Genomic DNA, 124,934 nt, shown 5'->3' with positions numbered 1-124,934 from the left:
AAACAGCATTTAACTTATTTTTGACAACAAAATTATTGGGTCTGATACAACATTGCTGTAAATTCAGATGTGGTTTAGATTTTCTGGTTTCAAATAAAGAAGAGCTCAATTTGTTCTTGCACCTTCAAAACTGCAGAAGTCCAATGGGATGCAGCTTTTAAAGTAATGAATATAAAGAGCTACTGTCAAACCCATATAAATCATGGCATGGTTCACTATGAATGGCCCAGTTTTGAAGCCTAGTTTAGGAAAGTTGTCAAGACAAAAGAGAGCAGTAGAATTAAAGATAGCATAAAAAACACTGACGAGGAGCACATTACTTAGTTATGAAACCTGAGAGAACCAGGGTTTGCCTTCATTCAAATATTTAAAAGGTGAACAAAAAAATGATAGAGTGGTGTGGTGCGGTGCAGTGCAGTGGTGAGCATTATGAAGGGATTTAATCAAGTTCATGGAGACAATTATTTCCACTGAACGGGCAGTCAGCAAATAGGTGACATATTTAATAATCAAAAGAACAGAGGGAAAGTACCAGAGAACTTTGTTACCTGATCAGCAACAGCAGCAGAATCCACATTAAAGACCGTTTTGGATTAAGTGAAAAGTAAAAAAGGGGAAATGTATAGGAGCCTAGACAACATGAGATGTGGCAAAAAAAGTGGCAGAATTGTGAGAGGTGTCCAATGGACCCATTTTGATTTTGGAAGAAACTCAATGCATCTTTTAGCTAAGTTTCAGAAAAGCAAGATCCACACTGGGCAGCCGGAAGTTGCTTAAAAAGGGGAATTATTGCTTGTTAACAAGGTTATTAATATGTAACTGCTGATCTTACAGCCCATCACAAGGAAACTGAACACCCAACATTTTTGACATCAGTTTACTGCTTGCCATAAAGGATCTCTATTTTCAACACCAGATATCAACATCTCAGGGCACACTCCATTACCACCAGCCACATGCATGTTCACAGACAGTGGCATTACCCTCACAACATGTCTTCAATCCAATTACAGGATGCTTCAGCACTTCAAAACTACAACTCAGCACAACAGCAACCATCAATGCAATGCTCCAGCTGCAAGAACACTTTGTGGTCAGGGGCAAGCAACCATCTCACAAACTGGATCATGCTGCATCTTTACTTAGTGCTCAGGCACTCAAGCTGAATGATTACAGTATTCCTACCTTGCCATTTAATGCCTTGCCCCTCAGCCAAAGATTCAGATTCACCGTAATACTATATTGTCTTGCCTTTTTATTAAAAATACAGGATGTGGATGTCATTGGTCAGGCTAACATTTATTGTGCATTCCTAATGAGCAACAAGACAATTAAGAATCATCACATTGCTATGCGGTCGAGACTTTCATGCAGGCAGGTACTATGGGAGATAAGAGTTGGGTGGCAGAGCTGTTCATTTTGGTGCAGGTGAGGAGATATCGCAAGTGAACGAGGAGTCAAAGAAGGAAGCTTGCAGGGTTGGTGTGGGCAAAAATGAGTAAAGGAAGATGATGCAGTAGTAGCGAGAGCATTTGGTGGAAGGTGGGTACAGTAACAGCTAGAGAGTGAGAGTTACCAGAAAGATGGTAGCACTTGTGCCAGCAGAATGAAGGTGGTCACTGACCTCCTTCCTACATTGTTGTACATTTAATCAGATGAACTGACCCAGGTGGCACTTCGGACCAGACTAGCACGTCTGATGTAGTGCCCTCCATAACCAGTCCTAGAGTTAAGGGACATTCTGCCTTCATATCACCAAGTCCACCAGGATCTCCAAGTATCTGCCCATGAAATGGAGCACGAGTTTTACTTTGCCTGCCCAACCTGGGGCAAATGTCAGGAAATGTACAGGACAGCTCTGCACTGACAGTGTTTGTCTGAGCAAACAAAGATGGAACCGGCACCAGGGATGCCAGTCCATTCTGGAATATCCTAGCAGTAATGAATTGTTCCAGGTACAGCGAGTGGTACAGTGGCGTTGGAATTGGGCAAAATAGGCACTGTGGGGGCCAGGTAAGTAGTTAATGAGGCAAGTTTGGTACCATATGGTGAGAGATTTTGCTAGGCCTTGCCTAACCCTTCATGAAAGTTGACAAAGTTGATAGCCATAAACAAAAGAAAGACTCAGCATGTAACCAAAAAGCATACAAGTTTGAGGATTAGGAGAATTTGGAAATTCAAAGGATGACACTGAAATCTACATTGAAAGTCATAACTAAGATAAAGGATACACAAAGAAAGTTTCTGTGAGCAAGTAAAAATATTATCCAAAGCAAATGAGCATCCATTAGAGGTGGGAAAGGGAGAAATGTCATTCCCTATTTTGTAACTGTCCTCAAAATAATAGTAGCAGTAGTACAGAAATGTAACATGCAGTTAAAGAAAAGAATTATAAAAGTAAATGGTATATAACAATCGCTCTTACAAAGGGACTGAAGTACACGAGTGAGGAAGTGCTATTTCAATTCCATAGGACTTCAGTGAGACCACATCTGGAGTAAAAGGCATAGTTTGGTTTCTTCAGCTAAGGACAAGAATATTTGCATTTGACATAGCACAAAATGATTTTTATGGACTGATTCCTTTGATAAGGGGACTTTTTTGAAAAAAGATTGAGAGTTGTCATGGCTTGTGATTTCTAGAATTTTCTAAAAAGGCATGAAAGGGTGTTTCCTCAGGCTGACAACTCCAAAATAAGTTCTCAATCTCAGAATAAGACATTGGCCATTCAGAATTGAATTGAGCAGACTTTTCTTCACCCAAAAGATTCAAAGTAAAGATTCATAGAGTTTTAGATATGAAGAATATTAAAGGGAAAAGAATATTTCAAAATGGTGGAGTTTAAGATAAACGATCAAAAAATACCATTGAAGTAGAGCAGACTTGAACAACCCATTGGATTACTCCTCCTCTTATTTCTTATATCCTTACAGCTAATCATAATATTGTAAAATGTTGATGTTCTCTTTCGTTTTAACCTTGAAAGAATTGCAAAACATGAGGACAAAACATAAATCTTCAAAAGGATATAGTGGATAATGTGGACATAATTTAACATATGGGGTACAATTCAAACAGGGTGTGTAGACGCAGAGAGACATTGAAGTTAAAGTGCATAGAACACTGAAAATAGCAAGAGAGGTGGAGACTGCAGCTAACAAAGCAAAAGATACCCTGGGATTTATTAATGGGGCAGAGAGTACAGATGCAAGAAAGTGATTCAGAAAACAGACAACTATTAGATCTCAGCAGATTACAAACATGATGGAGACAGAGGGGGAGTACAATTGGAGATTTGATAGCAACAATTTAGCTGAAAAACAACTTGTCACCATTCCACAGACCAATGAAAAAGACCTTCTACCTACCAACAACTATGCAATTGGTCACAGGTAGTTGATGTTTTGCGAGAACCTCCAGAAAAGAAGGTGTTATCCTTTACCATAACAAAAAGGCCTCAATCCTGAAGAAAGCCATTCTGGAAATGTGAAATTAAGATAGAACTACTGGAGGCACTAAGCAGGTCTGAAAAGATTCTGAAGAAGGGTTATAGCCAGCTCAACTTTAAAACGTATGGCTAGAATGTTTATTTGTAATAAATAGCAATTCTTGTTTATTACAAACCTGTCCATTCCTTCTGTCAATCTAGGTCTAAAAGACAGGTAAATGTGAATTTCGCATACTTTTATAAAACCTTTAAATTTTGTGACAACTCCAGGAATATCAAGGCTCACTTTCCAGAAGTGCAATGCCAATGAAGTGCAACAATTGCAAAGGTTAGGATTGTTTTCTTTGGAGAAAAGGGGGCTAAAAAAAATCTAAAAAGAGATCTGATAGAAGTTTTCAAAATCTTGAGGGAGTTGGATAGAGTAGTTAGAGAGAAACTATTTTGGCTCAAGGTTCAAGAACAGGGAGGTGCAGATTTAAAATGATTTGCAAAAGAAGCAAACTCACAAGTGAAAAAAAAATTTCACGAGAGTGATCCAGGTTTTGAATAGACCATCTTGAAGTGTGGTGGAGACAGTGTGAAGTATTCAAGAAACATAGAAGATAGGAGCAGGAGGCGGTCATTTGGCCCTCTGAGCCTGCTCTACCATTCATCACAATCATGGCTGATTATCCAACTCAACAGCCTAATCCTGCTATCTCCCCATAACCATGGACCCCATTCACTCCAAGTGCTATGTCTAGCCGCCTCTTGAATACATTCAATGTTTTGGCATCAACTACTTCCTGTGGCCATGAACTGCACATGGTCACCACTCTTTAGGTGAAGAAATGACTCCTCATCTTCATTTTAAATGGTCTACCCTGAATCATCAGACTGTGACCCTTAATTCTGGAAGCACCCATCATAGAGAACATCCTCTCTGCACCTACCCTGTCTAGTCCTGTTAGAATTTTATAAATCTCTATGAGATCTCCTCCTCAATCGCCTGAACTCCAAGTGAAAACAACCCTAACCTTGTCAAAGTCTCCTCATAAATCAGTCCTGCCATCCCCAGAATCAGCCAGGTAAACCTTCGCTGCACTCCCTTTGGAGTAAGAGCATCCTTGCTCAGAAAAGAAGACCAAAACTAAATACAATATTTTAGGTGTGGCCTCATCAAGGCCCTGTATAACCCCAAGAACACATCCCTGCTCCTGTATGTGAAACCCCGCACAATGAAGGCAAGCATACCATTTGCCTTCTTTACTGCCTGCTGCACCTGCATGCTTACCTTCAGTGACTGGTGCACAAGGACACCTAGGTTCCACTGCACACTGCCCTCTTCCAAGTCACAGTCATTCAGGTAGTGATCTGCTTTCTTGTTTTTTCCTTCCAAAGTGAATAATCTTGCATTTATCCAAATGATACTGCATCTGCCATTGATCTACCCATTCACCCAACCTGTGCAGATCATACTGAATGACTTCTGTATCCTCGTCACAGTTCACCCTCCCATGCAACTTGGTATCATTTGCAAATTTTAATACTGCGCATTAAGAATAGATCATAGAACCCCTACGGTGTGGAAGCAGGGCATCAGGCCCACTAAGTCCACACTGCCCCTCCAAAGAGCATCCCATCCTGACTCCTACCCAATCCCTGTAACCCTACATTTTCCCATGTCTAATCTACCTAGCCTCCACATCCCTGGACACTATCGGCAATTTAGCATGGCCAGTCCATCTAACCTGCACATTTTTGGACTGTGGGAGGAAACCAGAACACCTGGAGGAACTCTACACAGACTCAGGAAGAATGTGCAAACTCCACACCAACAGTTGCCAGAGGTTGGACTGGTACCTGGGGCCCTGATGCTGTAAGGCAGCAGTGCTCATCACTGAGCCACTGGACGCTTACTAAAATAGAATCAATGTGCAAAAGTATGGAGGAAAGAAAATCAAGCGAATGACATTAAGTCATGATGTTCATTTGGAGAACTGGAACAGACTCAATGGACAAATCACCACCTGTGACATGACACTTCTGTGATTCTGAAATTCAATTGCCAAGTTTAAAGTGAAATGTTGCGGAGAGAAAAAAATCAATAGTATTTTGTACATTCAGATCAGTTTGTTGGCTTTGCCTTCTTTACACCAAAGAAAAACAGCAGTTGACTTAAAGGCAATAAGTAGATTCAAATTGCAATCAACATGTCTGCTTATCATTCAATCAACCAGAATAATTACAGATTGCTCTTTGATGGAGCTGCTGAAATGAGACAATGACCCCCTCATTCTACAAAATGTTTACGTTGCTGCAACAGCAAAAATAAGGTGGAACATACAAAATAAAAAGATGGTACTCAAATATCTGATTAGTGGTTTCCCTTCAACATTGATTGGTAATCAGTGGACTCTATGTTTAAGCTCACAAATACAATATATTAGCCAGCTATTCAAAATACAATATCTATATTTTTATTTGCCTGTTTTTTGATGTTGCTATGATCCTTTTCAGATATAACTTAATAACTTTCCTTATAATTATACTTGTTTTATAGACTGAATGATGTCAAGGTTGATTTTTCCCTACATCAAAATCAGCCTAATCATTAAAAAGTCTACTCATTCATCATTTTTCTAGTCCAGCATCTTTTAAAACTGGAGTTGTGCTATAGATGTATCCATGGCACCACGTGATACCTGTTTTTTTTCAAGGTCCAATTTTCTCATCCATTCTGACTGCCTTTTCATTTCTTGAAATGTTACAAATAAAGACATAAATTCCATAGGTGTGGCCTCTGAGATATTAGAGTTTCATGCTTTCTGTAAAAAAAAAGTTTTTATTCTACAGCATCTCTCTTGGGACACTTTATTCCACTTACTATATTAGTCTTTAATACGGTATTTGAAATTTATCCTTTAAAATGAATTTTACTTTGACCTCACTTGCAAAGTTTTATTTTCCTTTAAATTGAGTCAGCTAAAGTTTTTCAATGTATTCTAATTCAATAACATAATTTAACAAGTTAGTTCAGTGGGTCTGGCAGCATCTATGTAGAGAAAAACACAGTTAATGTTGAGTTAGGTTTAACCCTTCTGGAAAGGTTCCGAAGATCTACTGGGTGCCTCCTGTACTTCTGTCTTAATTTCAGATTTCCAGAATCCACGGTCCTTTGGTTTCAATAAGATAGCTCCTTGTCCTGCTACACTTCCTTCCTATAAGTTTCAAGTCTTTGTCTTATCTCGAGTTCTATTTCTTCCATTCACATTTGCTATTTCTGCAACTGACTTCTACATCCTATAGTTAATTTAAAAATAATCCTGGCCTTCATATTTTTAGACTCATTAAATCCAAGATTTCACAATTCACTCTGTTGTTCTGTCTTTCTGAACTGAAATGACAATAGTATGTGGTGCAAGTTGGCTATGTTAGGTTAGGGGATGCTACTTAAAAGGTGTGGTGGTAGAAAGGCAATGACAAACATTCAAAGAGCACATAGGTGAACTGCACTAATTTCACTTTCCTGTTGGCACAAAAGTAAAATGTAAATGGTAGCCCAAACATGGCTTAAAAGGGAAAATAGAGATAGAGGTAGTATTAATCCCAAGAGGCATACAAATTGGCCAGAAAAAAAAGACCTGAGGAGTGGGAATAGTTTAAAATTCAGTAAAGAAGGACAAAGGGATTGATTAAGAAAAGGAACTGGAGTACAAGAGTAAGCTTGCAGGGAGCATAAAAACTGACTGTAAAAATTTCTAATATACAACTAAAAAGACTGAAGATAAATGTAAGTCCAATACAGTCAGAATCAGTGGAATTTACAATAGGGGACAAAGAAACAGCCAACTAAATAAACGCATATTTTGGTTCTGTGTTCACAGTAAAGAATACAAATAACATCAGAAATATGGCTTATGGAGAGGGGGATACCAAAGGAAATCAGCATTAGTAGGGAAATGGAGTTGGGAAAATTAATGAGATTGAAGGTAGGCAGATCCCCAGGCCCTGATCATCTGCATCAGTTGGTATTTAGAAAAGTGACCCTTGAAATATTGGATGTTTTTGTGATCATCTTCCAAAATTCTACAGATTTTGGAACAGTTCCTACAAACGTGAAGGTAGATAACATAAGCCCTCTTTTTAAAAAGAAAGAAAACCAGTGTCATTGTTAGTGGGGAAAATGCTGGAGTCCATTATAAATGGATTCAATAGCCATGCACTTGGACGATAGTGGCAGGACCAGACCAATCAGCATGGCTTTACAAAAGATAAGTCATGCTTGACAAATCTAATGGAATTTTAAGGATGTAACTACTGGAGTTTTGAGGGAACCATTGGATGTGGTTTCTTTGAACTTTCAGAAACTTTCAACGAAGTCTGTGTAAAGCACATGGAATTGGGGTGGTGAAACTGGTTGGCAGATGGGGAAAAAAAAGAGCAGGAATAAATGGGTCTTTTACTATATTAATGAACCGAAGAGAACCAAATGTAATGTGCCCAAATTTGTAGATGGCACCAGTCTAGGTGGGAGGGTGAGCTGCAAGGAGAATGCAGTGAGATTTGGACAATTTGAGTGAGTGGGCAAATACACGGCAGATGCAGTATAATGTGGATAAATGTAAGATTATCTACTTTGGGAGCAAAGATAGAAAGATTATTATCTGAACGACCATAAACTGAGAGACAGGAATGTGTAATGAGACCCAGGTATTCTCCAACACCAGCCACTGAAGGGATGCATGTATGTGCATCAGGCAGTAAATAAGGTAAATGGTACATTGGTCTTCAGAGCAAGGGGATTTGATTACAAACAGCAGTGATGTCTTGTTGTAATTATACAAGGCCTTGATAAAATCAGCTGCAAATGTGTTGCTGGTCAAAGCACAGCAGGCCAGGCAGCATCTCAGGAATAGAGAATTCAACGTTTCGAGCATAAGCCCTTCATCAAGATTTTACTTGATAAAATCAGACCAGGAATACTATGCGCAGTTTTTGTCTCCTTATCTGTGGAAGAATATTCTTGCAAAAGAAGGGGTGCAGCAAAGGTTTACCAGACTGATCCCTGGGGTGGTAGATGTGACATATGAAAAGACATTAAATCAGTCAGGATTGGGGGTTGCAGGGCAATCTCAGGAGTCTACAAAATTCTAGAATCAACAGCATAAATGCAGGAAGGATGTTACCGATGACAGGGGAGTCCAGAACCCTTACAACGTTATGCAATGGACTATTTCGGACTGAAATGTTAAGGAATTTCTTCATCCATGGACTGGGAACCTATGGAATTTCCTACCACAAAAGCAGTGAATGCCAAAACATGTATTATTTCAAGGAATTCAACATAGCACTTGGGGCAAAAAGCATCAAAGGACATGGGGAAAAGTAGGGACACATTAGTGAGTTTGATGATCAGCCGTGATCCTTATGATTGCTGGAGCAGGGCCAAAATACTGAATGGCCTACTCCTATTTTCAATGCCCCCTGCTGGTCCAACTGTAAATGTTAAAGTTATTCTAAGATTCAATAATACAATATTTTTCCAATTTGCATCTATTTCAATTTCTTAAGTCTAGTGCTCAATTACACAGCTTATTTTATAGTATTGATCAGAGTTAAAATCATTGATATTAATTTTATCAATGAGGCTCATGTCTTGATGGCATCCTTGAGCCTGATTTCCAACTCTGCGTTCCTTGAGTTATAATTGGACGTCAACACCTTGCTGGCTATGTCCATTCCTAAATTTTGAAAAATCCAATTGCTATATTTTTTCATTAGAGGGAGATGTACAGCACAGAAACAGACCCTTCTGTCCAACCTGTCCATGCCAACCAGATATCCCAAACTAAATCTAGTCCCATTTGCCAGCACTTGGCCCATATCCCTTTAAACCCTTCCTATTAGTATACCCATCTCGACGCCTTTCAAATATTGCAACTGTACCAGCCTCCACCCTTTCCTCTGGCAGCTCATTCCATACACGCACTACTCTCTGCAAGAAAAAGTTACCCCTTAGGTCTCTTATTTTTTTTCCCTTGTCACCCTAAACCAATACCCTCTAGTTCTGGACTCCCCCACCTCAGGGAAAAGATATTGTCTATTTATCCTATCCATGCCCCTCATGATTTTATAAACCTCTATGAGGTCACCCCTCAGCCTCCGATGCTCCAGAAAAAAAATCAGTCCCGACCTATTCAGCCTCTCACTATAGCTCAAATCCTCCAACTCTGACAACATCCTTGTAAATCTTTTCTGAACCCTTTCAAGTTTCACAACATCCTTCCCATAGGAAGACCAGAATTGCACACATTATTCTAAAAGTGGCCTAACCAGTGTCCTGTACAGCAATAACACGACGTCCCAACTCTTATACTCAGTGCTCTGACCGATAAAGGAAAGCATACCAAACGCCTTCTTCACTATCCTATCTACCTGAGGCTCTACTTTCAAGGAGCTAGGAACCTGCACTCCAAGGTTTCTTTGTTCAGCAACACTCCCTAGGACCTTACCATTAGGTGTATAGGTCCTGCTCTGATTTGCTTTTCCAAAATGCAGCAAACTCACATTTATCTAAATTAAACTCCATCTGCCACTTCTCAGCCCTTTGGTCCATCTGATCAAGATCCCGTTGTAATCAGAAGTAACTTTCTTCGCTGTCCACCACACCTCCAATTTTGGTGTTATCTGCAAACTTACTAACTACATCTCTTATGCTCACATCCAAATAATTTATTTAAATGACGAGACGTAGTGGACCCAGCACTGATCACAGGCCTCCAATCTGAAAAGCAACTGTACATCATCACCCTCTGTCTTCTACCTATGAGCCAGTTCTGTATCCAAATGGCTAGCTCTCCCTGCATTCCATGAAATCTAACCTTGCTAACCAGTCTCCCATGGGGAACCTTGCCGAACATCTTACTGAAGTCCACACAGATCAGATCCACTACTCTGCCTTCATCAATCCTCTTTAGGTAATCACCCTAGAACATGAATAACAATACAGGTCCAAGTCACTTCAGGAAGCAACAAGGCAGATTAGTAACATGGCAAAGCGACACATTTTGGTGAGAAAAGAGGAAGAGGAAATACATGCCAATGGTTAAAGTTTCAATGAGAATATATAAGTTGAGAGTTTCAAATGCACATTTTTAAAGGCAGGGCAAAAACACTTGAGATTGTAAGCTTTAAGGAGCAGCATTCACATTAAAGCAAAGAGATAAACTATAAATGCCCATGTTATGGCCATGTTGAGAATATTGCTTGTAATTTGGGTGCCCTACTTTACGTAAGTTGACAATGTGCACAGATTTGCTCAAAGGTTTATTACTAGGTATGAGACCTTAATAACAGGAAGAAATTAGACAAATTGCGCTCTCTTTCATTAGAAACATAGGGTTTTATTCAAAAGTGATCATGGATTAAAAACAGATAAAAAACACCTTGAGTCAATAACCTGACAGAATGATTCCAACAATAAAAGAAGCAGTGGCCAAATTTTTTTAAAAACAAGATGTAGGCGTTCTTAGGACTTACAATGAACTTCTAAGTTCATTAATAAATAGAACTTGTTACAGGTTTAAAACAAAACTTGATAAATGTTGGAAAATCTTGCGTGTATACAAGGAAAGATCAGAGAAATGGAAAAGTAAATAGCTGTTTGAGAACAGTATAGATGAAACTGAGATAATGATTTTATTCTGAAACTTTGTGAACAATATTTTTAAAGATTAAGAGCAGAAGAACTGTACAAAGAACAGATTTTAGAATTCTAATAGATCCTTCTACCTATTTCAATTTTAAAAGCTGAATCTTGATTCGCACAAAAAATCCACATCATCACCTGCCCATGTTACATGGCAATAAATTGGTCATTTCATTTCACTTCACATGGTATGGAGGCCTAAATTAAAAAGCATTTAGTTTTTCCTTTGTATCAAGAAAAAGATCAGTTAGTAAATAAGCCTTTTTTTTCAACAGTTAAATTGAGAGAAAAGGTTTCTTTCATTGTCTTAATTCAAAATTTGCCTCTGCTCGAGGGAAATTAAATGAAGGTTAAAATTTGGCTCTCTTGTATGAAGGTTATTAAATTTGATTTGCAAACAATGCAAAACCCTGTTTCTGTCACTCTGAATACTGCTAGAATCAGCAAACTACAGAAATCTGATGAAAGCAAGTTTTGTGATTGATAGCAATTTTAAAAATGTGTTTAAGAGTAGTTTTACTCCTAGGAGAACTGAACCCTCCACCTAATGCAACACAATTTTGAAAAAAAATAATTTTCACCTGCAACATAAGCAATCCTCACTCTGTGCTTAAGTTGGAACTCACCCAGTTCCCATGTTTGTATTATTTATTATTCTCCAACTCTATGCTTTTGATAATATTTGACTGATTTACAAACCACATCTTAACATGACTTTACCAAAAATCTTAAACAGAAAATGGATCATTTCAATGACCGACATTTACTCAATTGTTTTGTGACTTCATCCGACAGATGTGAGGAAAGTGTGATTGGGTATGGTTGGAGATGGGGACTGGTGTGAGCATGTTGGGAGGAAGAAAGAAACAGGTGGGGAAAGAGAGTGGGGGTTGGTGGTAAGGAGAGCAGAAGCAGTGGTCGGGGGGTGGGAGAGAGAGAGAGAGAGAGAGAGAGAGAGAGGGGGAGGGGTGGGGGGGGAGGGGGAGGGGTGGGGGGGGTGGGGGGGAGAGAGAGGGAGGGGGAGAGAGAGAGAGGGGGAGAGAGAGAGACTGAGACTGAGTTGGGGAAGAGTTTGACAAAGAGAGATGGGAGTGCAGGGGAAGACTGCAAGAGCTGGGGAAGAGAACGAGAGCTGCGGGGGAGGTGGGATGGGGAAGTGGAGAAGAGAGTGGAAGATAGGTGGAGAGGGTAGGGAAGAGGGCAGGGAAAAGAGCAGGAGTGGGGAAGAGAGAAGGGGCTGGGGGGGTGTGAGTGGGGAAGAGAGAAGGGGCTGGGGGCGTGTGAGTGGGGAAGAGAGAAGGGGCTGGGGGGGTGTGAGTGGGGAAGAGAGAAGGGGCTGGGGGGGTGTGAGTGGGGAAGAGAGAAGGGGCTGGGGGGGTGTGAGTGGGGAAGAGAGAAGGGGCTGGGGGCGTGTGAGTGGGGAAGAGAGAAGGGGCTGGGGGCGTGTGAGTGGGGAAGAGAGAAGGGGCTGGGGGGGCGTGAGTGGGGAAGAGAGAAGGGGCCGGGGGTGAAAGCGGTGAAGAGAGAAGGGGCCGAGGGTGAGAGCGGTGAAGAGAGAAGGGGCCGGGGGTGAGAGCGGTGAAGAGATAAGGGGATGAGAGCGGTAAAGAGAGAAGGGGCTGGGGGTGAGAGCGGTAAAGAGAGAGGGGCTGGGGGTGAGAGCGGTGAAGAGATGGGACTGGGGATGCGAGTGGGGAAGACAGAAGGGGCTCGGGGGGACACAATGGGGAAGACAGAAGGGGCTCGGGGGGACACAATGGGGAAGACAGAAGGGGCTCAGGGGGGGCACAATGGGGAAGACAGAAGGGGCTCAGGGGGGGCACAATGGGGAAGACAGAAGGGGCTCAGGGGGGGCACAATGGGGAAGACAGAAGGGGCTCAGGGGGGGCACAATGGGGAAGACAGAAGGGGCTCAGGGGGGCACAATGGGGAAGACAGAAGGGGCTCAAGGGGCACAATGGGGAAGACAGAAGGGGCTCTGGGGGCACAATGGGGAAAAACAGAAGGGGCTCTGGGGGCACAATGGGGAAGAACAGAAGCTAGGGGATGTGGGGAAGAGAGCAGGAGCTGTGGAATAGAGTAGGGATGATAATGGGACATGTTGGGAGGGGTGGGGTGCATCAGGGAAGAGGGCTGGGGCTGTGTCAGGGAGAGGACTTGGGGAAAGAAATAACCACAGAGAGGATTGGGAGAGGGTAGGAGGGGGAATCACCATGGGACAGGGTTGGGGTTGGGGTTGGGGGTGGGGGGGGGGAAATCGCCATGGGACAAAGTTGGGAGGGGGAGAGGAGGAGAAACCACCATGGGACAAGGTTGCGGGTGGGGGGGATCACCATGGGACAGGGTTTTGAGGGAATCATCATGGGTGGGTGGGTGGAATCACCATGGGAGAGGGTTTTGAGGGAATCATCTTGGTGGGGGGGGGGGGGGGAAATCACCATGGGAGAGAGTTTTGAGGGAATCACCATGGGGGGGGGGGAAATCACCATGGGAGAGGGTTTTGAGGGAATCACTATGGCGGGAGGTGGATGAAATCACCATGGGAGAGGGTTTTGAGAGAATCAATATGGGGGGGGGTTTGAGGGAATCACTATGGCGGGGGGTGGATGAAATCACCATGGGAGAGGGTTTTGAGAGAATCACCATGGGGGGGTGAAATCACCATGGGAGAGGGTTTTGAGGGAATCATCTTGGTGGGGGGGGGGGTGAAATGACCATGGGAGAGGGATGGTGGGGGTGTGGAGGAAAATCACCATGGGAGAGGGTTTTGAGGGAATCACCATGGGGGGGGGGCGAAATCACCATGGGAGAGGGTTTTGAGGGAATCACCATGGGGGAGGGGGATCACCATCAGACAGGGTTTTGAGGGAATCACCATGGGGGAAGGGGGATCACCATGGGACAGGGTTTTTGAGGGAATCACCATGAGGGAGGGGGATCACCATGGGACAGGGTTTTGAGGGAATCACCATGGGGGGAGGGGGATCACCATGGGACAGGGTTTTGAGGGAATCACCATGGGGGGAGGGGGATCACCATGGGAGAGGGTTGGGGTGGGGAAGTAATTGGAAGGTGACAAGTTTGTAGATTGGTTATCGGGGATGGGTGATTCGTCTCCCCCCCCTCTCCCCTCCCCTCCCTGGAATAGCGGAACGTGTGCCAGGCCGGGCCGCTGAATGCACAGCAAATCCAAGTCGAGGCCCTGCGGCAGCTACTGTCCGCTCGGCAATCGCTAATAAAGGCCTTAGTCAAGGCTGCGTTAGGGGCGGCCTGGTAAGTCAGCACCTACCTCAACACAACCGCCGTAAGGGAAGAGCAAAGTTCCAAACTGAGTTAAAAACAAACCAGGGGGAGAAATCCTCCCCTCGGCAACGGGGATCAGGCTGGCCGTTAACTGAGAGGGAAGGACGGTAGGAGAGAAGCCGCCGAGCTGTCACCGAGCGGCTGCCATGGTTGCTCGAGCGCCGCTAAACATTCAGCGACGTCAGCGCGTCCCAACTGCCAGCGCGCGCGCCCACACCCCCATGGGGGCGGGGAAAAGTGATTGACAGCGGGATTAACCACCCGCATCACGGGGATGGGGACTTGGTTACCAATCACTGCCTGACGGAGGCGGGCTGATTGGTGTCAGACTGCTCTGCAGAGTCTCCGTTACCAGAATGTCGGAATTAGCGAAAGCTTGTTTCTCTTATAACTGGGCTTTTGCATGAAAGAGTCCTTTGGTATCCCGCGAAAATAAATAGTGATATGGGAAAAGATATAGGTGCATTAATGTGAAAGATGGATCCAGAGTTGGTTCACGTTATTGGCGCTCCCGTATTGACCTCGACATACGCTGGTGCACCAGATTTCTTACTGCAGGTTTATTTTTGTAAACGTTCTTATTCCGCCCCGCCCCCCACCACGCATACTTCGTGTCTCCTGTTGCTGGTACTTCCACAGTAGCAGCTACACAGTTCTCATCTATTGAATTATCATCGCAGTTAAGTCCTCATTCATCAACTGTTCTTGCTGATGTCTTACAAAATATTTCTTCCCTGCAAGTCGTCCTCTCGGTTTGACAGAAATTCGTCTTGCAGTTAATGACTCCTTTGAATCCTTCTACTCATCAATGAAACAATACCAAACATACTCAAGAACAAGATTGTGGACAGCTTCTATGTTTTGGTCACAAGAGTCCAACCAGTCCATGCCAAACATAATCTCAAACTAAACGAATCCCATCTGCATGCTCCTGGCCCATATCCCTCCAAACCTTTCCTATTCATGTATTTATCTAAATATCTTCCGGACATTGTAATTGGACCCACATCTACCGCTTCCTCAGAAAGTTTATTTCACACTAACTACCATCTGTGTAAAAAATTTGCCCCTCATTGTCTTTTTTAAACCTCTCTTCACTCATCTGAAAAATGTGCTCCTAGTCTTGGAATCCCCCATTCTGCGGAAAAGACAATTACCATTAACTCTATGTATAACGCCCACGATTTTATAAACTTCTATAAGCCCTGAACCACTCTCTGCCCTTGCTATGCTAGGGTTCTTATATCATCACGATACTTGATGAAATTCAGAGTCATTGAGTACTAAAAGCAAGGTTGATTTGCCAATTCTAAATAAGTCATTAGTGAAGCCATAGATAAAATATCTACTCCTCACTGCCGGGAGTGGTGTGTATTATTTCCCCCTCCAACTCTGATTTAATCCCTTCACTGTTTGATCACGCAGCATTGCCCTTTTGAGAAGGGCAGTGCTTGTCACTGACCACTCGCGTGTTTCCTTTCTTCCTGGTGGTGGAACATAAATATTTACACGCTTCTTGTTCTTCACTGTGTCAGACAACTGCACACAGATGACATTGGTGCTGGGGAAAAATAAGCACTACCGCTGCTAGGTGGTAAAGTGAGGGGCAATAAAATAGCTACTCCTGATTTTCACACCTACTAAGGTCTCCAGACCTCAAGAGCCTCAAGGTGAAGCTTGGTGGTCTGGAGTCAGGCCCAGCAGGGGCTGGAGGCTGGGTGCCAGCATGGATTGGGTTGGAAGGACTGTCATACTGAACTTTATATTTCTCTATTTTCTAATTTATTCCTATGATCTCAAATGATGGACTTTTTTTATTTCTTTATTTATCTTTTCTTTCCTCAGAACTTGTACTGAAGAATCTGTAATTACATCTAAGGTAGTGCCAGAAATGGCAACTTGTAAACTTTTTACTGTAACTCATTAGAGTACAAGAAACAATAAAGCCAATTCAATTCAATATCACATAGAGCATGTGGAGGATGCAGAAGAATCTTCTTAATTAGCAAGTTTTGAGAAGATTTGTAGATTAGATTGAGGTTCTGGATGTAGGTTTGCTTGCTGAGCTGGAAGGTTCATTTTCAGATGTTTCATCACCACACTCGATAACATCTTCAGAGAGCCTCTGGACGATGCCCTACTGGTGTTTCTTGTTTTCTATTTATTTGTTTGGGTTTTCTTGGGTTGGTAATGTCATTTCATGTGGTGCCATCATTTCCTGTTCTTTTTCTCAGGAGATAAATAATGGAATCCAGGTCAATGTGTTTGTTGGTAGAGTTCTGGTTGGAATGGCATGCTTCTAGGAACAAAATCTGGTTGAAGATTTGTAGCTCGGGTATCCGTTGTTGTGGTTCTACTTGCCGAGCTGGAAGTTTTTGCTGCAAACGTTTCGTTCCCTGGCTAGGGAACATCATCAGTGCTGTTGGAGCCTCGTGTGAAGCGCTGCTTTGATGTTTCTTCCGGTATTTATAGGAATTCTTCTAGGAATTCTTGTGCATATTTCTGTTTGGCTTGTCCTTGAATGGACAAAAAACTGAATATCATGATCCACGATTTCCCATGCACAAAGACACGACCATTGCTAATCAATCCTTGCCTTTCAAAATATATGTATATTCTGTCCCTCTGGACAACTTGCCCACCACCAATGCCAGGCTCATCAGTCTAATATTCCCTGGTTTTTCCTTACCACCTTTCTTAAATGGTGGCACAACATTACCCAGTGTTCCAGTACCTCATCTGTGGCTTTTGGTGACACAAGTATCTCAGCAAGGGGCCCAGCAATTTCTTCCCTAGCTTCCCCTAGAGTTCTAGGGTCACATGTGGCTCAGTGGATAGCACTGCTACCTCACAGTGCCAGCGACCCAGATTTGATTCTAGCCTCAGGCAACTGTGTGGGATTTGTACATTCTCCCCACGTCTGTGTGGATTTCCTCCCACAGTCCAAAGATATGCAAGTTAGGTGAATTAGCCATGCTAAATTGCCCATAGTATCCAAGGGTGTGTGGGTTAGGTGCATTAGTCAGGGAATATGTACAGTAATAAGATAAGGGAATGGGTTGAGGGGTTTTACTCTTCTGTGGGTTGATGTGGACTTGTTGGGTCAAATGGCCTGTTTTCACACTGTAGGGATTCTATGATGATAGCTGATCAGGTCACAGGAATGCATCCACCTTTATGCATTTTAAAATGTCCAGCACCTCCTCCCCTGTCATATGGACATTTTTCAAGATGTCACTATTTCCCCACATTCTCCATTTTCCATATCCTGCTTTACAGTAAAGACTGATGCAAATACTCATTTAGTATCTCACGCATCTCCAACAGTTCCACACGCAGGTGGTCTTGCTATCTTTAAGGGGTTCTATTCTTTCCTTATTTATCCTTTTGTCCTTAATGCATTTGTAGAATCCCTTTGGATTCTTCTTAATCCTACTTTCCAAAGGTATTTCATGTCCCCTTTTTGCTTTCCTGATTTCCCTCTTAAGTTTACACCTATCACCTTTATACTCTTCTATCTATAAGTTTACCATGCCAGTCTATATTTACCTGACTTCTCTGCCTTTCTTTTCAGTCTGAAGATATAATTTGCATGAGTGAAGAGGGTTGATTAAACATTGTTAAACCTTTGCTTTCTTCCCTAACGTTTTCCAAAGCTTCTAATCCATGTCAACGTCCAGTGATTTTCTCACCTTAAGTTCTGCTGAATTTTTTAGAAACATGTCTTCTTTTTACCTCTAATAATCGTTCCAAATCCCTCTGATAGTCCAACATTTTCTTTCAATGTATGAAAATGATTTTTTTAAAAATGTGTTCTTCTGAGAACAAAGCACAGTTTGTCATTGAAGAATTCAGAAAAACAGTGTGTGAATGGCATGGGGTATAACAAAAATATTAAATGACTTCCTGAATGATGCTCAACTATCAGTTTCATTGCAATAATAAGAAATTGTTAACATTATCAAACGTATTGCTTTAGTTAAAATGAGGATATTTAAGATTATAGAGTAGCCAGGTAGGATGATATCTATCCAAGTCAGCTACATGTGAGGGGACACTTGTTATACTAGTCACTTTCCTGAATCCTGCATAGGTGACTGGGTATCGGAACACTTCCCTTGGATGTTAAAAAAAACTAATCTAATCCGCATCATAAAAAACTGACAAAACAGATCTAGGTAACCAAAGGCCTTTTAAGTTGATTTAATTTTCCCCACTAGGGAAGAGTTTCAAGGAATCATTATATTGCAATACATCACTCAACAGTCAGAGCCAAATACAGGGGGAGGAAGAACCTACTCTTCAAAGTGATGTAAAGTAGTCTCGACAGTGCTGTTAATTAGTGGCAATTCTTCAACAAGAGCATATTAACCAATGGAGAAAGTGAGGACTGCAGATGCTGGAGATCAGAGCTGAAAATGTGTTGCTGGAAAAGCACAGCAGGACAGGCAGCATCCAAGGAGCAGGAGAATCGACATTACGGGCATGAGCCCTTCTTCAGGAATGAGGAAAGTGTGTCCAGCAGGCTAAGAAAAAAGGTAAGGAGGAGGGACTTGGGAGAGGGGCATTGGAAATGCGATAGATGGAAGGAGGTTAAGGTGAGGGTGATAGACCGGAGTGGGGGCGGGGCGGAGAGGTCAGGAAGAAGATTGCAGGTTAGGAAGGTGGTGCTGAGTTCGAGGGTTGGGACTGAGGCAAGGTGGGGGGAGGGGAAATGAGGAAACTGGAGAAAACTGAGTTCATCCCTTGTGGTTGGAGGGTTCCTAGGCGGAAGATGAGGCACTGTTCCTCCAGCCGTCATGTTGCTATGGTCTGGCGATGGAGGAGTCCAAGGACCTGCATGTTCTTGGTGGAGTGGGAGGGGGAGTTGAAGTGTTGAGCCACGGGGTGGTTGGATTGGTTGGTCCGCAAGTACCAGAGGTGTTCTCTGAAATGCTCCGCAAGTAGGCGGCCTGTCTCCCCAACATAGAGGATGTCACATCGGGTGCAGCGGGTGCAGTAAATGATGTGTGTGGAGGTGCAGGTGAATTTGTGGCGGATATGGAAGGATCCCTTGGGTCTTGGAGGGAAGTAAGGGGGGAGGTGTGGGCGCAAATTTTGCATTTCTTGCGATTGCAGTCGAAGGTGCCGAGAGTGGAGGTTGGGTTGGTGAGGGGTGTGGACCTGACGAGGGAGTCACGGAGGAAGTGGTCTTTTTGGAACCCTGGTAGGAGAGGGGAGGGAAATATATCCCTGGTGGTGGGGTCCATTTGGAGGTGGCGGAAATGAAGATGGATGATACGATGTATATGGAGGTTGGTGGGGTGGTAGGTGAGGATCAGTGGGATTCTGTCCTGGTGGCGATTGGAGGTCTCCGCAGCATCTGCTCCCAGGAGGACCAGTTCCAATACCGAACAACCCAGATGGCCTCCTTCTTCAAAGACTGCAATGTCCCCCCAGACGTGATCGATGATGCTCTCCACCGCATCTCCTCCACTTCCCGCTCCTCCACCCTTGAGCCCCGCCCCTCCAATCGCCACCAGGACAGAACCCCACTGATCCTCACCTACCACCCCACCAACCTCCATATACATCATATCATCCGTTGTCATTTCCGCCACCTCCAAACGGACCCCACCACCAGGGATATATTTCCCTCCCCTCCCCTATCAGCGTTCCAAAAAGACCTCTCCCTCCATGACTCCCTCGTCAGGTCCACACCCCCCACCAACCCAACTCCACTCCCGGCACCTTCGACTGCAACTGCAAGAAATGCAAAATTTGCGCCCACACCTTCCCCCTTACTTCCCTCCAAGGCCCCAAGGGATCCTTCCATATCCGCCACAAATTCACCTGCACCTCCACACACATCAGTTACTGCATCCGCTGCACCCGCTGTGACATCGTCTATGTTGGGGAGACAGGCCGCCTACTTGCGGAATGTTTCAGAGAACACCTCTGGTACTTGCTGACCAACCAACCCAACCACCCCGTGGCTCAACACTTAAGCTCCCCCTCCCATTCCACCAAAGACATGCGGGTCCTTGGACTCCTCCATTGCCACACCATAGCAACACAGCAGCTGGAAGAAGAGCGCCTCATCTTCCACCTAGGAGCCCTCCAACCACAAGGGATGAACTCAGATTTCTCCAGTTTCTCATTTCCCCTCCCCCCCCGACCTTGTCTCAGTCCCAATCGTTGAACTCAGCACCACCTTCCTAACCTGCAATCTCCTTCCTGACCTCTACGCCCCCACCCCCACTCCGGCCTATCACCCTCAACTTAACCTCCTTCCACCTATCGCATTTTCAATGCCCCTCCCCCAAGTCCCTCCTCCCTACCTTTTATCTTAGCCTGCTTGGCACACTCTCCTCATGCCCGAAACGTCGATTCTCCTGCTCCTTGGATGTTGCCTGACCTGCTGCGCTTTTCCAGCAACACATTTTCAGCCCATATTAACCAAAGCTCAATTTGAGTTCCATCAGGGCTCCTGCTTTCTTTACAGGCTTGGTTCAAACATGGCCAAAAAGATAGAATTTAACATGGCTGTACATGGCAGCAAGGGGGCAGAGCAAACTGGAAGTCAGTAGGAATCGGGTGGAGGGAAATTCTCCTCTGGTTGGAGCCATTTCAAGTGTCAAGAAAGGTGGTTGTTGAGTTGTATTAACTTGCTCCAAACAAATGTATTCGAAACTGAAGGCAGCTCTGAAAGTTGAACACAGGTCTCTATCTGAGGTTGCAAGGATGCCTTCCTTGAAGAAGCTCTCTTCCTCCCTCTACAAGGATTTCAGTGAGTCTCTCTCTCACTGCACCCCCCAGGTCATCCTCATCTTCCGCCTGGGAACCCTCCAACCACAAGGTATGAATTCAGATTTCTCCAGTTTCCTCATTTCCCCCCCCCCCCCCACCTTGCCTCAGTCGGTTCCCTCAACTCACCACCGCCCTCCTAACCTGCAATCTCCTTACTGACCTCTCCGCCCCCACCCCACTCCGGCCTATCACCCTCACCTTGACCTCCTTCCACCTATCCCACCTCCATCGCCCCTCCCCCAAGTCCCTCCTCCCTACCTTTTATCTTAGCCTGCTTGGCTACTCTCTCTCATTCCTGATGAAGGGCTTATGCTCGAAACGTCGAATTCCCTATTCCTGAGATGCTGCCTAACCTGCTGTGCTTTAACCAGCAACACATTTTCAGCTGTGATCTCCAGCATCTGCAGACCTCATTTTTTGCTCTATCTGAGGTTACTTGTTACGGATACTGTATGTACTGTTCAACTGTGCAGACTAACAAAGGCTATGGCATCATGTGACATCCTGCGATGTTAAAACTATAAATATAAGCAAACAATCATAAATAAAATAAGCCATATACCCAATGAATATGTACATGAATAAGAAGTCCACATGGAACATAATTGGCAACTATACCACTCACACAGAGCAACATAAAACCAAATGAATTACGGAAGCTGGAAATCAGAAACAAAAACAGAAATTGCTGGGAAAGTTCAGTAGGTCTAGCATTAGCTGGAGAGAAACCAGAGTTAACATTTCATGTCGAATGACTCTTCCTCGGAGTTGAGTCACTAATACAGAGCAGTCCACTTGTAAGTGAAACATTGAAGACAATGTTTGGAGCTGTTGCCTTGCATACCGGTGATAGTGTGATCTCAGACAGAGGACAATGTTTTGGGCTGGCTCTGTACAGTGGTGGTTTCTGGTGTGTTGCGTGTTGTCTCTTTGCTAAATATGGATAACCACATGGGTGTAGGCGATTCTGGTTGCTTGTCTTGTGCGTCACTAGCAGCAGAGACTTCCCTATGCTGAGATCGATTCCTTCGTGGGACTGCACCATTCGGAGTTGTCACCTTGTACAAAAATGGTTCTTTGTTTGGATACCTCCGACGGGCTTCAGATCTGCTCCTGCGGGAATAAGACTTTCATCTTGTGGCCAATGTACTGTATAGTGGTGACAACTTTGCTCTACATACGGATTTTTTAAAAATATCGTATTCTGCCTCTGATGCAGACGGTCTGGGATCTTGGAGGATTCAGTGAGATGATAACTCGGTCATGTGGTCCTTACGCGGTCAACCAATTGAAATCTCGGATAGTCATAGCATTCCAGAGTCTAACAGCACTGCATGAAGATATATTAATGCCACATGAATATAATTTGCAATTTCCCAATATTTTTTGATCAGGGAGAAGATATCGGGCAAGGGTGTGACGCGGTTGATAGCTATTGTACGTACATGTTTTTCAATGAATTGAGACCATTTTCAAATATCGCTTCTGTTGGAGGTCCCTGAAGACTACAGACAGTACTAACAGTGCTGGGCTACTGCTTCTGTACAATACTCTGAGTATTAGTCAAGAGGACAATGTTGTGTCCCCAGCATGACCAGATCGGTAGGTATCTTGGTCTGTGGTGATAATAGTATGTCAAACATTTGAAGAGGTTCTTTCTGTTGCTTAATCTTGTCAAGATCATCATCACTGATTAGCAGCAACTTCTCAAGCTGTTACAAACTGGCATCCTAGAAGAAATTCCCAGTCACCAGACTGACATCAGGGTTTTTTCCTTGTTACTGGTCCGAAAGCTGTTTATGAACCACTGCTTTCATGTTCTCTTAGAGTGTATGTATCTTGTTTGTTGCAGTCTTCAAATTGGGTCAGTTTATGGATGATGATCACATTTTCATGTTAAGCTAGTTGCACACTGATAAACTAGCTACTGTAGGCCAGGTTGCATTCACTGTGCAAAATGTAGACTACGTTGATTCATAGTGTGTGTATTTCAGATCAAGGGAATCTGGACACTGTATTGTCCAACTATTGTCTGACATTAGTTTTACACTTGTGAGATGAACTACAGACATCTAGGTTTCATGGCATACATCTTTGAGAATGCAGAAAAGCAAGAGTCAGTCCTTGCATATGTGTCAGTCTGCATTCTCAGATGATGCCTGCCTGGTTTGCTAGGACAGATGATAAGGTTTCTGCTTTGTAAAAGGAATTGACATGGTTTGCTGAGTTGTTCTTGGGAACCAGTTGCCCAACTGTGATGGTATTGCTTTGACCCACTTCTCCAATTTAGTCAGGCATTCCCAATTTCATGCATGGGTCATTTATCGGTGATTCTCGAAAGTGTCTTGCCATCTATCTCTAAAAATCTTACTGCCATTGCCATTGCCAACAATTCAAAATCTATAACAATATGGATTGAAGGAACCGAAGCATGGTTGCTAAATTTGCTAACACAAAGAGAACATAAGGAGTCAATCTGCAATGGGATTTTGATACGTTCAGTGAATGGACCAAGATGTGACAGATGCAATAAAACTGGGCAAACGTGAACTCGTCCACTTTGACAGGAAAAGTAGAAAAGCAATATATTATTTAAATGGAGACTGCAAAATTCTGTCCTGCAGGAGGATTTCGGTGTCTTAACATATGAATCAAAAAATGAATATGCACTCAATTTAAAAAATAAGGGATTCCCATTTAAGACAGAGATACTCAGATATTTTTTCTCTTCTGAGAATTGTTAATTGGTGGAATTAAATTCTGTTCCCCAGATAGCTATGGAAGCTGGATCATTTATTATTTAAAGGCTGTGTTCGATAGATCCTTGATTGGCAAAGGAGTCAAAGGGTATAGAGGTGAACTGGAAAGTAGAGGCTCCAATCAGATCAGCCATGATCTCATCAAATTAGGCTCAAGGAGCTTAGCATCACTCTTAGTTTGTATTGTCCATGAATTCTGTTCTTTTCCCAACTAAGGAGTTGAAGAGCTGCAACAAACAGTAACAACTGCAGAGCTGAGAAAGAGCCAGACTCGCTTCTTACCTGGCAAGGGGGAGGGCCTGGAGTCATGATGGCAAATGGGACAATTGCAAGAAGGATATTGTACCAAAAACTGAATGCTGCAGTGAAAATACCATTCATTTCCTCTGCCAGCTTTGACAGAATCAAGAATGTGCTCAGTTATACTCCACACACAATCACTCCCCATTGTGAAAATGGTGATATTGCATTACAGCCGTAACTTTGATTTAAGTCCTTTTCAGCTGCTGAATGTTGTTGGCACGACTATGTCGAATGTCATTTCCACAATGTTGCATTATCATTATCAAGGCTCATAGCGGTATAGTGGTCACAAGGAAGTGATGGTGTATTGGATTGTCACTGGACAATCAACCCAGAGACTCAGTAACTGTTCTGGGAACCTGGGTTTGAATTTCACCATAAGACATGGTGGAATTTGAATGTTTTTAAAAATCTGGAAATAAAAGTCTAATGATGACCACTTTTGAATGTCATTTAAAAAAAACACTTATTCACTAATGTCCTTTAGGGAAAGAAATTTGCCATCTCCTACAGGATCAAGCATACATGTGACTCCAGAGCACAGCAATGTGGTTGACTTATAAATTCCCTCTGAAATGGCCTGGCAAGGTAATCAGTTGGTAAAAAGTCTCAAAGGAATGAATCTAGATGTTTATCTGCCAGCAACCTAGACTCGGGAAACAGTGGCAGTAAACCCATCCCTCTGAACCCTGCAGAGTCCTCCTTACTAACATCTGGGGGGTGAGTGGTAAAAGGGAAAACGATGCTTCATAGACCAAATCAAGTAAAAACCTGTCATATTTATATTCTCAGAATCATACCTTATACACATTGATCTGGACATTACCATCATCCCTGGATATGACACTACAATCATTCCTGAACAGACTTAGTAGAGGTGGTGGGCACAGTGCTTACAGTTTGGAGAAATTCTCTCGAAAGTCCTCAAAATTGACTCCACACTCCTTGAAGTCTCATGGCATCTGGTTGAATCTGGGCAAGGAAAACTATCTATCACTTCTCCCAGTTGCTTAATTAATATTCCTCCATGTTGAACACTACATGGAGAAAGCAGTGAAGGTAGTAAGGGCACAGAATGGGTAAGAGATTTGAATCACAAATCGTGACTTAACAGCATCACTACTGACTGAAGTGGTCAAGTCCTAAAAGACATTGATGCCAGACTTGGTCTTTGGCTAGTGGTGATGGAAATACCAAGAGGAAAAAACATACTTAACCTCAACCTCACCAATCTGACTGCTACAGATACATCCTGTGGAGATTAATGGAATATTGAAGATATCCTCCATCGCACTGTATGGCACTGTCACTGTGCTAAATGAGGTACATTTGGAACACAAGTAGCAACTCAAGATTGGGCATCCGTGAGATGCTCTGAGCCATCAGCAACAGCAGATTTATACTCAAACAAGCTGCAGCTTCATGGCCCAGCATATTCATGGCTCCCACCATTATTATCAAGTCATGGGATCAATCCTGGTTCAATGAAGAGTGCAGGAGGGTATGTCAGGAGCATAAAATCATAAGACATAGGAGGAGAAGTAGGCCATTTGGCCCATGGACTCTGCCTCATCATTCATTAAGGTCATAGCTGATCTGATAATCCTCTACTCGAGTTTCTTGCCTTTTCTCTATAACATTGATTCTCTTACTGATTAAAAACCTGCCTATCTCAAAAATCAATACATTTGACCATCATCAACAGTCTTCTGTGGTAAAGAATTCCACAGATTCACTACCATCAGAGAGAAAAAAAATTCTTTTCAGTTGTGAACTATTTGGGTGACCCGAACTGAGATTATGCCCTTTGGACCTAGAATCTCCCACAAGTGGAAACAACCTATCCACATTTACTCTGTCAAGTCACTTCCTATTTTTTCTAAAATCCAATGAATTCATGCCCAATTCACTCAACCTCTCGTCATAACCTCGTGAACCTTAACCAGATTGCCTCCAATGCCAGTATATTCTTTCTTAGATAAGGGGAACAAAACTGTATTCTAGGTTTGGTCTAATCAGTGCCTTGTGTAGTTTTAGCAAGGCTACCCTATTTTATATTCTACTCCTTTTGAATCTCCAAATATTCATGACCAATGCAATGAAGTGATAACTAAAGAGAATACTGTGTCAGGGTGTATTACAGGAAAATTGACTATAAATTAAGGAACACGATTGAGTATTTTTCTCCAGACCTCCTGAATGACTGTGCAAGATCTTGGATAAGGTTTGGTTAGAGTACTAGGTTAAAAAATGAATTTGGCCAATTTCCCAGCAAGGAGATTGTGGCTGAAACAATCCTACATCCATCATTCTGCTTGGTTATCAACGTGATTTCAATACGCAGCCCAGTACAAAATAGCTGCTGTCTGACTGCGTGCTCAGTGAAAATCCCAGGCCATATGTAATTAATACAAAACATAGCTAGCTTGTTCTTTCTAAAGAACCTGCCCCTTTTAAAGGGGATATGCACTCAGGCCACAGCCAAGCTGGAACAATTTAAGGAAATCTTTAATCAAAGGAAGACAAAAACAAGTAAAGCAAAGTGCCACAGATAGGACACCCAGGTACTTTAGGCAGTGCTCGAGGCCTTAGTGAAGCAGGTGGAGAGGAGACAGTTCGTATTTTGAGAGGACCACATGCCCCTGAAAGAATATACTTTGAAGGGAATGACCACAGACGGTCATTTTCTGGAGTCTGGCCCTGATGAACTGACTGCAGCGATGGAAAACTGCGTTGATCTCGTGTGTAGCCATGATCATTGACTGCACGTTCAAATATTAAGAAAATCTCCACCAACTTCTCACACCAATCAATGCACTACTAACCCAACAGCATCAGCAGTCAGGATTTATGCCAAACATTTAGAGGCTTCGCCACACTGTCACATACTTATAAATACTAACAATCTCATAGCTCAGACAGTTTTCACACTCTTCCAACAATTCAGGTAAGGCAGGAACATCCCCCCAAAATATTGAAATTTTTGATTATTTCACTGATATTTCTACGTCTCTGTTACAGGACAACGTTGCACACGAGCAGCAAAGAATCAGCAAGACACAAATACATCAACATTTCCAGAGCCCTTTGGAGGAGATGCTGCTCTAAATTACAAAGCTAGAAGTTACTGAGACTATTGTATCCCTTGTCATCAAGAATGTGCAACATGATTGTATGTTCTGGCCTTTTACACTTAGAAAAATCCACCCTCACCCTCTTCTTACTATCCGACATGAACTGTAAGCTGCAGATATCATGACCAAGAACCTTTTCATTTACACTGCATTCATTCCCCCAAGTTAACCTCCCTTCCAGCAATTTTATTTTCAGATACTCAAGACTTGCTGGGTCAGTCAGTGTACCTCAACATGCAGGACAACAGAAATTCCTTGATGAAGAAGCAGAATTACTTGATCTGACTACCACAGCCACCAGCTCAACATGAGAAGATAGAGTAGATGCAGGAAGAGCAGATGTTGTTTCACCTGGCACTGTAGCCAAGGGCAGAGGAAGGGAGAACAAAATTTCCAAAAAGTACTAAAGGATGAGTAACGGTGGAGTTCTGTGGCAGAGGACTCAGGTGAGAACTTAAACTGGGCAATATGTGGAAAAATGCTGATAGGTTTGTACACAATAAGGCTTAGCTCATTGCCTGAGAGCCCATTATCACTGTGAAGAACATAAAGGAATCCAGCACCAACTTGGCACATGCTTTACATAGAGTTTGGGGACCATCTTTTCCAAAGTTGATGGTCAAGGCCATGAGAACACTTGAGGATCCACCTGTGATGCAGCATCTGCAGCCCAATGTCTCAGCTTTTATCAAGGCAGCAATACTACAGAGCTGTAATGAAGCTCAGACACTGGTTTAGATCTCTTCTCATTGCTATGTAATTCCAGCTTGGTGCTATGACTGCTACCATGACGGCCCACATGCCCCTTTGAGGATCATGATACCAGTGCCCAAAGGAGCATTCAAGCTTTCAGTGAAGTCCAGCAATCCATGCTCCAGCTGATTACTAGGATTGCTGTGGTACTGCTCTGACACTGTGATTCATCAATCTGCTGTCCTCTCACAGAATGACAGCATTCATCCTCCTACTCTGTCAACACTTTTGCCATTGCTTCCCCATTTGCCAGCACAGACAACTGTTTTCCAAAGCCGGGTGTTCAAAGCCCATTGTGTCTTGATAGCATCCTGTAAGGTTATTTGGCCATTTGACTGTCTCCCAGTCAAGCTCGCAGCGACGGATTAGCATTACTGTCTCCATGTTCCTGAGTCTGGTGCTTATCTGCTCCATCCACTTTTACTTTTTCTTTCTTCTTTCTATGTTTTTTAAAAATTTTAACCTTACTTACCTTCTGTGGCATCAAGGTGTCCAGTGTATTGGAAGGAAGGTTTGTTCCTGCTGACAGTGACGTTGGGAGGTGGCTTGGGCCGAGTGAATGGTGCTAGACCCGGCAGGTTTAGCAGCAGCTGCTTTGTTGAGATAGGCCCAGTGCAGACTCATGGCAGCGACATTGCCAATAGAGACAAGATGGCGCTGAAGAATAGTGACATGGTTCTGTGGTGGCCATATGGCAAAGGAACTTGACACTGGCCAACCACTTTGTGCTGGTGATGGTCTCAGTGTTGAGGTGGAAGAGCCCGGATCCAGGCCAATGGTTAAGCATTTAAGAAGGACTATAATGTTGAACTTTTAACTTTATTTGTTTACTTTTCTACTTGAAATCTTGTATCTAGGTACCTTTGTATCGAAGATGGAGCCAGAGATTGGCAACTTTATACACTTTTCACTGTACCTGTGCTTGAGTACACGTGACAATAAAATCTAATTCTAGTTTAAGTTGTAGGCTTTTCCAGTAAAAGCAGTCTCCACCTTGCCATACTGCAGTCACTGCGCAGGAATAATGTTATGACAGATGTAGGAGAGGTTAGTAATGTGTAGGAGTGCTAGGACAGGCAAAGTCACATACTGGATGTGCACTAAGTGAATGCAGGAAGGTGAATTCAGTTTGCTGTGTATCTTTGGAAGAGTTACTGCACTTGCTTTTTACTGAATAATTTTGGGACACTCAATATTGAGTCCTCCACGTTGTAGGCTGCCCAGGCAGAAGATGAGGTGTCGTTCCTCTAATTTGCGGTTAATGGCTTGCCGAGCATCTTAGCTAGGCCCGAAGGACTGACTAGAGCTCCCAATCACTGCACATTTTAACTCTGCTTCCCACTCCCTTTCCTACATGACCATCCTTGGCCTCCTCCATTGTCACAATGAACCAAACTGCAAATTGGAGGAACAACACCTCATCTTCTACCTGGGCAGCCCACAGTCCATAGGACTCAACATTGAGGTCTCCAATTTCAAATAACCTCCCTTTCCATCCCCCGACTCCCTTCCCAGCCCCTCCCCCTCCCTTCCACTTTTCACTGCCACCGATCGGATAATTCCTCCCACTGACCAACGGTCATACCCTCTCCCTGTCTTCACCTATCCCCACTTCACCACCATGCCTCCACAACCCTCCTTATCTGCAGCTCTCCTTATACATGCCTCAAGTCCTGAAGAAGGGTTACATCTGAAACGTCGACGTCTCTACTTACTGATGCTGCCTGATTAATCTTTTAATCCATTTGCTGTGTTCTTCCAACCTCCTGCTCGTCTACTTCAGAGTTCAGCGTTTGCAGTTTTTTTGTTTCTAACCACTATTCAATAAGACAATGACTTATCTGTCTCTGATGTCAAATTTTCTTTTATGCCATGTTTCAAAAATCTATCAATCTCCTCTTTAAATACTTCCAGTGATTTGGCCTCCATAACTCTCTCAGATAGTGAATTTGAGAAATTCACCACCCTCTGAAAGAAGAAATTCCTTTGCACCTGTTTTAAATGAGTGTCCCCTCCTGATGAAGGGCTTATGCTCGAAACGTCGAATTCTCTATTCCTGAGATGCTGCCTAACCTGCTGTGCTTTGACCAGCAACACATTTGCAGCTGTGATCTCCAGCATCTGCAGACCTCATTTTTTACTCTGTAATTATGTCAGGCAATTTAAGATTCCACCACTGATTGACATATCTTCCAAACATCAGAAATGCAAAATAAAATGAAAAGAGTCATAAATTGGATGTGACACATAAATAAACTGTCAGAAAGCAAATAAGCAGCAATTCATGATCTGTTGTATCTTACTGAAAAGACATATTAAGTCAAAATTTTTGTTTGTCCTACACTCATGAGGACAGAAATACAAAAAAACCTACTTTAGAGAGGGAACAACATTTTTTGCCACGTGAGAAGAAACTCTGATTGGTTGGACTATAGTCACCATTGTAGATCCTCTTATTTTGACAAAGTACTGGGTGTGCTAGGCTGTTTTATATCAGATTAGATTCAATTAGATTACTTACAGTGTGGAAATAGGCCCTTCGGCCCAACAAGTCCACACTGACCCTCCGAAGAGCAACCCACCCAGACCCATTCCCCTTCATTTACCTCTTCATCTAACACTATGGGCAATTTAGCTTGGTCAATCCACCTAATTTGCACATCTTTGGACAGTGGGAGGAAACCGGAGCACCCGGAGGAAATCCACGCAGACACGGGAAGAATGTGCAAACTCCACACAGGCAGTTGCCCGAGGTGGGAATTGAACCCAGGTGTCTGGTGCTGAGGCAGTGTCAAATTGCTTTGTAACTTGTGAAGAGGTAATAGCAGAGGATTCTCATTTGGCAACAACAACTTAGTGTGATCCTAAATCTGCAAGAAGATGCCAATTAATCTTTTAATCCATTTGTAAAAAGGGAACTCACATTTTTGTCAGGTTATTTCAGAGAGTCCTCTACTTCCAGGCTTTGTTCAATACAAAGAAGATCACTGGGAAATAGCACCCTGATGTCCTACCAAATTAGTTTATTTTTAATTTGTGGGGTTCATGGCTAGGTTTCTGTATTTATTAAGCATGTAAACACATTAGTTAGAATTATCTGGTTCTAAATCCCAAACTCTCATCCTGTAGTGGGAATAGAATGTGCTGGGCGGCACGGTAGCTTAGTGGTTAGCACTACTGCCTCACAGCACCAGGTACGGTTCCAGCCTCAGGTGACTATCTGTGTGGAGTTTGCCTATTCTCCCTGTGTCTGTGTGGGTTTCCTCCCACAGTCCAAACATGTGCAGGCATTAGGTGCATTAGTTAGAGGGAAATGGTTCTGGGTAGGTTATTCTTCAGAGGGTCTGTGTGGACTGGTTGGGCCGAAGGGCCTGTTTCCACACTGGTGGGAATCTAATCTAATCTAAAATTCAACTAAAATCTGGAATTAAGAGTCTCATAATGACCATAACACCATTATCAACTTTCAGGACATACCTAACTGGTTCACCATTGTCCTCTAATGAAGGAAACTACCATCCTCACCCGGTCTGGCCTATGTGTGATTCCCAACCCACAGTACTGTGGTTGACTATCAACTGCGCTCTGGGCAATTGAGGATGAATAAAATAAAATGAGAGCAGGTTGATTGCCTTTCAGAACCCAGTTCTGTGAAACTGTAGTTCTATGTGTTGGCCACTCAGAGGCATTGTTGTACAGATATGGCTATTTGCCTCTAGCAACATTTCTCAGTAAATGTAACTTCTAATTTGTGAAATAAATAAGAAAATTGCATATTTTGTAAATAAGTCATAAGTGTATACAAAATTACTTTTCTCCCTTTGACTTAAATCTTCATTAAAGTTTTAAGGGCCTCAGCCTATAATTGATTTTTAAAAAATATCACAACTGTTAAGAGTGCATTTTCAATCATACCTATGCATTTCAAACCTCTTGCTAAGCTCGTCTTACAATATCATACTCTTGCATATTAGAAAAAATTGGGAATTTTGGACGCTATTTCTTGAGGCTCCCCAGATGTTTGAAATAACTAAACTATTTTATACAGATACCAGAACTGGTGTTGACTTTATTTTACAGACGTCACTAGCTGCTGCAGACTGATAAATTGCTGCTAAGCACTTGACTGCAGTAGAAAATGATGTGGCATTCCGGATATACATCATTTGAGGTTCTTGTTTGATATGGGATTCTTGGGATTTGAAAACAGCTAGAGATGGGCCAAAATTTAAAAAAAGCCAACATTGGTCTTTTTTTATAGTTACTCAGTGCTGTTTCTTCCAGATCTCTTTACTGGTGTTACTTCACACTGTGACCACAAGCAAACAATATATACATTGCAATTTTAAGCTACTGCATCACAATGGACATAATTTACTTTTCTGTTGTCTGTGGGGAGAAGCATGTTAGTCAAGAATTAACATGCGACCTTCAAATTCAAGAAAAGTTATTCAATTGCGCACCAATCAACTTATTAAGAGCTAACAGATGACCATGGGTGAGTTCATTGGTGAATTATAGACCTTAACATTGGCGACCCAGGTTCTAAAGTCTGCTGATTTAGACATATCCCTTAGGAGCTCCAGCAGTGGGTAGCTAAATCCTTCTAATACTTTTCAGGGGAGAAGGGGACTGGGGAGCCAAAAGCAAGGACAGGGGCTAGTTTACAGAGACCAGTTGGGAAATAGCAACCTTTCTCACTTACCAGAGAGGTAGATGACCTGGGAAGTGGTGAGTTGAAATCCTTAAGTGGTCATTAATTTATCACCTACAGATGTGAATTAGTAGTGGTTACCCATGGACCTTCTCCCCCAGATCTGAAAGTGAGTTGGTGAGACATGGATGAGTTTTTCTCCAGGGGTAACCCACTCAATCATTCTCACTATTTTACACCTGTAAGGAGAGGAAACTGCATCCTATAATCCTCCTTTTTTTAATAAATGAGAGACAAAACATATTTCAGTGACTCATCGCTGAAGCATAAACAGCAAACTTATGTATATCTAGACCATTCAACTAATTCCATATTCAAATTTGTATTAATTTACTAATACATTCCATTTAGACAATGAGCAAAGAGATTTCTTCATCAACTGAAAATAGTTTACGTTGTAACATGATTTGGAGGTGCTGGTAATGGACTGGGATGAACAAAGTTAAAAATCACATGGTGTTATTTTTAATGTTATAACATGGTCACTAAATATGGTGGACGTTTTCTCTCATGAAACTTGAAAGGGTTCAGAAAAGATTTACAGGGATGTTGCCAGGATTGGAGGGTTTGAGCTAAAGGGAAAGGCTGAATAGGCTGAGGCTGTTTTACTTGGAGTATCTGAGGCTGAGGGGTGACCTTATAGAGGTTTATAAGATCATGAGAGGCATGGATAGGGGAAATAGACAAAGTCTTTTCCATGGGGTGGGGGAGCCATAACTAGAGGGCATAGGTTTAGGGTGAGAGGAGAAAGGTTTAAAAGGGACCTAAAGGGCAACGTTTTCACACAGAGGGTGGTGCGTGTATAGAATGAGCTGCCAGAGGAGGTGGTGGAGACTAATACAATTACAATATTTAAACAGCATTTGGATGGATATATGAATAGGAAGGGTTTAGAGGGTTATGGGCCAAGTGCTGGCAAATGGAACTAGATTAATTTAGGATATCTGGTTGGCATGGATGAGTTGGGCTGAAGGGTCTGTTTCCACGCTGTACCATCTCTATGATTCTATATCATCTAACATTGGGTGTGCTCACATTTGAGCTATGTTCTTCATCTGAAGTGTGGATGTCGCAATCATATTCAGTTCTAACAACTGGTGGTTTCAGTTTTGAAGAATGACACATTTTGTGTGATGTTCTAATGAACTATGCTTAACAGCAATCATTTATCCTTTTGTACAGATGTCATAAAGGATTGTTGTTTTCCAACATGACCAGCACAATTCACAAGCATTTCATCTGGTTTTGGTGGTGCAGTCCTAAATTTCATGTTTTGCTCTGCATTTACTCTCATTCTTAGTATGTTTATGCAAAGGCTGAGCATTAGCTCTGCAGAATAACTCAGGAAGATGTGTGTGCATGGAATGTGCAAAAACAGTTGTAGCAGTTAGCTTTCCAGTAGTTGTGTGAGCAGTTACTTTAAGTGTAGAGAATGGATACACCTCATGTTTCCATGACTTGCTCTCAACTGTAACTATAAGAATCACTTTTCTCAAGGTATACAGAGATTTCACAACTTCTCCATTGGCACACAAGCAACAAGTTGTGATATTTCAATGAATGAAAGATAGACAGTTCACAAATATACTGCACCTTCTTGTGAATGGAAACCCTTTGTCACTTAGAGTCATAGAGATGTACAGGATGGAACAGACCCTTCGATCCAACTCATCCATGCCGACCAGATATCCCACCCCAATCTAGTCCCACCTTCCAGCACTTGGCCCATATCCCTCCAAACCCTTCTTGTTCATACACCCATCCAGATGCCTTTTAAATGTTGTAATTGTACCAGCCTCTACCACTTCCTCTGGCAGCCCATTCCACACATGCACTGCACTCTGCATGAGAACATTGCTCCTTAGGTCTGTTTTATATTTTTCCCCTCTCACCCTAAACCTATACCCTCTGAACTCCCCCACCTCAGGGAAAAGACCTTGTCTATTTACCCTATTCATGCCCCTCATGATTTTATAAACCTCTATAGGGTCACCCCTCAGCCTCCGATACTCTAAGGAATAACAGTCCCAGCCTATTCAACCTCCCCCAATAGCTCAAATCCTCCAACTCTGGTAACATTCTTGTAAATTTTTTCTGAACCCTTTCAAGTTTCACAACATCCTTCTGATAGGAAGGAGGCCAGAATTGCACACAATATTCCAAAAGTGGCCTAACCAATGTTCTGTACAGCTGCAACATGACTTCCCAACTTCTGTACTCAATACTCTGACCAAGAAAGAAAAGCATAACAAACACCTTCTTCACTATCCTATCTACCTTTGACTCTGCTTTCAAGGAGTTATGAACCTGCACTCCAAGGTCTCTTTGTTCAACAACACTCCCTAGGACCTTACCATTTGAGAACATTCAAACAAGGTGAAATTCAGGTTAAACTTTGGGGTGGCTGTTTTCATTGAGGCTGATGTAAACTATTTCCACCACTGGGAATCCACTGCAATCATCAGTAACAACAAAATAGGTGCTCGCCCCATGGAGATTGAGGAAATCATCACTAACATCAATCCATGGTCCTGGAGGCAGCTCAGTCATCTCAAGACGATCACAGAAGTTTGACATTGTGAATGCTTGTGATGGCAAACACTGATCTTAAGTTCAACACCATATGGTGGATTCCTGAAACTCAAACTTTTCTCTAAGTTGCTGTTTGGTGTTGGCAATTCCTGGTGCCCCTTGTGTGATATATCAATAACTCATTCCCTTGATTGTTTCATAACAAAGTAGTTGTGTATGACAAGATCAGAGGTGATTGTAACAGTTAGCTAATTTCGAGATTGTGAAGACTTTACAGAGGTGAGTAATTGTTTCAAGAAACTCTTCCAATCATGCCTTTCCAGTTTTGTGATTCCATAACTATTAGTGTTTGTTGGAATGCCTCATCTTGTTTTGCTGGCACTTTGGTGTCAACTAATTTCAGTGACTTTGGCTTCACATTTAAAGTTATTCAATGAAATCATTCAGCAACATTTCCCTCACACTAGTCGGACCGATGTTGGCAATGGATATTGCAAAAGGTAGTCCATGTTATTGAGCTTGCCTGGCTGATACTCAATCCAAAGTCAGTATTCTGGTGGTTTTTGTATCCAACATACTTATTGCAATAGGTAGTTTGGCATGTGAATTGTTGAACAAGTTATTTAACTGCTTTGATTCTAATCTGGTTCTTGCTTTCCGCTTTCCTAATTACTTGCATGAGTAAGATCAAAGTAGCAGGCTCATTGCCAACCTTTTGAACATCAAGGACAAGTTAGCACAGCAGTTCCTTCTCAGTCCATTGGCTGATACAATATTGGTATTCACCATGTTCATGCGCTACTCGAGACACGCGAAATCTACTTGCAACTTACATGTCACCTCTTTCAATTTTTTTATTATCAGTGAACTAGTCCACATACAATTCAGAATGCTGTTGGTATGAATAGGAATTGTGCAAGTGATGAAAATCATGTGCAAATCTACTGCTATGTGAAAAACTGGTCAGCGTGACAGATTTCTCAGGTAAAACAATAAATACCACCATTTGTCCTAGTGTCCATTTCAAAGCACCAAGAATTTTTAAAAGGTTTGCCACTGTTGTAAGACAAAACTTTTCTCATTCTCTAGTATGCAGAGCATGGTCCAGCCCCGAAGTTTGTTGTATGTTTTGACTCTCATGACATTGACAGATGCTCCAATGTCTGTGAGAACACTTGAGCAGCAAATGGTCACAAGTACATATGGCTGTTCACTGCAACTGAAAGATAGCACTCAAATATATCTAGGGTCATCAGCCCCTACTTTTGCTGTGTTCTCTTGCCCTTTTGCTGTGTTATGCATATCACACTCCTGTCTTAGTATTGCTCTTGGTAACTGATTGTGTTGAAGAGCAATAAACATGAGCAAGGTGGTTGGGTTTTCCACAGGCTTTGCACTGTTTACTGGTAGCAGGACAGTCTGTCCGGTGTAGGTAAGTAAATAAAGGTAAAGTTGCCACAGTCTTTAAGACAGAGATGAATGGTGGTGTTTTAACCTGAGAGTCAGAACGCCTCAGGTAAGGGGAGACATTGAGACTGGGAGTCGGTCATGTATAAGTACTACTGCAATGAAAGTATTGCTTGGATACATCTGTTGTGAAGCAACTGTTTTTGCTTTGGTTTATTGAGACAGGAGGTGTGAGCACTGTTCACAGGAGCCTAGTTTTCAGTAGCTTCAATTTTAATGGCTCCAAACTCAGAGAATGATGATATCCTTGATAGCTCCCAGCAGCAGTCTTTTCCCCAATACTTTTTGATGTAATTGGTTGGGGAAGCTCTTCAATGATTGGTGTTTTTATTTCCCTTTCTACCTGTTCAACTTCACCAAAGTCACATTTGGTTTCGAGCTGTCTCAGGCACCTGTAATATGGTCAATTGTCTCAATGTCTTGTGCTCTGAAATGGTCCTTTTATATAGCATTTTTCTTTGATGCCCTTTTTCATGGCAAAGCACTTGTAGTTATGTTAGCATTTAGTTCGGATGTAAGCATTTTGACTATATCTTCTAAACTTTCACTACCATGATGGAAAAGTAATGCCTTTTACTTCTTGTTCTCTAATGTCTCCTTCAATAATCCTTAGCTGTCTTTGCCAACGTTAAGTTAAAAATCACACAAACTTTGTACACCCCAGTCCAACACTGGTATCTCCAAATCATGTTTGCCAACATTAGACTAAAGATGAAGGTTTCAGGTATAATTCAAAAGGGGGTAAATTACACATGGACCTTACTATTTTCATGATGAGACTTCTCCATAAATCATTCCTACTTGTTAAATCTGTGTAGCTTATGTACCTTTGAACACAACTAGACTGTGTCTAGCTGCAGTTTGGAAATCCTGTCTTTATCTTCAAATACTGTGTTCATTGCATAGAATAGGCAAATCCACCAAAAAAAAGTTCATGCCTTCTTATCTTGCACCATCATATTGACAATGTAAGGTGCTTGGCTGGTGTAGGGCTCTTGGGATTTGAGAATAGCTAGAGAGAGACCAGAGTATAAAGTACATTAGCAGACATGGGTGCTTTATTAAATAGTTACTTCATGCTTTCTGCTTCTTCTTATAACTCCCTTTTCTTGTTTTGCATGACAGCTACAAGTGAACAATATATATAATACAACTAAAATACTGCAACACTACACATGGACATAAAAACTTCATGAAGACAATAATCTATGCTCCATACAAACTCTACCATTAAAATGCATGGCTGGAAAATTAGAACTGGTAAGCTGCTCTTATGATTTTCCATTCTGTGTTTCAGTAAGTCTCAACGCTGTAGTGCACTCAAATTATTCCCTCTGAATACATGGTAATAATAAAAAAAACCCACATATTTTACCCATTTAAAAAAGAACCAAAGTACATTGAATTAAAGGAATGGTGACAATGTGAATAGAAAAGACGCTTAAAAGGCAGCAAGTAGAAAATAGTGTTAAATGTTGCTTTTCAGTTTGCAAAAAAGTACATAGTGATATTACAAAGCAACTGTTCAGGATTGTTGATTTTTACATAAAAAATATTCATGAATATAATTTCAAAGTTTGCAGATTAAATAAAACCTGGATCTAAAGTAAACAGGAACGAGTCACAGGAGATTCAGTGGAACATACAAGTTAAGAGCAGGAGTTGGCCACTCAGTCCTTTGTTGTACTGATTACTTCACATCCCTGCCTGACCCCATGACCTTTCATTCCATTGGTAATCAAACATCTATCTACTTCTGCCTTAAATACATGCAAAGACTGCTTTTCGTGTTGTTTGAGGAAGACAAACAGACTGATGAAATTGGAAGACACATGACAGATGAAAGCTTGCAGTATTGGATTTCAGAAAGAGTAATGAGGAGAAGCAAGAGTATATTTGTTAAAAACGTACTGAGAGATACATAGACAAGTCAGGTTGATAAGGATATTAAAAAAGCAAACTGGCTTCTTGGCTTTATAACAGAATCAGGGAGTAAAAATACAGAAGCTGATATTAAAACTTCATAAATCACTAGCTAACTCTCAGTTACTGTTGTGTTTCTGGAAAACTTCTCAAAGCATAAACAGAGTGCAGAGGAAAGTTTCTACAATGACACCAGAGATTAGAGATTTTCGATATGTCAGGAGAGAAATTGGGATTATTCTGGAACCAAGAAGATTAAAGTGGGGGGCGGGGGGGGCGGGGGGGTATTAAAGAGAGATCTGAAAAATTATGAAGAATTTTAATAAAGTGAATAATGGAAATTAGTTGATAGGACCATTAGTAACCAGAGTACATAGAGTTAAGATAATTGGCTAAAATAACACAGATGGCAAGTTTGTTTTAGTGTGGCAATTTGTTGTCATAAAGCTGCTTTAATTGTATCTTTCAACAGAAATTTCATGAAATGCATTTGAATTGCAACTTTAAATCTGCTGGGAAAGTAGAAATGACTAGGTAACTTCTTTTCCAAAAAGACAGCACAGATACAATGGTTGGAATTGTTTCCTGTGCTTACCTGAAGATCAAAATCCCCTACCAACCCATGACAATATACCACCACAATGTTAAAGCAACTCTGTGATCCCAGCAGTAGCACTGGAATGATGGTCACACTGAGTGTACAAGCAGCTCCAAAATTCTAAATTCTGGAACCTGAGATGGAAATAATTACGAAAGTATTTTCACCTATCAAGGGGGGAGTGCTGGGATGTAGGAAAAGGGTGGGGAGGGTGGTTGGGGAGATTCAAAATGGTAAGGCCAGATAGAAAGGAGGGACCACTGCGGACAGACATTTGATGGGGTGGGGGAGTAGAGGTCCAATCTCAAAAGGGCCCTGTGATGGAAGTGTCTTCCACCATTTCTTACCTGAGATTGACGCACAATAATCTGCTAGGCCATCCCTCAACCTCTCCTGGTTCAGGCCAAGTGGGAAGCACCCGTTAACTCGTTAATAATTTTCCACCTAATTTTCAGGAGTGCTTGAAAACTTCTGTAGAACTTTTCCGCCCTGGAAAAGTGTAAAACAGGTCTGGGGTGGTCTGGATTGCTACCAGGGAAATCTTATGGGGCTCCAACACAGTTCCACCTGGAGAGAATGATAGAATTTTGCCCTATGATTCTGTGACAGTGACAACTGAACAATGGCAAAAATACCAGGGTACCTTCATAATAACAGGCGTCTCTGAATAATGTCAGGAGATCTGAACAGGTAACCAACCTGTTCAAAGATGTTATTTTATACCCATGGGAGCAAGATTGACTTGAACCTTAGCCTCTTGGCTCAGAGGTAGAGATACCACCAATGTGCCACAACAGTCTTTCATGAGATCTCTTATGTCTGCTTGAACTGACAGACAGGGCCTCAATTTAATATCCAGTTCCAAAGACATAATTTCTTCAATACATTGAATTGTCTGACTAGATCATTATTCCAATCTGTAGTGGAACTTATCATACAACACAACTTTTTACATAAGAGATTAAAATGTAACTCACTAAACCAAGCTGAGACCAATTGGGAATTAGGATCCAATTAGATTGACCTTCAGCTTTTTAGCTGACCTAATTCTGAACAGCTGCCTCAGTATTCTTCATTTGAAGGTGCCGGGGTTGGACTGGGGTGTACAAAGTTAAAAATCACACAACATCAGGTTATAGTCCAACAGGTTTATTTGGAAGCACCAGCTTTCGGAATGCTGCTCCTTCCATCTGATGAAGGAGCAGCGCTCCGAAAGCTAGTGCTTCCAAATAAACCTGTTGGACGATAACCTGGTGTTGTGTGATTTTTAACTCAGTATTCTTCACAATTCTTGATATGTACAGTGCTCATTTTCAACTAATACTAATCAAACTCTGACATTAGAAAAAAAAACCTTTGCTTAAAAAGAAGGAAAGACGTCAAGAATTCAGAAAATTTTGCTAAATAGACGTTGTTGCACATTTGTATTTATAACCAATGAAGGGCCACTTCTTCTTTCCCAAAATCAATGAAGAGGAAAACTATATATAAAAAAATTCAGCAGAATCTTATTTCTGATGCCTGGTGTGAACTTGTTAGTCAGGAGTTGAAATAAAAATGTTAAATTTACCGCTGGTTTTCTGCTTCCATGAAATGAGGGGCATGGACGGGATGAATCTCCTAGGTCTTTCCCCCAGGATAGGGGAGTCCAGAACTACAGGGCATAGGTTCAAGGTGAGAGGGGCAAGATTTAAAATGGGCCTAAAGGCAACTTTTTCACTAAAGGGTGGTACATATATGGAATGAGCTGCCAGAGGACATGAAGGAGGCTGGAACAATTACAACATTTAAAAGGCATCTGGATGGGTACATAAATAGTAAAGGTTTAGAGGGGTATGGGCTAAATGTTGGAAAATGGACTAGATTAATTTCAGATATCTGGTTGACAAGAATGAGTTGAACCGAAGGGTCCATTTCCATGCTTTACATTTCTATGATTCTATCTCACTTCTAAAGGGTTGTGCTGTCACTCTGAGGCTGTCATCCTTGGGTCCTAGTCTCTCCAACTAATGAAACACCCTCTCCACATCTACTCGACTTAAGCTTCTCAATATTCTGTAAGTTTCAATGAGATCCTCCCTCATATAGTCACAGAGATGTTAGCATGGAAACAGACCCTTTGGTCATCTTTCTAAACTTCATTGACTACAGACCCAGGGTCCTCAACCGCTCCTCATATGACAAGCCCTTCATCACCAGGACCATTCTTGTAAATCTCCTCTGGATCCCCTCCAAGGTCAATATGTCCTTCATTAGATAGGGGCCCAGAACTGCTCACAATATTCCAAACGTGATCTGACCAGAGCTTTATGCAGCCTCAGCAGTAAATGCCTATATAATATTGTATTCTAGCCCTCTTGAAATGCATGCTCACATTGCATTTACCTTCCAAATTTTCAACTGAACCTGCACGTACTAGCACTCCTAAGTCCCTTTGTGTTTTTGATTTCCAAAAAGCCTTTCCCCTTTAGAAAATAGTAGATGGCTCTATTCGTTGTGCATAACCTCCCACTTTCTAATATTGTATTCCATCTGCCCCTTTTTTGCCCCTTCTCCTAGTCTAAATCCTTCTGCAGCATCCCTGCTTCCTCGCCACTACCTTTATCTCCACCTGTCTTTGTGTCACCTGCAAACTTAGCAATGATGTCCTCAGTTCTTTCGTCAAGATTATTAATGTATAATGTGAATAGCTGGTGTCCCAATACTGACCCCTGTGGAACTCCACTAGTCACCAGCTGCCATCTTGAAAAAAACCCTTTAACCCCACTCTCTGCCTTCTGCCAGTCACTCAATCCTCCATGCAGGCCAGTATTTTGCCCCCAATACCATGGGCTCTTATTTAGCAGCCTCTTGTGTGGTACCTTGTCAATGGCCTTTGGAAATCCAAATAGATTACGTCCACTGGCTCTCCTGTGTCTAATTTGCTTGTGACCTCCTCAAAAAATTCTAACACATTTGTCAGGAAAAAGATAGAAAGTGAAGTTGAGGATCATCAGGTCAGGCATGATGTCACTGATCGTCGAAGTAGACTTAATGGGCAGAATGGCCTGCTTCTATTCTGTTTATGGTCTTATGGGTGTGGGGTGTGCTGGTAAAACAATTTGCTAATTATGGGATGCAGCTAGCCTGCTCTTTCTAAGGCTAGGCTATACCGGAGTTTGCACAAAAATATTGCACATTATATATCAGGCCAGACAGAAATTTCCAGTGGGCAGACGTGTCAGTGGAGGCTTAAGTGATGCAGGTGGCTGAGTCAAGTTCAGGAGAAGGAAGGATGCTTTGTGGCATGAAACCCTCAAAAGATAATCCTCAGGAGTTGGAATGAGAGCTGGTGGCAGGGAGATCATCTTCCAGAGCCTGGATATAAGAGCTTGGCAGCAATTGCACAAGAAGTCAAATGATCTCATACACAACTGGCCCACATTAGTGAAAACACGTTCACTTAATTTCTCCAATCCACCAGCTTCTCATGCTGCTCAATGCACCACACTCCCATCAACATCCAGTAGTATTCTCTGGCACTCAGGACTGATCACCAATTCACCCTCATCCACTTACCAATGCTGCCAGCTAAATCTTACCATTGTCATATAATTTCAACTATTCAATGATGGTAAGTATGTCATCCTAAAACAGTATAACACAACTTACAGAAATTTTTCTCTCTACTGCATGGTAAGGTTGCACACAATAGAAGTAAGCAGAGCTGAACTGACAGGAGGCAAGGACAGCTACATCATCTTCTCAGCTCTGCAGAGGAGACGTCTGTCATTGTCAACCCAACTACATCAGAACTGTGGCATCCAGCATCACCTAGAACTTTGAAAATGATGGATGTTCCTGCCCTATTCCCTGTCTCAACTCATAGATGCTACTCTCCTCCTGCTGTTTGGCATGATAAGCAAACTGCAGATGATATGGCCATGGATATCTTGCTTCCCACCCCATCCCTTTCCATCATAGTAACCATTCCTGAGTTTCTACTTTCAGATACCCAAGAACTGCCACTTGCCCAGCCACAGCAGGCCCAGCAACAACACAGCGCTGCTGAAGATACCCCATGACTTGAGTGTGTACTCAAAGCCACTAGTTCAGATACTGCCAATGCACATACATCAGAGTTTGGTACAGATGTGTGATCAACACATGTTGAGGCTTCAGGGCAAGATTAGCCTAGGATATGGAGTGCTCAAGTGAGAGCCTTGATAGGATGGCACTCAGGTAAGCACCAAAAGGAATGCTGTAAGATGAAATTTTTGTCCGCCAAAAGCCAACCTCTTATAATTCCCAAGGAACTTATAGAATATCACCGTATCAGAGAACCCTGGGCAAAAATTTCATTCTGGGAGAAAGTGAGGACTGCAGATGCTGGAGAGCAGAGTCAAATGGTGCTGTGCTTTTCTAGCACCACACTTTTGGATTCAGAAATTTAATTCTGTGCAGTTTCTTCTTCCCTCCTTGTCATCCTGCAGATCCAGAGTCAGTGCCATTGTGGCCTCCATGCACGCTGTAGCCTTTGTGTGCACAGGTCACCATCTCCTCTGTTCTCCCCCAAGGAGGAGGCAAAAGATCCCAGAAAATAGAAGAACTCACTGCAACTTGTCCAATAACAACCCAGAGTATTTCCATACATTTCGCAATTGAAAAATTCCAAAAATAAAATCACCTTACCCCAATTTAGAAGCTGAATCTAAAATATCATTAACGCAAGTACAATCTTGCACCTTCATGCATCTTGTTTAGATCATGATATGGAGATGGGTTTCCTGCATATTTGTTCCTCAAGTTAGGAATTCTGGCATCATGAGCATCAGCTAATAATTGTTAGCTCCATTTCTGGTTTATTTAAGATACACACAAGAAGTCGAGAACACAAACCAAAGCTGACATGCCAGAAGACTGAAGGAGCACTGCAGAGCACTTGTAGATGAGCTGTTAAGCTAATTTTCCTGCTAGGTAGTTGTAAAGATCGCGATGTACTTTTTCAAAAAGAGCAGTGGAGTTATCCCCTGGTTAATATTTATCTCTGAATTAATATCACAAATATGAAAATATCTGGTCAGTATCAAATTACTGTTTGTAGGAGATTGCTGTGTGCAAACTAGTCTTTGTACTTCCTCTAATGAGTAAGACTTAACTACAAAAAGTACTTTCATATGCTGCAAACCATCTGGTGATGGGGCAGAGCACTGTACGAACACAAGATTTTCTTATCACATTAGCCAATTCCAGCTGTGTGACATCTGGATACTGTCCATCCACAGTCTTTTGCATGATAGGGAAGCAGCATGTGAACTCTGCAAAGGACAGAACAACTACAGAGAACAGTGCAACATCTGCGAAATGAATATTGCAAGATAATTTCTCTCCTGTAACCTCTTGTAGTTTTCCTAACTGATTAGCATTACTCAGCTGCTAAGATATAGTTTGTTTCTAGTGAATCCATAGCCTTTTCAATGTTCCAATATGCTTGTTACAGTCTATTAATAACATTAGTTGTTTAAAGAAATCTTAGAAAAAGTTGAGGGCACTGAGAGCAAGGAAATGTTTTCCTTTAAAGTCAACAGAAGTCTGACAAGCAAGATAGCTTCCTTTTGATTCAGAATAAATTGGAACAAAGTTCTTAAATGAGACTGCAGCTGATAAAAATGCATAAATGGTGCTAAATCAGGTAAGATAGTCATATGGTAAAACCTTGCAAACATTCAAAATAAACAGTATTGCGAGGTCACTTGCATTTTCCCATGCAGATTAGCAAAAACAATTCTATCCAAGATTTGGAATTTCAGAGTGGTGAAAGATTAAAAGCAGTACTTCAGGGAAATAAAGTAAAAAAACTAATGGAAAGCTCTGTTTTTTTACACAAAAGCTAGAACAAATAAAGATGTCAAGATGTGATAGTAACTCTATTTAAAACATCGTTTAGGATGAGAGTTAGAGTACTCTGCATGTTTTTAGATTCCAAGCTACAGAATAACATTCAGGAAATAGAGGAGGAACAACTCAGTTTTTTTTTAGGTTTCTGGAGATATGAGGAAATGGAGTTATGAAGCAGAGCATGGAAACACTGAGATAATTTCCACTAAAAGGGGAGATTATGGAATGATTTGATATAAATATTTAAATTATTAAGAGGTAGGACAGAGCAGATGGAAGCAGGTGATTCTCGAATATGGAACAAGGTGACGTAGATATGAGATGAAACACAAGAGACTTAGGACAGTGAGCAAGATGAACTTTCTTACAGTGTTGAGGCTAAGCAATACATTCTCACACAAACTTTTAAGAATAGATTTGTGTGAAGAATGATGAAAGGGAACAGTGCAAACACACACTGCTGTTCCTATGGAGAATATAAAATAGACTGGATGGGCCAAATGGCCTGAGATATATATTAATTCTTACGTAATTTTCTTAAGCAATAGTTAATTTACTTATTGTTAGGTGCAAGAAATATACATTTTAATGGTAAAATGACACAACCAGTAATTATTTACTCTAACACTAAGAGATCTCATTACCAAACACAACACCAATAATTCATGTATGCAGTACATAGCTTTTTATTAATACTAGGTTTATATTAATAATTGATTTGTTTTGCATACTTAATTAGTAATGTATGATCTCAGTAAAGACAATTGCAAAATGAGCTATAAAGCAATTTTATTCTTGTCACTTAATTTCATTTACAAACTTGGAATAAATCTCAACACAAAATATATGAAAATATATTACAATTAAAGTCAGCAAGATCACAGTAGATACTCTTAACAAACAAAAAGATTAAAGTTATTATTTAACTTATAGATCATCTAAAATCAAGGAAAATACATAAAAATGACCATAAAAACTTCTACAGCGTTTTCTGTAGTTATGAATATTGCATTGTTGTATAGATTCATTCTATGCAGCTCATGTAAACATCAGTCCCCTTTCAAGTTTTAACTCAAACCAGCTGCGAAAATATTTAGTTTCTCCACTGACAGAATATTAAGGATAAGGTACATAAAAATGTATGAATTCTACATAGAACATTATATTGATTTGAACTCAAGCCTGCCATGTGTACACAATCTGCATCACTACACATGTCCCAGATAAATGACTTCATTTTGTTATATATAGCTTTCACATTTCATCAGAAGAAAACAAAAACTAGAGGGGAACACAAAAGTTTGGACAGAACATCAATTTTCAAATGCTTGCAATAATTTGGTCTTCATTCTACGGTGACAGATTTGGCCAGGTTTCGAGGACAGTCAACCTAAAGTACAAAATTCAATTTTATTAATAAGCACTTAAAGTAAAACATAACTTTCTGCAGGGACAGAATGACTGATAGCAATCAGATTGACACTTGAAGCCAGGGATCTTTCTAATCTAGACCATTCAGCTTCTCTAAGCCATTGAACTAAGACCTAAGGTGGCTACTATTAGAGAAACAGCAGAAGATCACAGGTAGTTTAAACAAATAATTTTCTGCTCATTTGTGTACATAATACCAATCTAGGAAAACTGACAGGGCTTCAGCTAACAAAATTTCAGCAATATTACTGTAAACATACGATAGATGATCTGAATGGATTGTGGTAAAATTACAAAATTAAGAGGAAAAGACAGATAGAAAGAGAGAGAGAAAATAACAGATTTAATAAGGACATCATAATATTTTTTATTTTCTAATTTTTAAAAAAATTCATTAATGCGACGTAGGTATCGCTGCCCATTCCCCTCAAGAAAGTGTTGGTGAGTTGTCTTCTGAACCATTACATTCCAGTAGCTGTACTGAGTCTTACAAAGCCATTAGGGAGGGAGTTCCAAGATTTTGACCCAGTAACATGAAGAAACAGTCCAAATCTGGATGATGGGTGGTTTGGAGTGAATTTTGCAAGTTAGTGGTATTCCCATGTACCTGCTGCCCTTGTCCTTTCATAGGGAAGTGGCTGTCGGTTTGAAAGGTATTGTCTAAGGAGCTTTGATGAATTTCTGTAGTGCATCTTATATATGGTACACATGCTGCTACTGAGCATGAGTGATGAAGAGAGTGAATGTTTGTGGATGTGGTGTTACTCAAGCAGGCTGCATTGTCCTGAATAGTGTAAAGCTTCTTGATAGTTGGTGGAGAATTCATCCTAGCAAGCAGGCAGTAGTCCATCACACTTCTGACTTGTGCCTTGTAAATGGTGGTTAGGCTTTGGGATATGAGGAGATGAGTCACTCACTTGAAGGATTCATAGCCTCTGACCTGCTCTTGTAAGCACTGTATTCATGTAGCTTGTTCAATTAGTCTAGTCATCTAGTCACTGGTAGCTCCAGGATGTTGATAGTGGGGGATTGAGTGATGATGATGTCATTGAAAGTGAAGGGGCAGTGATTCGATTCTCTCTAACTGGAGGTGGCCATTGCCTGGCAATTGGGTAGTGCAAATATTACTTGCCGCTTAACAGTTCAAGCTTGGATACTGCTCAGGTCTTGCTGCATCTTGACATGGTCTGCCTCAGTGTCTGAGGAGTTGCAAATGGTGCCCAACACTGTGCAGTCAAGAGTAAACATGCCCACTTCTGATCATATGATGGAAAGAAGGCTATTAAGGAAGCAGCTGAAGATAGTTCAGCCTAGGACACTCCCCTGACGAACTCCTGTAGAAATATTCTGGAGCTGAGTCAACTGACCTCCAACAACCACAACCATCTTCCTTTGAACCAGGTACGAATCTAACAAGTGTTTTTTTTTAACCCCTGATCCCCCATTGACTTCAGTTTTGCAAAGGCTCCTTGATACCACACCAGTCAAATGTGGCCATAATGTCAAGAATCTCACTTTACCTGTGGAATCCAGCTCTTTTGTCCAGGCTTGAACCAATTTCATAATGAGATCAGGAACAGGTTATTGCTGAGAAGATGCTGCTTCTTGTATTATATTTGATCACACTCAATGTATAAAGAGAATTTGCTTTTGCTACGATCTCACAGCATTTCACATGAACCTTCAGTGTCTCAGTGTCTGAGACAGCTGCTCAATAGGTTGATTCAAGATGTAGCATGATATACACACACTTTACATTATCCCTAAACAAATGTACAATGGCTACAAGGCTATCTTTATCCTTTATGTGAGTAAGGTTGAAGAATTCAGCCAAATTCATAACTAATGCTCTTCTGTTCCAGTAACCATATAGAATTGCAAACACACCTTTGTCAAATTTTAAACAACAACCCACAGACTCATTATTACTTCAGGTTATTTAAGTTGCAAATTGTATCAGAACATGTTTTTTACATTAAGAATTTATGGATATTTGACTTCACTGATTAGCAGTTGTGTTATATAGTCAGCATATCTTAAGAAATACAACTTACATCATATCTTCGAAGAACAGCCAAATGGAAAGAAAGGAGTTGAAGAGGAATTACACTCAAGATACCCTGCAAACAGTCAACTGATTGTGGGATTTCTATTGTTTGGTATGCAAATTTCCTCATTTCCTCATCATTCTTTGCACAGAGTATTATTGGGCGGCCCTGAAAAAGAAATTAGAATAATTAAACAAATTAGTTTGTGACACATGTGAAATTACAAATTAAATATCGTGGATGAATTTATTAAAAAAACTCCTGAACATGTGCATTAACAATACATTTCTCTGTTCATTCCTCCACTTTCCAACAAAAAATGTTCTTGTACTTTTGTTTCAGGCAGCAGTTTTAAGCAATAACTGTGTACAATTCATTTTCATTTCTTAGTTGTGGAAAAATTTAATGCACAGGCAGAATCAAGGCATAAAATGTAGCATCCAAAATCTAATTGCTGTTTTTGAGTTAACAGTTTCGTGAAAGGTCACCTTCATCAAAATATTTTGAAAAACACTATTTACCATAAGGCATAATACACTAATTTCTCTTGTTGCCACACCTAACTTTAGGTGCATGATGGAACAAATCACATATGGCATTCTCTTAATACTTAACCCAGCTCGCATTTTACAGAAATACAAAAGCACTTTTTGTGGCCCTTTCCGAAATGTTACATGCAGATATCTCAATAACTCCAAAAGTAGCCATTTACCATGTATTCAAAGTTAATTATGGGCTCAAATTTTCACAACAAAAAAAACACACTAGATTTAATCAATGATCAAAAAGTAACATTTTCTTATAGTTTCATGTAATATTGTATTCTGTCAATTGAACAGAATGACACATAAAGAATTAAAATTAGTTCTGTGACCTCAAATCTAATACTAAGACAGGATATTGCAAAACATAGCAATTATTGCTGTACCTGACGTGCAACTATTTGTTGAACAGCATTCTGACACTTGATATAGCATGGATCTCTCATGGCAATCATTATAATAGGCATCCTTTCATCAATTAAGGCCAAAGGACCATGCTTTAACTCTCCAGCCAGAATCCCCTCAGAATGCATGTATGTTATTTCTTTGATTTTCTGTCAATAAAGCAAAATTCATCACTATTTAAACTTACAACTGTCAGCAATGTTCCAACTGTTGTGCCTAACTTTAAAAACTAGAAAATGCCAGGATGGGAAATAACTTATTCATAAGGTCAGTTGCCGTTACACAAGTATTTTACTAGCAAATATCACCATGTATTTTAAAGCTAAACAAATATCTAAATTTGCAGATGGTATGAACTTTAGTGGCATAGTGATGTAGACGTGATCAATACATTATGTAACATAAACAGATCAAGCGAATGAATGAAGCCATGTCAGGTTGAGTTCAAGATGGGGAAATACAAAGTTATTCCCTTCACATTCAGAAAAGACAAATCAGAATATTTTCTTAATAGTGAGACACTTGGAGCAATGGAACAGCAAAAGGATTTAGGTATGTTTCCACAAATCAGTTTAATGCATGCAAATAGGTACAAAAGAAATCACAAAAGATAATGGAATACTTCCCTGTTTCTGAAGGAATTTGGCATGCCAAAGTTGCAGAGTCTTAGCTCCCATATAGAATACAGTGAGAGATTTTTGGGCCTCTTAACCTCAAGAAGTACTTAATTCTTTGAAAGAGGTACAATACAAAATTACCAGGGTGATACCAGGACTTTAGCAATTAAAATTGGTGGCCAGATATGATAGGTGTGCTGTAGAAATGGCAAGCAGGTACTAGATCTATTTTAGCACTGACAATTTTTACTAGAGGCTAAGTTAGGAGCAACATTACCATGACAATTGTGGAAGTTGACACTTCTGAAGTTCTGCAATTTAAATGTAAGACAGCAGAGTAATGCGCACTACACCAACTGAGAGTCATAATGAAGTGAACCACGGTTTGGAACCAGAAACCGTTAAGGCAGGTGAACATAAAAGTTGTCTACTTCACATTATGATGAAATGTTGCAGTGTAGATCATGCTATTTTTACTACAGGTGAGTGATGATGGTGCTTTAGTTGAAAATTGATGTCCAATTAAAATTGGGGTTGCCAAGTTGTTCTTATTGACAACTGACAAACTGCTAAGGGAAAAATAGCAGTGTAAGTGGGAACATTTTCAGATGCATTAGAGTAAATCATTGAGGAACAAACCTGCATTGTATATGTTTAAAAAGTTGGCCCAGTTTGCAGTTGAAATCTGATTATGTAAAAACTCTCATTGTATTAATTTTGTTTGGAAATTCAGCCGAGCCACCTGTTTTCCTGTTTAAATGACATCTTCAAAGATGCTAATGGATTCTGCTCAGGAGGGGGAGTCATATTCAGCTGAGGAAGGGAAAGTGAGCTTGTTTATGTTTGCCAAGATTATGACCTACTGATAACTGTGTTTTTTTAAAACTGTCTATTCAAGAAATGCTGTTTATTTTTACAGATTTATGAGCTTTTCAAATGCTTTCAGATTTAAATAAACAGACACTATAATACTGGATATGGGTGAATTAAGTGAGGTGGGGGTGGTGTTGGTGGTGGTGGAGGTCTCCTCGCTTTTAACCTGCTGACCTCAGGTCTGCTGCTCACTTTTGCTGCGTGATAATTCTATGAACAGCTGTCCTAGACTGAAAGTCTGATCACAACATCAAAAAATCTCCTGACACCTGATTCCTAACTCAAACATTAAACCTTGGCCTCAGGCCCGATAACTATCGTCCAGGGCGATTTATTCAATGTATTTAAAATAACTAAAGAATGTGATTGGGTAGGGGAGAGGCGATGGCCTAGTGGTATTATCACTGGACTGTTAACAACTTGTTCTGGGTTTGAATCCCATCAAAATCTGAAATTAAGAATCTAATGATGACCATTAATCCATTGTCAATTGTAGGAAAAATGCATCTGGTTCACTAATGTCCTTCAGGGAAGAAAACAACTATCCTTACCTGGTCTGGCCTACATGTGACGCCAGACCCACAGCAAAGTGATTTGACTCTCAATTGCCCTTGGGAGGGGCAATAAATGCTGCCTGGCCAGCAATGTTCTCATTCCATGAAGAATAAAGGGAGTAAAACAGATAAATCAGTCACTGTTGGGAAAATTTAAGTCAAAGAAACATCCTCTTAAAAATTAAAGGTAAATCAGGAAACATTTTTTCTCATAAGGCTTAACAAATGTGGACCTCTCTCTTCCACAAGACCTTGGATATTATAGTAATACAAATCTTCAAGGGCAAGATCAATTTCCTTACAGTTCAAAGCTTTAAGTGGCACAGAGCAATGATATTTTAATGCAGCTGAGGTACACATTAGCCATAATCTACTGACAAATAGGATTGCAGGGAAACTCATATATATATTTATGAAAAATATGTAATACACATAAGAATACAATTGGCAAAGGGAAGCTAAAAGTTTATTTTTATAATATCAGGGATAAAAGAATGGCATTATTTGTATCCATAGAGGGAGACTGAATAAAAACAAATCCCAACAGGCCACCCATCATGCAGGAGTATGAGGATAAAATGCCCAAGAGATAAAATTAAGAAAGTACTGAGTAGACGGATTGTAAACTACACCATGGTAGGAACATTGAAATCAAAATCCTCTAAAAATTAAAGATAAATCAGGAACTATTTTCATTCATAAAGATTAGTGCAAATATCAACCTTTCTTTCCTGGTCGAGGAATAGCATTTTCTCACATTGACAGATTAGAACAGAGACAATAAAAAGATCTGTAATAGGGACAAGTAACAACTTGCCATTCCCTAGCACTTATTACACTTAGCAAGTTTATAGCAAGAAAGGCATCTTTACATTAGATTACTAAATATTACTGTAAATAAAGCATGCTATTACTGAATGGGCGGGTCAACAATAACAAAATAAAAGTAAAAACAATTTCACAAGAGAATCACTGTGATCCTGACCCAATGAAACAAAACTAGCATTTTAGAATTTAGCAATTAGACAAAAAGAGGGTTCCAATTATCACTGAATCATTCTATGTTGCGATGTGAAAATGACTAGGGGAAATATGTATCACTGTGAAAGACTTTAGGAAGCATTTTTCACTGTGGAAATCCAATCAGACTTTTAAAAAATCATTTTGCAGAACTGGATATAGGGGAGAAACGAGGAGAAATAAGCAAAGTGGAGTCCTTAGTGTCTGAATGATATAGTGTTAAATAGTCAAAAGGTCAAACAGAACTATCTTAAGCTGCCTGATGAAATAAAGCTGTCTTGGAAGCCACACAGAAAATAAATGTCAACTTAACAGAAGTAACTGAAGAGTGAAAAAGAACAACCATCATGGTTTACAGGTATATGGTGAATGAGCACCAAATGAAATAAATTATACAGGAACCAATCATTTTAAAGTATTACTTTACTCTTACCTGCCATCATTTAGGAGCATCTTCTAAAGTAATGGTGGAATATGCCCATCATTTACAATCTGAATAACCAATAATTTAATCTAAATAATCTATTCTAATTTAATCTAAAAGAAAGAATCATAGAGAAATATGGAATAAAATGGGGACAGAGTCTTGGATACAAAATTGTTAAAAGAAAAGTGGGTGGCACAGTGGTTAGCACTGCTGCCTCACAGCACAGGAATCCAGGTTCGATTCCCACCTTGGGCGACTGCCTGCGTGGAGTTTGTACATTCTCCCTGTGTCTGTGTGGGCTTCCTCCCACAATCCAAAGATGTGCAGGTTAGGTGAATTGGCCATGCTAAATTGCCCTTAGTGTTAGGTATATTAGTCAGGGGTAAATGTAGGGGAATGAGTCTGTGCGGGTTACTTTTTGGAGGTTCAGTTGGACTTATTGGGCCTAAGGGCCTATTTCATACTGTAGGGAATCTAATCATAATATTAAGTTCCAAACAGGAGTTATATTGGACTGGAAACTTTACTTCTGTTCTTTTTTCACATATGCTGACAAACAAGCTGAGTGTTCTCCCATTTTCTGTTTTTGTTTCAAATCTACTGCATTTGTTTTTTTACCAAGAGTCTACCACATCAGCTGTGCCATCATTGTAATCTATTTGCATTACAAATCCCTTGGATATAGAAGCATGGTACTTGTGTTACAGGATTAATGATCCAGAGGTATGGATTATTAATCTGGAGATCAGAGTTTAAATCCCATCAGAGAAGTGAGGAATTTAATTCAATTAAGAATTTATTTCATTTAATAAAATCTTATACAACTTGGAATAAAATGCTAGAATGAGTAACAGTGCCCACAAAACTATCAGAATGCTGAGAAGGTGCATTTGGTTCAATTATGTCCTTCAATGAAAGAAATCTGCTGTCCTTACCCAGATTAGCCACACAAAACTCCAGAACAGTGGCAATGTGGTTGCCTCTTCCCTCTGAAATTGCCTAAAAGCCACACAGTTCTACTTGCAAGAATAGCTGACTATTATCTTCGCCAGGGCAAAAATGGATGGGCAATAAAACAGGGCCTTAGCAGTAACGATCACATCCCAGGAGTGCATTAAAATTAAAATTCTTCAAAAGCAATAAGTAATTCTCTTAAAATAATTCAACATTGGACTCAAGGCCTAACAGTCAACATTATGAGAATTACCTTTTTCTGAAAGAAGAACTCAGTTAATTTAAGAAAAGGATGAAAGAGCGTAACAAAGAACATACACATTTGAATAACCTGGAGAACATTGTAAACAATCATGAATGGAAATTAAGAATGGCTTTTGTGAAGGGTCTACTTACTAAAGCTCCTTCCAGGCAAGTAGCATAATGATATCCACGACCCATGACTAAGAGTGATTTGTGTTGGAACAACTCTTGGGCAAGCATTTGAATGTTGTTATCCAACGCCAACACTTCTTTAATCAGGTCTAAGAGAAGTTATGTGAAAATAATAATGGTGAATTAATCGCAGAAATGAAGGTAGTTACCTAGTTAATTGTAATGGCAACATATATATATATATATGCAGTTGTTCAGAAGCATTTGTCTTCTAAATAGTATTTATAACAGCCATGATAATATGAAAACACTTAATATGGAAAATATTAAGTGTAATGCAGAAATATAGCTCATTTGGCCCCTGTCAGTGTCAGATCGCTCCCAGATTAATTTAAAACTGGTCCCAATGTTCTGCTCTCCCTCTATAACTCTGTAACCTTTGTTGTTTCAAACATTTGCACTCCCTGAGGCAAAGCTGTCCATGCTTCAGCAATCTTCAGTAAAAAGAAATTCCTCCAAATGGCTCTCCTCACATGTGGCAGTTTTAAATTGTGGATTCCTCTTTACTGAGTTCTCAAACACAGCAAATAACTTTGTCAATTATTCTTTCAAAATTTGTGTTAATATTTTTTAAAATTGCCATCAAGTGCAATTTTACATGTCTGTTCTGTTGTGGTTAATAGTCCAAAGTATTAAAATCATTCCCGGAGTTGCCATGCCTCTCTTCACAGTGAAAGACAAAAAGGTTCCTAAATCTGAGAAGACTTGAGACAAAGGGAGGGAAGGATTTAAAACAACGCCTGTCACGGAAGAAAAAATGCTCAATAAACAAATAGAACTAAAAGCAGTCATGTTTCCTGGACCTGATGGCTTGCATCCTGGGGTCTGAAGAGATAGCCACAGAGATCTGTCAGTTGTAATCTTACAAATTTCACTGGATTCTGTAAAGTTCCAGTGGATGGAAAACCTCAATTGTCAAGAAAGGAGGAAGACAGTAATCAGGAAACTAAAGGCTATTTAGCCTTTAAATAAAAAAATTTAATTCCAGCATTTTCCCAATGACACTGATAGTGAAATAATAGCAAGGCATTTAAAAAATAATTATACAATTCAGCAAAGTCAACATGGTTTTATAAAAGAGAAATCATATTTGACAACTTTGTCAGACTTCTATGAGGATATAAGAAGTAGAGTGGACAATGAAAAATCAAGAGATAAAGTGGGTTGAATTTTATAGGGTTCTGAATGGTATGGGCTGCAAAGTCAACATGGTTTTATAAAAGAGAAATCATATTTGACAACTTTGTCAGATTTCTATGAGGATATAAGAAGTAGAGTGGACAATGAAAAATCAAGAGATAAAGTGGGTTGAATTTTATAGGGTTCTGAATGGTATGGGCTATGGTGAGATGGGTGGCAGAACTGGGTGAAAATATGATGAGGTCCATCTTGACATTAAGAGCATGTTGATCCATATTTTATGCTTTTCACAAGTAGTGTGGTGAGATTCTCACCAAGTCGTGGCGACATACTAACTGACAGTTATTATCACTTGTTAACACCTTCTTAACAGCACAATTCACCATATTACTATTCAAAATCCCATCTTGCCAAACAAAAAAAAAGCAAAAAAATTTGCTCCATATTGGAAATCATGTCCCGACATCTCTTGACACAGCACACAGTGACTGGCCACGTGGTCACACTCATCTCACCGGCCACTGCAGCAGACAGCTGGAACGGACAACCAGAAGTGGCAGAGACAAACCACTATAAATGCCGGAGGAAACATCACAGAAGCGCTTCACAGGAGGCTCCCAAGCACTGAGGATCAGTCTCCCACTTAAGAAAAAGATGAGGAACAGTTTATTTCTACAGAGATTTGCCAATCTTTGGAACTCACTTCTCCAGAAAGCAGTGGAGATTGGATCATTGAATACATTCAGGCTGAGTTAAATTTTTGATTGGCAAGGAAATTCAAAATTATGGGAGGGCTGGCAGGAAAATTATGTTAAAATCAGCCATGATCTTGTTGAGTGGTGGAGCAAACTAGTGGAGCTAAAAGGCCTTGATAATTGCCCTATTTCTGTTGTTTCATACTTGGAGGAGGAAGGTAATGCTTTTGTGGTAAGTGGAATGGTGGGGTGAGAGCTGGAAGGAAGAAGAACACCGCTACAATGTATTCCCCCAAAACAGATACCCCCGCAATTTCATCAACAGATACCTAAGGGAAAGACAACGGAATGGGGACATGCCACAACCCAAAGGACTAGCCACGTTACCATATATCAAGAACATTTCTGAACTGACAGCCAGGCTACTATGATCACTAGGACTCACAACAGCACACAAACCAACAGCCACTCTCAGACAACAACTCACCAGGACAAAGGACTTGATACCCAGCCTGAGCAAAACCAACGTAGTATACAAAATCCCATGCAAGTACTGCACAAAACACTACATAGGATAAACAGGAAGACAGCAATGATCCGTATCCATGAACACCAACTAGCCACGAAGCGACACGACCAGCTATCCTTAGTAGCCACACACGTGGATAACAAGCAAAATGAGTTTGACTGGGACAACACTACTATTATAGGACAAGCCAAACAGAGAATAGCCAGGGAATTCCTAGAGGCATGGCACTCATCCATAGATTCTATCAACAAACACATCGACCTGGACCCAATATACCGGCCACTGCAGCGGACATCTGGAACTGACAACCGGAAACGGCGGAATCAAATCACTATAAATGCTGGAGGAAACATCACAGAAGCGCTTCACAGGAGGCTCCCAAGCACTGAGGATGTCACCTAGACAGATGACGAAACGTCTGCAACACAAATTCCCAGCTCGGCGAACAGAACCACAACAACGAGCACCCGAGCTACAAATCTTCTCACAAACTTTGAATGATAGATTTTAAGTTGGGGTATTAATATTTATCATTTTAAAATAAGTATGGGTTCTCAAGTAATTAAATTTAGTGATTAGGAAGATGAACAATTTTCAATAGTATAGTTTTTTATTTTCAAATGTGTTTTGACCATGAAGAAGGAATGCACTGGTAACCAAGCACCACTACTCCCTGAGTTACACCATTAGTTGCGATTCAATCACCAAAATGGCCAAATGTCTCCTTATAGTCACTGTTATTCAGAACAGAAGAGACTTAGTGGGCGGCACGGTGGCACAGTGGTTAGCACTGCTGCCTCACAGCGTCTGTAGACCCTGGTTCAATTCCCGACTCAGGCGACTGACTGTGTGGAGTTTGCACGTTCTTCCCGTATCTGCGTGGGTTTCCTCCGGGTGCTCTGGTTTCCTCCCACAGTCACAAAGATGTGCGGGTCAGGTGAATTGGCCAAGCTAAATTGCCTGTAGTGTTAGGTAAGGGGTATGGGTGGGTTGCGCGTCGGTGTGGACTTGTTGGGCCGAAGGGCCTGTTTCCACACTGTAAGTCTAATCTTTCATAGAATGTTTTTCATGAACTTAAAAAAATCCATTTACTATAAAACAAAACTCATTTTTAAAAACTACAGCAAAACTAGTCAAATGAAGTCCTGTAAGGGTCTGTGTAGGGACCAAAACTATTCATGTTATGCATTAATGATCTGAATGAAGGAACTGAGGGCATTGTCACTCCATTTGCAGATGATCCAAAAACAGGCAGAGGAACATATTGTATCAAGGAAGTTGGGAGGCTGCAGAGGGTCTTGGGATAGGCCAGGAGAATGGCCAAATACTTGCAAGATAAAATACAATATGGGAACGTGTCAGGATATACTCTTTGGTCAAAATGGGGAAATACTTTGGAAATCTAAAGCTCAAAGGGATTGAGGAGACCTAGTTCAGAATTCTCTTAAGGTTAACATGACAGTTAGTTGGCAGTTAGGAAAGCAAATGCAACAATAGCTTTTATTTCAAGAGGGCTAGAATACAAGAGCAGAGGTGTATTGCTAAGACTGTATAAGGCTCTGGTCAGACCGCATTTAGAATTTTGTGGGTAATTTTGGGCTCCCTATCTAAGGAAGGATGGGCTAGAATTGGAGGGGATCCAGAGGAGGTTTACAAGAATGATCCCAGGGATGAAGGACTTGTCACATGAGGAGCAGTTGAGAATGCTGAGTCTGTACTCATTGGAGATTAGAAGGATGATGGTGACCTTGATTTAAACTTACTGGATACTGAGAAGTTTGGATACGGTGGACATGGAGAAGAAATTTCCATTGGTAGGAGAAATTAGGACCTGACGGCATAGCCTCAAATGAAACTGAGAGAGGAGAAATCTTATGAGCTATAGGGTGGTGAATCTGTGGAACTGATTGTCACAGAAGGCTGTGGAGGCCAAGGCATTGAATGCATTTAAGACGGAGATAGATAGGTTTGATGAGTAAAGGGATCAAGCCTTTCAGGGAGAAGGCAGGAGAATGGGATTGAGAAACATATTAACCATGATCAAATGGTGTACCAGACTGAATGGCTGAATGGTCTAATAACTAAGCTACAATCCAGAATTAAAACATAGCCCCTTGTCGTGCTAAAACAAAAACACTAACATAACACAAAAGACAACCCAATTCTGCAGAGATGATAAGAGGGTAAATAAAATCCTTTTTAGGCTTAGGGCCTGAAAACAAAACATAGAATTTTATCAAATTCTCAGTCTGTTGGGTTCTTGTTGACAAAATTGAATTGTTGATAGAAGATCCTTCAGGTAAGCTTCGGGTCAGATGGATTTAAATTGAGTAGGTTCCATGTCTTTGGATAGCAGTCACAGTTCAGATTTTCATGGATTTACAAAGTAGTCAATATACTGAAATGCATAAACTTTATCTGGTTCCCAAATACATCCAAGAGATAATTTCAGTGAAAGAGAGAGAGAGAGAGAGAGATTTGTCTTTACATGCATGTTTTAGAGGTTTTTTTTATTCTCTTTAGATTCTATGATTTTAGAACAAAAACCCAGGTCAGAAAGGTTGCTGAGGAGCCAACAGTGTGAGGTCCCATAGTTTCTTAAAACCAGGCATTTCAGCCATTAATGGCAGTAAACTCCATAACTTATCCCCTTAAAAACTTTTCTTGGATACTTTTTCAAAATGACTTGATTTCTGAGTCAGCGGGTGGCTTAGAGACAACATTCAACTGTTGACTTTAATCTTGACTAGTCCAGAAAGTTTCAGAACTGTTTAACATCTTTCAGCTTTTCACATGGTCCATAAAGATAGATATTTAGAACCAATAAAAGTATTTTACTTCATTTTAAATATTCCTAATCAAGAAATTAATGTATAGTTCCCTTCTTAAATTCTCAATGCTTAATTTGATATACAATGAAAATTACTTGGCAGAGTTTGAAGACCATTGATGATCTCCTTTCTTCTTTGCTTCATAGATATTCGATCTTGAGACATCAAGAGACCAAACATAATCAAAGAAACAAATTGGCTAGTGTAGGCCTGTAGAGAAGATAGGATAAAACAGGCGATCAGAAGTTTCAGAATGCTGTAACTACATTTAGGTATCATTCAGATAACTACTTAAGAATATTAAAAAACTTTTAAAAATCACAAACACGTCCTATTGGAAGTGTTCTATTAATTACTAAAATTTTACAGATTACTCATCTTAAATAGATATAGGTATCACTTTATTGAGCCACATATGTTTAGAATCCTATGCATATAACTAATAAAATACTGACGTTTGTACAAAACACCAATGGCGGATCTATGAGGTTCTCAACAATTCACTCAATAGTTATTCCATCAGTGGCTCTTATTATGTTACAAAGATTTTACAGGTTTGAAAATATGAGAAAACTGTTAATAGAAACTTTTTAAATGGAAAAAGAAAAGGTCAGTCAGCTTCTTGAATTGCAGAATGGCTACCCCTAAGAAGATTTTTTGATCTCTGGATTCCCTTCTTTCTTTGAAATATTTTATTTCAGACAAAAAGATGCTGAGTTGAATTCACCCTAAATTTAGTTGTGTCCATTTTGTAAAAGATTTCTCTAATGAGTTTTTTCACACAGCTTTATTCTGTGGTCCTCAGTACCCAAGCACCACGTCTCCATGTCATCACTCTTGCAATATTTTATGCTCTTCAAAAGCTTCTGAAAGGGTTAATGTTGGAGATTGCATTAAGTTTAACCAAATCTGAAAAAAGATTTGGGCAACAGCTTCGGATCTTGTAAAGTGATGACCTATACCTTTGGAATCTTCATTGTCTTAATAACAATCTTCTGCCTTGGGACCGTCCAACCACATGACATTATATCGACCGCCAGTTTCCTCATCTCCACCCCCCCCCCCCCCCCACCCCCCACCACCATCACAGATCCAACCCTGCATCACGCCACTGCCCTCTTGAACTGTCCTACCTGTCCAACTTCCTTCTCATCTATCCGCTCTACCCTCCCCTCCAATCTATCACCATCAACCCCCACCTGCATGTATCAATTGCCTTCCCAGCTACCTCACCCCTACTTCCACCCTCCTATTTATCTGTCAGCTCCCCCGCAACATTCCTGATGAAGGGCTTCTGCCCGAAACATCAATTCTCCTGCTTCTTGGATGCTGCCTGACCTGCTGTGCTTTTCCAGCGCCACACTTTTCGACTGGGATTGTACTCATTCCAATTGACAAAAATGAGAGGGGATCTCATTGAACTGTGTAGGATTCTTAAAGGCCCTGACAAGGTTAATGATGAGAGGATGCTTCCTCTCATGGGAGAGTCTATGACCAGAGGGGTTATCTTAAAATAAAGAGACACCAATTTAAGACTGAAATGGGGAGGTTCTGTTTTCTTTTGTCAATGTCAAAGTTCTGCATAGCCAAGCACTTTACGCTGAGTGCAGCGTTCATCAAACTACTGTAGTTGGAGATCGCATTAACAGAAAATACACTGCTTTTGTTAAGTTTGAGCATTGTTTTAAGTTAGCTCATTTTTAAAAAATACATGCTTATGACTCTGTCTTTAGAGATTACAGCACCTGGCACAAAGATTTACATAATTTAAAATTTAGAGCAGCAGTTAAGGAAATTCAGATGTATTTCTGAAAAACATCTTCCTTGGCAAACCTGACTTTATCATACTTCTATAGGCAATTCCAAATTAAAAGTAGACAATACAAGGTTATCTTGCATATTTTTAAAGAAAGAACTCATTAACCTTTGTGCTTGCCACGCCAATTTCGGGTCCAGCATTAAGATGGATTCCACAATTGGTTTCTCGGGAAATAGAGCTTCCAACTGTGTTGGTGATGCCAATAGTCAAAGCACCATGACCCTTACAGTACTGTAGAGCCATGAGAGTATCGGCAGTTTCACCTGTTAATTTGAAATGGAGTAAAATTGTATTATTTTATAATCAGTTCTGTTCACTTCTAATCATTTGAATTGCAGGAATATGATCAATTTATCTTCCAAGTGAATAACTTTGAATGTTTTTTTCAGAACAGCAGAAATAATAAAGTCCTCACAATTGCATGCAGGTTTAAAAGTTATCAAAGAAATTGTAAGACACCAGACTACCCAAAATATGTTTGAATGCACACCTGACTGGCTAATAAAAAAGCAGACATCATCTCTGAAAACTGGAGTACTTCTGTCCAAGAAATCACTGGCAAGTTCAACCATCACTGGCAGTTCAGTCAGTTCTTCCAATACTTGACGTGTCTAAATTAACCAAGAATATTGGATATAATGATCAAACAGATTGTATGAGTCTACACTGGTTCCGTGCAAGTTACCCGCTAATTTAATTTTGTAGTATCCAGACAAGACTTTTAAATGTGCAGCCATTGCATTAACTTAATTGGCCCATCTTATGCAGGCTATGAACCTTGAGTTGCAGAAAATCTCATGGCTTAGGGAACTTTTGGATTTGTAAACAAAAATAAAACCATTCACAACTACATCAATACCTGTGCATATTTTAAGGCAGTTTTGTTTTTTAAGTATTCTAGAATCACTCATGGTTTTTCAAGCATGAGGAATAAACTCCAAATACAGTATAGAATGCACAGAACTGAAGTACAGAAACAGGTCATTCTCTTGAGAGTTGAATTTTGGCTAGAACATTGGGAGGCCTTAAATCTTTCTTTTTAAATTGGATAATGTTGTGAGATCTTTTACATCCATCTATCAGATGGAGCTTTGGCCTGATGCCTCTCTGTGGGATCTTGTGGCTAATAATCGTAAGACATGAATGAAATTACAAATTTTCAATAAAGCTGCCAAAGCTTGACAATTGGCCCTGTGCTTCTCCAATCAGAAATGCAACAATGTCAGCTTGTAAGTGGATTTATATGACCTTTTAAGAGTCTACCCAAATCAATGAAATAGTTTTGGGGGAATAAATCTGTAATACATATCACAGGCTTTCTTACGTGGATAGTAGAGACAACCATGGATGCTTATAAAGGGTGTAAAAGTACCTCATTGACTGTGTATTTGACTAAGAGGCAACAAGTACAAACATTGTGATCCACTCTTATTTATCAAGAATGTGATGAAAAAGGTTGTGAACACATCTGCTCTCTGATACTCAGTTTGGGTTCTTCCAGGGCCATTCAGCTCCTCACTTCATTCCAGCCTTGGTTAAACCTGGATAGCAGAGCTAAATTCCAGAATTGAGGTGAGGGTGACAGTACTCGACTGTTTCCACAGTACAGCATCAAAGTATCCTAGTACAACAACTGCTAATGAGAATCAAGGAAAAACCACTTCAGTGGTTGGATTCTGACCTTACAAAAAAGGTCAGATTGTTGAATGGAAATCAATCAACTCAGTCCTTGAACATTGTTGAAGGAGTTCCTCAACAGCATGTCCTCAGACTAACCATCAGTTGCTTCATCAATGACCTTTCCTCCATCAGAAGATAGGATGGGGATGATGAAAATCGTTGATGATTGCATGAGGTTCAACGCCATTCACTATGTCTCAGATTATAATGCAGTCCATGTGTACATGTAGTCAGACCCAGAAAATAGCCAGGTTTGGTCTGATAAGTGGCAAATGACATTTTTGCCACACAAGTGTCAGGCAATAACCAACTCCAACAAGAAGAGCTAACTGTTAACGCTTCAGACTCAATGGCTTTACCATTGCTGAATCCCCACTATCAACATCTTCAGCGGGTATCATTTACCAGAAACTTAATGGATCAGCCATATAATACAGCGGGTGCAACAAGTCAGAGGCTGAAAGTTCTGTGGCAAATATCTCACCTGCTAATTCCCTGCAGCCTGTCCAGATTTTGCAGGACACAAGTCAGGAGTGTGATGGAATATTTTTGGATAAATACAGCTCCAACAACAAGAAAAAGGCTCAACACTATTAAGGACAAAGCAACCTCATAGAGTCATAGCGATGTACAGAATTGAAACAGACCCTTCGGTCCAACCCGTCCATGCCGACCAGATATCCCAACCCAATCTAGTCCCACCTGTCAGTACCCAGCCCATATCCGTCCAAACCCTTCCTATTCATATACCCATCCAAATGCCTCTTAAATGTTGCAATTGTACCAGCCTCCACCACTTCCTCTGGCAGCTCATTTCAAACATGTACCATCATCTGTGTGAAAACGTTGTCCCATAGGTCTCTTCTATATCTTTCCCCTCTCACTCTAAACCTATGCCATCTAGTTCTGGACTCCCCGAACCCAGGGAAAAGACTTTGCCTATTTTCCTTATCCATGCTCCTCATAGTTTTGTAAACCTAATTAAGTTCACCCCTCAGCTTCTGACGCTCCAGGGAAAACAGCCCCAGCCTTTCAGACTCTTCCTATAGCTCAAATCCTCCAACCCTGGCAACATCCTTGTAAATCTTTTCTGAACCCTTTCAAGTTTCACAACATCTTTCTGATAGGAAAGAGACCAGAATTGCACGCAATATTCCAACAGTGGCCTAACCAATGTCCTGTACAGCTGCAACATGACCTCTCAACTCCTGTACTCAGTACTCTGACCAATAAAAGAAAGCATACCAAACGCCTTCTTCACTATCCTATCTACCCGCGACTCCACTTTCAAGGAGCTATGAACCTGCACTCCAACGTCTCTTTGGTCAGCAAGTGTATAAGTCCTGCTAAGATTTGCTTTCCCAAAATACAGCACCTCACATTTATTTGAATTAAACTCCATCTGTCACTTCTCAGCCCATTGGCCCATCTGGTCAAGCTCCTGTTGTAATCTGAGGTAACCCTCTTCGCTGTCCACTACACCTCCAATTTTGGTGTCATCTGTAAACTTATTAACTGTAACTCTTATGCTCACATTCAAATCATTCAGGCACTCCACTGGTCACAGGCCTCCAGTCTGAAAAACAACCCTCCACCCACCACCATCAGTCTTCTACCTTTGAGCCAGTTCTGTATCCAACTGGCTAGTTCTCCCCGTATTCCATGAGATCTAACCTTGCTAATCAGTCTCTCATGGGGAACGTCGTCAAACGCCTTATTGAAGTCCATATAGATCACAGCTACCGCTCTGCCCTCATCAATCTTCTTTGTTACTTCCTCAAAAAACTCAATCAAGTTTGTGAGACATGATTTCCCATGCACAAAGCTATGTTGACTATCCCTAATCAATCCTTTCCTTTCCAAATACATGTACATCCTATTCCTCAGGATTCCCTCCAACAACTTGCCCACCATCGATGTCAGGCTCACTGGTCTATAATTCCCTGGCTTGTCCTTACCACCCTTCTTAAACAGTTGCACTACATTAGTCAACCTCCAGTCTTCCAGCACCTCACCTGTGACTATCGGTAATAAGTATCTCAGCAAGAGGCCCAACAATCACTTCTCTAGCTTCCCACAGAGTTCTAGTGTACACCTGATCAGGTTCTGGGGATTTATTCACCTTTAACCGTTCCAAGACATCCAGCACTTCCTCCTCTGTAATATGGACATTTTGCAAGATGTCACCATCTATTTCCCTCCAGTCTATATCTTCCATATCCTTTTCCACAGTAAATACTTATGCAAAATACTCATTTAGTATCTCCCCCATTTTCTGTGGCTTCACACAAAAGCTGCCTTGCTGATCTTTGAGGGGGGCTATTCTCTCCCTAGTTACCCTTTTGTTATTAATATATTTGTAAAACTTTTTGGATTCTCCTTAATTCTATTTGCCAAAGCTATCTCATGTCTCCTTTTTGTCCTCCTGATTTCCCTCTTAAGTATACTCCTACTTCCTTTATACTCTTCTAAGGATTCACTCGATCTATCCTGTCTATACCTGACATATGCTTCCTTCTTTTTCTTAACCAAACCCTCAATTTCTTTTGTCATCCGGCATTCCCTATTCCTAACAGTCTTTCCTTTCATCCTAACAGGAATATACTTTCTCTGGTTTCTCGTTATCTCATTTCTGAAGGCTTCCCATTTTCCAGCCGTCCCTTTACCTGCGAACATCTGCCCCCAATCAGCTTTGGAAAGTTCTTGCCTAATACCGTCAAAATTGGCCTTTCTCCAATTTAAAACTTCAGCTTTTTGATCTGGTCTATCCTTTGCCATCATTATTTTAAATCTAATAGAATTATGGTCGCTGGCCCCAAAGTGCTCCCCCACTGAGATCTCAGTCACCTGCCCTGCCTTATTTCTCAACAGTAGGTCAAGTTTTGCACCTTCTCTAGTAGGTACATCTACATACTGAATCAGAAAATTGTCTTGTACACACTTCACAAATTCCTCTGTTTGATTTGATTGCATTTAATGCTTTCAACATTCTTTTCCTGCATCATCCACAAAGGCAGCAGTGTGCAACACCTTCAAGATGCACTGCAGCAACTCACCAAGGCTCCTTCAACAGCCCTTTCCAAAACTGTGATCTTTACACTTAGAAGTAAAAGAGCAGTGTACGCAGGGATGAACATCACCTCTTGTTTAAGCCATGGTGACTCGGAACTATAGCACTGTTCCTTCGGATTCAACACACCGGAACTCCATTCTTAACAACTCTGCAGATTTAATTACAACAAATAGTCTGCAGTGGTTCAAGAGGTAATTCACCATCCCCTTCTCAAAGGCAATTAATGAAGTGCAATAAATGATTGTCTAACCAGTAAACTCCACATCACATGAACAAATAATTTTGGTTCTCCTTCCACAACTTTGCAAACAGGAAATACAGATACAACAATAGGTGATATTTTTAAAGCACTTCCCAGGTATTCCGCCACTCCCAATCTGTACTTGTGGAATGTGGTGGGAATTGTCACAACATTGTAGCAGCCCCTGGAAAAGTACAGGACATTGCTTACCTCTGCTGGCATCACAGGTTGCTGGGGGTGAAAGTTAGCTGCCAGATTTTTTTCCAGCTCAGTTTAATGAGCATGAACTTTTGGAAATACCAATTTGGTAAAATAAATTTACTTTAAATACATCCTTCTTTAACAGATGTTTTAACAATTTCCTTTAGTTAATCTCAAATAAATTTTTGTGCATTGGTCTCCCCACCCCACAATCCTTTTATTGCTCCTGTTCCTAACATCAAAAGTGTCAAGAAGGAAGACATGCAGTGAGGATTACTACATAATTAGGATAAGCTTTTAAAGTCAGGAAAACATCAAATACAACGAATAAGTATTCTTTCCACTTGAATCATCTCTGTAATGAAAAGCAGGTCACAGAACTTCTGTATAGCCAGTGAAGCATTTTTTTAATATTCTAGCTTCTTTCATAAAATCCTCCTGAAAAATAATGTTCTGTGCATTTCTGGGCACTTCAACTCATCTTTAAGGAGCACTGTTTAGAATTAGAATCAGAATTAGGTTTATTGTCACGGCATCGTATCAGCACAGTTTGCAATGTTGCCACTTACAATGTTGCCGTCTAACGTACAAAGGTACCTGGGTATAGGATCTTAGGAATAAATTAGAAAAATAAAGAAATAAAAAATTCAGCATTACAGTCCTTCATTCCATCTTACGTAGAAGGTACTGAGGTACAAAATCTTATGAATAAATTAGAAAAACTAAGAAATAGTTATGGAGCTCTCTAGGTTATTCTCATTTTTACTTCAAAATTCCAGATGGGGCTTCCATATCAAACTTATGCTTTCCATATCGAAGAGGTATTCCTACATGTTTCAAGAGGGTATGTTGTCTACTTATTCACATTGTGCAAAGGGAAACCTAAATGACTTCATCATCAATTCTATGCAATTAACTAGTTATTTGTTGCCAGAACTGGACAAACATCAGTTTGAAGTTGCCTCAGAATGTCAAATAAAAGGTTAAGTGATGATAAGCGGAAGATTTTTTTGGGAGGTGGGAGAGAAGAATTGAAAAATGAGCTGAATTTTATGGGCTAATAGAATAAATCTAAAGCAGTGTTTTGAAAGGTAGTGTACTGAAAGGCAGCTGCAGCTTAGATTTTGAAGAAGTGCAAAGCACCCTGTTGAATATTCAAACTTACTGCAACTGCCGAATGGTAACTAGTTCCACAGCCAATCAAAAGCAAGCGCCTGCACCTTTTTATGTCTTTGAGGTGGTCTTTCAATCCACCCAGTATAACTGTAAAAGGAAAGAATGATTGTAAAACACAATAATCTTCATTTGTTAGAAATTGTGCATTCAACATCAATTGACAAGTTGATCGATAATAGTGAAACTGGTTTTTTATTCAAAAATACAATACCTGTGCTTGTTTCAATGTTTACTCTTCCTCGCAAAGTATTAACAATAGATTCTGGCTGTTCAAAGATCTCTTTCTGCATAAATGTACTGAAGTTACCTGCATCAAAAAAATTGAATGCACTGATACACTTGAAAATTGTCACATTAATCAATGTTTAAAACATTCAAATCAATTGGTAAATTTACAGCTCATAAATAATACATAATAATTTATTATTTACAAAAGGCTGTAGGTCATCCTCAATCTAGCAGGTGATATAAAGATCAACCAAATAGGACTGAGAAATTTAAGGAAATAATTTAAATATATCCAAACACAGGTGGACATAAAAATTGTAGGATAAATAAAGATTTATACACTCCTTCAGTACAATCCTAATTGGAATCTGTGCCTAGAAAATTAGTCAACAATTCCAAGTTCGCCGGCATTTTAGTTCATCATTTATTAAGCCTTGTTGGATGAACAAATTCCTGCAGAAACTGTGAAAGCAGTAGTAGCTTCCTTCTAAAATTAAAAAAAAACAAAAAATGCTGCTGAAAATCAGTTGGCCTGAAAGCTTTTGTGAAGAAAGAAATAGAGTTAACATTTTAAGTTCCCAACCTGTTGACAGAACCCAGTGCCCACCTCTGATGCCAACAAGATAATGAAAAGTTAACAATATGTATGATGCAGATTTACAGATGCATTCTGAAGACACAAAAATTACAGGTGAAAATTTAAGCTCAGAAAAACAATACAGGGAAAAATACTAGCAGATTAGATTAGTAAAAAAAGTTGATAAATATGGTATGAGAACATTAAAAGTACAAAAGAAACAGGGAGACAAACAAGAGTAGGGTGGGAGAGGGAAGACATAGTTCTCAAAAATGCTACAAATTCATGTTGAGTTTACTTAAGAAGAAAAAAACAAATAAGTGCGGATGCTGGAAATCAGAAACAAAAACAGAAATTGCTGAGAAAACTCAGCAGGTGGAGAGAACTCACAGTAAACACCCCTTCTTAAGAACTTCAGATGTTCTGATGCCGACAGGATAATGGAAGGTTAACAACATCGATGATGCATGAAGTTCTGAGGAATTCTCAGTAATTTCTGTTTTTGATTTTACTTGAATTGGGTTTCTGCTTCCTTGTGTAATGAAGCAAATTTATGGTTTAAGTGGTTGATGCTCCTAAGGAAAGCATTATTACTCGTCATATGTGTAACATTTCAGCATTACAACTTGAAAAGAAATCCAAGGAATTCTTAAGTACACTAGTGATCCACACAAAATACTGGCAGATTTAACTGACTGTTGTAAGCAAACATTGTTTTATTCTGACTTATCAGCAGGGAAAACAGAGTTCAGCTACATTCATTTATACTGTAATACATTTACAGATGTCTGCTGATTGCTTTTAACTTGGGTACATATTGACTTGTAAACTCCTCTCACCTTTCATTATCTGATGCAATTCCATTTGCAGCGTGTGTATGGCTCTTGATTTTATATCACCCACTGATCTTTCGATTCGGTGAATGGAGAGGCAACCATTAGCCACTGCAGCAATGTCATCATCTTCCAAAAATATAACTTTCTTAGTATGCTCAATGATTGCACTGTTGGAATGATGATTAACAGAGAAAGTTATATATTCAAGTAACAGCACAATTGTAAAAATGAAATATTCTCTGCATTGCAGTTATAAATTATTTCCTGTATATGTGTATTGCAGCAATTGATATTTTCAAACTTTTTCTGGTTAAATTTTCTTTTAGTTCATGTGTGTGGGATGTCAGCATCATGGGCTGCCCAGCATTTATTGCCTGTTCCTAGTTGACCTTGAGAAGTTGGTGGTGAGCCACCTTATTAATTTGCTGCAGTCCAAATGTTCTAGGTAGACCCACACTGCCCTTAGGGAGGGAATTTCAGAATTTTGACCCAGAGACAGTGAAGGAACGGTGATATACTTCCAAGCCAGGATGCTGAGTAGTTTGGAGAGGAACTTGCAGATGATGGTGTTCCCATGTACCTGCTACCTGAGCTTTTCTAAATAGAGGTGGTTGTGATTTTGGAAGGTGCTTTCTAAGGATCTTTAGTCAATTTCGGCAGTGCATCATAGGCTACAAGAGCAAATCAGAGGCTAGGAATACTACAGCGAGTAACTCGCTTCCCGACTCCCCAAAGCCTGTCCACCATCTACAAGATGCAATTCAGCTGCGTCACAAATACTCCCCACTTGCCTGGATAGGCCTGGAAGGGTGTAGCTCAAACAATATTCAAGAAGCTTGACACCATCCACAACAAAAGAGCTTACTTGATCAGCAATGCATCCAAAAGCATTGTGCAGATGCACTGCTGCTACGAAGTGTCAGTGGTGGAGTGAATGGATGCTTTTGAATGCATTGCTGATCAAGTAAGCTGTTTTGTTATGGATGTGTCAAGCTTCTTGAATGTTGTTTGAGCTACACCAATCCAGGCAAGTGGTGAGTATTTGTGGCACAGCTGAATTGTACCTTGTAGATGGTGGACAGGTTTTGGGGAGTCAGGAGGTGAGTTACTCGCTGTAGTCTTCCTAGTCTCTGATTTGCTGTTGTAGTCACTGTATTTACATGGCAAGTTCAGTTTCTGGTCATTGTCAGTCCAATGGATGTGTTGACAGAGAGGCATAGGGAGGTTTTTGGGGCACTGTTTTGATGGGGATACTGGGAAAGCCAATTATGGGAATTGGAGGCAACCTGCTACAAGACAGAGGGGAGATAATTGTGAATTGGGGAGACAATTCAACCAAAGATAGGAGACAACACAACGTGGAGGGGGAAGTGATCATTGACAGCGACCACCGCCCTGGCTTCAATGGGGAAACAGTGCAGGTGTGCAATAAAGCTGAAAAATGGCTGCTGTCACGCTTTTTTTCTGTGGTGGAGCTGGCTCTACTTCTCCATAATGTGAGGCTATTCAAGGGGCAATAGCATTAAACTGTCAATCAAAGATGTTGAAGACATCTGTGACATGTGACCTGGTGCATTGACCTGCAGTATTGACAAACAATCTTGACCAGCTTATTCCACATTCCAAATTGATGCTACTAATGACTGTGATGCACAGGTGTCAGTTTAACTGCACAGATTCACCTTAGTTCCAAATGTTGCAATCATCTTCCAAGATTTTATAGCTTGTTACACACTTCACACCTTGTACTGTAAAATGTCCAGACCATTATCAATATGCAATGCTGCCTTTTTTTGAGTATTATGAAGGTTGGGAGTTGGGGGAAGAGGTTGTCATTATTGCTGCCACCTGTACTCTCTCCAATGTATGTGCACCAAAAGCCTTGAATCAGCCTTGAGTCTGAGTGGTACTAACAATGTTCCATTGTAGAGGCATCCTTGTTGGATGCCTCCATGTCTCAATGTTTTGAGGACCTTGTTTCAATGATATTTACGTTTGTTGCAATTGTTGGATGATCAGTTTACTAAGGGGCTGTTTTGTTGCTTATATTGTTCAACTATCCTTATTACTACTGTCCCCAGTGAAACCAAGAAGATAATTTGTTGTCATTGCTGTGGCTGCTGCACTAAAGGTTGTGACACAAGTGGGTGATAAACATATGTGTCTGGAAGCCAAAAACTAGCATCAACCTCCAGCCTTCCAATGAGTTGTTAATAGCCATTGGTGCCCTTGTGATGAGATGAAGATGTAGGAGAGCAGTAGTCACTCATCTTTCATGGAATGCTGTACAAATGAAAGAGGGGCAGTGCTCTATATTCTGTGTGGAGGTGACAGTCAGAATGCATTGTGGTGAAGTACAGTATATTTGTATACTGGTGGCATGGTGGCTCAGTGGTTAACACTGCTGTCTTGTAGCGCCAGGGACCTGGGTTCGATTCCAGCATCGGGCGACTGTGTGAGTTTGCACATTCTCCCCATGTCTGTGTGGGTTTCCTCCAGGTGCTCCGGTTTCCTCCCAAATTCCAAATATGTGCATGTTAGATGAATTAGCCATGCTAAGTTGCCCATAGTGTTCAGGGATGCGTAGATTAGGTGCATTATTCGGGGGTAAATGTAGAGTAATATGGTAGGGAAATGGGTCTGAGTGAATTACTGTTCAGAGAGTCAGTGTGGACTTGTTGGGCCAAATGGCCTGTTTCCACACTATGATATACATGTATCTGCAATTTCTTCAACTGAGGCCAACAAGGGTCCTGAGGTGACTCCTCATGTCAGATTCTCATGTAGGAAGTATCTGATATTTTGACAGTATTTAAAAGATGCTGTTTCTTCGTTGGATTGTTGGCTCTGGACAATTGAGGAACATAACAAAGCTATGTGATGGATGATGAGGACCTGATTAAGCTGCATCATTGCATGAGTAGGGAAATGAGAATGTTCTTCAGAATAACAGCACTGCAATATCAGCCAAAGCAATACAGGCAGGATTTCGTCATGAACCTCATTTGATGGAACTGAGATGTGTGAAGTTATCTCTTGTTGATTGTAAATATCTTGACATTGCAAAGGCGAGCACCCATTGTGTAATCACAACTGCAAATGCAACTTCATGCTTTGATCCTTTAATACTTGTCCTGTTTTATAATTGTTAAAGTTATACACTGTGCATTATCTGAAGCTGTCTCATTCAATCATGATAAAACTTCATGCTAGTATGAGCACTAAGGAAAGAATAGCTATCGTTCAGACAGAGATGAAACATTGTGTGGTGCTAAAGATGACTTTCTGTCTCATTCTTGGAGCTTTAGCTAGAATGGCAGTTGCTCACATAACTGGTGATTAAAAGTGAGCATATATTTGCAATTGTGATGACTTATTTGCAGTCAATTTTTACCCATTCCACCTATATGCTCTCAGGAGATATTCTTCCACCTATCTCTCTCATTACAAATAGATGCAGTCTTTGAATCTGCTAGCTACTATGGAGGGAGCACTCCCAGTATTGCAGCTTGCTGGATTGTGATTTGGGGTGAGCCTTCCCAATGGCACTTATGGTTAAAGGACTCAGACATGTTGAAAATGGATATCCTGCTATGGATTCACCCTCAAGTAACATTGAAGGTCTAGGTAGGGGTGTCTAGTACTCTTCATGTGGTTCCCTTTCTGGCTGGGTGACTACTGACACCATACTGTCTCCTTGTGAGGAAAGGCACATGCAGTGAGATTCTTCATTGCTTACTGCCTTGTCATTGGTGATGAGTATCAATGGCTACACTGATGAAGATCTGTTGTATATTTGGCAAACACTGAGGAAATTGGACCTCTGCATCCATAGCATTTGCCAACCTGTCCATGCAATCAGTCAGACATGCAGGGTACAGGTGTTGGTGGGCTTCCATAACCTTCCATCCACTTCTCTGAGTGTGCCCTGCAAACTTACTAGCTGCTCCTGTATCTATACTTTTTAATGACATCATTAGGGCTGATACTATAAAGTTCTCTCCTTCCTGAGGCTGGGCAGGTGCCTGGCATTCGTCGAATGCCAGCAACCTGGGACATTACTTCCTTAATCGGCTACAGAGATGTGCTGACTGAATGTTCTTCAGTATCTGATCTGATAGAGGTCGCAGGAAGCAGCTTTTCTGGTGCTTCTGCTAAGGGATCTGTGGTTTCTTCCTCAGGGATGGAGGAGGGAATGATGTCCTGAGGGGCTGCTTTCTTCAGAAAGAAACTGGGCAGATGCCACTAGTCTCTGGAATAGACGAGACAGAGTAATTTGTGAAATGGGGCAGAAGTGCAGGGATGTTAAAAAAACTCAGCCACAGTACTGGTAATGGGAGTACAATGCAGAAGTTGTCAATAAACTTTATTTTGTTGTTGAGTCATGGAAGTCTTAACACTATTTGTCATTGTCATCTCGCAGTAAGACAAAGACTCACTGCACAATGGAGGCGAAGATGTGAATGCTGGGCAGCTCACCATCTGTCTTCACCTTAAAGAGGGCCAATTGCTCCTAGAATGACACTAAGGGAGAGATTGTATGGGATGAGAATTGGCTGTCACAGCTGATGTGCTGGAACAGTTGGGGGGAAAGGTGCTCAGATGAGTGAGTAGGAAGTGCAGATACCATGCAAGGTTAGTGGTCTGACATGATTGTATGGGTGCCAGTGAGTGAGAGTAGATGATACTTGAAATAGTGAGAGTGGTAGACTGTGAGCCTTGGTGGAAGTAGATACGGAATGAAGTTAGAGTCAATGTGTGGTAGCAGAGAGAAGATAATGAAGTACCCTTGTGGAGTGGAGAAGGTCATTGACATTTTTTACCCCAGATCATGGATATCACACTGACCCCTATGGTAACCTCAGACAAGGTTAGCAAGGTCAGGTGCCATGGTCTCCTCTGGCAGTGAATGGCAATTCCTGGCTTGCAGTATTTGACTTGGTTTGTGGCTGGAAATTTATATGGCACCTGTGATGCAAAACCTGTCAGGTCCTGGAAGTAGCAAGTATTCTCACTGCTGATGAGCCCAAGGTAGCGAGGTGTGCAAACATAAAGGTATAGTGCACACATACATGAGATGAGGAATGGAGAATTCACCTCAAAAACATGCCAGAATTCTCATGAAGAAACCTGCTTTAAGCTCGCTAAAACTAACATTTATTATGGTTAAATTCAACTGTGCTTTTGTGTTCTGAAAACATCAGCAGAGATTACAACTTGGGTTTTCAAAAAGAATGCATTAAAAGAATTGCTTTTGTGCTTACCTAGCATCAGATGCGAAGTAAAATTCAATGGCTTTTTCCTCTCCAGTCGGATGTAGGCACTTGAAATGTTCTGTCTCAGTTTGATGTGTCTTGCTTGTACATCCGTAATTGATATTTTTGTCTAGAGTGAAATGAGAACTTCAGGAAATCATTTGGTGGAACAGTTTTGTGCTAAAAATAAATTAACACACTGGAAAATAAGAAACTCGTTTCTAAAATAAGAGATAATGAAAACTACTATCACTCAGTCTAAGATTTTATCATGGAAATTTCAAAGTGCAGTGTGTTTTTGAGTACCCAGACTTTGAGATGAAAATGAAGATGCTGTCTAGCCTCTCAGGTACATGTGCAAGATTTCATGGCTGTTTGAAGAAAGGAAGGGAGTTCTCTTGCTATTGTGGTTAATATTTATGCTTCAATATAAATGTAATTGGTTATTTATCTAATTGCTGTTTGTTGAATCATGTTGCGTACAATTGGCTGCCACAATTTTCTATATTACAACAAGAACCACATTTGGCAAAAGTAATTAATTGGCTGTGAAGCACTTTGGGGCCTCCTAAAATGTAAGACTGTATCCTTTTAATTTCAATTTGACTGATGATTAGTTTGAGTAAAGCCAGTAAGGAAGCTTCCTCACTTGGCAAGTTTAATTATATCTCCAATCAAGATTGTTATGGACTCAGCCAGACCACTCAAAACATTCTTAAGCAGGCAGCCCAGACCATTACTTTACAATTTGTTTTGGTAAGTGTAGTGACAATTATTCGGAGTAAGACAGCTGGGTTGACTACTAGATTTTAAAACAGACAAAAATTAATTCACAAAACTTACAAAATGAAACACAGAAGAACCCCTACAGAACTCAGCCTATCCAACTAGACTTAATTATGCTGTTTTGAATATACACAACAGTCCCAATAAGCAAACTCCCTTCAAAAACCAGTATAAATGGAACACATGCTTACAGGTTGAAGTTGAAGGGCAGAAAAGAGAGAAAGAGTTTCCACACAGCTCCCTGTTGAACTTCCTACCAGGCCAGACTGAACTAAAACTGCTCAGCTCAGCTAGAGCTGACTATTTCCCTTTCATTATACAGGTCACTTCTAAAGCATGACCACTTTGGCCTGAAGTCTCATCTGTTTACATATGAAGAAAAGGCCTCTCAAAATCCTTTTCCTCTCTGTACCAAAGCAGATTGATCAGAGCCCAGCCCGGTTTATTGTCCTTCTGAAAAAAATCAAGGGCAGAGTCTCCTTGAGCTAAGGACCAGCTTTTAGGAAAAAAAGGGACTAGTTTTGTGACAAGATTAATGATTCAACTATGGTAGCTTTAAGTATAGAAAAAGGGCTGAAATTTCCCAGCCCTGAGCAATGTGGTCAATGGCAAGTTAGTTGGAAAAACACAGTGAGATTGAAAAAATAAACTTCTCAACATCAAGAGAAAGAAGTTTGATTTTCCACCAAAGGTTTGAATAGCAAGATGAAAATTTCACTCTTGATGGTGAAAGTCTCTCTTGCATGTATTTACATCTCATTAGCACCAAGTTTCACCTTCTTGATATGTACTCAGTCACTGCACTAGACTGGATCACCATGCTTTTCTTTTGATGTTATAGCACTCATTCACTCTGAACCTAATTGAATGTTTACTGCGAACCTATTTGAATCCCTGCCTTTCATGGTGCTGTCTTCACTTTTTGTACTTTTCCCCTCAGTCAGAGATCCTAAGCTCATATTACAGCTGTATTGCCCATCACTGAGGACAGGCAAAAATATATTAGAATTTTATAGGTTTCTATGTGATCCCCCCTCATTTCCACAAACTCTGATGAACATAATCCTAACTGATCTTGTTTCTCCATTTATGGCAGTCCTATAATCAGTCAGGTAAATCTTCTGTATCAGATTTAGTTTATTAGTTCTTATTATTTAGGTTATAGTTCTTAAACAAATTTAGATTATTAGGGTAAACAAATCTAAATTTGTTTAAGAACCATAACCTGGTGTTGTGCGGTGTTCAACTAGCGTTGTAAAAATATATCATTACAACTCTATGAAACTGTAACCCTTTTGCTATAAATTCCGTCATATGGTTATGTTCCACGACCACCTCATGAAGAGGCAGCGCCTCGAAAGTTAGTGCTTCAAAGTAAACCCGTTGGACTATAACAGCATTCAGAAAATAATCTGTCTGACTGTTTTTGCTTTCAAAATGGATAACCTCACATTTATCCAGATTATTAGGCATCTGCAATCTGTTAGCCCACTTACTGATCTTGTTCAAATCACACTGAACCTCACATGCATGGATCCCTGTGGAAACCCACGAATCACTGATTGTCATTCAGAAAAAAACCCAGTTTATTCGTACTCTTTGTTTTCCATTTGCCAGCCAGCTCTATTTCTGTACATGACTTCCAATCCCATGCGCTTTAATTTACATGCTAATCACTTGTGCGGGATTTATCAAAAGCTTTTTGTAAATCCAAATAAGCTACATCCACTGGCTCTCCTTTATCCACTCTATTAGTTACATCCTTAAAAAAATTCCAGCAGATTTATCCAGCATGATCTCCCCTTCATAAATCCATGCTGAATCTGTATAATCTCATCACTATTGTCAGGCTAACCATTCTATAATTCACTGTTTTCTCTCTGCCTCACTTCTTAAATAGTGGCGTTAATTAGCTACCTTCCAAACCATAGGAACAGTTCCAGAATCTATAGAAATGTGGAAGATGACGACTATAACATCAGCTATTTCTAGGGCCATTTTCTTAAGTGCTCTGGGGTGAAGCTTATCAGGCCCTGACAATTTATCTGCCTTTAATCCCATTGTTTTCCCCAACATCATTTCCATACTGATTTTTATTTCTTTCAATTCTTCCTTCCCATTAAGGCCTGTGTTCCCCCATATTTTTTGGGCGTTAAAGCAATAGCGTTGGTATCTGGATTACTAACATAGTGACATTATTGCTAGGCCACTACCTCCCAACACTAACCGATCCACTTGTCCACTAAACGTCAACTTACATGTTTGATACAGTATTGGAATCTGGTCAGTGGAGAGCTTGCACCTGCTACAAACACCAATCAGCAATGGGCTTCCTCGCCTGAGGAATAGAAGATAAACTTTTATTTAGTTTAAATTGATAGCACATGAGAAATCAAGTCATTAGTAAACATTCAAATTCACACAATGAACTTTTAATATAGCCTAATATCTACATTGTCCTCAGGTCTTCATGCTACACTTTATCTTGAACTAGTATGGAGATACACATTCTTTCAATAACCATACTATAGAGTCATAGAGATGTACAGCATGGAAACAGAGCCTTCGGTCCAACTTGTCCATGCCGACCAGATATCCCAACCAATCTAGTCCAACCTGCCAGCACCCTGCCCATATCCCTCCATACCCTTCCTATTCATATAGCGACTCAAATGCCTTTTAAATTTTGCAATTGTACCAGCCTCCCCCACTTCCTCCAGCAGCTCATTCCATGCATAAACCACCCTCTGTGAGAAAAGTTGCCTCTTAGGTCTGTTTTATATCTTTCTCCTCTCACCCTAAATCTATGCCGTCTAGTTCTTGACTCCCCCACCTCAGGGAAAAGACTTTTTCTATTTATCCTATCCATGCCCTTCATAATTTTGTAAACTTTATAAGATCATCCCTCAGCCTCTGACACTCCAGGGAAAACAATCCCAGCCTGTTCGATCTCTCCCTATAGCTCAAATCCTCCAACCCTGGCAACATCCTTGTAAATCTTTTCTGAACCCTTTCAAGTTTCACAACATCTTTCCGATAGGAAGGAGACCAGACTTGCACGCAATTTCCAACAGTGGCCTTACCAAGGTCCTGTACAACCACAACGTTACCTCCCAACTCCTGTACTCAAAACTCTGATCAATAAAGGAAAGCATACCAAATGCTTTCTTCACTACCCTACCTACCTGCGACTCCACTTGCAAGGAGCTATGAATCTGCACTCAAAGGTCTCTTTGTTCAGCAACAGTCCCTGGCACCTTACCATTAAGTGTATAAGTCCTGCTAAGATTTGCTTTCCCAAAATGCAGCACCTCACATTTATTTGAATTAAACTCCATCTGTCACTTCTCAGCCCATTGGCCCATCTGATCAAGATCCTGTTGTAATCTGAGGTAACCTTCTTCGCTGTCCACTATACCTCACAATTTTGGTGTCATCTGCAAACTTACTAACTATACCTCTTATGCTCACATCCAAATCATTTATATCATTGATGAAAAGTAGAGGATCCAGCACCGATCCTTGTGGCACTCCACTGGTCACAGGCCTCCAGTCTGAAAAACAACCCTCCATCACCACCCTCTGTTTTCGACCTTTGAGCCAGTTCTGTATCCAAATGGCTAGTTCTCCCTGTATTCCGTGAGAACTAACCTTGCTGACCAGTCTCCCATGGGCAACCTTACTGAAGTCCATATAGATCACATCTACCGGGTCAATACCACAAAGCCATTATAGTTACCATGTGTTGCCATCACTAGAGTAAACATAAGGGCAGACAAGAGTGCCTGCTGAGCCTCGCAAGAATGTATCGGTCTCAGTCAAGGTTTTCTCTCCATCCTCTCAATATCTAGGCCATCTAACCTTCCAGCAGTCACCGACCTGATTGTCAAAGCCTACCTTTTTAGAACTGTGGCAACATCCTGCCACCAACTGAAGTCCTGGGGTTAAAATTGCAAGCCAGCCATCATTTGCTATTGGGCTCTGTTGGGTACCAGATAGAAGCCTGTAGGGTCAGCCTGGGTGTTGCACTCCTGAGCAAAGTTAGCTACCCTTCCCAGCTTACCAGATAACAATATGTAGACATTAAATCTGGTAGCTTTTAAAATTAATAATAAAATAGGTAATTCAATTTGGAAGGAAATTAGACATTGCTTTAAGTACTTTTTTCACTCTTGTATAAATGATTTGGATGAAGGAGCCAACCATTTGGTTGCTACATTTGCTGACAACATAAATGTAGGTGGGAAAGTAAATTGTGAAGAGACAATAAGAAGGTTACAAAGAGATATAGATACATTAAATGAGTGGGAAAAGATCTCACAAATGGGAGAGAATGTGAATCTAGGTTGAAAATGTGTTGCTGGTTAAAGTACAGCAGGTTAGGCAGCATCCAAGGAATAGGAAATTCAACGTTTCGGGCATAAGCCCTTCATCAGGAATGAGGAGAGTGTGCCAAGCAGGCCTGCTTGGCACACTCTCCTCATTCCTGATGAAGGGCTTATGCCCGAAACGTCGAATTTCCTATTCCTTGGATGCTGCCTAACCTGCTGTGCTTTAACCAGCAACACATTTTCAACTGTGATCTCCAGCATCTGCAGACCTCATTTTTTACCCGAGAATGTGAATCTGCCTATTTTGACATGTAAAAGAAAAAAAGGAAGCTTATTCTCTCAATGGGGAGAAATTGCAGGAGCTCCGAGATAGAGGGATCTGAGAGTCCTGGCATATGAATTGCAAAGGGGCTATATCGATACTGAAAGTAATTAAGAACCGTAACAGAATGTAAATGATTTTATATAGGAATTGAACACAAAAGTAAGAAGATTATCTTTCAGTTGTACAGGGCAATGTTGAAACCACATCCGAACTATTGTGAGCAGTACTGGCCTTCTTATTTAAGAAGGATGCAAGTATATTAGAAGCCATGCCCCCAATACTTGGCATGGGTGTGTTTTCTTATGAGGAAAGGTTAGACAGGCTAGGTTCATATCTGCTGGAAGTTAGAAGAGTAAGAGATTTGTATGAAATCAATAAGATCTGTTCTTGATAGAGTGTGTGTGGAAAGGATGTTTCTTCATGTGGAAGAATCTAAAATTAAGGGCCACTGTCTAAAAATAAGGAGTTACGAATTTCAGACAGAGGGTCAGGAGTCTTTGGAATTCTCTATATCAAAAGGCAGTGTCAGCAGCATCTTTGAATATTTTTTAAGGCAGAGGTAGATAGATTTGAGATTAGCAAGAGAGTAAACAATTATCAGGAATAGTCAAGATGAGACATAATCAGATCAGCAAATGTTTTATTGAGGGGCCTATTCCTGCTCCTAACTTGTATGTTCATATGTTCAATGTTACTTTATTTTCTTGGCTTTTGACTTACATAAGCATCCCATATATTCTTTATAAATAGTCAGAAAGTAACCTCAGTTTGTACAAGAACTGCATTTAATATTGTGTCAAATTCGATCCGTATGTAACTCTTTTTGGGGCTGTCTGGGAAAGAAGTTAAAGCTGGGGACAGTATCATTGACTATGACTAAGCATTTTAATTTATCATTAAAATGGTTCATAATAAATTTGTTTTCATAAGTTATTACAGTACATTGTTATTTCAGTACTGAGCTATTCCATGCTGATGTCAATTCAGTCATTCAGGTTGCTGATGCAATAGAACTCAAGGCACTTTTTCCTTGTAGAAAGAATGCATCAGTTGCCTGGTTACACTGCTCTTTACACACATTTGTGTTATCGGTGTTCTTACATATGTACTCAAGACAACTAATAGCCACCAGCTCTTGCTTTTAAACCTTAAATAATGACATTCACAAACTTAACAACATGTTTAACCAGACATTAACAGCTAACTACAATGCAGCAGACAATAATTAAAATACTTGACTTTAAATTAAAAACTGTAACAAAATGGTAAACATTTCCAAATAGACTTCAAGAAGCAAACATTGAAATTATAGTGATTATAAGCATGTTATGGCACATCCCTAGGGCAGGTGGAATTTGCACCCAGACTTTCTACAAAGAAACTCAAGCAGTGATCATTACATACATGACTTAACCTCAAACCAACCTAGCAGCAACAGCTTCATAGGGAAAATGAAGACTCTTGAAGACAACTGCAAATGCTCCTTCCTGCAAGTACAACAAATGTAATTTCTGATGTTAAATCATTTTTATTGTCATCTTAAGTGGAAGATTTAAGCATTACACAAAAATAATTATTAGAAAATCAAGAATACATTCTCAGTAAAGTTACACACAATGTTTACGTCATCCCGCAAATAAAACATAAAATAAAATCCACTCTTTTAGAGACGGATCCACAAAGTAAAAAGACCCTCAGGACAATAGCCTCAAGAAAGTTATATGAGTCCTGTAATCAGCACAAAAGAACTAGCAGGCCCCAAAGTTGTGTGAACCAAAATCCCAATTCAAATTTTCTATTTGTGTGATAACGCAAATAATATACAACTCAAAATAATAGGGTGAAACTTGCCTGGTGGTTACGTAACTAGGTAGTACAACCACAATGGCATGGACAAATAGAAAGCCAAAATATAATTTAAAAATTGCAGTTACTGCCCTCATCTCAAAAATTAGGCCACGGTGTTTGCCCATGCAGTAGCAGAAAAGATACCAGAGTTTCAAATTCTGTTTAGAACTGATCCATTGTTGTATTAACTGAAATCATTGGTACTAATTAATGTATTTTATTTCAGTTAATACTTAACTACAACTATATTAGACAGGGACTGGAGAGTGTTCATTGGAGGTGGCTGTTTGAGGGTAAATCCGCATTGCACATGTGGGAGTATTTCAAATGGCAGTTGATAAGAGTTCAGAAATGGCACGTTCCTGCTGGAATCAAGGATTGGTATAGCAAATTATGTGAACCTTGGAAGAGAAGCGATGTTATGACCTTGGTCAAAAAGAAAGCAAGCATACATAAGGTCTAGGAAGATGGGAACTGACGAAGCCCTTGAAGTATATAGGATTGTAGGAAAGAACTTAAGCAGAGAATTAGAAGTGCTAAAAACAGTAATGAAAAGTTGTTAGCAAACAAGACTAAGGAGAATCTCAAAGCTTTTTATGCATATATAAAAAGCAAGAGGGCAGCCAGGGAAAGGGTTAGCCCACCCTCAAAGGCAAAGAGAGAATGTGTGTGTGGAGCCAGAAGAGGTAGGTGAGATCTTATATGAATACTTTGTATTGGTATTCACCAAAAGGAAGGAATTGGTGGAGGGTGATCTCAGGGTCAGGAGTGCTGAATTTCTAAGTCAAGTTGCTATTTAAAAAGTGTTGTGAGTCTTAAAAAGTATTAAGATAGATAAGTCCCTGGGTCTTGATGGGATCTATCCCAGAATATTGAGGGAGACAAGACAATAAATTGCTGGACAGACATTTCTGTATCCTCTTTGGCCGCAGGTGAGGTCCCAGAGGACTGGCAAATAGCTAATGTTGTCCCGATATTTAAAAAGGGAAACAGGAATTATCCAGGAAATTGCAGACCTGAGAGCCTCATGACAGTGGTAGGGAAATTATTGAAAAAGATTCTTAGGGACAAGATTTAGAAGCACATGGACTGTTTAGCGATAAAGAGCATGGTTTTGTGTGGGGGAGGGTGTAACTCACTAATTTGATTGAGTTTTTTTGAGCAGGAGATGAAGATAATTGATGAGAGAAACCGGTTGAGGTTGTCTACATGACTTCAGTGAAGCCTTTGACAAGTGAAGTCACATAGTATCAGAGGTGAGCTGGCAAGATGGACAAAGAACTGGCTTAGTCATAGGAAACAGGGGGTAATGGTGGAAGGATGGTTTTTGGAATGGAGGTCTGTGACTAGTAGTATTCCACAGGGATCAGTCCTGGGCTCTCTGCTGTTTATGGTCAACATAAGTTATTTGGAGGAAAATGTAGCTGGTCTAATTAGTAAGTTTGCAGATGATACAAAGATTGGTGGAGTTCCGCATAGAGAGGAGGATTGTCAGAGAATGTAGATTGGTTGGAGGCATGGGCAGAAAAATGGTAGATGGAGTTTAATCCGGACAAATGTGAGGTGATGCATTTTGGAAGGTCGGGTACTGATGGAAATTATACAGTGAATGGCAGAACCCTTAGGAATATTGATATGCAGAGAGATCCTGTGCGTGCAGATCACTGAAGGCAGCAGCGCAGGTAAATAAAGTAGTAAAAAAGGCCTATAGCATGCTTGCCTTCAAAGGCAGGGGCATTGAGAATTACGATGGACAATTTATGCTACAGCTTTATAGAACTTTAGTTAGGCCACACTTGGAATAGTGCATACAGTTCTGGTGACCACATTACCATGGATGCTTTGGAGCGGGTACAGAAAAGGTGTACAAGGATGCTGGCTGGTATGGGGGATTTTAGCTATGAAGAAAGTTTGGATAGACTGAGTTTGTTTTCACTGGAACGCAAAAGGTTGAGGGGCAACCTGACAAAAGTTTATAAGATTGTCAGTGGCATGGATAGAATGGAGAGTATGAAGCTTTTTCCCAGGGTGGCTGGGTCAATTAATCGGGGGTCACAGGTTCAAGGTGCGAGGGGGGGGATGTTTAAAAGAGATGTGTGAGACATGTTTTTCACAAAGGGTGGTGAATGCCTGGAGCATGCTGATAGAGGAGGTAGTAGAAGCAGATGGAAAAGCAGCATTCAAGAAGCATCTGAATGAATACATGAATAGGAAGAGAATAGAAAGTTATGGATCCTGTAAGACAGTTTTCATACGGAAGGGCAAAATGTGTCAGCGTGGGCTTGGAGGGAGGAAGGCCCTGTTCTTGGGCTGTATTGTTGTTTGCCCTTTATTCTTCAGTCTATTTGCAATGTTATTTGATTGGAATATCTGATAATAATCAAAATTATAAAATATTTTGAATTGCACATTTTGACTTTCCACCTTATAGGTGAAATTGCTTGTACTTAATGTATACAAACATTACTGAAGGGTACATAATCCAAAATATTCTGGTTGTTAAAAAATATGCATTTTCCATTCACCATGTACTCTAAACATAACACTCAATGTTTTTCCTGGAAACATAATTAGTAACAACTCACCAGCTGTTGAATAACTCTTTCTACCAAAGTAGAAAATCTAACATCTTCGCTTTCTCTGTTGTCATACATGTACTTTGTTAGTTTAGGAATCACCTCAGTATCTGTCTCAGATTCAAACTCAAAACCTTTACTCTCCTGTATTGGAAAAGACCATATAGAATATATTAAGATGTATGCATTTTATTATCACATTAAAATTTGCTTATTTTATGACAATTTCTCTTACCAGACATTTTCTTAGGTCTTTGTAGTTTGTAATAATTCCATTATGAACTACCACAAATTCTAAAAATAAAAAAGTACTGTCAATCCAGAAATCAGTCTGTCAAATCCATGTATGTACAAATTTTAACAAGCATTTTTAAAACCCATCATTGTCACACCATACTGGTGAGTCAAAACATTAGGACATGAATCATGTCCTGTTTGCTCTGACCAGTGACTTCCTGATTTTGGTGATACCAAAGGAATGCTGACAACAGAGGCCTAGAAGGCTTATACAACCTTAGATTTATTTCTTTACAGGGGTTCTATACCCATAAGCTGAATAAGTTCCCAAATAAACTCCCTGGTCAGTTATGAACAAAGTAGACTATTTTATTTTGTTTTCTTAAATCATGGGATATGAACTTCATTGGCAAGGTCAGCATTTATTGGAGCAGCTCCATGCGGAATCTTTCAATGACACTTACTTGTACGTTGAGCAACAAATCCACTGGCTAAATCGAGAAGCAACGTGGACCAGATTCTGTTACCCAAGCTGTATTTTGGACAAGCCTGCTCTGCCCATTTCCACCTAACATCCAATGGTATTACCATTATTTAATTACCCACCAACAAGATTTTATCACCACTGATCAGAAGCCCAACTGGACCAGCCACCAACCCAGAACAGCAGCTCAACTCCTGCCTCACCAAAGCCTCACTGACACTTACAAGGCACAAGTTGGGAGTGCAATAGAATACTCTCTATATGCCTGGACGTAAGTTCCAACATACTCAAGAAGCTCACAGCTCTGGAGTCTATCCAAGACAAATAAGTACATTTAATCAGAAACCCCTTTACCATCTTAAATATTCATTTCCTCCATCAAGGATATGACTTGACTGCAATGTGTACCAGGTATAAAGTGCTTCTCAGCAGGTCTTCTTCAACTGCGCTTCTCAGATTCAATGTCTCTTCCACCAGGAAAGGCCGGGTCTGGAGAAGCGTGGGAATACCACTTCCTCTAAGTTTCTTTTAAGCCTCACCCCAGAATGAAACATATTGTTGTACTTTTATCATTTCTGGGTCAAATTCCAGGTCCTTGCTAAACAAATTGCTAACTTTCCCCAAATAGACTGTAGTGGCCAAGGCAACAGCATTTCACTGTCAACAAAATAATGCCACAAACAGCTGAAGAAAATAATCAGACAGCTAATAGAACACTGACCTTTATATCTAGAAGACTGGAACAAGATGCAGAAGTTATGCTGCAGTTGCACAAAATCCAGGTTAGACCCCCAGTTGGAATACTGTGAGCAGATCTTGGCACCACATCTTATGAATGATATATTATGAATGATATATTGGCCTTGGAAGGAGTACAATGTATGTTTACGAGAAAGATCCCGGGACTTCTCGGGTTAAGTTATGGGAAAAGACTATACAATTTATGCATGTTTTCTCCAGAATTTAAAAGGCTAACGGGTGATTGATTGACAGCATCAAGATGTTAACAGGAAAAAAAACTTGGTCGATAAAGATAGTCTGAAGATTAAGGCCAGACCTTTCAGGAGAGATGCTATGAAGCACTTCTATATGCAGATGGTGAGTAAAATTTGGAACTCTTTCCCACAAATGCAGCAAATGCAAGATTAGTTGTTAATTTTAAATCAGAGATAAATAAATTTTTGCAAAGCAAAGGTAGTAAAGGTTATGGCCAAAGGCAGATATATTGTCTTATGCCACAGATCAGCCATGATCTCATTGAATGGTGGAATGGGCTCAAGGGGTTGAATGGCCTACTCCTGTTCCTTTCTTCCTAACCAGGGCAAGTAGGAGTGGGCAATAAATGCAGACCTTGCTAGTGATGCCATCTGAGGAATTAATGCATTTTAAGAAGTGAGGCTGAAATCAAGTGAAAAAAGCATTCTTAATTCATCACAGTGGTTTTCTTCACTTCATTTACATGAGATAACCTCTATCTAAACAAGTATTCGGCACACTTACCACACAACAGTAAGAAACAAAAAGCCTCTCAGTAGTATTATAGCAAATGATTTGCATTGTGTTTGGCTGTATTCCAATCTTGTAGAGCACTGAAGTTCATAAATTACCTTTTTATATAATCTGACTTGGATTATCTGTACTTCTCTCATCATCTTTAATGTATGAAAAGCACATACCATTGCTTGTGTCAGAGCGTTGGGGATGACTGTTCACCTCATTTGGAATCCCATGTGTTGCCCAGCGAGTGTGAGCAATCCCAAAATGGACTTCAAATACTTTGTCAAAGTTCAGAAATGTTTGTTCTGAAAAAAATAATTGTTACATACCAAGTGCTGTATTTATGTGTCAACATAAATCACTGTACAATGTCAAAGACCAATTTTACAAATTAATTCAGTGTCACATTCCATGTTATCTATAAATTAGAAGGTACAAAGAAATATCTCAAACATTTTATGAAAATGTTGTTGTGCTAGTGTTCTATTTTTGGCTTAAGTATACTCCCATGCAACTGCAAAAGGTATTTATGTTGCATTTTAAATATTGTAAAATATGAAGCAATACACTTCACAGAAGTTTCAAACTTCACACTGAGCCAGACATGCAGATATCAGGAGTCTAACCAAAGTTTCATCAAAGTGGTAAGTTTCATGAAATGGCTTATAGAAAGAAAAAATGAAGACAGGAGTTGCTTAAGAAGGGAATTCCAAAAAGGTCCTAGAAAGCTGAAGTTTCAACAAAACAGTGACAAAAACTTATGTATGAGCAGGAGGCTAGAAGGGTCAAGAAGGATGGGGATGAGAGGTAACTTGAAAGAAGACTCATTGTATTGTGTCTCTCCTAGTCAGGAGCTCTAAAATGGCAGCTTCAAAAATGACCTGTGTGTTTAACATTATTTTATGGGGTGAACAGGAAATTAGGTATTTCCTGCAGTAATTGTTTTCCATCTTAAAGAGAATTTCCTCTGAAATTCTTACTCATAGAGACAGAATCACATAGAGTCATACAGAAGCATACTTCAGCACAGAAATAGACCCTTCCATCCAACTTGTCCAGGCCAACCAGGTTTCCCAAACTAAATTAGTCCCACCTCACCTGCATTTGGCCTATTTCTCTCTAAACTTCTGTACCTGTGCAAATGTCTTTTAAATGTTGTAACTCCTCCTGCATCTGCCACTTCCTCTGGCAGTTCATGCCACACACAAACTACCCTCTGTATGAAACCTTTTGCCCCTCAGGTTCCTTTGAAATTTTTCTCCTCTCACCTTGAAAATATGCTCCCTAGTTTTGAACTCCCCCACCCGAGGGAAAAGATCTTTGTTATTCACTCATCGATGCCCTTCATGATTTTCTAAACCTCCATAAGGTCACCCCTCAACTTCATGCACGCTAATGAAAAAAGTTGTAGCCTATCCAGCCCCTCCCTGTAACTCAAGCCCTCTAGTCCCTGCAACATCCTGGTCAATCATTTTTGAACCTTCTCCAATTTAATAATATCCTTCCTATAGCAGGGTGGCTAGATCTACACACAGTACTTCAAAAGTGGCAGCTGCAGCATCATATACAACCTTATCATGACATCCCAACTCCTTTACTCAATGGTCTGAGCAATGATGTGGGGAGGTTGCCCCCTCCCATTTCATGCAGATAATGCCAAATCCATGACTCATTTTGAAACAAAAATGCAGAATGTATTATTTCTTCAGCTTTATTCAGAGTTCTTGCAGGCTATTAGAGGAAGTAGAGGGAAATTTTCTTTTCAAGAAGTTTCCACTTTGAATGTCATTATGATCCCATTGAAGGCAAAGACCTGCCTCTGATCTATGACCTGGTTTAATATAGATAATAAAAGCATACACTTGATAAATACTTCGAATGTTATCCCACCAGTTTGCTTGCTATTCAGTTAGTTTAGGATAAATGACTTTCTGACCTTTCAAATAAAAGATGCCTTCACAGAAAACCCCATTTTCCTCCATTTCAGATTCTAAGTATCCAAACAATACAAATGTACCATAATCCTACATCACAATATAAATAGCCATAAAACTACTCAACTTAGCCACTTGGCAACTGATTCTAAACTCCTGTCCTGACTCTGCAGACAACCTATTTATAATATCAAGATCCAAGAGAGAATCCAGTTCTTAATTAATGATAACCTTAGAAGTGGTTTACACTTGCTTGGCATCTTCACATCATTCCAATTGAAACCGAAAAACAAATATCCAAAAAATCCAACACAGAATTTATTTCAAGAATTGAACGTGACTCAAAAATATATTTAAAATGTTACAAATTAGGTATATTAAAGACTAATTTTATGTTTTATATCATAAAGAATTATTTAGATTCTTAAAAATCAAGAGGCAAAAACTCTGCTATATCAGTTGCAAGTGCTATCAAAAAATGTAAGAAGGAAATGAACAATCAAAAAAACTACTGCTTTCACAATTTGTGGTCAGATTCGAATGATATTTATTTGAATGTGCAAAGCACTTCAACAAAAACAGAAGCATTAATAAAAAATAACATAATATTCTGCAGTATTATAAGAGATGTGACTTAGATTGGGATGGGACTGGGATTTAATATTTCTAATTATAAAATTTTAGAAGAGTTCAGGAAAATAGTGGTAAATGGTAATTAAAGGATACTGTCAAAGCATTATGTCCTACAAAGTTGCATTGAGACAGAATATGCGAGGATGCATAAGCAGAAAAGCAAGCAACAAGTGTAGCAGACCACTGTGTGAAGGTTAGAGAATAGAAAACTACAATGGGGCAATAATAGGCAATTTTAACCATTGCAAGAGGCATTAGAGTGTAGACAATGCACTTGATCAATAAATATACTTTTTAGAATGCATCCTGGATTGTTTCCTTCGTTGGCCGATTTCTGGTTCAACTTGGAAATGAGTTTTATTTGAAGCAAAGCAACAGACTGCTGAAAATAGAAGATGCTGGAGGAACTCAGCAGATTTGGCAGCATCTATTAGGAGCAAAACAGATTCTAGATTTCCAGTCCAATGCGACTCTTCTTCACTTCGTGTTTTGTGTTTTTATTTGGGAATTTTATTTAATTATATTCTAGAAAATAAGGTGAGGCAAATAACTATTAGATTCAAGGAGTTGGAATGGATAAAGCAAAAGTTCAGCAAGCTAAGAGCTAAAATTAAACTTATTGAGCAGAAAGCTTTGTAAATAGGCTCAACAGGAGAAAATCCTCAGATATGATATAGTCAAAATATGACATGAATATATTCATCTAACGAAATAGGGTTGTATCAAAGTGTGAACTGCCAAGGATAAATAAAAGGATGATAAATACAGTGTTAAAGAAAAAAACAGGAATGCAGAAAACAATAAGGCAGGTAGATAAAGTGGAAGGGCTGACGAGAATGTGAATAAAAGTAGCAGAAAACAAGAAAACAGCAACGGTTTTACCAAAAGTTAATAAAAAGCAAAGAATAATGAAAGAAGGCTGTGATCATGAAAGAAGGAAGGTGCATGTCTAACTGTGGAGAAGGAACTGTGCAAATATCAAACCCATTTTCACATCATTGGAAGCAAGCAATGCATAAAAGAAACATAAAAGATGCACAATGGCTGGAGATAATGTGAAAAAGCGAATTGGCTACAGAAAACAGAGCTCTAGAAGCAGAATTTTCCCAGCCTCTAAGAGACATAGGTAATAATGAAATTATTAGGAAATTACAGCATAATGGAAAAAATAGATTCTCTGTGTCCAGATAAAAAAAATTGATTTTCTACTTACAGTTTTAATGGCTAGATGAAAAGTTACTTTATTTGCAAGTTAGCACCAAGGGGCATTTTTGGAAAGCACACATTCCCTCTATTAGATGGTGGTGCATCTCTGGGCTCTTGTTTTCTTAGCACTCATCACTTTCTTAGCACTCACTCACCTTGCACTTAACTGGATGCTCACAATCTCTTGCCTTTTTGCACATTGCTGCTTCATTCAGAACTTCAAGACTCATGGTGGCTCTGTCTTGCCTTGCCTTTTTGTCCAGATAAAAAGCCAGGCAGCTTGCTTGCATTGAGCAGTCAAGGCATTATGTTATGTCAATGACATCTAAACCATATGCAGGTAACTTATATAGGAAACGTACTGAATGTGCCTAAAAAAAAAATGACCATGCTTCAGAGTCTAAGGCGAATAATCCTTATTGAAGTTGAAGGGGTGACTGTCAGTCAAGGGGACCACTACAATGAGTCAAGGGCCTCCAATCTTTGGCTATAACTCAGTCAGGGGAACTCCACAGAAATCAGTCAGGATTCTGGTCAGTCATCAGTTGGGGCTCTCCTTCCAAGCCAGCCTGGTGGATATAGGTCACTGTTATTCCTGAGAACTTGTGCTGCAATGGGGAAGTCATGTGTCACATTCAGAGGCAGCATGATGAGACGTCAATAGGATAATAACTGTAAAGGGAGAATCTCACCATAGAAAGGTGGGATACCTGGGGTGAGGCAGTGCTCATTGATGATCAACACCACAATGATGGGGCACAGTGTTTGGCGAACTAAGCTGTTGGCCTGGGCTTAGGGAATAAAATCCAAACTAAGTGTTCCACTGTAGAGTCTCTCCAACCTAGCTGCAGAACCTCAGACTGCCCTGAGAGAAAGGAAGAAGAAAACCTTAAGAGGGCACATAGATAGCACGAGTGACACTTCATTGCAAATACAATGAAAATATATGCTCACTGTGTGAGTAAATGTCTGTCTCTCTGCAACCACTACATTAAAGGTACAGAGCTTAGCGGCCTAGTGATCCTTATTGCTACGTGAATTCCCATTGTCCAAGATGGAAAGTGAGCAGCTTCTGCACCATGGGCAGCCTATGGAAACTTAGTCGATGTTTACTATTTTGGTAACTAAGGTGAATCTCTCCAGGTCACAAACCATCATTTGTATATCATAGCCATTATTAGCAATGATTCCTGATATTGCTTTGTGAAGTCAAGAGCGCTTGAGCCCAGGACTTTGCATGTACATAGTGGGTTAATGCCCAAAGTTCACATAGCATATACTGCCCTCAGGTGTCTTTCAGCTGTACTATTTAGGTGTCTGTGTCATGCTGTTCCCCTCTGAAGGGCGTCATATCACTCAAAACATAAGCCTTCTCCCTCACAGACTGAAACAAAACATCAAAAGGCATGGCAAGACAAGGCAAAACAGAGATGCCGTGAGTATCAAAATAGTCACAAAGTGTGTTACTGCGAAGAGATTGAGCAAGTAGCCCTGAGGTACACCCTGCGCCAGTCCATGAGCTGGAAGCCTGTCCATGCATGCAATGTATCCTAGCAACAGCATTGCAATGAAAGATGCTGGTGCGCTCCTAGTTTAGCAATGACAGCCCAAAGTGTTCTGTAACTAGATCGGAGATGTGGCATGGTGACATGATGACGGTGTATCTGTCAGATGCCAATGTTTGTAGATGTGAGGATCTTATAGACACTGTCTATGATGTCTGCCCTGAGAGGTTAGTGCATGATGTCCAAGGCAGAGATATGGAGAAGCAAGGGACAAGCTTGAGTAGCCAGGTAATCACTCCGACGTACATGCCAGAAATCGTCACCAACGCAAGAGATTCAATTTGCTGGAATTGGAAACTGCATATTAATGAGGCAAAATTAAATAGCAATGAGATGTTAATATCTGCTTATACATGTAAATAGGCCTCATGCAGCTCACTCATGAGAATTTCAACACTTGGTTGGAAAATGGGGCTTTTGCTCTCGATGTTGAGAAGTTCCATGGTGGAGAGGGTTCAGAAAGATTTACTGGGATGTTGGTGGGTATAGAAGGTTTGAGTTATAAAGAAAGGTCTGATAGGCTGGGAATTTTCTCACTGGAGCATAGGAGGTTGAGAGGTTTATAAAATCATGAGTGTATTGATAGAGTTAATGGTAGGTGTCTTTACCCTAAGGTGGGGGAATTTCAAGATTAGGCAGCATATTTTTAAGGTGAGAGGAGAGAAATTTAAAAAAAGATATGAGGGGAAACAATTTTATGTAGAGGTTTGTTCGAGTGTGGAATATGGGCCAAAAGCGGGCAGGTGGGACTCGTTTAGTTTGGGATTATGTTTGGCATGGACTGGCTGGACTGAGGGTCTATTTCCATGCTGTATGACTCTGTGGTCACTGCATATGCATTTTCTAACTGACTCCCAATAGCCTATGTAATTCAGGAGTCTGGGAAGATTTCACCTCATGTGATTAAATTAATACTCAAGATGAGTGAAAAGGGACTTCATTTTTACTTTTATTGATGTGATTAAAAAAATTTCATACTTTTCAATAGCCTAAAAACACAAAAATATACCAAGTTAATCTAATAAAGAATGTTCATTGTAATATATTTTATGTAACTCATTGTCTGCAGAAATGAAGGATATACAAATGTCAAAAGTACCAAAGACTAAATTAATTGTTGTGAATCTAGAATTTATAGATCATGATCACTTACTATAAATCTCATCAGCCAGGGCCTTCACTTTGCCTTTGCTTCGAAAGAGACAAATATAGCCACCATTTTTATGATCTTTTTCATTATCTTCATCAACTGCTATTCCTGTTGATTAAAGCAGCAATTATTCAAAAGTGAAAGAATATATCAAATTTTATTGAATAAAGTAATGTGTGCATTTGTTTAGGCTGGTTGGGCTTGAGGGATCAATGCTATGGTCTAAAACAGGTGGGAGAGAAGCCAAGAATTGTAAAACATTGTGGAGCACTGTCCAAATAGTTTCAAATATCAACAATTTATCAACTCATCCTCAATTAAAAATCCTTTATGAAATAGCACAGCATCTATTAGCAATGGATTTGTATGCTATAGACCTTAAATCTACACCTCCTGACTCAGAGATATGATTGACAAGTAAATTATATGTACTCAATCCAGCTGTCTATGCAGTGATTATAATAAGGTCTGCCAGATGAACCTCAAAGAGTATGAATTCCCTAATTGAGACTGTTAATCTAGTCCAGACAGGGAGCCGTGGAGAACAGATAAGAACAGGAGTGTCAGAGGTTCTGTTCACTGTGAGAGCTGATTCTGAGGAAGCTGGATCAGTGTCAAGGACTTTCCATGTGTAAATAAAGGGTGAGTGGGTGATGAGATTCTGTGGAGTTACTTCAGTCTGCAGATTTAAACATCACACTTCCTATCCACTAATTGCTCCCATACTTGCTAACTTAAGCCTATCATATTAATTATAAATTTCTCATCCTTGGTTTCAAATCCCACCATTATTTCTTAGTGTCCATTTCAGCAATTTCTCAAGCTTTTAAACTTTTATAAACACTGATTCTGATCCTTTATTCAATTTTCCACCTTTAATCCATCATTCATGCTTAGCCACCTCAGCCCTTAAAACCTCTGGAATTCTCCAAAACCCTCCATCCAATATTTCTAAAAACTACTGAAAATCAATTTCTTTGGCCAAGCTTTAAGTTAACCCAGTTACCTCTCACCAAATTGCAGTGCCTGCTCTTCTATTCTCATGATAAAATATTCTCCACTAACAGCACTACATAAATGCAAATTATTGTTCTTGCATTTGATCTTTTTATCCTGCTTCCCTACCCACCTACTACATTTACAAAGGTTCTGACATCATTTGCTACCATACTGAATTGATTTTTTTCTAGCCCAACTGTGAAGTAACTCCAGTTATAAAGAGGCACTACATTTCCATAACCCATCAGGATCATCTTTGCTCTAGTGGACTTTGGTAGAAAGATAGGATAATTGATGAACAGTAGCAGACACTTAAGGAGATATTCAATTCCTCACAACTAAAATCTACTCCTAATCAAACCCTTATTGAACCATATAGTCCATTGGTGTTTATAAACCAGAATTTTGACCCAGTGACACTAATTTTCAAGTTAGGATGGTGAGTACCTTGGGTGGGAACTTGCATGTGGTGGTGTTCCCAAGTACCTGTTATCCTCACCCTTCTTGGTGGTTGTGGTCATTGGTTTGGAAGAGGCTGCATAAAGAGCTTTAGTAAATTTCAGACTGAAATAAGGACAAACTTCTACACACAAAGTTTGTGAACCTTTGACATTCTCTCACAGTGCTATAGAAACTTAAACATTGAGAACATTTGCCTCATAGATTGACAAATTTTTAAATACTAAGGGAATTAAAGGATATTGGGAGAGTCTGGAAGGTCTAGCTAAGGTAGAAGATCATCCATTATCTCACTGAAAGACAGAGCAGACTCAACACATTGCCTATTTCTGCTCCTGTTTCTGATGTTCTTGTCTGTGTATGCTTGAGAATGATGGTTTTCCTGCATCTTTGTTGTTAATTTTTATATGCTTCATCTCTGTAAAATTCTCCACTCAATGAATGAGTGAATTGATATGCCAACGTTTCTATGCTCTCCCCAGATGCTCCCTGACATGCTGAAATTATACATTATTTGTCAAATATGGATCATGTCATTCCAAATGTAAGCAGTTACTATATGAAATGCAACACATTCGCCAGAATAGTGAATTTACCACATTCCAATTGCTCATGAGGACTTAAACTAAAAAAAATCCTGGTTTTGTGTAAGGTTGGCCCCCAGCCATTCAGGTTGCTGTTATTTTCCCAAAAAAACAAGGCCCCAAAGGTGTTTGCTTTATTGGATTTGGAGTAAAGTGCTCAGCACTTCTGTCTCAACCTTTCTTCATAAAAAGTACAAGGACAGCATACACCTCTTCAAGCTACAGTATCGTCACAGGGTTAAGAGAGATGTGGACCAAATTCTGGCAAATGAGACTAGATCAGTTTAGGGTATCTGTCCAGCACGAATGAGTTGGACCAAAGGGTCTGTTTCCATATAACTCAACGACTATGACTATGAGGGGTAATGTTTTCACATAGAGGGTGGTTTGCAAGTAGAATAAACTGCCAGAGGAAGTGGTACATGCATGTACAGTTACAACATTTAAAAGGCATTTTGACATGAATTTGGACATGAAGTCAAAATAATGTATAGGAAAGATTTAGAGGTATATGGCCAAAATGCAGGCAAATGAGACTAGTTTAGTTTGGGGATCTTGGTCAGCATGGGTGGGTTGGACTGAAGGATCTATTTCCATGCTGTATGACTCTACTACGTTAATTTATAGCTGATGCTGGTGAATTGGCCACTCAGTCAATTCTCCTCCTTATTTAGGAAATAAAATTTATTTTATAGGAACAAGATGCAGAATTCAATACAGTCAAAGCTGCATGAAAACTGCATTTTGAAAATTTACCCGCTGAATCATATCCTCTGTACTCAAGTCTCTGTAAACCTCTGATTAAGATTTCAAAGGCCGCCTTCCGAGTGCGAGGGACTCTGTAGTTCAAATATGCAAAGATTCCTGCAAAATATAATGTTTTAATTTAATGATTTACCCAATACAGGAAACATATAAGAAAATTATTTATACTTCTCTAAGTACTTCTCTTAACCAGCAAACAGAGAGCAAAACCAAGGGGAAGAGCTTTACCAGCCCCGAATGACATAGTGAGACAGTTGAGAACATATGAAGTGAAAGGAAAAATAAGATTTTCAATGTCAAGACAAGAAAGTTAACTTTTCTATCCAAGGTTTTAATGGCTGGATGAGAATCTCATAAGTGAATAGTGAGGACCTTTTATACAAGTATCAATATCTCATTAACATTTAATCTTAACCTCAATAACATGTAAGGTGTTATTTTCTCAAGCAGAGGAGAGAAACTAAATGCGGACCATTCCTGACGTGAAGGTCTGAGCGATTATCTGGCAGTAGAAGGTATCTTCTCCAGACCTCATCTTGACCATTATTCCACAACACTTCAAGGCAGATTCATGGGCAGCAACTGCCCTCAACCACAGAGGCTGACGTGAGCCAAGCACTAGCCTCACCATATTATCAGGACAAATTTCCAACTCACTTACAATACATTTCACCGTTTCAATATCTGGAGTTTAATCACACCTTCAATTACAATGCTGATACCCCAATTTCTGTACGAGGACAGTCAGCTCCTACTTTGGAACACGGTGTATCTCTGGACTCTTCACTTGTGCTCTTAGTACTCAAATCACTTTCCATTTAGTTGGATGACTACAATTAAGCAGCGGGCTAATTTTGCTGGTGGCCAGGCAGCCTGTCATGTTTCCCAGCAAAAAACACTCAAAGAGGTAGACATGTTGTTTTATGGCACCATGCTATCTCAATGCCAAACCTGCATTGTGTGCCAACAGCTCAAAGGGTATAATCCCCAGTCAGCTGAAAAGGACTTCTCATCATTTAAAGGATCCTGCCAAGGGTAGTCATGGGCATTATCCAATGTCAGTTCTGGGTCTTGGCCACAATCAGTCAGCCTCTAGGGACATTCAGGTCCAATTGTTCCATATCATTACAGTCCAGAGAGTAGGCTACAGTTAGTCCTGCATGTTCAGTGCAAGCAATCTGAGGAATTGAGACTGTTGAGTCAGTCATGGAGCAACACCGGTCACTCATCAGTCCAGGCTGTCCTTACAGGGTTAGTCAAGGAGTTGGCATCAGGTGCCCGGACAGGAGCGACAACTCAGTGAGAGTCAAGGCAAGTTATCAAGGACTACTGCTCTGGTGACGAAGTTGGGGAGGTCAATGTAGGCATTAGATTCAGCATGATGGCATTCAGGATCAATAGCTTTGAAGGGGGATAACTCAAGTTGTAAGGGTGGAGTGTTGGAGAGCATAGGTAAATCATGGAGGCGATCCAAGAATCATGATGGTTGGCATAATTAAACTTGGAAGTCTGAGGGTAAAACAGGTAAATGAAAACTTAAATAAAAGAGAAGGGTGGGAACATTTGAAAGATTGGTGTTGATGGACAGACAAGGAGTGCAAGGCAGAAAGGAATATGAGGATTTGGAAATAACCCTCATATTGACAGGCTGAACCTGCAATTCACTCTGTGATGTGTGAACCATGTTACCTTCTGTCATCATTCGAATTGTAAACGCAGAATAAAATGAAAAATTGCTACCACCACACCTGGAGTGGACAGAGTGTTTCTTTTTTGGCATGGAGAGCAAGCTCAGCCTATGAGTGATGTGGAGCCTTTCAAGGGGCAATTGCATTATTGAAACATTTACATTTTACAGGTTAAGACATCTGTAATCACAGAATTCTGCATGTGAGTTGCATGCAGTGACCAGCTATGCCAAACGCAAGTCCTGGGCAAGTCTGATCATGTCATTGGTCTTTACAAGTTAATCATAGTCATCTCTGTGAAGCAGTAGTAATCACAGGTAACTTCTACAGTCTCACCTATAGGGCACAATTCACAATGACAATCGAAATTTTCATTTGCTGCACAATATTTGGGAGATTATTTCTCTGACCTTGAACTATTATTCTCTTATGTGCAATATGCAAGGGAGGCAAAGTCTCATAAATCATAATGCATTTAATCTCCTACTATATTTAAGTAAATGGACTGTAGTGCACTCATTGGAATAGAGTTTATTTGAAAGGTCCATGTATTGGCATCCCATTGCCTTTCTTGTCTAAGTCATTCATATTCCACTAGTTCATGGACAATGGTAAACTTTTATATGTGTACGCTGTGATTGCTGACTGCTCACATTATTAAAAATTTGTTTTGCTTTTGATATTTCCCATTAAGCCCCCAAATGAAGAGGTCACAGCAGATGATCCCCTTAGAATGTGGAGGAGGTACAGGAAGTCTATTGTCCTCAATGCCAATTACTCCAGATCAGGGAGGTGCATTGTCACTGTCAAATGGAATATCCTGCGATACCATTACAGAGCTGTGCAATCTTTTGGAGAAGGACTGAAGGGATGGGTGGATGGCTATTCTATCCAGATGGTCATCAAGGTGACAGGTGCCTAAACACGTATGTGTGACTGCTGCTTTCAAGGACCACTGGAGAAAAAATGTGGCATCTTCAACTCTCAAATATATGAAGGTTTCTATTGATGCAATTTATGCAAAATCACACTATTTAATTTCATTTCCCCTTGACGAGGTCAGGAGGGGAGTTTGAGCAGTAGGCTTTGTCAACATAGCTAGCCTCCCCTAGGTCCAGGGCATGTTGAGTGTATACATATCACATTATGAGCATCATATCATAACGCATCAACAGAGAAGGGTTCAGGTTTGGTCAATGTACAACTTATCCGTGATCATTAATTCCCTAAGGTCCCTGAAAATTGCCATGTTGCTAATTCTTGATAACTGCCAGATTTCTACCTTAAGGAGTGAATGCCTTTTGAAAAAGCAGTGACAGGATCAGACAGAGTCAGCATGGCTTTATGAAAGGGAGCTCATGCTTAACAAATCTTCTGGAATTTTTCGAGAATGTAACTAGCAGAATTGGAAAGGCAGTGGATGTGGTTTACTTGGACTTTCAGAAGGCTCCAATAAGATCCTACATAAGAGACTGACATGTAAAATCTGAAGAAGATGGGACTGCAATAGTTTACTGACATGGTTCCAGAAAGGAACAAAGAGTTGGAAAAAATGGGTATTTTTCCAAGCGGCAGCTAGTGACCTGTGGAGTACTGCAGGGATCAGTGCTTGGATTGATTTAAATGATTTAGTTGAGAGAATATATTTCCAAGTTTGCAGATGACACAAAGCTAGCTGGAATGTTGAACAGTATGGAGGATGCACAAATGCTTCAGTACGGTTTGGACTAGATGAATGAGTGAACAAATGTATGACAGGGTAGTGTGTGTGTGGAATGAGCTGCCAGAGGAAGTGGTGGAGGTTGGTACAATGACAACATTTAAAAACATCTGGATGGGTATATGAATATGAAGGGTTTAGGGGTATGTGGGCCAAATGCTGGCAAATAGAACTAGATTTATTTAGGATATCGAGTTGGCGTGGATGAGTTGGACCTAAGAGTCTGTTTCTATGTTGTACAACTCAATGACTAATTAAAAAGAAATAAAATATGATGTGGATAAATATGAGGTTTAAAAACAGATTATTAGGCAGATTATTACCTGAATGGAAATAAATTTGGAAAGGGTGGGTGTGTGCAAAGAGACCTAGATCAATCGCTGAAAGTAAGCATGCAGATACAGCAGGCAGTGAAGAAAGCAAAGTGGTACATTGGCCATCATTACAAGAAGATTTGCATATTGGAAGAGGGATGTCTTCCTGCAATTGTACAGGGCCTTCGTGAGACCACACCTGGAGTACTATGTGTAACTGGGATCTCCTCATTTGAGGAACATTGTTCTGAATATGGAATGACAAAGGTTTACCAGGTTGATTTCTGGGATTGGCAGAACTGAAGACGGTATGAATTAGTTTATTATATTCACTGGAGTTAAGAAAAATGAAACTCATAGAAATCTACAAAGTTCTAACAGGACTAGATAGGGTAAATACAAGAAGGATGTTCCCAATGACTAGGAAGTCCAGAACCAGGGTCATTGTTTAAGAATATGGGGGAGGCAATTTATCACTGGGATGAGGGAAGATTTCTCCACTGAACAGCAGGCAAAGGAGAACTGTGTCAATGTTGAAGAGTTGGGAGAGTGCTTGTATTCTTCTAAGGAGGAAGATGAGCATGTTGAGCATTTGAAATATAACCTTCACCATTACAGAGCAGAAAACTACAGATGCAAGAAACCTCACAGGATTTCTTTGACCCCCACTTCCAATAGATGGGAGGTGGGCACAATGTTCATTCACTGACAGTAAATTTGTTGGTGCTTGGAGACAAGTAGGCCTTGCAATGGTAGCTTTTTACATATGTTATTTCTCCTTTATCCTGCAGTTTAATAAAAGTTACCATTTACAACTGGTTGAATATTTTTCAACATGTCCCTGTAGCTGTGTTCTTTCAGCAGTTGTTCAGACAGGTCTTGGCTTAAAGTGTTAATATGTTTATGATGTGATATACTATTTGTAATGAAGTGTCACCCATGTCCCCTATGTTCCCTCAGAAACTTTTGTTATTTGTTTCCCTCCTGCTACATTAACTGTAAAGGGCTCGTCCTAGCTGGCAGCATTTGACCAGGTGCTCAGCTACATTTTAAATAAGGTACCAATAGCAGAAAATTTGGGAAGTCCCAGCAGCACTTTTGCTGCTGGTCAGCAGAAGACAGCCTTGGTGTAATGCCATAGAAGATTATTGCATACTTACTAAGGTGTTCAGTAGAGAGTTGTGTGAGATAATTCATGATAGCTCGCAAAGAAAAACCTCCCACAAAACTCCCTAAAATTGACAACTAATTTTCTTTTTGGAAAGTTGAGAACAAGATTACATACTGAATTGTCAGTAGTACCAAAAAAAATTATCAGTTAACAGTACTGACAACAACAGAAATATCTGGCTAAATTCAGCTGGTCTGGTAGTGCCTGTGGAGAGAAAGCAGAACGAACATTTTACGTCCAGTGACTGTTCTTCATTGGATCTGAACTGTGACTCTGGTTTCCCACCATAGATGATGCCATAGCTGCTTAATTTCTCCAGCTATTTCTGACTTTGTTTCAGATTGCCAACATCTGCAGTTTATCCTTTGAACAGTATTGACAATTTCTAATCTGGACTTGAAGAAGAACCATAGACATTTACAACAAAGAAAGCTACTATTCCATCCAAATTCATGCTAATTCATCAAACAAGCTCATCACTTTCAATCCATTCTTCTGTCCATTCCCCTAGTTATGTTGTGGCTCGGGGTAGTGTCCCTACCTCTCAGCCAGGAGGTTTAGGTTCAACTATCACTTGCTCTAGAGGTGTGTAATAACATCAATGAACAGGTTGATTTAAAAAAAATCTAAGATAGTCATTTTTCTTTTGACGGAAGATACTGCTGAAGCATTTGCAACAATCTTATGACTAAGATTGGAGTTTTTGTACAGTGTTCTCCAATGGTTAGTTATTAAATAAATTGTCTATCACTATTCATGTCTGGATGTGTTAGGGTCATAGAGATTTGTTCTCATATGTTGGCTGTGGAATCAATGAGCTCCATCAATAGTATTCTAAATTGCTGTTTGGCATGCATGTTTTCCTGTGTTATAGCTTCAAGAAAGTAAGGGTGGCAGATGCTGGAGATCAGAGTTGAGAGTGTGGTGCTGGAAAAGCACAGCACGTCAGGCAGCATCTGAGGCGCAGGAGAATTAACATTTTGAGCATAAGTCCTTTCCTGCACCACACTCTCGACTGTGTTATAGCTTCATCAGGTTGATACCTCATTTTTAGGAATACTTGGTGCTTTTCCTGGCATGCCATCCTACTCTTCAATAAATCACAGGACTGAAATCCCAGTCCAATGGTAATGGTAAAATGAGGACTTGCTGGGCTCTGAGCTTACAGATTGTGGTTGAATATCATTTTGCTGTTGCCAATGCCACATAGCACTACAAGTTGCTCAGTTTTGAATTGCCAGATTTGCGTGAAATCTCCTTCATTTAGCATAGTAATTGTCAATCAACACAATGGAGGGTGAGCTCAACTACACAGATGGAAGTTACCCTTGATAATGATCCTATAGTGGTTATTGATACTAATAATATCATAGATAGATATAAGTGTGACACATAGATTGATGAGGACAAGGTCAAGATCGAGAAGGTCATGTATGTGTGGAACTGCAGGAGGTGGGGAAGATACTAAACGAGTATTTTGCATCAATGTTTACCATGGAGAAGAATATAGAAGATAGAGTATAGAGGAAATAAATAGCGACATCTTGAAAAGTGCACATAGTACAGAGGAGGTGGTGCTGGAGGCTTAAAATGCAAAAAGATGGATAAATCCCCAGGACCTGATCAGGTGTACCCTAGAATTCTGTGGGAAGCTATGGAAATCATTGCTAGACTCCTTCCTGAGATATTCGTATCATTGATAGCCACAGGTGAGATGTCGGAAGGAGGTTAGCTAATGTGATGCTAAGAAAAAGTCAGAGAACTATTGACTGATGAACCTGACATTGGTGATGGGCAAGTTGTTGGAGGGAATCCTGAGGGACAAGATTTACATGTATTTGGAAAGGTAAGGACTGATTAGGGATAGTTTACATGGCTTTGTGCATGGGAAATCATGTCTCAGTAATTAGACTGAGTTTTTGAAGAAATAACAAAGAGGATTGATGAGGACAAAATGCTGAATGTGACCTATATGGACTTCAGTACAGAGTTCGACAAGGTTTCTCATGATAGACTGATTAGTTAGGTTAGCTCACATGGAATGAAGGGACAACTAGATATTTGGATGCAGAACTGGCTCAGAGTTAGGAGACATTGGGTAATGGTGGAGGATTGCTTTTCAGACTGGAGGCCTGTGACCAGTGGTGTGCCACAAGAATCAGTGTTGAGTTCACAGCTTATTGGCATTTATGTAGATAATTTGGATGTCAACCTAGAAGTTATGGTTATTAAGTCTGTAGATGACACCAAACTTGGAGGTGTGGTGGACGCGAAGAAGGTTACCACAGAGCACAATGGTATCTTGATCAGATAGGCCAATAGGCTAAAGAATTACAGATGGAGTTTAATGTAGAAAAATGTGAGATGCTGCATTTTGGAAAAGCAAATCAGGGCAGGACTTATACACTTAATGGTAAGGTCCTGAAGAGTATTGCTGAACAAAGAGACCTTGGAGTGCAGGTTGATAATTCCTTGAAAGTAGAGTCATAGGTAGACAGAATAGTGAAGAAAGTGTATGGTATGCTTGTTTTTATTGATCATGCATGGTGTATTGGAGTTTGGAGGTCATGCTACAGCTGAGCAAGACATCGGTTAGCCCACTTTTGGAATATTGCGTGCAATTCTGGTTTCCCTCCTATTGGAAGGATGTTGTGAAACCTGAAAGGGTTCAGAAAAAGTTTATAAGGATGTTGCCAGGTTTGGAGGATTTGTGTGAAAGGAAGAGGTTGAATAGGCTAGGGCTATTTTTCCTGAAGTGTTGGAGGCTGAGTGGTGACTCAGGAAGGGTTTAGAGGGGTTTGGGCCAATTGCTTGCAAATGGGACTGGGTTTATTTAGGATATATGGTCAACATGGATGAGTTGGACTGAAGGGACCGAAGGTTTCCATGCTGTACAGCTCTAGGACTCTGCGACTCTAAGTAGGTTTTTCTTTCATGTTTCTCCCTCACCATATGGCTCAGTGGCCATTAGGCAGCTATGGTCTTTATGTCAGCTCAGTAAATAGTAGTTAAACAAGCCACTCTTGGTGATGGACACTGAAGCTCCCCACCCAGAATATATTCTGTGCCAATGCTTTGGTGCTTCTTCTAATGGCAATTAACATAGAGTACAGATTCATCACCTGGGTAAGGAGAAGGTGGTAGGTGGCAATTTGCAAGAGGTCCCTTCTTCCATCTTTGACCTGATGCCATGAAATATGATGAGGTTTAGAGTCAATGTTTTGGAATTCCAGGCAACTCCATCCCAATTAAACTATGCTGCCATCTCTGGTGTTTGTAACCTGCCAGTGGGCCAGGATATTCCAAGAGATGGTGGTGCCTGGCACATTAAGTGTAAGATAGGAGTTTATGAGTATTACTATGTCAGTCTGGTCCTTCACTAGTCTGTGACACAGTGCTCCTAATTTTGATACAAGCCACAGATGTTAGCAAAGTGGATTTTGTAAGATTGACAGGGTTGGGTGTATCATTGATACTTTCGTTATCTGTGTTGATGTTGGATAATTGTCCAGTTTGATTCCTTTTTCTTTGTAGTGGTTTGATGCAGTCACTTGTTCAGTCATTTCAGAGGGCAGCAAAGGGTAGACCAGGAGGCAAGATCAGATAAGACAGCAGATTTTCTTCATTAGGCACCACATAGTTCTTTATAATAACAACAGTGATTTCATGATCAGCATTACAGAGAATTACTTTTAATTCCAAATTTTTATTAATTGAACTTAAATTCCACCAGCTGCATTGGGATTTGAATCTGTGACTCCACAACATTAGCCTTAATCTTTAGATTATTAGTTGAGACTGATAATACAACTTTGCCACAACATCATAGCACCAAATACAGACATCTTAAATCTTTCAACTTCCCCAAAAGGACTTCCAATCTGCGAGGTACTGCTTCTAAATGACAAGTGTTACCTACATTTTCTCACAAGTTTCGGCCTTGCATTTGCTTGGCAGATTTTTTTTCCATTAGACATCTCCCTCGTCATTATTGGCAAGTTGTATTCTTAACTGCTTCTGCCTCCCCAGATTTCCTATCTCCTTAGTCAACTGCATTACTTCCTGTGCTCAAAAGCAAATCATGTTTCCAGACTTCAGCATTTAACTGTTCAAACAGAGACAGTCGAAGATGTCGTCAGTTTTACCTAATAATGCCAGTTATGCTGTCATTACAAAAATAAACTCCAACCCCATGACTCCTGATAATTAAACTTCATATAACAGTCTGTATTTTCTGATGGCCAGACAGTTGTTATTCCAGCAATATGTAGAAATTACACATTGGGACATTGGGGAATCTTCACTGTAACAAACTCTGAAGGCATTTCTCAGGAAATTGAAGATTTCACAGGGAAATTACTCTGTGCCTGGAACATTCTGAGAACCTGAGAATTAGACCATAAGACCATAAGACACAGGAGTGGAAGTAAGGCCATTCGGCCCATCGAGTCCACTCTGCCATTCAATCATGGCTGATGGGCATTTCAACTCCACTTACCAGCATTCTCCCCGAAGCCCTTAATTCCTCGTGAGATCAAGAATCTATCAATCTCTGCCTTGAAGACATTTAGCGTCCCGGCCTCCACTGCACTCTGCGGCAATGAATTCCATGGGCCCACCACTCTCTGGCTGAAGAAATGTCTCCGCATTTCTGTTCTGAATTGACCCCCTCTAATTCTAAGGCTGTGTCCACAGGTCCTAGTCTCCTCGCCTAACGGAAACAATTTCCTTGCGTCCACCCTTTCCAAGCCATGTATTAAGTCTCCCCTTAATCTTCTAAACTCCAATGAATACAATCTCAGGATCCTCAGCCATTCCTTGTATGTTAGACCAACCATTCCAGAGATTGATAGATTCTTGATGTCACGAGGAATTAAGGGCTTCGGGGAGAATGCTGGTAAGTGGAGTTGAAATACCCATCAACCATGAATGAATGGTGGAGTGGACTCGATGGGCCGAATGGCCTTACTTTCACTCCTATGTCTTATGGTCTAATTCTCAGATTCTCAGAATGTTCCAGGCGTGTGAATCTCCGCTGGACACGTTCCAGTGCCAGTATGTCCTTCCTGAGGTGTGGGGACCAAAACTGGACACAGTACTCCAAATGGAGCCTAACCAGAGCTTTATAAAGTCTCAGTAGCACAACAGTGCTTTTATATTCCAACCCTCTTGAGATAAATGGCAACATTGCATTCGCTTTCTTAATAGTCACAGACTCAACCTGCATGTTTACTTTGGATTCTGTTAATATTCAGTAAATAGTTATGAATTTTAGACTATTAAATACATATTCTGACTTTTCGGGGTAACCATTCAGGGAATCCAAATTTACTTATTACAGCCTGAATGAAATCTTCCCCGGACTCTGACCCAATACCCCAGGACCTACCCTTCAGCCCATTGCCTGATCCATTCGAAAATCCCTTCTCCCACTGGCTGACATACTGCCCTGCATTCTGCGCTCCACACTGACTCTCTTTCCTCCCCACTGTGCAGCTGAACCACACCCCACTTTCCTCTCACCAGACCTGACACCACCCCCCCCCCCCCCCCCCCCCCCCCCAGTCAGTCCTGACCTGATCGTTCCCACTGTTGTGGACCTAAGCTGAGCTGACACCTTCCTGCTGGAGTATGCCAAATGACAGCCTTGACCCCCCACACCCCCTCTGCCAGACCCAAACCCAACCCCTTTCCATAAGAACTGACCCCTGCTGCTGGACTTCACCTGATCACTGCCTCTGTGGCGCAATTGGTTAGCGCGTTCGGCTGTTAACCGAAAGGTTGGTGGTTCGAGCCCACTCAGGGGCGGTGTGCTTGCTGCCCGTTCTTGGCTTTGAACTCTTCACCTGATCAGACACCTGATTCCCCCCCCCAGCAATCCCAAACCACACCCTCCCCATTCCACCCTTTCACTCCCACTTGTCAGACTGGACCTGAAAACTCTTCTCTTTCTCTGCTCTACCCAGTCACCATGCCTCACCCCTACAGCTGGAATCTAAACTCCCCAGACTAGACATCCACCCTTCCCACTGAACCCAACTTCTCTCACCCCTCTTTACCTAAAAGCTGCATCATTTAGCTGCCCCCCACCTTGCCACTTTGGCATCATGGCCCTCTTCAGGTGGCACCCTATTCCACTGGTGCCCTATCACATTATCCGCTAGGCACCTACATACTAACACACTATCCCTCTATCCATCTGACACCTCATTATCCCAGTACTTTAACATCACATCTACAATTTGACAGCAGCTGTCTAAGTGGCTGCCAGAACCTGTAAATGTCAGAATACAACAGTTGATTGCTGTGAAAAGGGAGCTTGATTTATCATCCTCTGATATATCTACACTACAAAAGAGCTATCAAAATAGAAGTACAGTTCTGTATTTCTGGAGGGGCCCTAATCGAAATTTGCTCTCAAGAAATGCAGAGCTTCGTTCTTTCATTAATTAAAAGGAGGTTTGAAGTGGCAATCTGCTGAGATGGAAGTTCTTAATTAGAAGATGTCATTTTTCAGGTTTGTTGTTACAAAGCATCAATCAGACAGTGGAAGTATTCAAGGAGGAGCAGCATCATTGTAGTAATGTTGAGTTAATGCAGTGTGGTGGGCTACTGTGTGCTGTAATTACTTGTTACTTGCTGTACCTGCATGCAAATGTCTGCATGAGAATGTCACTCACCTGGAAATCTGGCCCAATATATTGGTGTAAAAGATGAAAGAGAAAGATCAACTATGTTGCCTATTCTGCAGGTTTATTATTGATGTGGTTCTATTGCAACCAATTGTTAATATTTATCCCGATTACACAAACTTACACAACAAAGTACTTAAGTAAATAAATCTTAGGATCATGTTTACCAACCTAAAATTAACATTTGGTTCAATGTTTTCATAGAATTTTTGAACTAGCAGGCAGAGAATTACTGGACTTGTGTAGTCTAGTGTAAAATCATCTTGCTGTTGCTCTCTTGTAAAATGCTTCATACGACCAGTGGTTTCAGATCTTTTCTTTAAATTTGAACATTTGGTTTTGATTGCTCACTTGCTATTTCAAATAGGAATACTTTGTTTCTGGTCCAGATAGTTACAAACTGATTATGTGCTGTTCTTTTGTTTAAGAAAGGAAACAGAGATAATCCAGGTCGTAATGATTGAAATGAGGTCGGCCACATAGATCTCAGAAAATATGGGTTCCTTGATTGGGGCTGTAAATCTGGATTAATCAAGGAGCCTTGGCTGACAGATATAAACAGGAGTGTCAGTGATTCCGTTCACTCCAGGAGCCAGCTCTGAGCTAGCTTGGTCAGTGTCCTATACTATGCACATGTAAATAAAGGGGGACCTTGTACGGACTACCAGCCTTTGTAGATTTACTTCACAGGCAATTAAGCTGATGACCCTGGTGTCAGTGGCAGGGAAGCTGTTGGAGAAGATACTGACTGACAGGATTTAATCACAGTTAGAAGTGAATGAACTTGTTAGTGATAGGCGGTATGTGGGGAAGATCATGCCTCAGCAACTTGAGTTTTTAAGGAGCTGACAACAATGATTGATGAGGGAAGGACACTGAATGTTGTCTACATGGACTTTGGTAAGGTATGTCATACAAAAGGTAGAATCTCATGGGATCCAGGGTGAGCTGGCTAGATGGATAGAAAACTGGCTTGGTCATAGAAGACAGAGAGTAGAGGTGGAGAGATGGCTTTCAGAGTGGAGATCAGTAACTAGTGGCATTCCGCAGGGATCAATGCTGGACCTTAATATTTTATAATAATTATAAATGAACTATGAAAAATTTAGGTGATTTGATTGAAAGTTTGCAGATGACACCAAAATTGGCAGAGTTGCAGATAGTGAGAATGTTTGTTAAAGAATACACAGGATATAGATTGTTGATGCGGGCAGAGAAATGGCAGATGGAGTTTAATCCGAATAATTGCAAGCTGATGTATTTTGGAAGATCAAATTCAGCTGCAAACATTAGGAGCATTGAAAATCAGAGAAATCTGGATGGATAGATCCGCAGATCTCTGAAAGGGGTCAAGAAGGTATACAGTATACATATAGTATGCTTGCCTCCATCAGCCAGGGCATCGAATATAAACCTTGGTAAGTTATGTTACAGCTGGACAAAACTTTAGTTAGGCCATATTTAGATTGTTGCATGCAGTTCCGGTCGCTACACTACCAGGAGGACCCAGAGGGTGCAGAGAAGGTTTACCAGGATGTTACCTGGTCTGAAGGGTTTTAGTTATGAGGAGAAATTGGATAACCTCAGGTTGTATTCACTTGAAAGATAGAGACTTGGGGGGGACAACCTGGTAGAGGTTTGCAAAATTATGAGAGACATAGGTAGGGTGGCTATTCAGAGGCTTTTTCTGAAGGTGGAAAAGTCACCTACAAAAGGCCCCAGGTTCAACGTAAGAGGGCGAATGTTTAGGGGAGAAGTGTGTGAACTTTTTTCATAAAGAAGTTGGTGGGTACGTGGAACACACTGGTGGAAGCAGGCATATTAACAATGTTTAAGACGTATTTTGGTAGACAGATGAATGGGAGGCAAATAGAAGGATGGTGCATGGGCAATGAGTAGAGGGTCTAAGTAAGGATTGGAATCAGCAAAAGCTCGTTCCTAGGTTGTATTGTATCATATTTTGTATTGCGTTACATATTTTAAAGTAAAATATAAATTTGTAAGAAATCATAATGAACAAAGATCGAAAGCACATGCAGTGTTAACTTTTATATGTAGTAGTCATCAAAAACAAGGAATTCTGTGAATTTACAACAGTATGTGATCAAAAATACTTACTTGAAGTCTCTGTCGTATTGGTCTTACAATACTTCCTTTATTCTTTGACTGACTAATGCTTCATTTTCAACCAAACCCTGATTTTCTCCTGCACATGCAAACCATAAGGCACACCAGCCACTGGAGACCACTTTTCTGAGACAGTTTGTCTTAAAGTGAGCTGCCAAAAGGCTGGGTTAATATTTCCTGGAGTACAGTCAAAACAAGTCATGCATTCAGTGCACTAAATGTTTTCACACTGACACAGAACAACTTAGACTTTAATAGCAGCATCTTCATATTCCAAAGCTAAATTTATTTCTCTTGCTCAAAAGAATTCTAAGCATTTGATGACAAGTTGCAACTGTCTAAAATTCTCAATTTCACTGGCAATAATACGAGGGTTAGGTATAGACACAAATTGATTATTGCAGAATATAGTATTAGAATCTACCAAAAAGCATATATTACCTTACAGTGACCTCATAATACTTCCAGCAATCAATAACTGATAGTTTTATTCCTCTTAGATGGGAAAAGATACCTAACATTAAGATAGGAAGGAACACAGAAACTGATTACTTCTTATTCTGTAATATATTCAAATATTTTGATGTCATATATAAAGCAAAGGAACTCAAAAAAAATTAACTGAACAGCTTTTATAAAGGTTGCAATACTGCAAAGATTTAGAAGATTACCTAGCATATAAAAAATAAGAAACTAAAATTTTTAAATATAAAGGTATTTATTAACTTCCTAAAACCTTCAATGAATCTATACCCATTAATATCAATTGTTAAGAATTGCAAATTCTCTGTCCATACAATACAAACAGTATTCAGTTCCAAATCATTTCAGTCTACTTGCACTCAAAAACTTAACAGATGAAAACAAATGCGATTAGCTGTCTATTGGCAGGGTGTTGTCTGGGTGAATCAAGCTGAAGACATCTCTATTCTCAATGAATATGTTCACTTAAATACATAACGAATGAAAAAATGCATTATTTTTCCAACACCAGCTAACATTTTGCAAAACAGGATATCTCAAAGCATGACGAATAATGTGTAATAAATGCAATCCCGACATTAATTATTTATTAGCAGAAAGTGAGGACTGCAGATGCTGGGGATCAGAGCTGAAAAATTTGTTGCTGGAAAAGCGCAGCAGGTCAGGCAGCATCAAAGGAGCAGGAGAATCGACGTTTCGGGCATGAGCCCTTCTTCAGGAAATCTGAAGTTCAGATATTTATAAAAGAACAAACTCATTAATAGATGCTAATGTAGCAATTGCTCTACGTTCTGTCTGAGCTTTTAGAATGTACAACTGAATAGGTGCCCAAAAAAGTATTAGTGTACTTTTCAAGTGCTGACTGAACTGCTAAAAATCCCATGTTCAGTATTTTAGGTAAGATTTTTAAAAATTCTTTGTTTTCAAAAGTTATGATTAATATTGTGGGAGTCAGGAAAGTAAGAGTTCAGAAAAGCTTGACTGACCATCAGCAGATGAAGGAGAAAATGAGGAGTGCAGCTGCTGGAGATCAGAGTCAAAAAGTGTAGCGCTGGAAAAGCACAGCAGGTCAGAGAGCATCCGAGGTGCAGGAAAGTCGACATTTCTACGCCCGAAACATTGACTCTCCTGCCATCAGTATATGAAGCTCTGCTGGAATATATAATGCACAATGAAGTTGGGAGACTTCAGAAACTTAGACAGATGACGGAAAAGACAGCCAAAAATCCAATTTTTTTTGATGATTTTAAGTTAGGCAGAACAGTTCAGAGCATAGATGGGAGCAGAAAGTTAATAAGGGTCACTGACCGATTAACTGAGTGGACGGAAGTGCGGCTGTTGGCGCTCAATGTAGAATTGTAAGCTTATCTATTTTGAACTTAACCACATATATTTGCATACTGTTGTAATGTATTACAGAATTCTGGTGCAACATGAATATGTTTATTAAATACATTTGGCAAGGAGTCACATAAGGTGTTTGGACAGCAGAATATTATTTAAATTGTGAGAGACTGCAGAATGTTGTGGTACAGAGAGACCTAGGTGTCCTTGTGCATGAATCACAAGTGGTTTGCACACAAGTACACGAAGTAACAAGCAATTACGGCACTCAGTAGGATTTATACTCAATGCTATTACAATGATGCAGCTCCTCCTTGATTATTTTCACTGTCTGGTTGATGTTCTGTAACCATAAACCTGAAAATGACACCTTCTAATTAAGAACTTTGATCTCACTGAAGAGTCTTCAGACAATACCACTTCCAACAGGGTTTGATCCGAAAACCCTGATCACATTTTGACAACAGTGATAAATTTCAGCATAGCAGCAGAGACAATCCACAATATTCTTAAATAATCAAAATAATCTAAATAGCACAACCGAGAAGATACTTTTTAAAAAGTCTGTTAATCTAATCATTCGATGTTAATTAATTCTCTAAAAATTCCAGAATCAGAATCTATGTCCACACCTTGGCCGAAATCAAATCAATTCTTCCCTGAGTCATATAACGTTTAGTTGAAATCCATCGATTCATGACTGGGATACATTATTTATGGATAAACAGACTAGGGGGTTGAAAACATTACTTTAATAGCAGTGGTAATTGAATAGGAAAACAAGAGGAGTGGAGTGTAACAGTTGGGACATTTTACTACAAGGCATAGTTGGGACTGTGTCTTGTATACAGATTTGTTCTCCAGACTTAACAAGGGATATACTAGCACTGGACGAAAGTCAGAGAAAAATTCACTCACTTGATGTCTCAGTTGTCTTAGAAACAAAGGCTGAGCAGACCGGCTCATACTCATATGAGTTTAGAAGATTAAGAGGTGATCTTATTGAAACATATAGGATCCTGAGGGGACTTGACAGTGTTGGTGGTGAGAGCATGTTTCATGTTGTGGAGGAAGCTAGAATTCAGGGACAGTTTCAAAATGAGGAGTATCTTATTTTCAGTGGAGATGAGCTGTTACTTCTTTACTCAGGGGATTTTTATCTTTGGAATTCTCCATCCCACACAGCAGTGGAGGCTGGATCATCTATGTATTCTAGGTTGTATCAAGATACATTTTAAATTTACAAGGGTATTGTGGGGATTATGCAAGAAAGGGGAGTTAAGGCCACAAAGAGATAAGTCATGATCTTACCATAAAGGTGAGCAGGCTCAAGAAATTGAATGGCCTATTCATGCTCCTATTTATGTTGTAGAACAATAATTTGAGATTTATTTTAAGAAGTAGCTTAAAAAGGAAATAAAACTGGTACAGAAACCAAGAAAGTTAGGGAAGGATATCTAATGGTGATGTGCAAGAGACCAAAGTCGGAGCAATACAGTGGTCTCTGAGGGTCATAGAGCTGTAGGAGGTGAAGAGGTGAACATGACCAAGGCCTTGGGAAGTAAGCAATTTTACTTTTGAGGTCAAAAGTTTAAAATTCAAACTGGGCTATTGATAAATGAGGCCAGGAAGAATGGTTGAAGGCCAGGTTTCTCATTGTTAAAGTACAGTTGGGATTGGTTAATTGAAAATTTAAAAACTGAGATTGATAGATTTTTAGGCAAGGAAATGAAAAAATATTGAACTAAGGTGGGTGAATGAAGTTAAGATGCAGATCAATCGTGATCCCATCGAATGATAGATCAGATTTGCTGGTTTGAAAGGCCTATTCCTATTTCTGTGCCAGTTATTCTACAGATCCAGCAACCTTGAATTGGTTTTATGCTGGTGAATGCTGAAAGATCAATGGTGACAACAAATTACAACAGCAAATTTTGACACACAAGTGGTCAAAAACATGACAACTGCAAATAAATTATGTGTATAGGACTAATACACACATAAAATATGATAATTTAAATCTTAAAACTTTGTAGCTCTCAGAGACAATGGTGCAGATACTCCAATGGCTAGATAGCTGTTAGAGCAGTATAAATTGGAGTTATGCAGAGGGACACAGCTGACTCCTTGAGGATTGTCGAGGAATACGAATTTTCTGATGGGCAATTGCCCTGTGTCTAGAACCTCCCAAATCAGTCCCTCAAAGTTGGAGAATCTAGAGGGCTCCACCTCACTTCAGCAGATAGTTGTCCAAGAAAATTTAGAGATTGAAAACTTAAGCTAACTCCTGGAAAACTATTAAACTGACCACATGACTCACCAATTGAACCCTTACAACCCCTGACCCTTGATAACCATCCCCCTGACCAATTGTCCCAACCACCATAGATCCCAATTCCACATTTGCCCAATATGAGGGGTCACCCAACACAGCTGACTAACAACTCCCACATTCTGCCTGAAGAGTTAAAAATGTTGAGTGTAAGTTGATGTGCGAGTAGAGAAGGTGAGCAGATTGTAATTTTGTAGCTTGAGGGAAGTAGGAGAACACTGTTGGAGATAGTCATTTTCAGGGGTAATGGAGGGGTGATCACTGTCAGAGGGTCAGCGGTAAGGGATGACCACTGTTGGTGGGAGGTGAGGGTGATCACTATTGGGGGTGAGGGGTGATTATTGATGGTGGGGATGAGGGGTGATCACTGTCAGGGGATGAGGTATGAACACTGTTGGGGGGATGAAAAGTTGATTCCCGTCAGGAGAGATCACTGATAGGGGTGTGAGGGGTGATCACTGTCGTGAGGGGGGGGGGGGGTAAGGGTGATCACTATCGGGGGGTGAGAGGTGATCACTGTTGGTGGAGATGAGGGGTAATCACTGTCAGGGGGGTAAGGGATGATCACTATGGGGTTGAGGGGTGATCACTGTTGGTGGGAATGAGAGGTAATTACTGTTCATGAGGATGAAGGGTGATCACTTTTGGAGGGGATGAAGAGTGATCACTGTCAGTTCGATTACAGCTGATCCCTGTTGGGGATGATCCCTGTCAGGAGGGTGAGGGGTGATCATTGTTGGTGGGGTAAGGTGTGATCATGTGAGCAGGGGTGGGGGTATCACTGTCGCAGGAGTGAGGGGTGATTATTATTGGTGGGTTGAGGGGTGATCACTGTGAGCGGGGGTGGGAGTGATCACTGTCGCGGGAGTGATGGGTGATAACTGTGAGCGGGGATGAGGGGCAATCACTGTCGCAGGAGTGAGGGTGATCACTGTGAGTGGGGGTGGGGTGATCACTGTCGCGGGAGTGAGGGGTGATCACTGTGAGCGGGGGTGATCACTATGAGCGGGAGTGAGGAGTGATCACCTTTGGGGGAGTGAGGGGTGATTACTGTTGGGGGAGTGAGGGGTAATCACTGTCGGGGATGAGGGGTGATCACTGTTGGGTGCTGAGGGGAGATCACTGTCCAGGGGGGTGGGGGTGATCACTGTCAGGAGTGAGGGGTGATCACTGTCGGGGGTGGGGGTGATCACTGTCACAGGGTGAGGAGTGATCATTATCGGGAGGTAAGGGGGGTGACTACTGTTGGGAGGTGAGGGGTGATCATTGTCGAGGTGGGGGTGATCACTAACAGGGGGTGGGGGGGTGATCATTGTTGGGAGGTGAGGGGTGATCATTGTTAGTGGGGTGAGGGGTGATCATTGTGAGCAGGAGCGGTGATCACTGTTGGGGGAGTGAGGGGTGATCACTGTGAGTGGGGGTGAGGGGAGATCGCTGTCGGGGATATGAGGTGATCACTGTCAGGGGTGAGGGTTGATCACAGTCAGGGTAGGGGTGATCACCGTTGGGGATGTGGGTGAACATTGTTGGTGGGGTGAGGGGTGATCATTGTGAATGGGGGTTGGGGTGATCACTGTTGGAGGAGTGAGGGGTGATCACTGTTGGGGGAGTGAGGGGTGATCATGTGAGCAGGGGTGAGGGGTGATCACTGTGAGCGGGGGTGAGGGTGATCACCGTCGGAGATATGAGGTGATCACTGTGAGGGGGTGAGGGTTGATCACAGTCAGGATAGGGGTGATCACTGTCAGGGGGTGTGGGTAAACATTGTTAGTGGGGTGAGGGGTGATCATTGTGAATGGGGGTGGGGGTGATCACTGTTGGAGGAGTGAGGGGGGATCACTGTTGGGAGAATGAGGGGTGATCATGTGAGCGGGGGTGAGGGTGATCACTGTGAGCGGGGGTGAGGGTGATCACTGAGCGGGGTGAGGAGTGATTACTGTCGCGGGAATGAGGAGTGATCACTGTTGGGGGGTGAGGGATGATCACTGTTGGGCACTGAGGGGAGATCACTATCGGGGTGGGGGGGTCATCACTGTCCAGAAGGGTGAGGGGTGATCACTGTTGAGAGTGAGGGGTGATCACTGTCAGGAGTGAGGGGTGATCACTGTCAGGGGATGAGGAGTGATCACTATCGGGAGGTAAGGGAGGTGATCACTGTTGGGGGGTGAGGGGTGATCACTGTGAGCGGGATTGAGGGGTGATCACTGTGATTGGGGATGAGGGGTGATCACTGTCGGGGATATGGGGTGATCATTGTCAGGTGGTGAGGGGTGATCACTGTTGAGAGGTGAGGGGTGATCATTATTGGTTGTGTGAGGGGTGATCATTGTGAGTGGGGGTGGGGGTGATCACTGTTGGGGGAGTGAGGGGTGATCAGGTGATCATGTGAGTGGGGGTGAGGGGTGATCACTGTCGCAGGAGTGAGGGGTGATCACTGTTGGAGGAGTGAGGGATGATCACTGTGAGCAGGGGTGAGGGGTGATCACTGTTGAGAGGTGAGGGGTGATCATTATTGGTATGGTGAGGGGTGATCATTGTGAGTGGGGGTGGGGGTGATCACTGTTGAGGGAGTGAGGGGTGATCAGGTGATCATGTGAGTGGGGGTGAGGGGTGATCACTGTCGCAGGAGTGAGGGATGATCACTGTGAGCAGGGGTGAGGGGTGATCACTGTGATGGTAGTTGGGGTGATTACTGTTGGGGGAGTGAGGGGTGATTACTGTTGGGCAGGTGAAGGGTGATCACTGTCGGGGGATGAAGAGTGATCACTGTTGGGGCGGTGAGGGGTGACCACTGTTCGGGGAGGTGAGGGGGATCACTGTCAGGGCGGTGAGGGGCAACCACTGTCAGGGGATGAGGGGTGATCACTGTCAGGGGGTGAGGGATGATCACTGTCGGTGGGGTGAGGGAGGATCACTGTTGGTGGGGTGATCACTGTTGGGAGTGAGGGGTGATCATTGTCAGGGGAGGGTGAATGGTGATCACTGCTGGGTTGGGAGGTGATCACTATCGCGGGGGTGAGGGGTGATCACTATCAGGAACAGTGAGATATGATCAATGTCAGGGATGGGAGGTGATCACTGCTCAGGCGTGATGGGTGATCACTGTCCTGGGGGTGAGGGTGAGGGTGAGTGTCAAGCTACTGGGAGTGTTCATCAACAACAAACTTTCTTGGACTCTTCATGTGGACGCACCGGTTACAAAGGCCCAATAATGTCTTTTCTTCCTCAGATAGCTGAGGAAATTTGCCAACTTGTGTAGGTGCGCAATTGAGAGCATTCTGTCTGAATGTATCACTACCTGGTATGGCAACTGTACCATTCAAGATCGGAGACGGTTACAGAGAGTGGTGAACTCGGTCTGCACAATCACAAAGGCCAACCTCCCATCGAAAGAATCCATCTACCAGTCCCACTGTCAAGGAAAGGCTGCCAACATTCTTAAAGATCCATCCCACCCTGGCAATGCTTTTCTACAACCTCTACCACTGGGGAGAATGTACAGAAGCATGAACACATGCACCAGCCGTTTCATAACAGTTTCTACCCAACTGTTGTTAGAATATTGAATGGTCTCACAAACTCTTAACATTCGCCTGTACCTGTGTTTTTGTTTTTGCCGCTGTTTACTTATCTGTGCTACTTAACTCTGTGATCTGCCTGTATTACGAGGAAGACAAAGCTTTTCACTGTGCCTCGGTACACATGACAATAAATTCAATTCAATTCAATTCATTGAGAGGTGACCACTGTCAGGGGGGTAAGTGGTGATCACTATGGGGGGAGTGGTGATGACAGGCAGGGGGTGAGGGACCATCATGGTCGTGGGGGTGAGAGGTTATCACTGTCAGGGTTTGAGGGGTGATCACTGTCAGGGTTTGAGGGGTGATCACTGTCAGGGGGGTGAGGGGTGATCATTGTCAAGGGGGTGAGGGGTTATCACTGTCAGGGGATGAGGATGATCACTGTCGGGGAGGTTGAAGGGTGATCGAGGGGGGTGAAGGATGATCACTGTCAAGAGGGAGTGGGGTGGTGATAACTGTCGGGGAGGTGGAGTGATCACTGTCGGGGGTGAGGGGTGATCACTGTTGGGGAGTGACGGTGATCACTGTCAGGAGGGTGAGGGGTGATCACAGTTGGGGGGAGGGTGTAGGGTAATCACTTTCGGGTGGTGGGGGGTGATCACTGTTAGGGGGTTGAAGGGTGATCACTGTCAAGAGGAAGTGGGGTGGTGATCACTGTCGGGGGGGTGGGGTGATCACTGTCAGGGGGTGAAGGGTGATCACTGTTTGGGGGTGGGCGTGATCAGGATCGGGGTGAGGGGTGATCACAGTTGGGGGGAGGGTGTGGTGTGATCACTGTTGGAGGATGAAGGGTGATCACTGTTGGGGAGTGGGGGGGTGCTCACTGTCAGGGGGAGGCTGTGGGGTGATCACTGTCGGGGGGAGGGTGTGGGGTGATTACTGTCCAGGGGGATGAGGGGGGATCACTGTCAGGGGGTGAGGGGTGATCACTGTCGGGGGAGGGTGTGGTGTGATCACTGTCGGGGGTGAGGGTGATCACTGTCGGGGGTGATCACTGATCACTGTCGGGGGGGGGTGAAGGGTGATCACTGTCGGGAGTGAGGGGTGATCACTGTCCGGGGAGGGGGGGTGTGATCACTGACGAAGGGGTGTGGGTGATCACTGTCAGGGAGTAGGGGTGATCACTGTTGGGGGGGATGGTGTGGGGTGATCATGGTTGGGGATGAGGGGTGATCACTGTCTGGGAGGGTGAGGTTAATCACTCTCGGGGGGTGGGGGTGATCACTGTCCAGGGGGGTGATCACTGTCCGTGGGGGTGGGGTGATCACTGTCAGGAGGTGTGTGATGGTCACTGTCTGGGGGGGGTGGGGTGATCACTGTCGGGGGATGGGGGTGATCACTAATGGGGGTGTGTGGGGTGATCATTGTCGGGGGGTAGGGGTGATCACTGTCGGGGGGGGGTTGTGGGGTGATCACTGTCGGGGAGTTGGAATGATCACTGTCGGGGGTGAGGGGTAATCACTGTCAGGAGGTGAGGGGTGATCACTGTCAGGGGGAGGGTGAGGGGTGATCACTGTTGGGGGATAGGGGATGATCACTGTCAGGGGGTGGGGGTGATCACTGTCAGGGATGTGTGGGGTGATCACTGTCGAGGGCTGGTGTGGTGATCACTGTCCGGGCGGAGGAAGTGATCACTGTCCAGGGGAGATGTGGAGTGATCACTGCCGGGGGGGGGGGGGGGGGGTGATCACTGTCGGGGATGTGTGGGGTGATCATGTTGGGGCGTGGGAGTGATCACTGTCAGGGGGGTGATCACTATCGGGGGGTGTGGGATGATCACTGTCGGTGGGTGAGGGCTGATCACTGTCAGGGAGGTGTGGGGTGATCACTGTCGGGGGGTGAGGGCTGATCACTGTTGGGGGGTGAGGGCTGATCACCGTCGGGGGGTGTGTGGGTGATCACTGTCGGTAGGTTCAGGGGTGATCACTATTTGGAGTGTGGGGTGATCACTGTTGGGGGTGAGTGGGTTGATCACTGTTTGGGGTGGGGCGTGATTACTGTCGGGGGGTGGGGGTGATCACTGTCAGGGGGAGGGTGAGAGGTGATCATTGTTAAGGGGTAGGGGATGATCACTGATGGGGGGTGGGGGTGATCACTGTCAGGGATGTGTGGGATGATCACTGTCGGGGCATGGGGGTGATCACTGTCGTGGGGGTGGGGTGATCACTGACGGGGGGTGGTGTGGTGATCACTATCAGGGGTTGGGGTAATCACTGTCAGGGGGTGAGGGGTGATCACTGTCAGGGGGTGAGGGGTGATCACTGTCAGGGGTGTGTGGAGTGATCACTGTTGTGGGGTGATCACTGTCAGGGGCTGGGGGATGATCACTGTCAGGTGGTGGGGGTGATCACTGTCGGGGGGTGATCATGTCGGGGCGTGGGGGTGATCACTGTCGGGGGGGTGATCATGTCGGGGCGTGGGGGTGATCACTGTCGGGGGGGTTGTGGGGTGATCACTGTCGGTGAGTGGGGGTGATCACTGTCAGGGGGAGGGTGAGGGATGATCACTGTCTTTGGGGGGTAGGGGATGATCATTGGCGGGGTGTGAGGGTGATCACTGTCAGGGATGTGTGGGGTGATCATGTCGGGGCGTGGGGGTGATCACTGTCGAGGGGGTGATCACTATTTGGGGTGTGGGGTGATCACTGTCGGGGGGGTGGTATGGTGATCACTGACGGGGAGGTGGTATGGTGATCACTGACGGGGGGGAAGGAGGGGGGAGTGATCACTGTCCAGGGGGATGTGGAGTGATCACTGACTGGGGGTGGTGTGGGGTGACCATTGTCAGGGTGGGGGTGATCACTGTTGGGGCATGAGGGGTGATCACTGTCAGAGGGAGGGTGAGGGGTGATCACTGTCAGCGGTGTGTGGGGTGATCACTGTCAGGGGGTGGGGGTGATCACTGTCGGGGGGGGTTGCGGGGTGATCACTGTCAGGGGGTGGGGGTGATCACTGTCGGGGGTGAGGGGTGATCACTGTTGGGAGTGAGGGGTAATCACTGTCAGGGGAGGGTGAGGGGTGGCCACTGTTGGGGGGTAGGGGATGATCACTGTTGTGGGGTGGGGGTAATCACTGTCAGGGATGTATGAGGTGATCACTGTTGAGGGGTGGTGTGGTGATCACTGTCCGGGGGTGGGGACAAGTGATCACTGTCCAGGGGGGATGTGGAGTGATCACTGTCAGGGTGAGGGGTGATCACTGTTGGGGGTGTGAGGGGTGATCACTGTGGGAGCGTGGGGGTGATCACTGTGGGAGCGTGGGGGTGATCACTGTCATGGAGTGATCACTATCAGGGGTGTGTGGGGTGATCACTGTTGGTGGAGTGAGGGATGATCACTGTCGGGGGGTGAGGGCTGATCACTGTTTGGGGTGGGCTGTGATTATTGTTGGGGGGATGGGGGTGATCACTATTGGGGGTGTGTGGGGTGATCACTGTCAGGGGGTGGGGGTGATCACTGTCAGGGGGAGGGTGAGGGGTGATCACTGTTGAGGGGTAGTGTGGTGATCACTGTCTGGGGGGGTGGGGGTGATCACTGTCCGGGGTGTGTGTGGAGTGATCACTGTCTGGGGGGGGGGGGGTGTGAGGTGATCACTGTTGAGGGGTAGTGTGGTGATCACTGTCTGGGGGGGTGGGGGTGATCACTGTCCGGGGTGTGTGTGGAGTGATCACTGTCTGGGGGGGGGGGGGGGGGGTGTGAGGTGATCACTGTCGGTGTGGGGGTGGGAGTGATCACTGTCTGGGGGGGTGGAGTAATCACTGTCGGGGGAATGTGAGGTGATCACTGTCAGGGGTTGGGGGTGATCACTGTCGGGGGGTGGGGTGATCATTGTTTGGGGTGTGGGTTGGTCACTGTCGGGGGGTGAGGGGTGATTACTGTTTGAGGTGGGGCGTGATTACTGTTTGGGGGGGTGGTAGCTGGTGATCGTCATGTGGTTGGGGCATGCGTGGAGGATAAGTTTTACATTCCCAAGGAAGTTCCAGCAGTCGGATACTAACATGATTAAACATGCAGCCTTGGGGCATTGATACTTAACAGAATGCCGCATCTGTTTCCCGTGAAAAAGCGTCTGGCTTAGTCTTACTTTGGCTTTGCCTCACTATCCTGCACTATGAGGAAACAACAGAAACTCAGATTCCCTCCGCATTTCTGAAAAAGCCAGGATCGGGAAGTTTTAATGCAAAGAAAGGTTGTTGCTGAGTGGTAGACGGACTGAGACCACCACACCCGGGAATGTTCAGAACAAAACTAAGGGGCATATTAAATGTACAGTAATTCGAGAATGGTGTACGATACGGTACTTTATCCTTCAACCAGCATCAAAATAAATATGATCACTTGCCATTTTTCTTCTCTGGAATTCTTTTTTTGTCTTTTGTGCTTCTTACATAGTAACACCAATTGAAAGGTAGTTTTGAAGCTCTTCAGGACATGAAAAGTACTTCAATTTTAAAAAAACCCTCCCGTTGCTTTAATTCGAATTGGAGTTAGGAAACTGGTTAATGATATTATAAGACAGTAACACTGAAAGATGTTTGCAGAAACAGAACTATTAATCACTCAGTTAAAGCACGTCACAGAAACACCCTACACGGAATCTGTTAAAACATCAAATAAAAACCAAAAGAATGCGGATACTGTATATCAACAATAGAAATTACTGGAAAAGCTCAACAGGTCTGAAAGCGTCTGTGGAGAGAACAGTTCTGGGAGGTGTCACTCGACCTCCACAGATGCTGCCGGACCTGCTGAGCTTTTTCAGCAATTTTTGTTTTGTTCCTATTAAAACAGCAGACCGACAGTTTGGCACCACGTTAAACTATAGTTTGCTAGCACATATTTAGAAAAGTTCTTCAGTTACTTAAAGAGAGTTTGTATACCAGAACTCCATCCACGTCTCTCGGGACCAATTTAACTCCTTCACAAAACATGTGTTATCGAAAGGCACGCAACCACTTTACACCCACGCTCTACTGATTTCAACAAGCTTGGAAATGTTTGCCTCCGATCGAGATGAAGGAGCGAAATCCACATCAGTTTGAATTGTCAGTTCTAAGGATGAGGAACCGACATACATTGCGAATCGTCAGTTCTAAGGATTAGAACTATTGGGATTAGAAGTATTATCACGACAGACACTTCAAAGTACGAAAAAATAGCAAAGAGGAATTATAGTCTGACAGGCACCATGCGGTACTTTTTGCTCCCCACAAAAAACACGAGCATGTACATCTGCTACAAGTGAGGAGTTAAAACAAATCTGAAGTACGACAACACTATCAAGAAACAAAGAAAGTGAGAGAACACTCAGCAGGCTGCCACTGAAGGATTCATAAAGTCTTAAAAGTGGGTTTTCACTCACCGCACATCTCTCGAGTTTCTAACTAATGTGCAAGACAGTTGGCTTCGGCGAAAGCCTGCGTGACTGAATCCGCGTTTGTCCCACACAGAACACTGATTTACCTGCCTCCTCCCCTTTCGCTTTACCCTCCCCCTACAGCTCGGCATCCTCCCACCCCTGCAGCCATGCCTTCAAACATCACCCAGCCGCCTTCCCACATTTTCCCGCTGATCATCGTCTGCCGTCTAGAGCTACCGATCCATGAGGATGGCCTCAACATGATCTTGGGTTCATGTCACACTACAGGTGACCCCACTGCACTATACACCCACACACACTCACACAGAAGCACACATACACATGCACTCTTACACATCACACACTCATGCAGACCCTCACTCATACACACTACACACACATATCTCCACACTCACTAGCGCACCCTCTCATAGGCATATACTGTACTCAGTCACACTCGTGCACACACTATCATACACAGACACACAGTCTCACTCTCTCTTCCCCACACATACATACGCACGCATTCATACACATACACAGAAGACTATGGGGTGAATTTGCATTTGCAGATCTATATTAGCAGATACATTCTACTTTGCTCAAAAAGCTCACAATCTGTAAGCAGTCAGTCCATGTGACATTTTATAAATTCCTACTTTGGAAGTAGAGCCAGTCTGGCTCAAGGTTGGAATACAGAGAGGCCCTAAGCTCACACCTCTGACATTGTCTGAGCGGAGATGTCACCTTTTTATAAAACCTTGTTATCTCGGGAATGTGAGTTGAAAGAAGTTCTGACATTTACATATTAATGAATTAAACCTGCAACCCATTCTAAGTGATTAAGACTTTACAGCAATTTAGTTTGTTCAATACATCGCATCAGTTGCATGACACTTTGATCTTTTCCGATACATTTTGAGTCCTATGATCCTGCCCCACTAGCTATCTGATGAAGGAGCAGTACTCCAACAGCTTGTACTTCCAAATAAACCTTTTGGACTACAACCTGGTGTTGTGTGATTTTTAACTTTATCCATCCCAGTCCAACATCGGCACCTCCACATCATGTACACCAGGTGCCAAAGACCTCTCTGAATGTTCTGATGAAGAGTCACTGGACTCGACAATTAATTTTACTTTCTTGCCACAGATGTGACCACACTGCTGGATTACTCCAAAAAGTTGTGATTTTCTTTCAACGACTGTGATCTATCAGCTCTATAGGCTTGACAACATTTTCATCCAATACTGGTCAGGGGCTGTCATTTCCCCTTCCAATCCCGCTCCGTAGGTCCGAGTGTGTATACAGATAGATACACACAAGACCACGGGACCTCAAAAAAGAGGGGGACGGAGAAACATTGCTGGGGTGGCAGGCATGAGACCAGAATAACACATTTATTGCCAAGTTAAAAATCACACAACACCAGGTTATAGTCCAACAGGTTTAATTGGAAGCACACTAGCTTTCGGAGCGACGCTCCTTCATCAGGTGATAGTGGAGGCTCGATCATAACACATTTTTAACTTTGTACACCCCAGTCCAACACCGGCATCTCTAAATCATGACATGTATTGCCAATTGTGAAGATCAGTCATATTCTCTTTGTGTGTGAATGCTTTCCCACCTGTTTAGTTTCTCCAGTACTTTCTGTTTCTATTTCAGATTTTGAACATCAGCAGTATTTTGCTTTTGTTATTATATGTTGCCTCACTAATGCCAGAATCAAGAGTGCCACTGAACATTTGCAGAGCACCCTGAGAGGGGGAGGGGTGGTTTTGGTCCACATCAGTACCAGCTACAAATGTAGAAATAGCTATGTATGAGGTTACACAAGCAGAATATGGGAGCAAGGTTGGAAATCG

The 124,934-nt window shown here is 41.4% G+C and overlaps 2 protein-coding genes and 1 non-coding gene across 5 annotated transcripts in view; 1 reads left to right on the top strand and 2 right to left on the bottom strand.

Annotated features, from left to right (window-relative positions):
* LOC132823401 (mitogen-activated protein kinase 9) overlaps positions 1-14,601 on the bottom strand; it is a 145,364-nt gene extending 130,763 nt beyond the window's left edge. For all 3 annotated transcript variants that reach the window (XM_060837200.1, XM_060837199.1, XM_060837201.1), the window contains exon 1: positions 14,428-14,601. The gene's annotated coding sequence lies outside the window, so the exon portion shown is untranslated. The remainder of the gene's footprint in view (positions 1-14,427) is intronic.
* A 31,641-nt stretch (positions 14,602-46,242) lies between these two features.
* On the bottom strand, positions 46,243-123,149 carry LOC132823203 (glutamine--fructose-6-phosphate aminotransferase [isomerizing] 2-like). The gene is made up of 19 exons (XM_060836802.1): positions 123,069-123,149; positions 96,248-96,355; positions 93,453-93,557; positions 87,141-87,266; positions 84,979-85,037; positions 84,753-84,887; positions 81,745-81,806; positions 77,922-78,001; positions 74,887-75,007; positions 69,626-69,789; positions 68,193-68,288; positions 67,971-68,068; positions 62,101-62,221; positions 61,716-61,873; positions 59,887-60,001; positions 54,558-54,685; positions 49,698-49,865; positions 48,776-48,937; positions 46,243-46,680 (listed from the first exon to the last, which is right to left on the bottom strand). Exons 1-19 carry the CDS (start codon positions 123,073-123,075, stop codon positions 46,636-46,638), a joined length of 2,058 nt encoding a protein of 685 aa, XP_060692785.1. The 5' UTR covers positions 123,076-123,149; the 3' UTR covers positions 46,243-46,635.
* Positions 106,884-106,957, top strand: trnan-guu (transfer RNA asparagine (anticodon GUU)). Its single transcript has one exon. It is a non-coding gene; the product is annotated as a tRNA-Asn (tRNA).
* Positions 123,150-124,934: the final 1,785 nt, after the last annotated feature.

The sequence above is a fragment of the Hemiscyllium ocellatum genome, chromosome 16 (genome assembly GCF_020745735.1).
Source record: "Hemiscyllium ocellatum isolate sHemOce1 chromosome 16, sHemOce1.pat.X.cur, whole genome shotgun sequence".
Taxonomy (NCBI): domain Eukaryota; kingdom Metazoa; phylum Chordata; class Chondrichthyes; order Orectolobiformes; family Hemiscylliidae; genus Hemiscyllium; species Hemiscyllium ocellatum.
The sequence above is the reverse complement of the archived record's forward strand: the minus strand, read 5'-3'. Positions and strand labels throughout refer to the sequence as shown.

Excerpts from the sequence above, each read along its gene's own strand:
- LOC132823203 (XM_060836802.1), bottom strand. Across the intron at positions 61,874-62,100 it reads CTTTTTTATTAGCCAGTCAG|GTGAAACTGCCGATACTCTC; the intron begins GTGTGCATTCAA and ends TCAAATTAACAG. Across the intron at positions 48,938-49,697 it reads AACAAATAGTTGCACGTCAG|GGCCGCCCAATAATACTCTG; the intron begins GTACAGCAATAA and ends TTTCTTTTTCAG.